The sequence below is a fragment of the Panthera onca genome, chromosome B2 (genome assembly GCF_046562875.1).
Source record: "Panthera onca isolate mPanOnc1 chromosome B2, mPanOnc1 haplotype 2, whole genome shotgun sequence".
NCBI classification, from domain to species: Eukaryota; Metazoa; Chordata; class Mammalia; order Carnivora; family Felidae; genus Panthera; species Panthera onca.
In genome coordinates, this window is record NC_138343.1 from 120,526,386 (window position 1) to 120,650,117 (window position 123,732).

The following is a 123,732-nucleotide window of genomic DNA, read 5'->3' on the forward strand; positions in this document are numbered from 1 at the left end:
GAGAGAGAATCCCAAGCAGGCACCATGCTGTCAGCACGGAGCCCGACACAGGGCTCGATCTCCTGAACCCTGAGATCATGACCTGAGCCGAAATCAAGAGTCCACTGCCCAATTGACTGAGCCACCCAAGCGCCCTTATACCTTATATTTTAAATTGGTTGTTCACATACAATATTTCATCATGTTAAGGGTTAGAAGAATGAAGAACAATTCTTCATCTCTGAATTCGGGGAATTAATTCCTTGAAAAACCTTCCTGATTTTAAATGGGAAGAATTTTCAAAGGCGATTCAAATAAGCATATGCATTAGATATGTTTAAAAACTAATTTCTACTAAGTAGCAAATCTCTCAGTAGGACAACCTATGAAGAAAGTCTTAACAGACTCCTATAGGTCTGAAGTATTAAAATCGAAAGTCATGTAAACTGGTACAGTTCAAGGCAGACTGTTTCCTGAGAAGCACCCGAAACTAATTGATCACTTCCTGGTCAGCAAAGCCCATTCTCGTACGGCGTTTGTCTTGTTAGATCTTTGCTCTGGCTTGTGAGGAAGGCACAACAGTTAGCTGTAGCCCCGTTTTATGGAAAAAGAGACTTACCAGATGACCAAGGCAGAACCCAGATCTTCTGGTTTATATCCAGATATGCCCCCAACAACCCTGGGTTTCTTCCAGAGATTTGACCCCACTGATGTTAGCAATGATGAAAAAGTCAGAACAGAGTGTTTTTGTGTAACTCATTTCTTCTGTCTTTAAAGAAAAAGTTGACACGCATAGTATCAGGCTGTTGAGGGCTATGCCACTCTTTGTTGGTGACTAATGGGACACCGTTCACCCTTATTTTATGGTGCGTGTTTAAGAAACCTAAAAGGAATTTAATTTGAAAAGTTTGAAAATCCTTTGGGACTATTAGAAACACCTTGAACTCCATACAATTGGGACATAGGATTATTTACCTAAATATTATACTGTACCCTTCACAACCTGTCTATTGCAGCTGGAAAGTAGATATGCCTGCGGGGAGGAGGGGGACAGAATCTGAGGACACTTGGTCATTTTCTGTTCTCTTAAAGATGCACAGTTGGAAGTGTTGCCTGGAAACAATAAGTTATGAAGCATGCAGAAAGTCTGAGTGGTCCCAGACCCTCAGCTCCCCCAGTCAAGTGCCAAGAGCGTTGTTCTTTACTTGTTGAATTACACTTTTCTGCAGGCTGAAACATGTTAGCCCAGATCCTCTATAGTACAAAAGAAGTGCTTTTAGTTCCAATTTGGGAAAGAAGGGAGAAGGCTCAGGGAGACTAAGAAGTGGAGATAGGTGTGAAAAATCAGAGGTTTTCCTGATTTACTATGCTGCCTCCCTCAATACACACACACACACACACACACACACACACACACACACACACATTTTACTTCCTGTTCATTGTAACTCAGGATAGTTTGGCCAAGCTGGTTCCTTATCCTTTTATGGCAGACAGAAAATTCTTCAGATCTATTTTCCCTTTTGAGTGAGTGGTCTGCTAAAAAGGGGGCCTCGTAAAAGCTCCTAGATCATATACTAAAGAGCCTGTCTGCTTCCTTTCCAAAACTGGTTATGGAATTCTGATAGAAGTTGGGGCCTCTAGGCGTGTGAATATGATGGGGAGCTGGGGACAATCTTTATCAACCTGGAAGGATGGACTCTGTGACATGTAATGCCAGACTCCTGTCTGGGAGGACATTCTCCCATTTCTCCCTCACTGTTGTATAGTGGAGAGAAGCAGAACTTTCAATCTCCAGGGTTTGGGGTTTTGTTTTTTTGTTGTGTTGCTCATAGATAAGGAATGGCAAGAATGCAAAAGAGAGGGTGGCTCATTGAATTTTACATAATTGCATATGAGATTGGATGAGAAAATTTGCAAATATTTCTGCCCCTAGACTCATTTTTACTTGGCCAACACAATTTTTGTTTTTGATCTTCATTATTTTAATGTCAAGGCTTTTAAGAGAAAATGCGTTGTCAGTGGCTCTGTCTTATTCTAATATGATTTACAAGTCTGGTTCCTAAAGGCAGTGAGTTTATGACCCCTAGACCTAGTAATCTTTCCCACCCTGACATTTTTATGATTCTGTGGAATTGGAAAGCCAGGAGAGTTGATAGGGAGAATGACTTAAAGGAATGTAGGAATGGTTAGAAGGGAGAGTCTTATCCCCCAACTAGGTAACTTATGTGAAAATATTCAAGTATGCCCTAGACATGAAACGGCTCTTTAGTGACTGGAAAATGGAGATGGTTTCCAGCTGTTTTAGAAAGAGTGTATCTACAGCCAAGTTGCTGAGCTGTTAGGTTCCAAAGACTGTGGGCAAGGCAAAAATTGTACATAGTTGCAAAGGGCAACCTTGAAAGCCAAGTCTTGTGTCTCAGTGAGTCTGTTTGTTTGTTTTTTCTGCAACATGAGACCAGATTGCTGTGTCTTCATTCATCAGCAAATGAAAAAGTCCACAGGCAGTGTTAAAGAGTTCTGTTGCACCAACATATTTTGAAAGCACTAGAATCCCGCAAGTGAGACTTTGAACTTAGAAAATATGAACCATTAAGATAACTTAAAAAAAGAAATCAACCAGAAATCAAGACACGCCCTCTGCTCCCTCCTTTAAAATTCTAATTCTGTGCTATTGGAAGGAAGCTTTTAGGCTTGTACATGCATACCATCTTTCTGAAAAGATACACCCGAAGGCTTACTATTTGTTATTTGCAGTGAGGGGAAATTGGGGTGGGAGTGGCTGGGAGAGGCAGTCATGAAATTATCCCTCGTTTCAACCCATTGTGTTTTTAGTTATTTGTTTTACTGTGAGCGTGTTATCTGTTTATAAATAAAGGAAAGCATCATTTCATTCACACGCTTTCCTCTTCCCTGATTATTTCATCTTTATTTTGCTCTGCTTTTCAAAGAGTTGTCACCTATATGTTTGATTCGGCAAATTCTATTTTCTCTAAGTGTATCCCAAGATGTCCATTATTATTAGGTACCATGTAATTGAATTCAAGGATCAGATCATCACTGTATGCTCCTTTTTCATGATCTTTCAGAGGAAAATGTAATCACTGTTTTTTATGTGGACTCCAGATCAGTTCCCTGCAACTTTAATTAATTTAATTAAGTAAAACTTTAATTTAATTGATTATTGCCAAAATAAATAGATCTATATTGCGTTTTGCTAGCAACATAGCAACACATTTCGAATCAAACAGTTTAGGTCTGGTTGGGGAAGACAATGACTTTGGCCTCTGGAATGCTACATTCAGAGTGTATGACTATCCAAAGTGGCAGGAAAATAAGACAGAGCAGAAGTGTGTTAGGATTATCTCGATATCATGAACAAATTGGCTGCCACTCATCTCTTTTATATAGGTGTATGTAAAGTGACACTATGTCTTTATGCTTATGACCCTTGATCTATTGTTCACAAGTAGTGATGGTCTGCATTGTATATTTTCTTGGAAACAATCTGTACCTTGCATATTATTGTTATAGTATCATCATGCTTGCTGTGATATGGTTAGGTGGAGCACAGAACAGACAACACAGAAAAGAGGAAACCAAGAACCCTATCCTTTGTAGTCCGTGGTTTCCAAGGTATCCAAATATACAAACTTATCTGTCTGAACACAACGTTGTAGGCAGACACTATATAAACATCTAGGATTACCCCTCGTCTTGGTGCCACCGTTTGTCACAGAAAAGATGCGGAAGCAGAAAAAACATGAATAAATTAAGCATGTTCTTATATACAAGTACGTGAGGCCAAAGTGGACCGGGAAAGATCATATATAAGCACAAGTAAAGTCTAAGCTATAATCATTAATTGTTGGTTTTGGTGACTGGATAACGATTTTCATGCAGTAAGATGAAAATATTTAATTTCTCATTTGGCTTCATTAATTTAGATGAGTGTATTTTTTCTTAATAGAAGTGTTATACTGATCAACACCAGGTCAAGTTTAACATCATCATGCTCCTAAAACAAAACTTGAGGCATAGGGAATAGAATTCCAAGGGCTGTTTGATGGATAAAGCAAGAAATTTCTTAACAGGATGGGGTAGGAGTGACTGCAGTGTGTAACATCCTGCCTTGCTAATCATGCTGATTGATTATTGATCATTTGGTCCGTCATGTCTTGGGAATGTTGAAGAAACTGGTGGGTGGGTGGCCTTTGTCCTAGATGTTACTATTGCAGCTATGACAACCGCTTCAATAAGTTAGGTCAATTACATTAATGAAACAAACTACATTAACTGTGCCTTGCCTTGGATTCATCCTTCTTTCTTCATTCCCAGTGACTCACTAAACTCCATTGATTTGGGGTCTGGCAAACATCTCTTCTCTATCCTTCCCTCACCATCACCAATGGCTCTCAAGAAGTCTCCAGATGGCTTCCTTTTTTTTCCTCCTCCTCCTTCTTCTTCCCCTCCCCCTCCTCCCCCTTCTTCTTCTGCTTCTTCTTCTTTTAGTTATAAAGCCCTCCCTGAACTCAGCTCTCGGCAAGTCACATGAACCCTCCTTTCAATCACTTCGTTTTCCTCATGGAAAGCCGCCGAATGCTTCTTGTGGCTACCTTCTGAGTTCTAAACTTCTCCGTGAGACTTTCAAGAACAGCAGTGACAAGGTCGATCTCTCTATTCAAAATGACTTCTCACTGCTTTTTAATATCCTTTTCTCCCCTAATCGAGTAAAGAGGAGGGGAAATTGAGAAACGTAATGAGTTGGAAAAGAAGAAATTGATTTGCATTCTTGGCATGTCAATTCCTTCTGACCTTGTCTCACAGATCACTGTGAAGAGGTAGGTTAGAAGAGAGTTACTATGTGTCCACAGCTAGGAAGGTGATCCGTAGGGCTGGGATTCTGATGTAGGTCTGACAACTTTGCTTTTCCGATATTCCATCCGCTAGTTTATGCAAGCTGCCCCCTCGCTCCCGGACCTCTACCAGCCAGCACCTGAGAGGCTTCTCTTCCTGCCTCACTTCCACGATCCTGTTCCCAACACAGCCTATCTGAACACTCTAGATCTCCCTAAGCATCTCTGGCCTCCACTATCTGAAAACTTAGTCCCCGCCCCCCCAAATCAGGTAAGGTGCCCCTCCTCTGTGTTCCCATAATGTCCTGTTTTGATTATACTACGTAATTTTTTCTACATATCTTAATAAACATTTTTTGAAGCATCACAGAGAAAAGGGCACCTATCATAAGCATATAACCTGATGAAATATCAAAAAGCAAAACTACTCCCTGAGACCGCCAGCCAAACTGAGAAATCACCAGCACCCAGGAGACCACCCCTTTCACGTGCCCTCTTAATCATGATCTCCACCCACGTCCTCTCCTTAGAGGTGATCATGTCCTGACCTCTGTATAGATTCATTTTGTTTGTCTGCTTTCAAAGTTTATATGCGTTAAACCATACAGTCTGTTTGCTATGTTTGTTTGTGGGGTTTATTCCCTGTTATTGTATGTAATGAGCATCCGTTTTCAGTGCAGTATAGCATTCCCTTGTGTGAAATCATGCTAATTTATTCTACCCTTGGTGGACAGTTTAAATTGTTCCCATGTGGGGCTAAGATGAACAGTACTCCTGTGAACATTATTGCAAATTTTTTTTTTATCGAATACATGTACATTCTTCGGGGTATAAAGCATGGAGAGGAACCACTAGGCCAAACGTTATATGCGTGATCATCTTTAGCAAATAGTGCCAAGCACTTTTCCAAAATGGTGGTGTTACTTTACACGCCCACGGTAATGTGCTTTGTATTTCCAGCTGCTCTTAATCGGCACCAACAACTGATAGTGTCTAGATTATGCTTGCAAATCCCAACCCCCTTTCTCTCTCTTTCCGCATAGCCTGACGCCTGCAAGATACCTCCGTAAGCGTCTGATGAAATAATAAGTTAACAGTTAACAAACGCACAGGGGTCTGCTTCTAGATCTGTTGTCACCTGTCAGGCAGAATAGCATAATTGTTACAAGCATAGTCTTTCGAGACCCCTCGTGATTTGACTTCTAACGTCACCACTTACTAACCGGCAAGTTGCCTTTCTGTACTAGTCTCTTCGCTTTTGATATCCCAGGGTGGTCCTGAAATAGCCTATATTGTACTTAGACTAACGTCTCGTGTATTATAGTAAGAGCTCACTAGCATTAGCTGTTAGTGTTATTATCTAACCCTGAGGGCCTGCACCCAATTAGACTTCTTACAAATAGAATCGGTCGGTAAGAATCTTTGGTATCCCCTCTGTGAAGCCTGCTCCAGGCAGCTGATCCCACGGAAGCATCTGGACTTCTGAAGTTCTCTTTACCCCTCCTTCGGCACCTGCTGTGCACCATGAGTAGGTGCCCTGTCTCCCCAAGTTGATGGCCAATGCCCCAAGCACAGTGACTGACTCAGTCTTTGTGGTAGCAGTGGTTTCAGAGTCCCCTTTTAACTTGGGGGAACCGTAGCTGAATACATTGCCCCCAAACCCACGGTTGAACAGATGCACGGTGAGAGGGCAATGGAGAAGCGTACTGTCCCTTTTTGCAACCGCCAGGCTCAAGCTGTAGTTTCCAATGCTGGCAGGGAGGTACTTTCCTCTCCCAGATAAAAGATACCTCTGCTTGTATGCTACCTTACATCACAGTACTTGGTAAATATTTGCCCTTTTAAAAAATCGACCCCCTGTTCTTTCTTAGCTTCCTTGTTCTTACCTTGCTCCCTTCCCGCCCACTTGTATTTGATCTCATCTCTCACTGTTTGCGTGACAACCCTTGGGACCCCTCTGCTCTTATCATTTCCCAAGCAACAGGATCAGATCTTATACAGTGATTGACTATAACCCAATAGACCAAGTGTCTACCCTTAAAAAAGTAAAAAGCTCTGTCATCCAGGACCAGCCCCTGTGACTTAACTATGATTAGACTGGAGATTCCCAAGCCTGCACGAACTGTGTTCAGATAAAAAGGTAATTTAAGCGCCTTTGGTTCAAGAAGGAGTTTGTAACTGTTGTTGATAATGAGAATGAGGGGAAGCTCTGAAAAAAGCCCCCCGGTCAGAGCTGGTGTCAATCTCTATTAGGAAAATGCAGGCTTTAGAGTCTCTGTGACAATTCGGACTCAAATTGGGATGATCTCTTAGTATCTTCATATCTTTCCCTCTTCTACAGTAGATATTCCAGCGGTATGAGCCTTAGGAGTGGCCTCTACACCCCAGACCCAGAGCATGGGGATCTACACCCCAGACCCAGAGTCAGCTGGGCCCGTGCACTGCCGGGTACACACAGGCTTAAGAGGCTTCTGGCCTGTGCCAGGGACTGGCTCCTTGGGGGTCCTTCTCTGAGCTGGCACGGTACTCCATTCAGCTCTTGGTGCTCTCAGCTTCGGCCAGCTCAGCTTCTTGGGGACATAGTCGTTCAGGACAGACATTCTCACCCTCTTGAGTGGCATTCTACTTGCAGACTATTATCTTGACTTCCATTTCAACAAACTGCTTTATTGAAAAAGCGTCTTTCCTATTAGGCTCTGTAAGGGCAGAGATTCGTCTGCTTTGCCCACTGCTATATCCCCAGCATTCAGAGCAGCGCCTGGCCCAGATTATTTGTTGAAAGAATTACCTGCCAGGCAAACCAAATGTCAGGACCAACAGCCAACTTCGTAGGGTAGGCAATAAATACAGGGAACATTGCTTCGTGGTTTCCTTGTGAAATGCATTTGTCTATGGAAAAGGATTTATTTGGATGGGTTTATGAACGACTGACATCGTAAGACCACTCTGTAGCCCCCTGGAGTCTGAACCTGACGCTCTTGGAAGCAAACCACCGAGCTGGAAGTTACAGGAACATTTCCCAGGTTTTACAATTTTAAATGGATCCATTATTGCTTACCCTCCCCCGGCAACCAAGATATACAGAAATAACACACGTGACACAATTTATGTAAATATTTTTCAAGGTTTTATTGCAAACCAAAGTTGGTTTATCGCACACAAAAAAAGTTGTGTGGTGGGGAGGGGGGAAGAATTGTACATATTATAACCATGTTAATTACAGTACATTAAAATGGTGGTTTACATTACAAATAAGCCTGTAAGTTTAAATATACTAGTGTTATAACCCAATGTACAGACTGTCTTTATACAATACATACAGTTATCAGGAATGCAAAAAAAAAAAAAAAGGAGGAACATAAATAATGCCCATTTTACAGGTGACATTTTAAACAATGAAAATACCAGGCTTTGACCGACAACTGGGGCATTGGTCCATAAAAACCCTTTCTAAAAATAGAAATATTTGTAGCAGCAATGCTTTCTTTAAGCATCTGGATACAAGTCATTGCAAGACCATTTTCAATAAATTTTAGTTATTAGCTGTATCTTACAGAAGAAAAAAACGGTCTACACATAAATTTATCTTCCAAATATGGAAGAAACAAACAATGTCCCACATTGTAGTATCCTGCAAGTGTCACATTGATGCTTATAACGAAATCCATCTGTGATCAAGCACACCACGTTCATACCACTGTTCACACAGTAAATCCACAAGGGGAGGGGGGAAAAAAAAAAAAAGAACTGAAACACTCTGCAACAGGAAAAGCTTTGGAGCTAACACGATCTCATCAGAAAAGGCACATTTCATCAGATTCGACATCACGGCCCAGACAGACCCTCAGAAAACCCTCCTTAGAGCTGCATCGTCCTAATAAGACCACTGCCTCTGTCTACGGCGGCACGCAAACGCTCACTGCAGAGATAGCACCATGTTGGAAGGAAGAATAAAAATGAAAACCTCATGAGCTCACTGAGAGGAGGATGTGCTCTTCGAAAAGCTTCCGGCGAACAGTGTGCAATGAGATTGCCAAGACGTGCAAGCTTCCAGAGATGTGCAAATTCTCTTTTAAGACGTCCCGTAAGCTGGCGGCCCCGCCAGAAGGCTAACTAGAACACTTAACACACACACACACACACACACACACACACACACACACACACACACGAATCTTTCACGACCAACCCTGGGACCGTTCAGAGGAAAGAGTCCACAGGGGGTGCGTAGGAAAAGCCTAGGAAGGCCTCGGCCGCTTCCTTGACGCTGGCTGTGAGCAGGATGCTGTCAGGGGACCTGCCAATGGAGCTGGGGACCGGCTCTTCGGTAAATTCTGGATCAAAGTGCCTCAGGTCACTAGGTCCACTCTGTGGCAGGAAAACAAAACAAAACAAAACAAAACACTCAGCGTCAAGAATTCACGGTGGGTACAGGGCAGGGAAATCCTCATTTGGGCTTTAAATCCCGGAGCTCGACTCTTCAGGGCACTCTATGGAAACTCCCGTAACAGCCATCCGTTTCAAGCACAGAAGCCAAAGGCCACACAAAGTTTAAATAAGGCGGAGGGTGCTCGCTTTTTAGCTTTTGGTACTTGAATTGGGAGCTGTGGTGAGAAGTGATGTTAGCTTGGCTGGGACAAAAATTCCACTTTTCACCTAGGGAAGGTTGTGGTTTGTGAATAAAGGACCCGCCAAGTTGTTCCTTGAGGGCCCTCCCCTCCACCACCACAGCCTCTGACTTAAAGAAATGCCCTTTGGGCCCTCCTATACTTGGCAGAAAGAGACACTCACCACATTTGGGTTAAAAGGGGGAGTAATCTTCTTGTTAATGAGATCGTCCCAGTTAATTAGGGAGAAGAAGACGTGATTCTTAATCTCCATCTGTCGAGAAGAAACAGGAGGTTAAGTTAGACAGGTGGAATTCGAGAAGGGCAATGAGGTCTAGGGCGCTTCCCAGCCCGCCCAGAACAGGGAGAAGGCACTCACAAAGTCGTCCTGGGCGCCCAGCCTCTTGGTCCTGTCCTTCTGCAGGAGGCCCTCCAGAAGGTGTCTGGCAGAATTGGTAATGTTGGGCTTCAGCTGGAGGGGCTTGTTCAGAATGTTGTCGTACATCTCAGCTGTGTTTCGGCTATAAAAAGGAGGCTGAAAGAACAGGGGAAATCAGCGCTTAATCGGGGGTCTGGTACAGCAGACATTACCAAGAGAGAAATGCAGTGTGGTACGCTAGATTCGACAAAGCCCTTCCCTTAATGGGGTTTTTCTGCCCTGGATTTTTCACTGTCTGTTTCGCAGTCCTCATCAGAGAGGAGACATTAATAAGCCACATTTTTCCTCACGCAGGTTAAGTGTGGTCATATCTGGAAAATGCGAGTTTACCAAAAAAAAAAAAAAAAAAAAAAAAAAAAAAAAAAAATCACTAAGAGCTTGCTCTAAAACACCTATAAAATAACCATTTGGCTTCTCTTATCAGCATCTGATAAGGTTATTCATAAAGGGCAAGACACAATGACCAGATGGGACTTGTGTGCCCAGGTAAGTCTGGGTTTCAAGAGGACTACGTTCTGGGGAGCATTATCAAGCCAGGGCCATAGTCCATGACTCTCAACGTGCTACTCACCAGGCCATACAGCATCTCATATAAGACGGCCCCCAGGCACCACCAGTCCACGGTCCTGTCGTAAGGCTGCTTATGAAGCACCTCAGGTGCAAGATACTGAAACACAAAGCAGGACAACAGTGTTCAGGAGTCCGCGAAACCAGGAATCCCAAGACCAGGCATGCACTTTGAGAGGGCCGAGAGACCCTGGGTCCACCCGCAGGACACATGCCTTTACGTTACTTCCTGGTAAAGAGGCTGACGGGCCAGTTAGCTGTACTGATGTTTAGGAAGCTGTTGGGCACCCAGCAGATTATCCTACTTGGGAACTGAAAACCTTTTAGGCCATGGCTTTTGCAAACAGCTTGTCTTAATGAAAGCAACATGAGGCCTTGGGATTTCCCATGCTGCATCAAACAGCAAATGTGTTTTACTTGCGCTGAACGGGACTGAGAAATCTCTGAGAATGATCTACTCTTCTGGTAGTTTAAGTATTATTGCACTTGCCTCCCCCTGGAAGGAGGGGCACAGACCAGTCCCCCAATCAAGAGCGCTCTTACCTCGGGCGTGCCACAGAAGGTGGATGTTGTGCCATTGTGTTCGATGTTCTCCTTGCAGAGCCCAAAGTCAGTAAGGACAATGTGTCCCTGTGAATCCAGCAAAATATTCTCTGGTTTTAAGTCTCTGCAAGGAAAAAAAAAAAAAGTAGTTGTGTAAGTTAATTTCACTTCATAAGAAATCCTCTGGGAAAATAATAGCTTGGGGTATTAGAAGCATTTTCAATTCACTGAGGGTGTACAGTGAATACAAAAAGGGAGTCCTTGTTCTGCTAATCTATTCTGGATTAGGCACAATCCTAGCTGGCCGGTTCCCTCGTGGCACGGAGTCAAGGCGGCTCACATGCTGGGGTATCCGGTTTTAGGTGACCAAGCTGTACGTAAATACAAATTATTTTAAGGCTCCGTCAAAGGCTAGGGCTATGTCTTCTTTGTACCCAGGAAGGTAACCTTGAGGGCTCTGCAGCTCACCTATAAACGATGTTCAGAGAGTGCAGGTAACCCAAGGCACTGGCTATTTCAGCAGCGTAGAAACGAGCCCGTGGTTCCAGGAAGCAACGTTCCCTCTGAAGATGGTAAAACAACTGCAGGAGACGGGACAAGGTCAGCTGGGTTGCCAAGGCTTGGTAACAATGCATTTCATTAGACTTGACATATATAGCTAAAGAGAACAATTGCAGGAAGCGGCCCTAAATAGTCTCTTAACTATATGAAACTCTCAGGTTAAAGGAAATGCTAATTCTGGTAACTTTTCCCCCCTAAATGTCATTTAAAACCTCTCCTCTCAAACTGGAAACAAGAATGCGATGCACAGACACCCAAAGGTTAGTTCCCGTTCCCGCCGCTCACCTCTCCACCATTAATATAGTCGAGGACAAAGTACAATTTGTCAGCGGTCTGGAAAGAGAAGTGAAGGCCCACCAGGAAAGGGTGTTTTACATTCTTCAGTAGAACATTCCGTTCCGACATAATATGCTTTTCCTAGAAAAAGGACAATTAGGATTTAGTGGCAAATTTCAACGTGGTACCAAAATTCTAAGGTAAAACCACCCAGTGAATGTCTATCTCCCAACTGCAATCCATCACATTTCATACCTCCTTCTTTTTCAGAATCGCTTTCTTCTGTAAAACTTTGACTGCATAGAATGCTTCTTCTGCTTTGTGTCTTGCTAGAAGAACCTGAAATTTCAATTCAAAAAGTCATTTTGCTGCCCGCATCCACTGAGAATGTCAGACGAATGCATGAAAGACTATCAAAAATGAGGTCTTCAGATCTGAAATTACCTTTCCAAAACTGCCTTTGCCAATCACTTTCAAGAAGTGAAAGTCAGATGGTTTAGCATGAGGATTGGATGACGGGCCAAGGTTGATTTGCTGAGAGGGACTTGGCTGGAAAAGAAAATGTTTTCTTTTAATAGCCTTGCCTCAAAGGAAGACAACAATCACCATACATCCTAAACACAATCAAAACTACTTTTCATCCGTACACAGTAATATTTCATATGGGAGTGTGCAAATGGTACACAGTAATGTTGTAACCAGATAAAAATTTTATGCAACATGCCTTTTAAAATACTGCACTGACTCAATACTTAAGTGCTTATGTCACTTGTTATGCCATTAACTGAGGCATTCCTGCCTTGAGACTAATTTCTAGAAAATGCTATTTTAATCCATCACGGTAGGAATACTAACTGACTCATTTACAAGATGCCTCCACAGAAGCATCACAAATAGAGAATACTTACTGGAGGAGAAGGGTTGGCATTCATAAGCTCAGGCTCCTGAGGTTGGGAGATTTTCAAAATGGACTGAACTTCAGGGCTGCAGAGAAAGGAACAACTGAGAACCTCCTAGACTCGTCGCAAGGGGGCACACCGACACCAGTAGTTAAGGTTCGGGCTCGACTTTTCCCGGACAGGTCCGAGTGTTTAAACTTAAAACCACCCAAATAAATGACTCAGTTAAAGAAAATAATAGCCAAAGAAAATAATAAGCCCACTTCAAATACAGCGATGAGGGCTGTTTTTCATGGAAACGGGGTGAATTAGGCAAACAGGAAAATTTTCACCTTGCAGCTCTCTCTTCCAGGCCAAATCAGCAAATTAGTTTTAATATTTAAAATGTTCTAAACTGGAATTGGAGAGAGAAAAGGGATCCCACCCTCGGGGAAGTCTTCGGCTTCCTGATCGACACCCCGACGAGAGTGTGTCTTCACTGCTGATAAACAAGCTAGACTACTTATTTTTTATTTCCCCCAGTCCTCCCCCAAACTTACTGTTTGCATGCGTAGGAGTTATTGGCAATCTTCTGAATAAAGTCGTTCAGGCCCATCCTCCTCTGTTTCATGAAAGCTGTGAATTAAAGGAGAAATAAATAAACGTCTAGATGGCTTCGCAACGGCCGACGCCACACACACTGATTTATTTGATGCGTGACCTTAAAAAAGTTTCCACTTCGCACATCCTAGAAGTCCCGTATAATTCCTACACTCACCGATGAGAATTGCTACCATTCCCCTCATTCTGGAGTAAGTGAGGGTGCCCCTAGCAGCCTCGGTTTTCACCGTCATCTCCGCAGAGAGAGCACGCGAGACGTTACAGAGGAGACACCAGCTCAGCCAACACTGGGCGCGCGCGGCGCCGCCGACTTTATAAGCCCCGAGCCGCCGCGGGGAGGGGCTCACGCCACAATGAGGAAGCGGCGCCGCCCGGCCCCGCCCTAGTCCCGCCCCCGGCCCCGCCCCCGGCGGCCGCGCGGCCCACCCGACCGCCGTGTGGCTGGCGGTGGCGAGCGGTTCGGTCCCGGGCGGGAGGGCAAGCCCTCCCGGCGGGGGCGGGGGGCGCGGGGACTGCCCGGGAGGCCCGGCCGCCGGGCTGTTATCTGCCTCTTTCAGCGACCCCGCGGGACAGAGGGAAACCGCAGGCGGAGGGGGCGGGGGCAGGGAGAGCCCGGGGTAATTTTCCACCCTTCTCATTTATTCCACCCGGCTGGGAAATCAGAGTCGCGGCACTGGGGCGCTTTCCGCCCGGCGCGCGGCGAGCCGGTGGCTCTGTGCCCGCTCTGGTTTGTCACACCCTCACTGGCGATCCCCTCCGGGTCCCGAAGCCGGCCGTTCCCCCCCCCCCCCCCCCCCCCCCGCCGGCAGCCTAGCAGCCCCCGGCCGGCGGCCGCGCACAACCCGCCCGAGGTGTCTCTGTGCCGAGGGAGGCCCCGCGCGCCCTGATCTGCGGGGTCGCCGTGGGGCCGGGGCGCCCGGCGCGTCCCCCGCTCCCGCCGCCCCCTCGGCCGGCCTCGGTCCCTCCACCCTGAGGACGAGCACCCACCCCCGGCCCCTCTCGCCCGAGCCGAGCGACTAGCGGCGGAGCGGGACGGTCCCCGCGTGGCGGCCGCGGCGCTTACCCAGGCCGGTCAGCAGGAAGGACTCGCTGCGTTTCTGCGCCTCGGCCCTCTTTTTGTGGCGGGGCCGAAGCAGGGACTCGAGACGGGCCCTGGCCAGCGCGCCCTGCATCTCCCCCATGGGCAGCGGCGGCCGGCGCGCAGCGGGCGAGGGCGACAGGAGAACACTGACGTTTCCTTGAAGGAGCCGCCGTGACTCAGGCTGGGCAAGATTTCCTGCCCCGAGACCCAAAACAAACAAATGGCCCTTGTGCACGGCCGAGCCGCTTCCGAAAACGCCTTTTTTGTGCTTTTGGCCAAAGCCAAGCAAGGCTGCAAAATCCCAGAACTTGGAAGCGGAGGAAGGAAGGAAAGAAAGAGGGAAGGGGGAGGGAGAGGTCAGGAATGTGTAGGGGAGGGGGCGGAAATAAAATTCGTCTCTGCACTAAAGGGAAAAAAAAAGTACAATCTGCATTTCACTTTTTTTTCCTCCTCTAATCTTTGAGAACATTCTGTCCGTTCCGCATGTAATTTTTCTTGCATCTTTAATCTCCGCCACGCCATGAACACGTGAGGTAGTGGCACGTTAGGGGAGCGGTGGCTCCGCGCAAGGCGCCGACCTGGCGTGACCCCGGGCATCGGCGACTCCCGGATTCCCTGTCCCGCTCTCCCACCTGAAAACTCCGCTAGGTCGCATTACATCGTCTTAAACACCCTTAGTCTGTCCTCGTCTTCCCTACCCCTCCTCCGGTTTATTTCAGCGCTGACCCGGGAGTCTTCTTACAGTTTAACCACCTTGCTCTTTCTCTCGAGTCCCAGGTAAACGGGGACTCGTGGACGCGTGAAAGATTAGCCGGGTGTCCGCTCTCCAGAGAGCAGTGGAGAGAGGGGAAGGCCTTGCAGAGCAGCGGCGCGGTGCCTTCCAGTAACCCCGCCGCTGGGAGATGCCTGGGCGCTGCTGCAGCCCGACCGCCGGCGCGGGGACGCGGGCCAGCGCTGGCGGGGAAGCCGAGAGCACAGCGACTGGGCCGGGAGCGGGAGGCGGCTGCAGGGAACTAAGGTTTGTAGGGCCGGGTACCTGGCACTTGCTGGTGCTGGCCGCGGCTGCCCTGCCGTGACCCCTCACTGCCAAGGGCCCTGCCATTTTTGAGTTACATACTGGGTCTGACACACTCCGAAATACCAGCTGTCAAACCAAGAATAGCCTGTGAAGCGGTTTTTTTTCTTTCGTCCCGGGCAGGGATTTGTTTTGCAGGCACAAGCACCTCATTTGCCCTAATATGACCTGTAGCCTCAGCTGCTGCTTGGTTTGCTCAGTGGCAACAGCCCCAAACTGGGAAGGGAACACACATTCTCTCTGCCAGAGACTGGCTGGGAAACTTTGCCTGGGACCCACTCTTTAAAACACTTCTCAATGCCTGAGATGCCTGAAATTGATGCTCCAATCTAAAGCAAGGTTTAGGAAACTCCAATTCACAGTTTAAGTGGCCCATTACTGCTTCCTTTTCCATGGATCCTTCATAGAATATGACTTTGTTACTGCCAGTGCCCCCCGCGTCGGGTTCCACTCCAACTAGCCTGCTCCCACACCATTCCCTCCCCCTTGAAGACAGCAAATTTGGCACAGATTGTCCGGAAACACCGACCTGTACCAAGATTTCTGCGTGTTTGTTCTTAAAGCACGGAGTTGAGTAAACTTTTATCAGAGACCCTCCCCTGCGACTCCAACCCCACGCCTTCTGTAGGCCAAGTAATCTCAGATCCTCTAAAGCGTCTTCGTTTTCTCCATTCCCTCCAAATTATAGCAATAAAATCACACCAACCTTTCAAAGGGGATTTTATAGCTTCCTCTTTCATTCTTCAGGTTGCCTAGGATGTGAACGTTGGGGATTACTTTCTGGAAGCTGAAGGTAGAGCTCAGTTATGGTTGGAATAGTCTCCCTGCTTTGTGCCTGATAAGGCTGGAAGCTGAGATGATAGGGAGCAGGAGTCAGAGGCAGCTGTCCTGCTCTGTTATGCACCCCACTTTATATAAAGGCAATTTACATACAGGAAGGGAGCAAGCTGCAAAGTTCAACACTGGGCCGTTTATTCTCTCCATTGCAACATCACTCAGAAAATTACAGTCATCAGCGTCCTGAGTTTATTACACCCCCAGCAAGACACACAAGAAATGTAACTGGACTGATGATCATCACAAATCAGTCCAGAAAAAAAAAAAAAAGATTCAAAACACATGCACGGGGATCATTTTTTTTTTTTTTTTTCAAAGAAGCTCTGCCACATGCATTCCAAGAAGAACGTGGAATTCAAGTTAGAGGGCTCTAAGTGGAAGAGAGAAGAGGCACAACCATATGATTTGTGGTTGGAGCAGAAAAAGGACGTCTGATGTTCTCCTTCCTCCCCCTACCCTAATGTTCGGCGCTTGGAGACGGACGGTCTGCTAAACTTATCATTTAACGTAGAGAATCAAGTTGTTGAGACTGGCTTTTCTTCCAACCGGATACCTGAAGGGTGGAGCAGGCGCCCCCTGTTCTGTCCCAGCAACCTACGAAGACTTCCGAACAGGAAGGTGACACACAGCGGCGGGTGGATGGGGTATGCGGTGGGGGGGGGGGGGGGGGGGGGGGAGGTAGACGAGGGAACGGTGCGTGACGCGCGCCTGTTAACTATGCACTGGCTTTAGGGTTGCCCTGTGGTCGCTATTCAAACGCTTCGTCTGTTCTTCCTTCCCGTCGCCAGCCTCTTTCTTTGGTCCCGGTAGTCTTCCTACCGGGAGGAATCCGGCCCTTTTCCTCTTACTCCCTGGTGGCGAAGTGGCCAGAGTTGAGTCACCAAATTCAGCTTGTAAATGCAACCCAGAGGGCGATCGCGTTCTCTGCGAGAACCGCTCTGGAGTGCATGATTTCCCCCCACTTCTCCTGAGGTTTAATCAGTTCCAGAGAGTTTCTCTGTAACACCTTGTGCAGTCACAGAAAATATAGAAGGCTTGATAGGAGATAGGCTAATTACCTTCCCACTCCCCCAAGCCAGTAATCTCATTTACGCCTCATAGTGGGGAAACTGCAATCAAAACACTCAAATGGAAATGATTCACCCAGATGTAAAGTTTGCACTGAAACAAATCATTTTCCAGTGCATGTGTATTTTCATGCTTCAGAAAAATCATTTTAGTTCTACTTTAATTTTCCTTCGTGAGGGGCTGTAAATACTAAAACCTGAAGGCTTTGCTAAGATATGACCCTTTTCATTTAATTTGAGGGTTCAGGAAGGAAATTCCTGATATTTCTCTACATAGTGAAGTAAATATTTTGAAAATATTTTTACAAGGACCTAGTTATAGCCCCTCCTGGGCTGCTTCTTAAATGTCTCCGCTAGATGTACAGTCTTTTCATTCCTTAGATACAATACCTTCCACGATAATAGGGCAATACAATTGTTTTGCATTGTCCAAAGTGCTAAATATTCTAGAACAATCTTGTGCACAGTTTAGGTTCCCATACGTATTGATTTATTCATTGATCCTCATAGAATCCTTTTCCTGGAGCATCACCAATGTAATTACACGGAAACACCCAAAACCATAATTATTACTCCAGAGAGCAACTAAGTCAATCAGTTTCTGCTAAAGATCATCACCGAGCGCATGCTTTTTGTTTTTTCTTTACAGTATTCGTCAAACAGAAAATGATAAAAAATGAGTTTATTCATAATGGCTATTATAGGTAAGTAATTAGTAGTGGTTAAATGTCTATAGATCACAGGTTCTATAGTGATTATTATGTTCTGTATTCATAATTGTCAAAAGTGAAATGCATAAAGAAGATGAGAATGTGATCGAATAGATGACTAAGAGAAGAACACAGTACTTAGAATAATAGTGTTCAGTGTTGTTAAAACCCACAAAACTACATCCTTTATTTATGCAGGGCTTAGTTCTTTTCCAAGACAGCAGTTTTGTTTGTTTGTTTTTTTTAATTTTTTTTAACGTTTATTTATTTTTGAGACAGAGAGAGAACATGAACGGGGGAGGGTCAGAGAGAGAGGGAGACACAGAATGTGAAACAGGCTCCAGGCTCTGAGCCGTCAGCACAGAGCCCGACGCGGGGCTCGAACTCATGCACCGCGAGATCATGACCTGAGCCGAAGTCGGACGCTTAACAGACTGAGCCACCCAGGCGCCCCAAGACAGCGGTTTTGAATAAACAAGACTACACACTCTAAGAACCTTGAAATAGGGTTTCGCTAACTAATATACACGTAGCTGTCTAGTAGGGAGGCTTTAGGTTGTTTTCTCTAACAGCACTTTTAAGTTATTAAGGATTAAGCAATTTTGGTTGCTTTCCTTCGGAGTTGAGCCGGAGATAGGCAAACTTGTGAAGTATCAAAACTTGCGTTTGGAACCAAATGTATCTCCTTCCTGTAACCCTTCTCTCTCTCACTGGAGTGAACTGCTGGGCCTCTCCACTTCCCACACACAGCACTGGCACACGCTGTGGTCCTGAAAACCCTGGAATATTGCCTTCTGCCCTCCTTCCCCCTAATGCCAACTGCCTCAAAGCCCTGCTCTCAGCTAATCGCCCGCAGGAGGTATTGACCTGATTCTCCTTCTCCAGCTCCCTGGCTTTCGCCCTCCTTCCCTCCCTGCCTCCCTTGCTCCCTTCTTCCCCCAACCTTCCATTTGTACATGCAAGCATTTAATAAGGATTTATTAAGTAAGTATAAATGTTAAGATCAAGGGACACACATACGAGTAATCCAGTTATCTGATGCATAGAAGCTGTCATTTTCAGTGGGGAGCATACGTGTGAATGATGAGGCACCAGGAGGAGTGTTACCCCATGATAAGTGTTAAAACAGAGGTTGGGACAGTGTACCACAGGAGAGCGGAGAGAGGACTGTTCTACCGGGGAGCAGCAGCACCCATGTGCATGTCGAGGGAAGTCGCCACAAAGAAATCATGTTTGGGCTGATCCTGGAAGATTCAGCTGGGAACAAGAGAGGAAAGTCATGCTAGGCAGAAGAAATAGCACGAGTGACTAACTCTCAGGTGCTATTTAGCACCTCTGGAACGCTGTGGAAATATGGTCCATATTCAGACCTGACACACAAGCACAGTGTAGACAGCTGCTGTTGCTGCTGCAGTGGAAAAATAGCACTTTCAAGGGAGATAAAGATTCCAGAGGCACAAATCTGTCTCTCCCTTTCTCTGCCTCCCCCTCTCCAACCCTGATATACACGGAATTAATAATGTCTTAAAAATGCATTCATTTAAAGGACTGCCAAGCATTAGCCTGCATAGGTATCTTTGTGTCTAGTATAGCTCTAGATACAGCTGGAGCTCCTTGGTCCTGATCAACAGATTCTTCTAGAACTCTGCTTCAGACACCGCTAGACGCAGGAGGTACAGTGATGAACATGAGCTCACATGGGGAGGGCCGGGTGGGAAGTTCCCCACGAAGGTAGATTGAGCCAGACTGAGAAGGGATTCAAAGCCACAAGGAAAATTATTCCACCAAGACTTTTAGAGAGACATATTCCGATGTGTTTTGGAAAGTTCATTCAAACCAACACATGATTCATAACTCAACTCTTAATCCTTCAAAGGATACTTGCTTTTTTTTAAGTACCCCTAGCTCATTAAAAATGAACAAATTTGCACGCACAAACATGTAAGGGAGCATTGGAGACTGGAATGGGAGATTTATGTAGTTGGAAGATGTATGAACAATTAGACAAGCATAGGTGTAATCTAACACGGGGATTGGCAATCTTTCAGAGACAGTAAATGACTCCAATGTTCTAGACCCATCTGCCTAACAATTAAGTTGGTGGGAGGATGGGGGGCATGGTTTTGTAGTGAATTTTTTACTTCGGTCAGGAGACAAATCAAAGAAAGGAAGCCGGTGGTCGCTCTTGACACGGTAGGAATGACAATCTAGCCAAAGGGTCTATGACAGGCTGAAAACTCACCGTATCCCCATCTTTGGGATGCTGTAAATGTCTGCTATAGTATGATCGAATGAGCAATAAATAAAAATAAAAAATGACTATTGGGGCGCAGGCTGCCTGGGTGGCTCAGTTGGCAAGCTTCTGACGCCAGGATTTGGCTCGGGTCATGATGTCATGGTTTGTGAGTTAGAGTCCCATAGTGGGCTCCATGCTGACAGTGCGGAGCCTGCCTGGGATTCTCTCTTTCCCTCTGTCCCTGCCCTTCCCCCGCCCACTGTCTGTCTCTCTCTCTCAAAAATAAATAAACAAACTTAAAAAAAATTAAAAAAAAAAAAAAAAGAACAACTATCAGAGCACCTGGGTAACTCAGGTTGCCCTGGTCGTCTGGCTCTTGGTCTCAGCTCAGATCACGATCTCACGGTTCGTGAGATCAAGTCCCGCATTGGACTCTGTGCTGACAGCATGGAAACTACTTGGAATTCCCTCTCACCCTCTCTCTCTACCCCTCCCCCACTCGCTCTCATTCTCTCTCTCTCTCTTTCTCAAAATAAATAAACATTAAAAAAATAATTTTCAGCCAGAGAATTAAGAAATGATAAATGTAATGATAAAATGCCAGATATTGAGGCAAGGAAAGCCAGAGAGCTTTGACCTTCAGACCTCCTTCCTTGGCTCTATCCATGGGGAGTCCACACCTGCACTTACTCTCCCTCTCAAATCTCACAGCCCAGCCTGGCATTCAGGCAGCACAGGGCTTGAAATTTCCTTGCAGGCTGAATCCTTCTTGGGGCACACATATTAAGGTTGTGACCTACATGAAGACCGGATAATGGGCAATCTTTCACCCCCCTCCTCTATAAATGCCAAGAACAAATAAGGAGACTGGATTTCTGGCAGACATCTTTTGCCAAACTTCAGTGAAACCTGAAAGCTTCAATTTGCTCAGTATGAATGTCTCCCCAAATCTCTCCCATTTCTGACCCTATAATTAATCTAGGAAGAAACAACAGAAACTCCCCCCATCAAGGATTGTTTCCAGTGAAACTTGCCTACAAATTGCAGTAACAAAATAACATTAATGTAACAGTAACCAACATGGGAAAACCAGGAGCAGGATGGTTGGCGGAAGGTTGATTGGCATAATTTTAATGTAAAGCAGTTTATTGAGCTTCTTTTTCTTTTAACTTTTTTTTTAATGTTTATTTTTGAGAGAGAGAGAGAGAGAGAGAGAGAATCCAAAGCAGGATCCCAGCTCAGAGCCCCACGCAGGGCTCGAACCGTGAGGTCATGATCTCAGCCCAGGTAGGACACTTAACAGACTGAGCCACCCAGGCGCCCCAAGTGAACTTCCTTTTGATTTCAACCCTGAATGTAAGCTGCATAAACATTTATGTCACCTTCCTCAACAGGCTCTGAAGTGTCAGTAACATGCTGAAGGTGGGGCTCCCTGTGGTACACGTTAATCCACTACAGCTGAGGCTCATTACCTGTGACGCCTTAGACAAGGTATTCTCTTAACCTTGAAAATCTGTATAATGGGGATACTAAAACTTGAATAAATTGCAAAAAAAAAATAACTGAAATAGAGAATTTAGTAAGTTGGAATCTCACATGGAAAATAGGACACATCTGTGTTCCTTACCCCTACCCTACTCATGTCACAACTAGAAACAGAACATATCATACGACTCAAATGGCTCCCACAAATCACGACAACTATGGTTATGTACTGTGCTTAAAGCACATGAAGAATACGAGCCACTTAATCTGCTGGGCCAAGGACAGGCCCATGCGATGGCAATTCCACCAAGGGCCTGAAAAGATGATCCATTTAGTTCTTCAGACTTCTCCCTCCTCTCTTGGTCTCCCCATGGACAATGCTCCAGAATGGGTTGGATCAAGGAACTAGATGCCCTGATAACCGAATAAACACTTGTTTATCAAACAAAGGCTAAAGTTTAAATCGAAAGAGCAGAGAGTAAGCCAAAAGCTAACCCAGAGGAGTTTTTAGTTGCTCAGGGTGGATGGAAAACAATAGAATGTATGTTTGGGCCTATTGAGAGGGTGGTGTCATTGAAAGCAGGTCCTACAAGGCTAGTCAACACAGAAGATGCTTTCCCTGGGTCGTTCCACCTGTCCTCAGGGAAAGAAGAGAAAACTCCAAAGGCCTGTGTGTGGCCTATTATGTTTAGTCCTTCAGACCTCTATGGGGCACTGCTTTTGTGCCAGGCAGTGTGCTGAGTCCTAGATCTAACAAAGATATCCAAGGTGGACAGCGTTGCCACACTCAAGGAGGGCATGGTCCACATTTCTTTAGCTGAATTGAATAGCTTCCCAAAAGCAAAGATAAGCTTACAGATATTTCTACTTTTTCTAAGACCCAGCTATGCCATTAAGAGACAGCCTTGGGCAGGTGTAACCATTTAGAATACCCACTTTTTCGAGTGAGGGATGAGCTGGAAGCCCTCTTGTAGCTGTAATATTGTGCGGTGCTGTGATATCTGGGAAAAGATAAATCTGAAAGGAACTTCTGGATGCCCAGAACCACCTCCTATAATAGCGCCCGACTACTCCTTTGGAGCCCTTCCCTTCTGCCCCTCATGGTAGCCTTTAGTCAAGGATTTTGTGGCTTAGTTATTTACATCTCAAGTGTCTCTCTGGACTGTTGAGTGCTTTGAAGATTAGACCACATGAGTGAGATTGATGTTTCTTGCCTACCTAACATTCTTTAATCAGGCCCTTCTCCAGCTCCCTCTTCCCACTCTCTTTCGTTCTCCAGGCTGACGCCATCTTGGCTCTGTTCCTTTTACAAAGCCAGTCTTGTGTCTGCCTTTGGGACTTTGTCTATGCCACGCTCTCCACCTGGGATGATTTCCTCCTGGTGCTCACATGGCTGGATTCTTCTTGCCATTCGGATCTTAGAGTAAACATCATTTACACAATGGACCTAAACCACCCAGCTGGCCATCCTTTGCCACTCACCCTATTTCAATGATCTGCATATTAGTTTTATTATCTGACATTTTTCTTGGGTTCGTTATCTCCTTGCACTAGAAAGTAGCCTCTGTAAGACAGGGATGATATTTGTTTTATTCTTCATAGTATCCCTGATGCCCGGAAGAGTGTGTGGCCTAAAGGAAGTGCTTAATAAATGAAACGACTTAATAATATACCCCTTATATATTGCTGGGTACATAATTGTTTCTCAATAAATTATGGTTTTCCTCCCTTCATCTCATAATCAAGGGTACGTTTTCTTAGCAATCCCTTCACACTTCACTATAAAAAGCAAGACAAAATCAAACCAAACAAAAAAGAAAACCCTTGAATTTAGGTATTTTATTATATATTACATATTATGCTACTCAATTCCTTCAGAAAACCAAGGCACTAAATTTTATAAATGATGTACAAGGAAGATTTTGAAATCAAGGCTGTTCTTTTAGTCCAAGGAGGTCATTAAACAATCATAGTGAATAACCATTTTTCAAGAAAACTGAAGTAGATACTCTTTTTTACAGACCACATTCAATGGACACTTTGTCAAGTGCAGAGACTCTTACCATTGGGAGGGGGGCCATCTAAGGCTTTCATCTGTCCATCTTGGTAAAATGCCAGTGTTGCTTCTTATTCCAAGGACCACAGATAATCTTCCAATGAGTCAGAAAAATGTATCCTCTCTTCTCTCTCCTTTTAAACTTGCTCCCTAAATTCTCCTTTGTCCCCTAATTCTTTGCCATCTATTAAAATAGAATTTTAAAATGAGAATCCATTAGGCCCCATGATTCTTTGCTTCTGCTTTTGGGTGAAGGCCCTCTGGCCTATTCCTTTCATGAACCTCCCAGGTTTTGCAGGTGCAGACTGATCATACTCATGAGACATTGGCCGTTAACTAAGGAGAACTCCCCTTTGTTCAGAGGTTAAAGAAATGGCAAGCTAACTTTCCCAGAGTAGCACAGCTCAGACACAGAGAGAGCCTAGTGCTCTCCAGTCTCTTCCCAGCATTCTGTGATTGTCCTACAGAATCTGTAAAAGTAGATGTATCCTCAGTAGATGTTGGTAGCAAGATGTCAACCTGTATTTGTAGATACGTAGGAATAAAGGGAGGGAACACTCTCTTCATTAATGACACCATATGAATTTGGTTTATAGGAAAGAATGCTGTCATAGCATCTTCGACTTCTATCATTCAACCGACATTCCCCAAGAGCTTCAGAACCTCTCATCCAGCCTGAGGACACACAGGATAACCTGGCCACCTCACGGAGGGCTTTCTATCTTGTAATCACAAAGGTCTTTCATAACCTTCATATTGCCAGAAAGCCTGAATGAACATTTATTACAAAACACTTCTACTTTCTTTTCTTTTATTTTTTTTAATGTGTATTTATTTTGAGAAAGAGAGAGTGTGTGTGTACATGAGCAGGAGAGGGGCAGAGAGAGAGGGAAAGGGAATCCCAAGCAGGCTCCACGCTCAGTGCAGAGCCCGACACAGGGCTCCGTCTCAAGACCACGAGATCATGACCTGAGCTGAAGTCAGGAGGCAGACACTTAACCTACTGAGCCCCCAGGTGCCCCTACTTTATTTTCTTTTAAAATATCCTTCTCAGGGGCTCCTGGGTGGCTCAGTCGGTTGAGCGTCCGACTTCGGCTCAGGTCATGATCTCACAGTCTATGAGTTTGAGCCCTGCATCGGGCTCTGTGCTGATGGCTCGGAGCCTGGAGCCTGCTTCTGATTCTGTGTCTCCCTCTCTCTCTGCCCCTTCCCTGCTCATGCTCTGTCTCTCTCTGTCTCAAAAATAAATAAAAACATTAAGAAAAAAAAAATTTAAATATCCTTCTCTATGCAACGGTAAGGCCTCGATGAAGGTGCCTAGCGTGTAGTTCTGCAGCCACGGCAGAATGACCGTTGGGTTGTCAGAGTGGCGAGGCACATGCACAAGTACCAAGTTGGTAGGTAATTGTATTTTCGTATCTCTGTGTATGCATATTTACATATATGTGTCTACGTGTGTGTGTGTATACAGAGAGAGAAAGAAAGAGAGAGAGGAGAGGGAGAGAGTTTATTTTTAAAAAACTGGCTCATGTGACTGTGGAGGCTGTGAAATTCAAAATCTATAGGGTGGGGGGCAGGCTGCAGACCCAGGAGAGAACTAATGTTGCGGCTAAAGTCTGAAGGCCATCTGCCGGTAGAATTCCTTCTTGCTCAAGGGAGGTCAGTTTTTTTGTTCTGTTAAGACTATTCACTATTCAACTGTTCACCTGTTTGGTTAAAGCTCACCCATACCACGGAGGACAATCTGCCTCACTCAATGTGATTTAAATGTTAATCTCATACAATAAATACTGTCTTGAAACATCTGAGATAATGTTTCACCAAGTATCTAAGCACTGTGGTCCAGCTAAGCTGATACATAAAATTAACTATCACAAGTCCACCTCTTGTGAATTTGGCAGCCACGTGCATCTTATTAATTTGTGTTTAATCTCCATATAAAGACAATAATAAGGTCAATGCTGCGACCTAACACGATGCAACTATCCTGCATAGAGCTGAAAACCTACTAACTTTTCCCCCAGAAGATGTAAAGTCTTTGTGGGATGTTTATTCTTCTTCGTATCCTATAATGTAAATACTATGAATGTAAAGTTCACAATTATTAACTACCGTGAGTATACAGTCACCACATCTTATGTTACAGGACAAGGAGACAAGAGAGGGAAGAAAACGAAGAGATTGATACACACGTACAGAAACACAAGCATATTCATAACAAATAAAGAAGGAATACTCATGGCAGTCATAGTCCTTGTTTCTGTAACTGGTCGCGTAGTCACGGCTGGTATTTATAACTATTTTATGCCACTACCTATTTGTTTTCAGGAAGCACCTCAACTGGTCACGGTGCTTTACCTAATAGGGTGACGCAAACCTTTCTCCCCAACAGGGGAGTAGTGGTGTTGTCTGGGCCATTAGTTGTCCTGTCTGGATTGGGTTGTTGTCGTTTTCCACTGACTTTAATCACAAGGCCCGGTCATACTAAGAGACTCCCTGAGGGATCGCCTATATTCTAGACAGACTCTTCCTTACCTCCACTGTGGAGTAGCAGTCGAATTTCTCCTTGGTCGTCAGGACCAGTCATCCCAGCCAGCATAGTCCCTCCCTTCTTTGCCTGTTGATTTCGGGGCACAAAGAGCCCAAGGAAGCTGAATGGCAGTCTTAACTTCCAGTTCAATGATATCGTTGTTGTGTCTTCCAGTGGAAGCATTCTTCCCTTCGGAACCAAGGTTTTAGGCCAGCAAGGCATCAAGTTGGGAAGACAGGACGCAAAAATGTTGCTTGTAGGTCACTAGGGCAAACAGGGAGTGGCACCACCACCAATTCTACTCCTTGATTTCGGAACCTGTGAACCCCAGCTATGGGAGAAGCAGCACCATATACTGGATGCTGATTCAGAGCATATATAGTCTCCTGGAAAACCTTGCCCCAGCCCTGCAAAGTATTGCCATCTAGCTGGCACTGTAACTGCATCTTCAAAAGGCCATTCTACTATTCTGTCAAGCCAGTTGCCTCAGGTTATTAGGGAATACGGTTAAGACCAGTCAATTCCCTGAACATGGGGCCCAGTGGCATACTTCGTTTGCTATAAAGCTAGTTCCTTGATCAGAAGCAGTGTTGCATGGAATACCCTGATGGTGGATGAGGCATTCTGTGAGTCCACAGATGATTGTGTGGGGAGAAGCATTGCATACAGGAAGGGCAAGTCGGTATCCAGAGTAACAAGAGTCTGCCCGTTCCATGATGGGGGGGTTGGATGTAATCTACCTGCCAGATGGTTGGCTGATCACCCTGGGGAATGGTGTGACATCAGAGTTTCCGGATTGGTCTCTGCTACTAACAGACTATGCACTTAGCCATGGCTGTGGTTAGGTTGGCCTTGGTGAATGGAAGTCCGTGTTGCTGAGCCCATGTATAACCTCCATTTTTGCCACCATGGCTATTCAGTTCACTAGCCCTTTGACGACAGGGTGACTGGGAAAGAGGCTGACTGATATCCACAAAATGAGTCATATTATCCACTTGATTATTAAAATCCTCCTCTCCTGAGATCACCCTTTGGAAATTACTCACATGGCACGCAAATATCTTCACATTTTTTGACTATGCAGGGAAGTTTATCCATATTACTCTTCCCCAGACTTTCTTGTCACCCATTTTTAAATCATGTTCCTTCTGCTTACAATTGCTTGACCATCCTGCCAAATCATTAGCTGCCCTCCCATGAGTGGGCATAGAGTCCCATGTCTGTCCAGTTCTCCTTCCAAGCAAAATGAGCAACCAGGTGAATTGCTCTTAACTTCTGCCCACTGAGAGGATTTCCTTCACCACTATCCTTCAGCAATGTCCCAGAAAGGGACGATAGCATTGCAGCTATCGACTTCCATGACTGTGCTTATACGTGCCAGTATCTCAGTGGTGTCATTCATAACACAAGGGTATCACACAAAAGCGTCATCTCACACAGAAATATGAAAATGCACTAACCCACTGACTTGGTTCTAAGCATTTGGATTGGTATTTCCTGAGGATTCAACATCATTTGCTGCTTTCTTAGTGCTTAGCAGACTTGAGTATATTTCACTATTTTTAAAACATTCCTGGCTAGCTTTGATATTTGGATTTTGTTGCTTTTCTTGTATGCCCACTCTCCTTTTAGCTAATAATTTACAATATTTGTAAATTATCCGTAACCGTGTGAAAATTGGGCACTGCCTCAATTTACCAGGCAAAATTCAAAGAAATATTAGTGATGCCCTAACTATATTACTACTTGACCATCCGTGTAATATATTGGAGTAAATGTATGGAAGGCATTGTTTGGGCACTGGATAATTTTTTGTAGAAAATTCAGAGGGTCACCTACAGCACATTTTATGTTTTATTCAGTAGGACCACAACTTGGCAATTCGAATACTCCATGTGCCAGGGTGGCACCTTAGTTCTTCTGATGCCTAAAAAAGCCCCCAGAAAATGTGACTGCTTGATATCTGTTACTTTTGGGAGGTGTCCATTGTGATTCCATAATCGGCTACTCCTAGAATTTCAGGAGATGTAGCAGGAACTTCATTTTCCATACAGCTTATTCTGAAGTTTTGAAGTTCTTCCCCAGCCCCTGAAGACCCCCAAGAGGCTCATGGTCTCATCCCTGCTAGTAATGACCCCTCAGCTAAGCAGGGATTTTAGGAATCTGTGCACATGTTTACGCTTTTCTAGTATTTTGAGACGCCAAAAAAGCAGGATTATTTGGTACTCTTGTCTTTCCTTACTTCCTAACATATGCATCGCACATTAAACGTTCAGTCAATTTTGGACATATTTAATGAATAAATCTCTCTGCTGGGCCCACCATAAATTTTCCAGCGTATCTCTTCGTCAGCTTTAAAACCCTAAGATAAACATTAAAAGCCACGATCCTTTGCTCAGGTGACACATTATAGTGGGAGATGTTTATTCTAGACTAGTTAGTGGGAGGAAATTTATTTTTGTTTTTTATTGTTATATCCTGGATCAGAACAATGTTTAGCTGTCACAGCCAAATTTTCTAACAGCATATGGTCTTACTGTCAGACACTTTTGATAGTACTATCTGTTTTTGAGTTGTGATTACCGAATCTTTTTAACAAATAAGATTGGTTGTCCCCAAAAAACTATTTGATGGTTTGGCTAAGAGTTTCAGATGCATTAACTACTTCTGGTGTGTGTGTGTGTGTGTGTGTGTGTGTGTGTGTGTGTCTGTCTGTCTGACGACAGCAACCTTGTTTCCTAATCACCCCTTCACAACAGATATAAATAAAATTTAACAACAAAAATGAAAATAGGCTTTGTATAAAACCACAGGAAAATCGCAGACAAGAAATAAAACAGATGTGAGCAAAAGGTAGGAATCATGAATAATGCCTCACTTTCTAAGCTAAGTAAATACGGTCACTTGAAAAAGTTGCTATGTTTTTTGCTTATAAAACTCTTATGTTTAAAATTCTGCTAGAGTTGATCCTCATTTAAATCAAATGCTATTCCAGAGAGACAAGACTATTATTGTCTGTATCTACAATGGTTCTATTTCACAATTTGTAAGATATTGCTTAAAAATCTAGAACACAAGCATAGATCATCATGATAGACCTGTTTAAATTCATTCTCCAAATCATGTTGTTTATGTATCTTTTTATATGTCAACAAGATCTAGTTTGGCACGTGCTGTTTAACAAACCTTGAATTTACCTTTTAAGAGCAAAAGCATTTCCCCCTCTTTACTGCTTTGTAAATACTGTAACTTTACATCTACAGGCTGCTCTCAGAAGCCTCACTGATGGCCCACTGCCTTCTGGTTTTTCCTTTGACAATGGGAACAAATAGCCAAAGGGCAGAAAGGAGCCCAATGTCTGTTTTTGTCTAAGCCCCACTTACCACTCTCCTCTGCCTCCTTCTTATTTCTTCCCACTTCCTGTTTACTTTTCTTAGGATTTTCATTTTCTTTAGGATTATCGGTTTCTTTAAAGTTAACGGGAACCTTGTAAGGTCCTTCAGAACTGCCATTTTTTCCCGTATCTTTCCTTCAAACAGTTTTAGAGGATTAGAATTAATATTACACACAATATATCGTGTATTTATACGTTATATGTGACATACATTGTCTATTACATTAATACTATTAAAATATTAAATTTTTAATAGTTTGAGAATATTTGAAAGCTCATTTCCATAAAGATATCAGAGAACAAAGACAGTAGACCTAGCTAGATTACTTCCGGGAAAACAGTGAAAGTATCTCACGGAAATGAACATGTTCCTCCCTGTAACTTCTACTGTGCATCTATTACAATAGCTAACATCGAATGATTATACTAAGTAGTAGGCACTATGCTTCAGTATTTTTTTAATGCAATTTCTCAGTTAATCCTCATAATAATCATGAAAACCTTACTTATATGTGCTTAAGATCTGAGGCTTAAAGAGGTAAACATTAGTTGTGTGAGGCAACACAGCTAGAAGTAGCAAAACCAGGCTTTTCCGATGCCAAAAATTCTGCTTTTAACCAGTGAAATGATCTGCCTCTCCATCTGTTCCAAATGAGTCCTTCACATATCCGTAGGCAGCTGTACTTAGTCTAACGTGGCTTTACACGATTTTGTTCAGTCTACCTGTGTCTGTCCAGTTTATCTACTTGAACTTTCAAGGGGACACTGTTGCCCCTTTCCCTAGAAGCCAGCAGAGTGCTGGACAGGAAGGGATATAATATAGCTCCTTCGTTGAAAACAAACCCTGCATTTACCTTACTTTCTCCCTTTTGCCAGCTCCCCCTGCCCCGTGGCAAGGCTACATCTCATCCTTGACTTTCTGCTCTCTCCTCAAACATTTGCGTCCACATTCAAGCGACTTTCATTGCAAAGCTCCCCTCTTACCTCCGTGAAGCTATAGCAAGAGAACTGGAGGAATTTCCAGGTCACTTCCGTATTTTAGTATCGATGACTCAATATCTCGTTTTTGGGCAAAGCACTTCACTTCTTCAGGTATCCTCTGGGTTAACACCCATTTTGCCAATCCCACGGGGCAATTGGTAAAAGGTGAAAGATTTATGGGATCTGAAGAGAAACCAGAGCATTCGCACAGGGCAACTGGAAAGATCAGCTGAGGGGAGGTGTGGGAGGACAATTTGAAAACTCAAGTTTTCAAACTCAATACCTACAAGAACAGTGCAGCTGAACTCTTAATATTAAATTGTCCTCTCGGAGCCAAAATTGTAATCAGTGGAAGAGGTGATGGCCACGTATTTCTGAGGAGGCATTGGTGGGCTCCCAGAGCTACACTGCTCATCAAAGTCCATGCCATGGTCCCTAGCCCACAAGGAGCCATTTTTTTCCTTTCTAAATCCATTTCCATTTGCTTTTCGCTGTCCACTTGCATCATTGTCGAATGAGTTTCTGTTAGAGTTGATTCACTTCCATTACCTCTCATTTTACAAACGAGCTTGCCGAAGTCTCCCGTCTTGAGTTCCAATTCTAGTCTCATTTCTGAGCATCCCACGTATAAAACCTTCTCCATATCTTCATGCTCCTCCTACCCCCATGCATCCACCCTTTATGCCCAATACCTCCCTCTCTATCCTGCACTTGTCCCTTTCCGTGGACCATTTCATCCCCGAGGTAGCCTGTTTTCATTTATTAGTCACTGACCTATTCTCTTTATAACGTACAATTTGAAAATTGAAAAATTATTTTTCTTAAAATATTTTTATAAACTATATAAACTATAAACTATATTTATATATATTTATATATAATTTATAAATATATTTATATATATTTATAAATATTTTATAAACTATATAAACTATATTTATATTTGGCTAAACAAAATGCTTCTGTTATTAAGACAACCATCCCCAACCCCCTTTTCATTTATTTTTGCTGTGCCGGACATATAACCTCCCGAAATAATTGTCTCATGTATTACGTATGATGTATTATGGGACACTCTTCTTGGGGGAAAAAAAAAAGCCGTCAGAGGCAGAATATCTCAGCATGTTGAAAATGATAGAATACACAAGGACATTTTAACATCAGCTGCAGCCAAAATCCACTACATTTAAAAAATCTGCTGTTAGGGGCACCCAGGTGGCTCAGTTGGTTAAGTGTCCAACTTCAGCTCAGGTCATGATCTCACGGTTTGTGAGTTCGAGCCCCACATCGGGCTCTGTGCTGATAGCTCAGAGCCTGGAGCCTGCTTCAGATTCTGTGTCTCCCTCTCTCTCTCTGCCTGTCCCCCACTTGTGCTCTGTCTCTCAAAAATAAGTAAATGTAAAAAAAATCTGCTGTTAGATAAGTCTGATGCAAACTAATAAAATATTCATCAAAGTGTAAGAAAAATAACTTTGCCAAAATTATGAAGTTGAATTTAATCTACTTTCCTTTCATTTTTTTCAGTGAGAAAATTTTCTGGTTTAATTTTAGCCATAATAAAATGCCCTTCAATGCTAGGAAAATCAAAGATTTTAGACATGAAATGAATGATCTGGCTAAAATGGGCACAAGGAAACACTGTGTGAAAACATTTACAAAGAGCCCTGGGAATCAGAAAAATCAGCTACTGTGAAATACTGTCAGTTTAGCCTTGGGTAAAACAGCAGAAATAACAAGTAATTTGGGTCATAACAAAGAGGAAGAGAACATTTTGAGTTCAACAAGGGCAGAAACAGATTTTGTTCCAAATGCAAAGCTTCAGAAAGCTAACCTCTTAATTTACACCTTCCGAGGCAAAGAGACGGGGAGCTTCTCCGCGCTGAGCTAACCTGAGCCTTGCAGTCACATATTCACACACTTGGTAACAGGACAATCAGAAGGATCGGATTTGATAAACTTTAGCCGTCAAACCTAAACGCTAGATGAGCATGACTCTATCTTTATTTATTTTTTTAAAACATTTATTTATTTTTGAGAGACAGAGCGAGACAGAGTATGAGCAGGGGCGGGGCAGAGAGAGGGGGAGAACAGAATTCGAAACAGGCTCCAGGCTCTGAGCTGTCAGCACAGAGCCCAATGGGGGCTTGAACTCACAAACCGCGAGATCATGACCGGAGTCGGAGTCAGACGCTTAAGCCACTGAGCCACCCAGGTGCCCCTAGCATGACTCTATCTTTGAACAGAGGAGTTTTGAAATGATATTTTGCTACTCACTGGAATAAATAACCCGTCCTTGAACTAGGAACCCTCTAAACCATTGTAAAAGGTTAAAGTCGGGTATAAACGAAGTGTCTTTTGCTTCACAGATCCTCATGGAAGGTGATATTTTATCTAAATGACTAGGCCGTGTCCAAGGTTCTCCCCAGCTTGAGGATTTTATGTCCAGCCATATGTCTATTTTCAGGAAGCTTATCAGTCTTATGTCTGGGGAGCCAGATAGCAGTCAACAGTGAATAATGAGCTTCGGGGTTCAGGGAGAAAAAAAAAAACAAGCTTCAGGTCCAGTAAAGTAGGAGATAGTAACAGCAGTGACAAAATAAAATGTATTCTTCTTTCGACCCATGGTTTGTAAACCCTAAATAGAGCAAGGGCCTCTGTGTTCAGGTTTCTATAAATGACACATTTCTGTCTACAAGTAAGAAGAGCTAACATAAATTGGCCATGAGCTATATGTCGGACATCGTTTTGACGACTTTGACCTGCATTATTTCCTTTAACCCTCCCCAAACTCTGTGGTCCGCATAAATATTCCATTTTTGCAGGCGAAAGAAAAAGAAGTACAGAAGGGTGAAAGTGTTTGTCCAGGTCACACGGGTAATAAGCTTTGAAGGTGGTGGCCAACTCAGGAGCCCACAGCACTGACCACAGCGGGGGTAAACCGCGCGCGCACGTGTGTGTGTGTGTGTGTGTGTGTGTGTGTGTAGGGGGAGGGGCGTTCCTGCTGCTGCTCTACGCATGCTCACTGGCAAGCATGGCCAAATGGCTTGCTGGTCGGCTCTGATGTGAGTGAGTCCAGTGGGCTGGAAGAGATGTGGTTTAGAAACCGAGGATGATTGTGGCTCCCGGGTCTATGACGGAGGGGAATTAATACCCAGTTTGATGTTGAAACAAGTTTGAGTTAGCGAAACAGGGGCAGTCAAGAGCGCGTCGAGCGCAGAGTCCTTACGACTGTGTCCCTCCCTGGTCCTTCCAAAGCCTTAGTTCCAAAGCCTCCTTCCAAAGCCACTGCTGCTGCCTTTGGTGGCATTACGTGAAGTCTGGGATTCCTCCCTCTGGTAAGATGACCTTTATTACTGGGACAGCTACCGTTTTGTAGTTCCGACCTGAATAAATGAGGTGAGTCCACTTAAAAGATTTTCACGTATCCATAGATTTTTACTAAATGGGTTATCTTTAATCGCAAGAGGCAAAGTCTACACCCAGTTGACTTGTGTCAGATGGCGTGTTTCTGTGTGAGCAGATCACGTCGAACTTGTATCACATTTTTCTTTTTTGTTAGATAATGCCATACTTTGAGGGATGAAACAACTGTTTTCTAGAGAGAAACATGAGAGTATTTCGCTTTTTAAGAAAAAAAATCTAGAAATTAGGTTTCTTCGCTTTTTAAAATCTACATAATGAAGTCCTCCCTCTCTTTATATTAAATCACTGATCTAATTTTGCATATTCTCTGGAAGACTGAAATAGTTCTGCAGTCCATATGTTTTTAAACTATGAATCATTTTGTTTCTACATTTGGTACATAAGCTATTACGGCTGCTCAATAAATACAAATATACCACTTTAGAGTGATTTCTGCATCCCCAGAAATTTGGGCTGAATTTTAAAATGTGATGACTCATTAGAAATTGTAAAGAAACAATGCATGATCCTGAAAAACGTAAGAGAAAATTCATTTTTATTCCTCTGGGAAAAATTTGCACGGTACTGATTCTCGCGCTTCAATTTTTGCTTGAGAGAAGTGTAGACATTTTGAAAATCTCCAAGGTAGAATGCCATTTTCTTGTGAAAACGTGACTTAAAATAAAAGCCCAGGAAGACCATCAAGGGGTTGCATTTTCCTACCTGGCAAATCAAGTGTCCAGTTAAAATCCTGGCCTTTGCAAAGGAAACCTTTTTGTTTAATCACTTTATTATCTGACTTCCTCTAAGCAAAGAGCATTATCCGTGTTATCGGTAACAGTACTGGGAAAAACACATATTTTGAAAGTGTGGAGAAACTCATCCTACCTTGAGATTCTAATTTAAGAGAATGTCACAGGCCTCAGCAGGACCAGCAATTGAAAACCAAAGGTGTGCAAAAACAAACCACTCAGGTTTCAAAGCCTAAAAACAAAGAAAATAGGACAGAGCCTAAACTTGTGAAGCCTGTTTGCTCATTGTCAGAACAAATGCTGAGAATGCTGGAGAGTCCAGTCCAACGAAAACAAGCGTGGGTGGTAGGATTACGGGTGATTAATTTTCTTCCTTTCTCTATTTTCCATTTCTCTCCTACGATGAAATGCTACTTCTATATTATGGTATTTTCAAAAGCTTTTGAGAATTACTTTTGTTTCTCCAACTACCGTATCTGCACATGGTAACTGAGCAAGCCAGTTCTGTCCTCCGACAGTCATGCAAAAAGGCAGGGAGTATGATGGGCGCCTGGGTGGCTTAGTCCGTTGGGCGACTGACTCTTGATTTTGGCTCAGGTCATGGTCTTTTGGTTCATGAGTTCAAGCCCCGCATCCGGCTTTGTGCTGACCGTGCGGAGCCTGCTTGGGATTCTCTGTCTCCTCTCTCTCTCACCCTCCCCTTCTCGCATGCTCTCTCTTTCAAAATAAATAAATATATAAAAAAAGACAGTATGAAAATCTAGACACTCCCATCTGATTTCAAGGTGCATGAGCCCTCAAGAATTCTTTACTTCAAAACAAACTAGTTTTAAAATTTAACATTTATTTCTATCAAACTGTGTGGCCTAGTTACACCTAATATTTAACTCTACTTAAACTGTGTTTCAAGAGTCTATACATTATGTTGAGTAAGTAAAATCCTCTGATGACGGCTGGCTTCGAATGGAAATAGGCAATTTGCTGAAATGTATTTTCCGTAGGAAATGATGGAATAATCTTATCACAATTATTTCAGGACTCGGTAAAAGTCCACATCATAGAATTCATACTGTGACTGGAATATTACCCTTGTGAAGAATCCACCTAAAGGCTCATACCTTTGTGTGTCGCAAAAGGATGGCTATAAAGTTGCTTCAGCTTGTGTTTACCCTTTACAGAATTGAAGGCATTTAGGAAAAGTTTTGGTTAGAGTGGTGATATGCCGAGGAAGGACAACATTGCTGCAGTGCAGAAACCACAGCAGAAATAATTGTATCCTGGGGCGCCTGGGTGGCTCAGTCAAGCGTCCGACTTCAGCTCAGGTCATGATCTCACAGAGCCCGCTTCAGATCCTCTGTTCCCCTCTCTCTCTGCCTCTCCCCCACTGGTTTTTTCTCTCCCAAATAAATAAACATTAAATAAATAAACAACCATTAAGTAAATAAATAAACATTAAAAAAATAATAACTGCCTCCCTCAGGTTCAATTTCGAAGCAAGCTACGAATAGATTAGAAGGATGTTTCACTTCTTCAACCTGAGGGGTCTACATCTTAAAGAACATAGATTCTAGTTAAGACACATCATAGTCAAACTGACAAAAGCCAAAGATTAAAAAAAAAAAAATCAAAGCAGCCAGTGAAGGACAACACATTATATTAATATATTTTGTGCTTATGGATCGGACGAATTAATATTGTCAAAACGTCCATACTGTGCAAAGCAATCTATAGACGCAATGCAGTCCCTAACAAAACACCAATAGTATGCTTCACAGAACTAGAATAAATAATCCTAAAATTTGTATGGCACCACAAAAGACCTGAATAGCGAATGCAATTTTGAGAAAAAATAACAAAGGTAGAGGTATCACCAGACACCCTTATATTTACTACAGCATCATTTACAATAGCCAAACTATGGAAGCAGCCCAAGTGTCCACTGACAGATGAATGGATAAAGAATAGGGGGTATTAGGGGGTGTATATATATAATATATATTTATATATATTAATATATTATATATAATAATATATATTATTATATATAGTATTATATATATAAATATATATTATATATAATAATATATAATATATATTATATACTATATATAATATATAAATATATATAATAATATATAATATATATTATATACTATATATAATATATAAATATATATTATATATTATATAAGAAATATATATTAATATATAATTATATATTATATATTATATAATATATAAGAAATATATATTAATATATAATTATATATTATATATTATATATTATATATAAATAGATATTATATATAAATATATAGAAATTGTATATATTGTATATATATGTATATATATACATATATATTGTATATATGTATATATATACATATATACAAATTATATATGTATAAAATATATTTATATTTATTAAATATATATTTATTAAATATATTATATATTTTATAATTATATATTATAATTATATAATATAATATTATATATGGCATATATTATTAATATTAATATTAATATTAATATTATATAATGGCATACTATTGAGCCATAAAAAGAATGAAATCTTGCTATTTGCAATGACATGGGTGGAACTAGAAAGTATAATGCTAAGCGAAAGAATTCAGTCAGAAGAAGACAAAAGCCATATGATTTCACTCATATACGGAATTTAAGAAATAAAACAGATGAGCAAAGGAAAGAGAGGAAGAGAGAGACATACCAATAAACAGACATTACCTATAGGGGAGCAAACTGATGGTTACTAGAGAGGAGGCGGGTAGAGGTTTGGGTGACATAGGTGATGGCGATTACAAAGTGCACTTGTCGTGATGAGCACTAGATGATGTATGGAAGTGTTGAATCACTATATTGTATACCTGAAACTAATATAATACTGTATGTTAACTATACCAAAATTAAAATGAAAACAATAATAAACAAAGATGGAGATATCACAATCTCACATATCAAGATATACTATAAAGCTGTAACATTCCAAACAGTATAGTGTACTAGCACAAAAACAGACATACAGATCAATAGAGCAGAACCCAGAAATAAACCCACAATCATATGGCCAATGAATCTACAACAAAGGAGGCAAGAACATACAATAGGGGAAAGACAATCTCTTCAATAAATGGTGCTGGGAAAACTGGACAGCTACATACGAAAGAAGGAAACTAGACTGTTATGCACACTATACAAAACATAAAGTGAATTGAAGACCTAAATGTGAGACTTGAAACCATAAAACTCCTTAAAGAGAACATTGGCAGTAATCTCTTGGATGTCAGCCTTAACAACATTTTCTAGCTAGATGAATCCTGAGGCAAGGGAAACAAAAGCAAAAATAAACTATTGGGACTACACCAGGATAAAAAGCTTTTGCACAGCATAGGAAACCATCAACAAAACAAAAAAAAACCAGCCTACTAGTTGGGAGAAGATATCTACAAATGATATACATATATATTGGTTAATGCCCAAATACAGAGAACTTATACAACTCAACACCAAAATAGTAATAATAATAATAATAATCTGATTAAAAAATGGGCAGAGGACCTGAACAGCCATTTTTCCAAAGAAGACATACAGATGGCTGACAGACACTTGAAAAGATGCTCAACATTACGAATCATCATGGGAAAATGAAAATCAAAACCACAATCATCTTACACCTGTCAGAGTGGTTAAAATCAAAAACACAAGAAATAACAAGTGTCGGTGAGGATGTCAAGGGAATTCTCATGCACTGTTGGTGGGAATGTAGATTGGTGCAGCCAATGTGGGAAATAGTATGGGGGTTCCTCAAACAATTAAAAATAAAAATACCATTTGATCTAGTAATTTCACTACTGAGTATTTACCCAAAGAAAATAAAAACACTAATTTGAAACGATATCTGCACCCTTATGTTTATTGCAGCATTATTTACAATAACCAACATATGGAAGCGATCTAAGGGTCCATTCATAGATGAATGGATAGAAAAGATGTGGTCTATACATTCTTTTTTATGGCTTAATAATGTTCTATGATATATCTATATGTAGATATAGATATAAACATTCTGAATAACAACAACCACAACAACAAAGATTGCCAGATTGGATTTAGAAGGAAAACCCAACTAGAAGAGACGCACTTTAACTGTAAGACACAGATAAGTTGAAAGCAAATGGATAGAAAAGATACACCATGTGAAGGGTAGACATGAGAAGGCTGGCTTGGCTATATTAATGTCAGAAAAAAACAGACTTCAGACAAAGCCTTTTACCAGAGATAAAGTGGGACAGGATCAATTCATCAGGAAATCGTAACCATTGTAAGAATCTATGTGCTTAATATTAGAGCTTTGAAATATATGAAACAAAAATCGACTGAAGTGAAAGAAGCCAATGATAATTCTACCACCATAGATAGAGATTTTAATACCCCTATCAGGAATGGACTGAATGATGAGCCCAGCCCCTCTCCTTTGCCCCCAAATCACTAGACATAGACCCTAGTGTAGGAATTGGTTACTGGGGAAGCTCCTCATTAGAGAAGCTGCTGCAGAAGGGATGTGGTGTCTTTGTAACCCCATTGATGACACAAAAATAATAAAGTAAAAGTTTTTTAAATGAACGGATCTGAAGTATTTCTATTACTATTTCTTTGCATGTTCTGCATCAGTTTTTGTCGCAACATAATTTTCCCAGCCCCCCAAAGTGCCCGAACGCTATTTTCTAGACCTGTCCTGGACAGATTCCCTCCCCATTCCAGTCTCTACATAGTTTTAAGAACATTGATTTTTTGATTGTGATGTTTCATTCTACGTAGCTTCCTCACGCCGTATGTGCTGCAGGTCTGAGTAGGGGTATTAGCCAGAGGCTGCCTTGTTTATTTTAAGGTGGGACTATACTGGCACCAAGATGATGGCATAAATAGGCCAATTCATTTTCATGTTTTTCATCTCTGTTCAAAAGGTGGAAAACAAGACAGAACAATTTTTTTTTTTTTTTCACTGACGATATTGATAGGAAGTTTAGACCATGAGCCTGGTCTTTGGAAAAAAGGCATCAGAGAGTTTTATACTCCCGTCCTGCTTCTGCTAATAGGCATAGTTCCTCACTCCCTTTTATAAAGAAAAGATGAAAGCGGGGGTTTAACCCACGTTGTTTCTCACAAGACAGTTTCTTCTTCTGAGGAAGCGTGTTATAGAATCGGGCCAGCAGGCTCTCAGACCTACTCCCAGCCCTGGTATTTTCTGGCGGTGAGCTTTGGATACGTCGGCTAACCTCTTTCAAGATCTGATTTTATCTCTCATCCAGGGACAGTGAGGATAGGCCACCCCTCCTATTTCACAGGGCTGCCGCACACACGATATTAGATTTTTGTGAACGCACTTCCTTCATAAAGCCGTGAGGCCTAATGCAAATATTAGGTATCATCTCTACTACTCTCCTCCTGCTCTCTATTTAATTAGATCCTATTTAATTAGAAAAGGTGAAAGCTCTAGTAACACTCTCCTAAGTATTTTAGCTCCTTTGGCTTAACTTTCTTCTGTTATTTCTAGTGGGTCTTTGCCTCATGCAATTAGGCCTCGTGTCTCCACGGTGAATAAGAATAAGGAAAAAAAAAGTGTCTTCTATTTCCTGTAAGAACGGCCCATACTCTTTGAGGGTAATTTTAAATTACACAACCTGAAGCATATTCTCTGATCTCAGAAAGTGGCATGCCTCTGATTCTGAGTAGATTTAGACCCCTGGATTGATAGGATAAGTCATGCCCGCCCTCCATTAAGTAGTCTCAAGTGTGGCTCCCCATGGGTTTTTTAACCCTCTTCTTCCTCTGGAAGAGAAACTTGGGCCAGTGTACTTGCCCACCTTATCCTTCACCTCTGTCCTCCACTCCAGGAAAGAGACTCATTCCTAAATTGCCCCCAACACTTGAAGGTATTTCACGCTCCATAAAGCAACACCTGAGCATATAGGTGCTTTAGACACTAACCAAGAAGATAAATTAAAGGGACTTGTAACACATACATACATGTAAAATTGATCGTGAAGTATAGTCAAGTGTTAGACTAGGTATAAACAAATAAATAAATAAGCAAACAAACAAGCAAAACACAATTTCCCCCCAAACCTTGCCTTTGGGTAGGGCTTTACTACAGAATGCTTCCTGTACATCGCGGGGCCTGAGTGTATTTTGCCAATAATACCTGAATCATCATTAGTCCAGAAGGCTCTTGGGTCAGGCTTGGTCAGGATGCTGGCATGATTACATGGCTCTTTCGCCTTGAAAACATAAGGAGAGAAGAAGTGATGTGAAAATGGATTCACCGTTTTCGCTGTTTCAGACCTACAATTCTATAGGCAGGATTCCAAGGCTGAAGCTAGCACATATGGAACATCCATTCAGTGCTGGGCACACGGGGCTTGTGGGTGATCCTTGACCTGATGTCGATTCGCTGTCAGGGCTCATGGCCGGGTAAGCACATGGGGGCTGGCGCTAAGCTTCCACTCGCTCCTTTACCCCGTGCTTTTTTTGCTGTGTGTAAACTATACAGCCGTATGCAGAGGCCCTGTATGATTGGCAGTATATCAATGTGAGGACACTTCACACATTAAAAGTGTTTTTTCGGACTTCTCCATAATAGAAATGCTACTTTTAGTGTATACGCTTGGGGAAATACGTAATAAGGAAGAGCTATTTTTAAATTCAGTAGCACTTTAAAATGAACTCTTCTGAAACTAATATTGCACTATCTGTTAACTAACTAGAATTTAAATAAAAACTTGAAACAAAAAAATAAAAAGAATTCTTATTTTTGTAATCATAACAGAATCTATTTTTTTCAATAGGAGCACACACACATATGCTATATATATATGTATATATATATATATATATATATGTATATATATATATGCTATATACATAATGCATTCAACCTCACAGTTCTGCCTAGTGCATATGTAAATAATAGATTCTCCACAATAATTTCCAGGGAACAGCAATGACCCTTTGGTTTTTTACACAACTTTACGCTAATGCGGTGTGTGGCTTGCAAATATATTTTCAGTCAAAGAAATATAAATCTTAGTGTTAAAAAGGACATTCCATTTATAGGTGTTTTGTATCTATAGTTTGATTACCGTGAAAACTCTCTATGACTATTTAATGGATAAATTCCTTCCACTGCAGCAATACTCAAAAGACTCAAGAATGTCAGTAAGTAGTTAGTTTAGTTCTGCCGATGTTTTCTTTCCGTAGCAGGTCTTTACCTATAAAAGAAGCAGCGTGTCAGTTTATAGTCTGGCACGAGCTCCTCCTCTTGTTGTGAACCACTATCAAAGAATGTGTGGAAATCAGGATCTCCCTCATGTTCACTGCAGCGTTATTCCCAACAGCCAGGAGACAGGAACAGCCTCAATGCCTATGGACAGATGAATGGATGAAGAAACCCACCACCTGCAACAGTATGGATAAGCCTTGAGGACCTTATGCTAAGGGAAATAAGCCAAACGTAGAGAGACAAGTCCTTCATGGTATTACGTATAAGCGGTATCTAAAGTAGTCAAATACGTAAAATCTGAGAGGAGAATGGCAGTTGTCAGGAGCTGGGGAAGTAGGAAGTGGAAGAAGTGGGTATAAAGTTTCAGTTACACAAGACGATTAACTTCTAGAGATCTGCTGAACAACGTTGTGCCTATAGTTAATGTTACTGTGATGTACCTTGAAAAGTCTGTTAATAGGGAGGATTTCATGGTAATTGTTCTTACCACACAAACAAAACCCTATGGGGAGGTCATCATCCTCCATCTGTTCATATACCAGAGACATAACCTATTTGATAAATAAAAATGGAAGTAGTCAACGTTTCATTAATGGAACTTTCTGGTAGTCTAATCTGTTTTTAATTGATAGGAAGTATGAGTTTAGAAGCAAAATTGTGGTGAAAAAAGAATCGTTAAAATGTAATCCCAAGCGGGGGGAAGAACAGTGAATGGACCAGCACCATTCCGTGGACGACGTTTTGAGCAGCCATGCAAAAATCCCTCAGACTTCAAAAAGTGGCCTTCTGTATAAATTCCTTCAAAGGAATAACATATTCCACTAAAATACAGCTCTAATTGTTAGAAAGTTAGAAAGTTCTTTACAAGTTGAATTGAAATCTGGATCCTTGAAATTTTGCCCAGTGGTTCTAGTTCACTCTTGAGTTACGTAGAACATATCTGCTCTCCTTCAGAAACAATACCTCAGATATTTGACAGTGGCTATTCTGTCTCACCTTAGGCTTCCGTTTCCAAGTTGGCAAGGCTCCTTCCTTTCTCTGTTCCTCATGAAATGAGGTCTCCTTACTGAGGTAAACGTTTCAAGCACACGCAAAAGTAAACAGTATAATAACCATTTATGTACCTATCAGCCGGCTGTTACCAATTTTCGACTTTTTACCATTTTACTAATCTTAGTTCATCTAGTCCCCTCTTCTTCAGGCGGGAATGTTGTGAAGCAAACACCATACATTGTGACATTTCGTCTATAGTTTCTTTAGAATGTTTTCAACTGACGACATGTTTCTTTTTTGTATAACCACGTGTCATTAGTGGAACTAACAATTTCAACAATTAGGTATATTAAGCTTAATGAAGGCTGGTGAAGCTTACTTATTTAATAAGTGACAGCATAAACATCTTGAAAAACACAAAGAGCACTTGCACGGTTTTACATACAGAGCGATTTGGAATTGATGATTTAAAAAGAGATCCTTAAAATTGTGAGTTCTGCAAAGTCAGGGGAATTTGGTCTCATTGATTTTAAATCCTTATAGACATTTTGAGGAGAGGCTATCTTAAAAAAATAGTTTTCTAATAGGAGTAGTGCTCTCTTTCAACTTATCTCTAATGTGTCCCTGGAGGCAAAGGAGGGAAAATCTTCTTGACCTGATAGAATCGAAAGTATTGGAGTTGAAGGTGAAGGAAAGAGGATTACTTCTGGAAGGTCATTGCTGAATGCTTATTCCCTAGACTTTTGAGATCTAGAAGTACTTTCATAAGTTACTATAACCTGAGAACATTAGACAGATAAGGGCATTTGAACAAGGATAGAAGTAGTTCAATATCAGAAGGTAGGTTATATCAGAATATCCCATTTAGGGAGATGTCAGATGTTCAGAAATTTTGAGCAAGCTCTGGGGAACGAACCTGGGAATAAATCATTAGAGATTCCACTGACATGAATAATGAGCCAAATCTTACTTTTACAAAATGCCTTCAATTAATGATAAGCTGTAATATTTGTAGGATTGCTAGAAAGGGAACAGCTATGGCCACCTTTCTTCAGTCCATCTTATCCTGATTTAAAGAACATTGGTCCACAATAAAGAAATATGCATGCATATATAAACAATTTAAAAATTACCTGTCGTGGTGACACAGGAAAAATAAATCAGAACATATGGATTCGTCCCTGATTTACTTTTGATTTATTTATATTTTGTGTATGAGTTACGCATCCTGCTAAAGTCATTAGTTCTTCCTAAAATACAATAGGAACTGTCACAATGCGTGTTTCTTATTAACCAGCGTCGTTGATTCTCTCCCATCTCAGGTTACATGATGTTCAAAAGTAAGCAAGGACACTTCAGATCGAGGGAAATAAGATTTTACTTCTCAAACTGCGTTAGTGACCTTTAGAAAATGTCCTCTGGAAGTTATCATAGGGTGTAAAGCCATCCTGCAAATATTAAGTTTAAATTCAGTTCTGTGTATCCAGGGGAAGAAAAGTCTTCCTTGATTGTTTTCTCTTGGATGGGTTTATTATATCCAACACATATTGATTAAGCTTTTGTTTAAGTCCAAGATGCTACCCTGGTTGTTATAAGGACCCAACAAAAACTCATTGATTACTAGGACCCTGTATTCTGATTTGGGAGCAGGACACAGACACCCAAAAAGATGTCTATGGAATCTGATATTGAGGACCTCTAAATCCAAGGTGAAGAATGTCATATAGCTATTACATTTTGTCCATAGTTTAAAAAGGAAGCAACGGTGTGGGCAAAGTTGTTGAGCAAGGTTTAAAGGAAGAGGGAGGACTTGAACAGGTTTTGAAAATACTGGCAGCATTTGGATTGGTGGACAGGCCATAGAAAGGCATCCAAGGTGGGAGGGGCAATACAAACAAAGATGTGGGAGCCAAACTGAATAAGGCAGGGTTGGGCCACTGTTGGTGAAACAATTTCACTGGAATACAAGGCTCACAGGAGAAATGGTTGGGAATTAGGAAGAAACCAGGTTTCAAACCAGGCTTTGAATGTCAATGAATCCTTCACTCTGAGAGAATTCAAGAGCCTTGGCTGTTTGTATGAAAGACCAGAGTCACAAAGGACCAAAACTGAGGGGATTAGGAAGCTGCTGTACCACCAGAGAAATGTGGATGAGAGCATGTTGAGCAAGGGCACCTCGGTCATGGAACGGGAGGGATGGTTGTGAAGGGCAGCCGGAATGATTTTCTAAGATTTGGTGAATGTCTGAAAATGAGGGAAGATGAGGGCGTCCAAAATATTTCAGAGCTTTGGAGCTCAGTGACCGGGAAGGATGGTCAAATGTGGTCACGACGGTCCACGGTCTCTGGCAGCTAAAGAAATCACTCTCCACTGTGCTTAAGCTACCATGGCAGGCTCGGGGAGCATACGTGGGCCCTAGCTTGTGTGCTGCACCTGCAGTCCTTCTGGAAGCACCTGCTGCATCTCTGACCTACCCAGACCGTGTCATCTTTGGGTGCTTCTGGGTGAGACTTCACTTACACACGTGTGGGCAGGTGGGTTTCTCTGGCCTCTACCTCTGGATGAACGCTTCATCTTGCACATGGCAGGATGAGAACCCATCTGTACGACTTCACTACAACAAACATCCCACGACCTGTCTGTCTGGAATCACCAACCTCCACCCTCGTGAAGATGACAGTGTCTGCAAGGACAGCAGGAGTCTCGTCCAGAGATTGGTCAAAGAATCTCACCAGGGATCACAAGTCTTCCAGTTCTGGGTGAACCAATGATTTATCCTCATTCAGTTGTTTGACATTAATGACATCCATGTGACATGGAACAAAGGGACTATTCTTGGCCCCTGAAGAGACTGTGATTCCAAGCAAGTAGACAAATGTTCTTCTTTTGGAGGCTTTCTTTCACTTGCCTTCTTTTTGGCTTTTTATATTTTTCAGTTTGGCCTTTGTGACTGTGAATTGCTTAGGACGATTTGCTGTCAACCCCATTTTGCTTATGCATGTCTCCTGCCTGGCCCAGCAAGCGTCTCAGTGGCAACCTCTGGTCCACATACATTCAGGACGTCCAGGCTAAGCCTCTATTAAATCAGATGTTAGTAGAGTTGAAAGAATCAGAGATTTGAGGAGCTGGAAGAGATCTTTTGTCACCTGCCTCCTTGCTTCACAGATGAGGAAACTGAGGACTGGAGTAGCTTAAGTGAGTGACTAATCTAGGGCTAGAGTCCAAAGCTCGACATTTCAAGATGTCTGTTGAGCACTGATATTGGTTTCTTAAAACTTAGATTTGCCCTCAGGTTTAAAGTTAATTCAACTGTACGTTGCATTGAATGAGTATTTGTGGATAACATATTGAATGGTAGGCACAATGCTAAGTGGAATAGATGGGAACCAGATGGATGCATCCCCGCCCCCATAGAACTCGTTTTCTAATGCTGGCAGTTGAGACGAGCACTGTGGAGGCAATATATTGGGTGACATGAGTAGGGGGGTGAGGCAATATGTGGTCATTTTAGAAGCTTATGGGAGCCCGTCTTCTTATGGATTTTTCAGTAATAGCATCAGAGTCAACGATCACACATCTTCAGTTGTAAGTTAAAACACAAAACAAAGTAGACACACAGAGTTGGTTTGACTGGAATTCGGGTCAAACCTTTATGTATTCTATACCAAATTAAATTCTTTTTTTTTAATGTTTATTTATTTTTTGAGAGAGAGGCAGAGAGAGAGGGAGACCGAGAATCCCAAGCAGTCTCCATGCTCAGTGCCAAGCCTGAAAGGGCTTGATCCCATGACTGTGAGATCATGACCTGAGCCGAAATCAAGTTTCAGATGCTTAACTGAAGGAGTCACCTGTGCACCCCTTAAATTCTTAAGTAGAAATTATTTGGGGGTATGGTGTTTGTAGATTGTGCCTGGTTCAGAAAAGGCAATCACTGCGTGTTCATTGACAACACCATTGATTGGGTAGGACTCAAAAGATGGTAAAGGGGCCAAAGTTAGTTAATGTATCACAGAATAATAGTATTTTGTGGGTAGAATGGATTTCACAGATGACTTAGTTCAGCCCCCTTATTTAACGGATGGGAAAACAAATTCTGAAAGAGGTAAAGTGACTTACAGAAGGTCACACAGATAGTCAGAAGTTATTTATGTTGTTTACGATACCTCCCCTGTGGTTAAGAGAAGATTCCTTGCATTTATGTTAGATCAAAGTTGGTAGAAATAATTAGAGAAAGCTGTTTAGGGCATGGGCTTTGGACTTAGATAGACCTGTAAAACATACAGCAACCCCAGTCTTGGCTATATGTATGACCCTGGGAATGTTACATAATCTCTCTTAGCCTTAGTCTCCTTGTTGGAAAAACTGGCCAAGTTATTGTTAGCTTAGGCTTAGCTTCCTGTAGGGCTCAATAATTGATAGGAGTCATTACCCATAGTCATACAACCAAAATGTTAATAGAATCATAACATATTGGAGGTTAGAAGAAATGGAATGTTTTGATAGAAAAAGTTTGCTCTGTTAATGAAATTATGCCAATAGTCCCAGAAAAAAAGGGGAAAAAAGACTTCTTTCTAGGCATCGTGCTTGCTGAGCTCTCAGACTAGAACTTTTCTTTGCTTAGGTATCCGCATAACTCTTCTCTCCGCCAGGTATCTGCTCAAACGTCATCCCTCTCAGTGAAGCCCTTTCTGTTTAAAATGGAAAAGCCTTTCTTCCTTCTTTTTATTTCACCATGGCACTTAATACCTCCTTATATATGATTGTCTTATTCATTTTGTATGGTATTTTATAAATTTCTTGAGTCCACAGGGGGACTTGGTGCACAGTAGACATTCAGTAAACATGTGCTTTAAATGATTGAATTATTAATCTCTAAACCGTTAAATATGAAGTCTGTAAGTCCCCCTCAGTTGAAGCTATTAGAAATGAAAGGAGATGGTAATTATGGCAAAATATTGTGGTTTAACACATGTCTTCATTTCTTCTAGGGTTTTAACCCTCCTGAGGTTTTGGTGTTGGAGTACTGAAGTGATTTACAGTGGGGTTAACTCAGTAGTTAATGCTTCCAGAAATGTGTAGCATTGAAAGAAACTATTCCCCACCTAACAGTAAGGCTGGCACCTGGTCTGATGTTTATCTCCTGACATTCCATTCAAACCATTTATTTTTCTTTGCATAAAGGTGTAGAAAATTGTTTAAGCTTTACTGCGCTACCACCAAATATATTCACTGGAAAAAAGTTATTAATGATTGGCCACTTCCATTGTTCAGACCATTATGTCTGACTATAACACAATAGGTGGCTGAGAAAATCTAATCTTCAACACTGTACATAGATTCGGTCTCAGTTCAATAGACCATTTGGATTTGTCCACAACTAGTCCATGTCTAGTCCACAACTAGATTTTTCTTTCTCCCATTTAAGACGTGTTGTTTTCCAGTGGTTCTCAGTCAAGGCTACACATTACAATGAGAAACTTAAAAAATAAATACCAGTGCCAGGACCCCATGCAAGGGGAAAGGGGACTTGGGTATGCCCAGGAATCTCTGTCATGCTTAAACCAACCTCTGCCAAACAGAAGTAACGTGAATTCAGTTGTATTTATCCACTGGGTGCAGGGAAGAAACTAAGTATGGTGATTTCAGGGTCATAGTACATAAGGATAACATAAGGAATGATGTCCAGCCTAAGTTAAATGATGAAAAAACACTTATTCCTGGCATCATAAAAATGAAAGAGAGAGAGAGAGAGAGAGAGAGAGAGAGACAGAGACAGAAATGTTTTGAATAATCTCTCAGTGCAAACGACAATATATTTCTTAGTATTTTTCTCTTTGAGCTTACCTCCAAAAGGGAATTTGGCGAAGGGGGGAAAATCCAAATCTGGATCTGGGTTTTATATGAGGTTCTAGGAAAAATATTCCTACTGCTTTCCTATACAGAAGCTACGTCAGATTCAAGGCCAATGTGATTATAATTTGCTCTTTGCTATAATTCTTAATGTTTTATTTTCTTTTAATAAAAAAGTCTGATATTCAATCTTCCAATAACATTTTAGCCAGGGTCTAAATTGTCAAATGCAATTGCCAACAAAGGCGTGGTTTCTTTTTCCCTCTGTGAATGGAACTAGATACCTCCATTTAACTACCTGCTGTTTTTCTCGTGCAGTGGGCTAACTACACAGTATTTAATAGTCTACAGGTCTGAAAATATTTCTTATATGCCTTGGCTTTCACAGAGTGCTTCTGCAAAACCAGTTAATAATCTGGCCATCCCAAGAGTCCAGAATGTTGAGTTAATTTTTTACAGAGGTTCCCAGATGTGCTGGGAGACTCACTTATAGGAGAGCCAGGGAACATTTTTTTTTTTTTTTAAGATTTCATTTGACCTTTCTTGTATCTGATATGAAACACATGTTAAAAACAATACCTGACAATTATGAAATGCATGTTTTGCGTAAGCAAAAACACTGTGAATACGTCTCTTACAAAGTTTTGAAAGGCAGAGATGGAAGGTTTTTGCTGCAAAACTGTATTAGCATTTAGCCAAGTTAATCATACATCTCGACGATGATTCTTTATCCCACATGTCCTTGGTATTCAGTGGGTAGGTCATTAAGCCCATGGAGAAATAAGTGGGAAAATGTCCAAGGGATGAAAAACGTCTATATAGCATGTGGAGAAGTGGATAGTTTTACCAGGTACTGAATTTCAGCTTTAAGAGGTGCAGGTTCTGATCCCAGCCAGAACACTTGAGAGGACTAACTTCTGGGAAGGAAGCAGAATAACAACGTGAGCCTGTGAACGTTCCAACGAGATCCTGCGTTAGCTGTTTCTTCTTGCAGGTATTTTCCACATGCAGCTGACTTTTGTTTTTTCTTTCGGTCTCCGTTTTCTTTTCAGTGGGCTCTAGAAAATCCTTTTGAATTGAGTCTCTCTTTTATCATTCTGTATAGAGAGCATATAATACTTAACGGAACATAATTGTGGATCCGGAGTTCGGTCAAGGATCAAACAGACATTGCAGATGTTTAAAGGCATACAGGACTGTTACTGAGGAACGGATGAAGCTACCTTTAGCCGTCTTAAAAAATGGAAGCAAATGCCACCGCAATCTGGCATTGCAGTTCCTCCTCGACCTAGAGTAGCGAACATTTAAAGTCGCGCTGTGTTCAGCAACTAATTACTAATCATATTTCTATGGAGTCTTTACGGGCCAGGCATATTTATTATCTCATTATTCAGTTAATCCTCTGAACACCCTCTAGGCACTCTTACTGTCCCTTTTTGGAAGGAGAGGAAATATAGACAAGTTAACCTTTCAGACCTTATTCAGGCAGGTGACCCTGGCAAAATGGCGGAGGAGGTAACTCCAAGCTCCCCTCCTGGACAGAAACCTCAAAAAGCAAGCAGGAACTGTCAGAATCAAATGCGTGAAAACTCTGGAAAACAGTCAGAGGTTTATAGCAACCAAATGAAGGTTGAATTTTCAAAAAGGGGGGCAACTTAAAAATGGTAGGAAAGCTCTGCGATGTGATTGCTTGCCTCACCCCAACGTCCTCCAGCCCACTGGCAGTCCTCAAGAGTCAACCCCCTCCCCCGCCCTCCCCACCTGCTCCCTCGTTCCCGTCCTGACCTTGGGCTGCATGTCTCTTTAAACCTGTCCAGGAGCTACCCCAGGCTTGCTGCAAGGGACTCATCCCTCAGCCAGGCCAGAAACGTGTGTGCTGGAAAACTTCAGAAGGTGAAAAACAAGTATGGCCTTCTAGGGCAGGAGAAGAAATGAAAAGCATACTGTTATAGTGCTTCACCTTAACTCACTTTGTGCTCCCAACATCCGTCTGAGGAAGGGATTATTATCGTTGTGCCCATTTTACAGATGCCGAGATAAGGTAACTTGGAAAAGGTAAATGCAGCTAGCAAGCCCAGGCTTTTAATCACAACATCATAATGCCTCTCAGGACTTAAAAGTCAAATGACTTAGATTGCAAACACTACATGAGTTATTAATAAGATCTTATTTGGAAATGTTAATTGGAATTTAGTCTTTTTAATTTTAGGGCTTATTCCTGCTTCCTTGGTCTGTTTGAAAAAGAAGAAAGAACGGAATTCATTCTATTTTTAAAAAAGTATTTATTTATTTTTGGGAGACTGCAAGCAGGGGAGGGGCAGAGAGAGGGGGACAGAGGATCTGAAGCGGGCTCTGTGCTGACAGCTTCACAGACTGAGCCACCCAAGTGCTCCTGGAATTCATTATTATTATTTTTTTAATGTTTGTTTATTTTTGAGAGAGAGAGAGAGACAGAGACAGAGACAGAGACAGAGCACAAGCAGGGGAGGGGCAGAGAGAGAGGGAGACATAGAATCTGAAGCAGGCTCCAGGCTCTGAGCCATCATCACAGATCCCAACGTGGGGGGCTTGAACCCATAAACCATGAGATCATGACCTGACCCAAAGTCGGACACTCAACCGACTGAGCCACTCAGGCGTGTCTGGAATTCGTTCTTGTTACCATCACTGTTCACTTTCTTTCCAGACGGTATAAAATATATTACTGTTTTAAGTATTTGTTGTGGGAAAATAAAGATAAAAGGATACTTTTTCACAAAACAATGATTAGAAATTACTTAGGGGAAAAAAAATCTCCATTTCAAGGTAATAGACATAAAAAAGAGGGGAGGGAATAGAAAAGGTACAGAAACATATGCTTCCTGAATAAAGCAAAGCCTTTCTACTGCTTATGATTTATAATTTAGACATTCCTAGGCTGTAAGCACTGTAGAAAAAGGGGCTGTGTTCACTAAATTTCAGTGCCTTAGCATAACAGCATACTAGCACCCACAATAGGAGTTACATAGCCAAGTAACTTGTTACATGAATGAATGATAAACTGTGGTTTTACATGTGTGTGTATATATCTTACTGCTCAATTCTGCTCAAAACCAGAAGTGTGTCCTACATAAGCATAGATAGGTCACTGCTTATGTCACCTTATTTTCAATGTATCCCAAGGTCCCCCAGGGGGGTTCCAAGTGATGTTTACAAAGCGAATGAAAGTTCACGTCTTGTACCTGCTGTGGCTGGTTGCTACAAATCACTGGGGCTGCAGAAGAGAGATACCGAGGGTGGGGCGGCAATGGTTAGATTTATGGCAAGGCTTTGTCTCATGCACACTATGCTTATTAATGCCTCGACTTGGTCCCTACACCTCCCTTACTCTTCACCGAGTATTTTAAGCTAACAAGAGTAAGCCTGAAGCACCCAAGTGCATAAAGGAAAATGAATCTGAGCAGCCTATTACTTAAACATCTGCTAAATCATTCCGTGCTGTTTACCCTGTAACCATACAAAAGTGCCAGTTCCATTTATACTGGTCACATATGCTTAGTTTCTTAAAGGAAATGGAAGAAATATCTTTTCAGAGCTTTCATGGGAGTAATTGTCTTTAAACTAAATTGATTTTTGAAGGGAAAGAAAGATCTGTCCCCAGTGCCCCAGGAGCCACCACCAACAGTTTCTTGTGGGTTCTTCCAGGAAATTTCCATGCATTCATACCCAAATGTGTGTCTGCAATGATTTCTTTGTGTGTGTGTGTGTGTGTGTGTGTGTGTGTGTGTACCTGCACCTACATCTCTGGGCTTTGTGTCCGTGGTGAATAGTGAGAATGAGGCTTCAGGGTCAGGACTGGGGATGTCAATTAAAAAGGAAAGGAGGGGCGCCTGGGTGGCTCAGTCGGTTGAGCTTCTGACTTCCGCTCAGGTCATGATCTCACGGTTCGTGAGTTCAAGCCCCGCGTTGGGCTCTGTGCTGACAGCTCAGAGCCTGGAGCCTGCTTTGGATTCTGTCCCTTGCTCTCTCTCTGCCCCTTCCCTGTACATTCTCTCTCTCTCTCTCTCTCAAAAATAAATAAACATTAACAAAATTTTTTTTGAAGGAAAGGAAAAGGCTTGCTTAGAATCTTTGTAATTTCTTTCCTGCACTCAGCACTCCTATTATCAACACCTTGTTCCCCAATTCAAACCACTAAAAAGTCTATGTACAGAAGGGCATTTAGTTCAGGGCTTTAAGAGTTTGATACGATAATTAACAGGACTTGACCTTGCAGTAAGGCTGCTGAGTAAGGCTGGAGGACGACAGACCAGAACACAACAGTTTATATAACTCTCCTCGAAATGAGTTAGACTTTAGCCCTTGATGCTATGGAAGATTTGCCCCCAAGGTTACTGAAGCAGGTTATAACCGAAGACAGTATACTGATTTATCGCCCCACTCCTTAAAGTAATCCAAGCTGCTCATTAAAAACCTAAGTGGAAAATGACTTACCAATGTATTTTAAATAATACGTGTTTCCCTTTTCCCCACATAAAAGGATAGGATTATCGATGGTATTTGATGAGAATGTTTATGTTTTAAAAGAAAATAACATTTCTAATAATGAATAGAACTAATTTTTTAAACAACAATATTCAGTGCTGTCAGTGTTTCATAAGATTAGTATTATTCTCAGAGATTTCTCCTTGTATTTTATTTAAAAAATATTTTAGTGTCTATTTTTTATTTATTTTATTTTATTTTATTTTTTTTTAAATTTTTTCAACGTTTTTTATTTATTTTTGGGACAGAGAGACAGAGCATGAACGGGGGAGGGGCAGAGAGAGAGGGAGACACAGAATCGGAAACAGGCTCCAGGCTCCGAGCCATCAGCCCAGAGCCTGACGCGGGGCTCAAACTCACGGACCGCGAGATCGTGACCTGGCTGAAGTCGGACGCTTAACCGACTGCGCCACCCAGGCGCCCCTATTTTTTAGAGAGAGAGAGAAAGAGCATGAGCAGGGGAGGGGCAGAGAGAGAGGGAGGTACAAAATCTGAAGCAGGCTCCAGGCTCTGAGCTGTCAGCACAGAGGTCGATGCGGGGCTCAAACTCACAGACCGGTGAGATCATGATCTGAGCTGAAATCAGACACTTAACCAACTGAGCCACCCAGGTGCCCCTCCTAGTATTTTAATTTTTAAATGTCTTCTGAAAGCTATTATATCTTAATAGTTGTAATGTGTTCAGTACTTTTATTTTCTCATGTTAGGTCATTTATCCTAAATAACTAATTCATAAATTTGTGTGCACAAAACCTTCTTAACGTTATTCATAATCACAACGCACTGGAAGCAACCTAAAATTTAATAAAAAAAATGATTAAAGAACAGCACAGTCAATGTGCACACGGTGCCTTTTAAGTGTTTCCAATAGTCTGGAGAAATGTTACTCATGTTATGTTAAATAAAAGAAATCACAATATAAAATTGTGTTTCAGTTGTGTATAGAAGGATAGACAAGTCAATGCATGGAGTAATGTTTATTGTTTTCCTGTAGTGGCCTTATGGATGCTGCTCGTTTGTTTCTGCCTCCTGAAATTTTAATAATATTTTAATATTATCTTCGTAATGTGAAAACTATCTAGCATTGATTGATATCTATAAATCTACCTACCTACGTGTCTATCTATCTATCTATCTAACATATCTTGGAAATGGAAAGAAACGATTGGAAAGGCCCTAATATAAAGTATTACTATATAAATATATATATGACATGCATTTTGCATATATATGCAATATATATGATGTGCATTTTGAGGCTATAGTCTCATGCATCTTTCAGCATAGAATGATTGATAATCTTGAATGCGTGTGTACTCTACCTGGAGTCTTCAATTCTAGTTTAGTGTACTTGAGTTTCTTCAGACTTGTGCAGAGGTAATACTCTCTAATATTAATCTATGACAGGTTCATTTTGTGTCATTGAGAAACAGGGAACGGGGAGTGTCAAGGTTCCCGCATGAAGATTTCCTTTAAGTCCTCTGGGCCTCAGTCATTATTTCCATTGCCTACTTTCCCCATGGACCTGGTTTTTCTCCCAAGGTAAATGAAATACACATGCCCGGGCAGTACTTTGTTAAACTCCCCAAAGACCGATACTGAATATGCCAGACAAGGTTACCGTTTCTGGAGGCCTAAATCTTTAGACATAATGATCAAATTGTGTATCAATCAATATTGTAATCATTTTCAGGCTGCTTTCCACCCCGCTAACCCCCTCCAAGAAAAAAAGAAAAAGAAAACAATAAACTTGGGATTCAAATATAATTCATGCAGAAATAGCCCAAAATATTCCTAAAGGCTCTAAATTTGTTCATAATCACATGGATGCCAAACTAAATTGGCATAGTTATTGTACTGGTATTATGCAGCTAATTTTGATTCTTTTTTTTTTTTTTTTTTTGGCTAGAACTTACTGGAAAAACAGAATTAGAAAATTCATCCAAGATTAAGTAGAGGAAAATATTTGAAAAAAATATTAACTAGAAATACAATAAAACTTTTTTTTTTAAGTTATGGTTATAATTTCTATAAATGTATCTTGGAGAAATCTTACTTCTGTATCAGTGTTGCATTAAAATGTCTACTCTATATAGACTTTCTATATAATGTGTACTCTACAAAATGTCTACCAAGTCAGTTGCATTAAAAACAAATCCAAATCTAGGCCAAAAAAATGTTTTTAATAATAACATGCTGAAAAGGACCAATATAAAAATGAATAAATGTAGACTGAGTATTACGTGAAGGAGTTTTTCGGTAATCCCAACTTAGTTTGTTCTGAACTCCTGGAGTGCATGTTTAATGACTGGAGAACTTGGAAATTATTTAGAAGACAACTACAGTGATAGCAAAATGATGCAAGTGTTGCAAATTAAGACCAATGAGGAGAGGTAAATGAGTTGTTACTCATTTTCTTAAAGAAAAACCAGATGCCAACAGAATATATTCCTTGAGTGTAGTGGAGGGCTTTTTATTCGGAAATGGTTGGCCATCTGCATTGAGTACGAAACAAGGAAAACAGGCTAGATTTGAAGCATGAAGGCTTTGGTTAGACAGAGTAAAAATATTCAGTTGTCAAAATGACACACAGGTGGATGTTGTGCAATCTTTTTTAGAGCTATGAAAAATATTCTTTGGGCGCCTTTGCCTAAAGGTGAAGGATACACTCGTGTCCCTTCTAGGCCTATGGTTCAGGTCCCTGGAAAGAATCTTCTTAAAGTCCCGAAGTTAATGTAAACTCTGAAACAAAATGAGCTGACCATTGTAAACAAAAGAAGGAGAAGCAAGTAAGATCAAGATGAAAACATAACTCCAAACTCTTTGCAGAAAAAAAAGACAATAAAGGCATTACTTCAAAATGATAAAGTTCCTTATAACAAATGTAGAGAAGTCTTAGAAGTGGAAAAAAAAAGTAGATATTTTAAATAAAGAACAAGATCAAGTGTCTCACCTAAACTGTGATCTAGGTATTTCTGACAAATTCATTTTTCCAAACACCACATTAGGAAACATAACTTCGAAACGTGGAGAGTTTAGGTCAGCGTCAACCTGACGGCCATATGCTCAGTGGTTAGCACAGAGCTGCATGGGCGTGAGGGTCCTCAGTCAGTATTACCCAATTATTCCATGAGTGTCTGACTTTTCTGGACGGATTTTAATCTTTGGCAAAAGGGTTGTAGCACCGCCAGGTTTGTTTCCAAAATAGATTGTGAGTCAGTTAGAAAAGAGGGATTCCAGGAACTAGAATTTTAGAGTAAAAAAGTTTAAAAATTTTACATATGACTCAGTTCTAACACATTTCGCATACTATTAGGTACTTTCTCTTCCCATAATTGCTTCTACGCTTCATGCCCAGAGTTTGTTGTTTTCATCAGTAGCCTTAGAGAAGTGATTTTAAAAAATCCTTAAGAGATCATTATTTGGGGGGAGCTTGCTGGTGACTCAAATGTGATCAGAAATAGCTTTATTCTCCGTGCATTATGTTCAAGGTTTTTGAGATGATTATACTAATTTCAGGATAGGATGGTTTACTGCCTGTTTAGTTACAACTCTCCCCTTCTCAAAAGTCAGGAGGCTATTAACTCCACAGGTAGAAGGTATTCGTGCTATTTCTGGTTTCTCTACACATCCCAACATCATTTTCATTGGTCTTATATTAATAAAATAAATTCAACTTCACTTACATATATACATATACATATACATATATATATATATATATATATATACATATATATATATATATATACATATATATATATATATACACACACACATATACATTTTAGGAAGGTGTTTTCCTACTGTTTTGTTTTCTACTAGCTCTTTGTTTTTTTCTATCCTATTACATAGTCTGACTCCACTGAAATAGCTTGCCACCAAAATATTCTCTTCTCTCGAGTAAAGATCTACTGAAGGGAGTTAGTAAGCCATGGGCTTGCAGTCTCAGAGGATTTCAATTAGAATAAACTTGCCATTGAGAAAAAATAGACTGTAAATAATTCACATAACACAAAATTCTGCACCATTAAAAATGTGAATAGAAATCTTACTTCCCGGTATGACGGTGCCCTCGGTTTATGTGACGTAATAATTCTTTTTTTAGAGTATAATTGTTCTGGAGTCTAGAATTTTTTCAAAAAGATTATATGTATCTCTGGGAAAGGATTGCCTTCCAGCTGGAAAGATAATCGTTCTTCCATTCTCCCACCTTCTGCATAGAAAAGTAAATAACTTACTTCCTGCCGAAGCACACCTGGATTATTTCTCATGAGAGCAAGAAAATGGGGTGATTTATGAATTAAGAAAGTGGCCATAAGGTCTTAGAGAATCACTGACTTTAGATGCAGGGAGGACCCTGGGAATCTGGATTATTAATTCCTTCCTAAATGACACGAATTAGATATGGAAACTGCTTTGGGGAAGCCTGTTAACATCAGGGGTGAGGTAAGTTCCCTTTCAGCATTAATTACACTAACTGCAAAATAAAGAAAGGCATTCTGGTGACTCCTTCCCACATGGCAGAAATCCAGAACGGATCTGAAACTAAAGAAGTAGGAACCCAAGTCAAATGAATTGCCATGCAAGTTTGTTTGTTTGTTTTTTAATTGAGACTAAAGAATATTCATTTTATCCCATGATTCCCCAAATCAGTCAATTTTTCTTTCTCAATTCCCTCAAACTTTCATGCATCAAAGGATGGTCCTGAGATTCTGACATGGAAATAATTAGTGCTTTTAATTAGCACAGCTGGGAAATAAGGCAGACCGGCCTTAATAAGGGTCTCCAATCTGGAGCACATTAAAGTAAAACCGCTCCCCCCCCCCCCCCCCATATCAAAGTACGTTCTACTGATGAATAGACGAAATGAATTATTTTGCAAAACGGAAAGAGAATAATTGGATTCAGAACAAATTCAATGCATTAAGAAAGTAGACGCCTTGGAACTCTGGGGGAGACGCCTTGGAACTGTGGGACCTAGGAATTAGATTGTCTCAGATGTTCACCAACGTGGTTCTAGGACACACTATGCGCACGGCATGGTATTTAATTGCTAAAAGCCTAAGTATCTGTACTGCATAATGCCTATTTGGAGGGTCAAAATCCAAAATGAAAGTTATCAAATATATCAGAAGCATGCCAGCCAGCATTTCTGAATTCAGTGTTAACAGCTGAATACATACTTGGCAGGAAGAAAAGGGCAGTCGCATCACCCCAGATCGACAGTAGCCAGCAACATCTGGAATCCTAATGATCCCAGAAGATTTGGGGCCTTTGGGGGACAGCCATCTGGTGCAAAGTAAATCTGAACGAAGCGTCCCACCCAACAGAAAGAGCTTCATTGTGCTGCTGTGAAAAGCAGTCGGCCCTACTTCCCTTTGACAACACGTAAGTTTCTCAGTTAGTGAACGATCCAGAGGAATATATGTGCACAGGGTATTTACGAACAGTTTTGGATCTAAAACCATGACAACCCGGCAGATAAGACCATAGTCAAGGATATAGTCAATGAAAGAAATCTCTGTTTGAAAAGGAACAGGCAAATTCTGTTATCTTTATCTGATCTTTTAGCAATTTCTGATGACAATGCCAGTTTATGGGTTCCCCCAGGCCCTCAGCTCTTTATCTGTAAAATGAAGGGGTTGGCCTGTATGAATTTTGTGGCCCCTTCCAATCCTCACATCACATCGGCTTGTGATTTTATAGAATACGTGCTGGGCACGCAGAGAAAGGACTACTGAAGAACATGAAATGACAGCAAACATTTGACGCTGGCTCTAGGAGAGAGAGAGAGAGCATGTTGCTTGATGACAGCCGAAGTTGGGAAGAAGCTGCACCCAAAGATGACCTCCTAAACGATTCCAAATGCGCTTAATAATCCTGCCAGCAAATTAAGCCAGTGTCACCCTTGCTGTAAGCTACCTACACACTATGCACAGCTCGTTGGGTCCACCCTGCATTAAGCACACTAAGCATACAATGTATGGCTTCAGCAGAGACTGATGATGCCCGCGTGACAAGAAGCTGCCTTGCAAGGCAATGCCTGGAGGGCATCACGTAGGAAAAGGGCATGGCAGAGTCTGCGAGAGAGGAGATGGTTGTGGAGGTGAAATAATGCATGTGGAGTGGTAAGGTGCTCAGTGTTCGGTAGATATTCACAAATGACATGCTGGTTATCACTGGTGCCATCATTGTTGTTAGCGCGAGCTGAATCGTGAGTGTGAATGTTGGATTTGCCCAGAGGGAATGTTCGTGAAGGAGTAGAGAGGAAAATTCTTACATCAGGCACCAAAGTGGTTATAGACGAGCCAGAAGCGTCTTGGAGGTCAGTAGATGATGGCAACGAAGGGCCTGGCTGAGGAGAGCCGGTGAAGTTCTTGAAGGGTAAGTTAGAGCGGGCCCGCCAAGCTCTTGGCCTCCAGACAGAGGAGGCTGGAGGAGCCATTAATGCTTGAGGGCATCAGAGAAGATGTGTCACCGTTAGTACAAAGCCAAAGTTCAAGTAAGGCAGCATTTTCCGGAAGATGTTTCTTTAAAAAAGGTGTTGGATCCAATGTATGTGGGGAAGGTCAGGCTCTTCCCTCGGGGGGCGGGGGGGTGGTTCACAGAGCACATTGCCCAAATGAAGTCTCTGAGACGTCTAACCTGGCCTTTTCGAAATGCACTTGGCCAACAAACTCTGCTTAATATGTGGTACGTATTCCGATCTGACAGAATAAGACAAGAAGGCAGAGAGAGATTTTGAGGAAAACTTTAGTGATTTAATGGAGTTTGCCGACGGATGTCCGAGAGGAGGCTGTGGAAAGGAGAAGCCAGGGGGGTCATGGTGTTGCTGCGTGAGAAAAAGGACAGAGCAGAGGAGGTCCTGAGTGAGAGGAAGTGATGGCACAGCGCTGGTAGTCAGGAACCCCAGAGTTTGAGCAGGAGGACCCTTTGGGGAACGTGGCGGCATGGACTGTTGGTGCCGAAATGAGATTTTGAAATAAGGAACGTGCGTGAGGAAAACAGGTGGTCTGGGCCGACAGTGGAGCTGTTTGGACCATCTGAAATTTATCCAACCCCGCTTTATAAGACTTCAAACATTTGCAGGTTTTTATATATTCACAACAGTAATCTGTCCTCAACTGTGAACTGGAATGCAGTGGCAGTCTGAATAGATATTTCAACTCGTGATGAAAAACCTCAGCAAGAGCCTCATGTCTTCCAAATAAAAAACACTTAAAAGCATTGTCACCAATACATTTCCCGATTTAGCTTCTGCCTTCTGATGCAGGAAACATAGAATCAATTCTAATGAATTCCTATGAGAATAGTAAAGAATATACGCCCTCTGTAATATACTAAGGATTAAGTTTCACTTCGAAATTGCCTGAATGGAGGCATATTAACAGTAAATTATAAAAACTATAACTGGGGCAATTCATTACCTACCAAGTTATAGCCTTGCTATTTTCATGGTAATTTACAGTTTTAAAGTACAGTCCTTGAAGAAATTCAATCGCTAGTAATTTTCTAATCTATACTATTCATTAACCTTGCATGAAGGAATTGTACTGTCTGGGATATTCTCAGAAAGCTCAAGATGATGTCCATCAATATATAGATAACTTTCATTTCTGTTTTTCATACTCTATTCCATTTTTGTCTTTACAGGTGAGACACAGAATCCCAAAAGTTTTGCCCTAGAGAAGGGCACACTTGAAGATCTTTCTTCCATTTTCCGCACGAGGTTAGCTCAAGAGATTCAGAGACCGACGTTAACAACGGAGACCGGAAATAAGTGGACAAAATACCTTGACTAATGAAAAGCTCATTTGTCTATACGAGTTACACTGACACAAGTTCATTCAGTAATGTACTTGCTTTGTGATCTCTTCTTCCTCTTTTAACCGCCTTTTTGCTGAACAAAAATACATAGGACATAGGCTATGATTAGTGAGTATGGTATCCAATGGATACAGATTATAAGGTAAAGGGAAGGAGTAGATGGGCACATTACATGTGTTTCAGAACCATATAATTTCATGGTGTAGACCTGTTTGGGGGAGGAGGGAAGCAGCAAATGTCCATACATTCTCTCATTTAAACCTCACAGCAACCCTGTTGAGTATTTGTATCAGTATCCATTTACAGACGGGAACTCAAAGACACTGATGGTGTTGGAACAGGGCTTTGAACTGAGAACTCCAAAATGATGTTTGATGCATTTGTGAGCCAGTGATTTTTTTTTTTTTTTTTTTTTTTTTTTTTTTTAGTGTTGGGTAATATCAAGTAGCAAGCCCAGAGATGTGATGGGCTGACCAGCACATTTCAAAGCTTTGTTCTTACTGTTCCTTTTAAACCCCGGAGCTCGAACTAACCGCACCCCCCCCCCCCCCGCCCCATTCTCTATCTCCACCATCCCATCCCCCAGCACGGTCACCCATGACAGGACAAATTGTTAGCCACTTTGAGAATGTTTGTGCACTGCAGAGTTGAGGAAGGGGAAGGAAGCAGTGCATCCCAGAGCAGAGGGGAAAATCCCTCTTTTGATGAAACATCCTGTGTGGCCACTCCGAAGCTTGGATTTCCCCAAAGTGAGGTTACGCAGCATGCTGTTGCTTGTCACATGGCCTCAGCTCAAAGTCACATCTGCTGTGGCCTTTTGTAAAATTTACCTATATAGGGCCCACACAAAGCCACAAACACAGAACCCAAAATAGCGTTGACCTCTGAGATATTCAGCAGAAAGAAACAGCACCATTTTTATGAATTCAGTGCAGGAGATACACCACAAGGAGGAAATGAACCTTATTAGCTTAAACATGCACCTCCTTTCCCTACTGAAAGATTAATTTGGATGACTGCGGTTTAATATTGTTATTTGTGTTCAGTTACGAATGTAACTTGACAGATTGGGAAGGCAGGTGCTTGATTGATGCACACCGTGCCTGAGACCCATGAGTCAATGTCACTGATTTACAAGCTGTCCTTACCATGAAAACGAAAGCCAGAGCCAACTCTGTGTCATACAATTTATGCCATTCACTGAAATTATGGATAATTTCAGTCTGTGCATTTGTGAAATAGTCTATGCCATTTTTGCTTTAAATGTCTTTTGAACTTGGTATTTCTAACTTGTCTAAATAAATATTATCATCCATAATAACCATTACCAATCCATTAGGAGGCTTCATGAAAGTACATACAGCTTTTAGACTTAATCCATGCAATAAAGCCTTATGACTTCTGCCTCCATCTTTGATAAACAGTCGAGTTCTTACAGCTGTTATTATTTCACTTACAAAGAAAATTGGAACTTTTGCATCCTTCAGGGACTAAAGCTCACTTAAAAAAAAAACATTTCTTCAAATTCTGTTATTTTTTTCCCTCATGTGTATGGAAAGCTATGGGTCTGATGAGTGTCGCTGATTGCAGCATTGTGCTAAAGGCCAAGGCCCCTCGTTCCAGCCCACGGGAGCTCAGCTAGGTTAACCCTCCAAGTCTATTGAAAATTTGTTCTATTAGTCTAGGCCAGATTAGGTGAGAGAATATAAATAGATCAGCACAAATCCAGTCTTTGATGCCAGGAGATTGTAGCTCAGACCACACTCAACATTGATACAGGGGCGGCCAATAATGTCATCTCCCCGGAGACTGATGACACCGAAGCAGGAGCACCTTAGAGACACCTGTTCTCCTCCACCTTTTACAGCTGTTTGCTTACTCCTGTACAAGCCACCCTAACAGAGAGAACTCCCGGAAGCTGATCGTAGTAGGCTCTGCCTCTCCAAGACGATTTTGGATTTCTCACATCCAACACCAAATGGAGTAGATAGCCTGGGATTGTTCGTATCACACCCAGGTTATTTCTTCTCTCTCTGTATTCCCCGCTCCACCACAACTACCATCCTTGTGGAAGTTTCTCGTTCGACACACTAATTCTACCTTTTCTCTTTTGTCACTAAATAATGACCAACTAGCGAACCACAAAGGTTGCTCTTGAGTTCACACCCCCTTTTTAAGTCATTTTGCCCCCATATCAGTAACGAGAGCTCTTTGGTTAATATCACCCTTTCCCAAATCTGAAATCCTTGTTTCTCTTTGTAAAACAAGAACCCAGCTGATTGTATTAAATCTCAAGCACATTTGTCCTTAACAGGGTTAGAGCCATAAACCTTAATCCTAGGCCCTGAATCTCCAAAAGAATTTCTGGAATTTGACTCTCTCCTGTCCATTCTTTATGCCTATGATAACACTTTGTTGTGATTGAAACATTTAAATGGATCTTTGTTTCCCAAGGATAGTACAGAAATTATTTTAAACGCCTTTCGAAAAGCCTTAATGACCTGGACTCTTGTTTTCCAGTTCAGTTTTATTTTCCTTGTTTCAATTTTACTGTGTTACTTAAGTCCTCCAGGTTTTTGGTTATTGGTCCCATCTGCCTGGCTTCCTATCCCCATCCTTCCCTACCTCACTAATTTACTCATTCTTCACCTCTTAGTTGAGAGTAGTGTTCTGCTGGGAAGCCTTCATCGATCCCCACGTAGTCAGCTACGGGACCCTCTTATGAGCAATCTATACATTCCCCTCTGGTGTCATGTATCCCAATGAGTATAACTGCCTGGTTACTTGTCAGTATTTCCCCCCTCTCCTGAAAACACTGCACAGGATACTAACTGCCTGGTCTATAACAGAAACTCTCGACAAACGCTAGTTGAGAGAACAAGGCTATGTTGTAGGAGGGGATTTGGCATTCTGGTGTCCCCATCACCATTTTGCATAGGTGGTTGCTACCCGAAAGGTCTGCCATCATGCTGGTGTCAGACTGATGGTTTTCAGAAAATAACTCAGTGCTGCTGATACATGCAATTGTAAGCCAAAAAGAGAACTCAAGGGTCATTAACTTTCCTTTTCTTTGGTCCCACCAAATTAACGCATTTAGCATTTTCTGATCTACAAAGACTTATGACCCCTGCTCCCTATGACTTAACTAGGAAGCCACCCATCTGCTACTCATCCAGCCCAGCCAGGGTTGCATTTTCTCTCAAAGAGAACTGTAGGTGAATCTCCTGAAATGGTCATTTTATAATCACGTCAAAGGGAAAACAACCTACCAGCCTAAGAGGGGAGTGATTTGAGAACAAAATTACGTATTTATGGTTATCAAGGCTGATGGACACTGGAAAAGTAAATTAAAATTATAGATAGCAAGCTGTGGAGTTTGGCTTGACTTCAAAGGGAGTTTTAATATGTTCTTAGGCCAATGTCTGCTACTCAAGGTCGATAAGAAAAGTTTAATCTTCTTGTGGAATAGAGCTGAGTCACTTACATCATATCTGTGTACTTGGCTGGTTGTCATGATTCTCTCAAGAGATGATGTCACCCAAATTGAGCTTTGCTAGAGTCTTGTCTAGAAATAGATTGACTTATTTACTAGCTCACAAAGACAAGGGGTTCTAAAATCAGTGACAAGTGAAAATAAAATGACTTATTTATCCCAAACACCGTGGACAAATGCGTGTCTTGGCACATTTAAGTATTCATCCGAGGCTCTCTGTAAGCAGAACGGACGAGGAGAAATTTACCTTTTGTGAATAGGAAATATCAAGGTGATACTGATCATTTTTACTTCCTTTTTCTTTGTTTATAAGATGAGTCTTCAGGCTCCCAAAGGTAAATTTTAGAATTGTTACACTGCTTTAAGAAATTATCATAAACTCTTTCCCCAAATTCTTCATTTCTTGTTTAATTTGTTCTTGATGGCATTGTTTACACTATAGGGATGCTACCTAATAGATTAAATTCTATCATTTCAGTAAGTCATCCAAGGAAAATGTAGCACAGACTTTGAGGAAAAAGAGAAGGAATGGCAAAAAATCAAATGGCATACAATTAAACTTTGCTTTATTTCCCTAAATTTTGCTCTTGCCTGTAAGTTTTTAGGAGTTTATAAAAAGTCTTCTTTTAACATTTTCAAAGTCTCCAAACTACTACTACGAAAGGATATTATTTTAGTGGAAAATAGCCATATGGTTTCTGGGAAGGACTATACTAAAAGGAATAAGTTTAATTAGAAGCAGGAAAGATTTGGTTACATACAAGAGCCAACAAAATATGCTCCAACCCAAGGGTAAGTGTAAGCACTGTCTAGAGAGAGGAACTTTCCTGGAGTATTTTATGTCCTATGCAGCCTGGTTGGATTCCCTAATCCGTTTCCAGACTTCTCACTGGGGAAAGAGGCATACTAGTAGGATGTCACTCATGGGAGAGTTCGGGTAATACAAACAAAGACTGCCATGGGTTCAGGCATCAACTTATTTTACCCCAAAGTTTCATCTCTCAAATTTAATTTCTGTGACTTGAATCATATCTTTAAACACAGCAGAGGCGTGGGCCAAGTTGTGGATAAACAGTCCTTCGATCAGTGCCTAGAGGGGAGAGTGGGAGACCTGGAGTCCATGCTGCCTCCTTCTGTGCCCTGGATCCTGGCAGAATTCCCCTCTAGAGCCTCGGTCCTTGCCTCTGGGAGAGAAAAGGAGCCCTCAATTGGATGGAGGTGGCCTCCTGGTTCCAAGAACCCTGGAAACATGGGCTGCAAACACGTAAGTACTGTTGGAAAAGGAGGAGCCAGCTCCCTGGTTATCAAGCTGTCTGGCCAGCTACAAAATGTGCACATAGAACAGACAGAAAGCCATCCTTGGCTAGGACCTGGCATTGTCTCACATGCAACCCTTCTGGCAGCAACAGGGCCTTGCTCAGTACCTCTTCTGAAGGAAGAGTGTGAATATTTTAGCTTCAAGCTAATGTAGACATCAAGCTCGCATAGTACAAAAGTAGAACTTTTGGAGAAGATAATACTCGAGGCTCAGACGGGGAAAAAATCTGCCACAGGTAGGATTAAAAGAGACTTTGTATCTACGTAGAAATAATTCATTTAAGTTGATGAAAATTAACACAAAATTGCAACAGATAAAGAGGCAAGGGTTGAATGAAATAATTCCCGTGTTGAATTACTAGCCATAAATTTTAAAATGGAGAAATTCCTTAATTTTTTGGTAATCAAAGAAAAGCATGTCACATCGCTGAAGTCTCATTTAATTAAATTAACAAAAATTAAAACATGCCACTACCTTCAAGGGATGATGTAGTAGTGGGATAGGTTTGTTCATATAATGCTGGATTGACGCTACTCTTTCTAAATCGGTCTCAGAAGTATTTTGACAAGAACCATAATTATCTTCAAACTCTATCACTGGGGATTTATCCTAGGTTCAATTTATCCCAAGGTTATTCAAATTGAGGGGAAAAAAATCACTTGCAGCCTTATCAAAAAGAGAAAGAAAGTTAATAAAATGAGAGTACTAACAGTAGGTATATGGTTATATAGAATGATATCAGTTTGATGGGATGTTAATCATAATGATAGTTATTAAATTTATGTTTCAACATATACATGTTCTCAATGAATGTTAAGTGAGAAAAAGGCAGCTTCAACTATCGTATATACAGTATAACAATCATGTGCAAGATACATACAGATGGGGACAAATGGAAAGAGAACACATCAAAAAAATTGTTGGGGGGCGCCTGGGTGGCTCAGTCAGTTGAGCGTCCGACTTGGGCTCAGGTCACAATCTCACAGTCTGTGAGTTCGAGCCCCGTGTCGGGCTCTGGGCTAATGGCTCAGAGCCTGGAGCCTGCTTCCGATTCTGTGTCTCCCTCTCTCTCTGACCCTCCCCCGTTCATGCTCTGTCTCTGTCTCAAAAATAAATAAACGTTAAAAAAAAAATTGTTGGTATGTAAAGAAAAATGGAATGATTTTTAAACATCTCAATAATGCTGCTATTATAATTCTTATATAAATTGTGACAATCATGGAGGAAAGTTAGAAAAGAGGTGGACTGATATTAAAAGACATGAAATCTAAAAATGGAAATTTTGGCCAAATGATAGCTCTTAGTAGAAGCTAGAGGATAACAAGGCAATCTTTCCTCTGGCTCTTAGCCAAAGAGAATTGCTTGAATTCGAAGTTACTTAGGACATTTCAGACTACTGTAGAACAAAAGGCAAAAAATATTGAAAACTTCAAAGAAAAGCCAGTAGTTTCCTCTATTTTATATACCTCCAACTGAAATAAACACTTTTTAAAGTGCTGCCTGGAAGAATAAATATTGTTAAAATGTCAATACTACCCAAAGCTATCTACACATTCAATGCAATCCCAATCAAAATTGCACCAGCATTCTTCTCGAAGCTAGAACAAGCAATCCTAAAATTCATATGGAACCACAAAAGGCCCCAAATAGCCAAACTAATTTTGAAGCAGAAGACCAAAGCAGGAGGCATCACAATCCCAGACTTTAGCCTCTACTACAAAGCTGTAATCATCAAGACAGCATGGTATTGGCACAAAAACAGACACATAGACCAATGGAATAGAATAGAAACTGCAGAACTAGACCCACAAAAGTATGGCCAACTAATCTTTGACAAAGCAGAAAAGAATATCCAATGGAAAAAGGACAGTCTCTTTACAAATGGTACTGGGAGAATTGGACAGCCAAATGCAGAAGAATGAAACTAGACCACTTTCTTACACCATTCACAAAAATAAACTCAAAATGGATAAAGGACCTGAATGTGAGACAGGAAACCATCAAAACCCTAGAGGAGAAAGCAGGAAAAGACCTCTCTGACCTCAGCTGCAGCAATTTCTTACTTGACACATCTCCAAAGGCAAGGGAATTAAAAGCAAAAATGAACTATTGGGACCTCATCAAGATAAAAAGCTTCTGCACAGCAAAGGAAACAATCAACAAAACTAAAGGAAACCAACAGAATGGGAAAAGATATTTGCAAATGACATATCGGACAAAGGGCTAGTATCCAAAATATAAAGAAGTCATCAAGCTCCACACCCAAAAAACAAATAATCCAGTGAAGAAATGGGCAGAAAACATGAATAGACACTCCTCTAAAGAAAACATCCAGATGACCAACAGGCACATGAAAAGATGCTCAACGTCACTCCTCATCAGGGAAATACAAATCAAAACCACACTCAGATATCACCTCATGCCAGTCAGAGTGGCCAAAATGAACAAATCAGGAGACTATAGATGCTGGAGAGGATGTGGAGAAATGGGAACCCTCTTGCACTGTTGGTGGGAATGCAAACTGGTGCAGCCACTCTGGTAAACAGTGTGGAGGTTCCTCAAAAAATTAAAAATAGACCTACCCTATGACCCAGCAATAGCACTGCTAGGAATTTACCCAAGGGATACAGGAGTACTGATGCACAGGGGCACTTGTACCCCAATGTTTATAGCAGCACTCTCAACAATAGCCAAATTATGGAAAGAGCCTAAATGTCCATCAACTGATGAATGGCTAAAGAAATTGTGGTTTATATACACAATGGAGTACTACGTGGGAATGAGAAAGAATGAAATATGCCCTTTGTAGCAACGTGGATGGAACTGGAGAGTGTGATGCTAAGTGAAATAAGCCATAGAGAGAAAGACAGATACCATATGGTTTCACTCTTATGTGGATCCTGAGAAACTTAACAGAAACCCATGGGGGAGGGGAAGGGGAAAAAAAAAAAAAAAAGAGGTTAGAGTGGGAGAGAGCCAAAGCATAAGAGACTCTTAAAAACTGAGAACAAACTGAGGGTTGATGGGGGGTGGGAGGGAGGAGAGGGTGGGGGATGGGTATTGAGGAGGGCACCTTTTGGGATGAGCACTGGGTGTTGTATGGAAACCAATTTGACAATAAATTTCATATATTAAAAAATAAATACAAATAAATAAAATAAAGTGCTGCCTTTCTAGTGAAAAGAATTCCAAGGTTTTTTGTTTTTTTTTTTTTGAGGGGGGGTGAAACTATCTTTTTTATAATTCTGCCTCAGTGTTAGAATAATTTCAGATATATAATGGTAAGAGTAGTTATAGGGATTTTCACTATCCTAGGAGGGCAACTTACTGAATCATTTAAAAAAAAAATAATGTTTATTTCTGAGGAGGCAGGGAGGGGCAGAGAGGGAGACACAGAATCTGAAGACAGCTCCAAACTCTGTGCTGTCAGCACAGAGACCAATGTGGGGCTCAAACCCACAAACTGTGAAATCATGACCTGAGCTGAAGTCCGTGCTTAACCGACTGAGGCACCCAGGCTGCCCTTTATCGAGTCATTTTTAATGTTTCCCAAGACATATTATTTTCCACGTAGTATTCTTTTATTATTGTTATTATTACTAATTTTAAGGAGAGGAGGAAAGCTTGGAAATGTGATGAATCTTTTGCTTAGGACTGATTTACTTGTTTTAAGGTCTTTTTGGCTTTTATTACACTTGGGAATGTTTGCCGACTAATAAAATTTCAAATGCTGTTTACGTTTTGCTGTGTGTGTGTTTTTTTTTTTTTTTTTAGAGAGAGAATGCAAGTGGGGGAGAGAAGCAGAAGGAGAGAGAGAGAGAGTGTGCACGAGATAGAGAGACGGGGAGAGGGAAGGAGAGAGAATCATACGCAGGCTCCATGCTCATCAAGGAGCTGGACGCAGGGCTTGATCCCCCGACGCTGGGACCACGAACTGAGCTGAAATCAAGAGTAGGAGGGGCGCCTGGGTGGCGCAGTCGGTTAAGCGTCCGACTTCAGCCAGGTCAGGATCTCGCGGTCGGTGAGTTCGAGCCCCGTGTCAGGCTCTGGGCTGATGGCTCGGAGCCTGGAGCCTGTTTCCGATTCTGTGTCTCCCTCTCTCTCTGCCCCTCCCCCGTTCATGCTCTGTCTCTCTCTGTCCCAAAAATAAATAAAAAACGTTGAAAAAAAAAAAAAAGTAGGAAACACCACCAACTGAGCCACCCAGGCGCGCCTGTGGTTCAAGAGTTCTACACCTGTTTTCTCATTTGCTCCCCATCTTCTCATTCAGCCCTGTGAAGTGAGCAGCACTGATTTCTTCTCCAGGGTTGGCAGGTGAGTGTGATCAAGTAACATGCAAACACGCCCAAGGTCATGTGACCTGCCAGAGGCAGAGCTGGGTGTAGAACCCAGGATTTCTGGGTAGAATGTCATCTACTCCACTACATTCTAAGGATACAGAGCAAAATAAAAGGGGGAGGGGAGAAGGCTTTTTCTTGTCCCTCCCGTACCCATCTCATCTTTTGTTTTATGTGATAAGTGCCTTCTCAAGGATTACATGGCTTAAAATTTGGTGCAGAACAAGGACCATTATGGGTGATAAGCTTAGAAAGCACCATATGTCCTTCAGAGACCGTAATACATCATGCCAAGAGCAGAAAACTGGGGGAAGAGGGCAATCTGAACCACGATTATTTTATTCCCTATAAGCCTTCATAAAAAAAACAGGTTTACTATGTAAATTGAAAGAAACCAGAAATCTTTAAAGCCATCTGGATGATTTAAGTATATATATATATTTTTATAGCCTCCTCTTAAGAAGGATCAGAAAAACTCAAGACGATAGGAAAGTAAGCCGGCATGGAAACTATTGCCCAGCTGACCGCTTTATCCCGAGCTTCCTGGGCTTCAAAGAAGCGGCTCAACAATTTTGAGAAGAAATATAATGGTAACGGCAGCGGCTGCGGGAGCCTAACAGACGGAGGTAAGGCATCCGAAATACTGAACAAGCCTCTTGGGGCAGACTCCCACCCGGAGCTGTGTAAAGTCTGCTTAATTAAATGTGCCTTCTATTATGGTCTTTGCTGATTCACTGAGGAGGAAGAAGAGGCAGTGACCTTGTATCGAATCACGGCAAAGGCAAAGACTGCATGTCAATTCTCGTGTTGGTAGGAAGGTGTTAATAACGTCTCCAAGTTGGACGGCTCCTGCCGGAGGACTGACTTCTCTAGGCCTTAAAAACAGCGCCCGGCGCCCCGGCTTTAGCTGTTGGGTGCTGACTAAGCACCTTTCGAGCTGCCTTCAGTTGAAAGACAGAGGAGGCGGAGGAAATCCTCACTCGGCCAAATCTATCCCATATGAGAGGGCAGGCTTAATGAGAATCGGCCCTGAGCCCTGGCTCGGCAGTGCTTCTGGAATGCACGTGATTTACAGCCAGCAGGGGCTGCAGAGTTTTCTGCCTTAGTCTCTCTTTCTCATGTTTGAAAAACTTTCACGGCCAAAATTTTAATTTCAGCTAATGAAGGCAAAGAGGAAAAAAGAAGAACACGGTAGCTTTACAGCACGCACACAAGGCCTGGAGGAGATAGGAAGACGAACGCACGTTAGAGCTAACGACTGCGGGGAGCTTCCAGAATAAGTGGACACGTATACAAACAGGGCAACATAGCTGACAAACAGAAGCGTGAGCCAGGTTCTGTGGAAGCCTAAATATCATGCGTTTTCCATTTTCCTTCGGGAGCCTTTCTTCATCGTGACGGAATGGTCTTATGTTACGAAACCATCTTTGACATGGTACATGACTTCCAACCAACAGGACTGAGTTGTAACGATTTACTTTCTATAGGTGAGGCTCCTTGGTGGGCATGGTGTTTTCCCCAAACCCAAAGGTAATATATTAATAAGGTCTTGAAAAATGCAACCAGTATAGACAGGGCTGAAGTCGTACTTGACTCCTTTATTTTTTGTCCACCTCATCATCTCTCAATTTTAATCCCTGGAAGGTAGTAATCACCATTTCGGTTTGGTGAACATACTTCCAGATCTTTTTTGCTTGCATTTATACACATAGACACATAAACACGCGTGCACACAAACCTTCAGAGATACAAACACACACATGCACACATTGAGAGAAAACTATGAAGTTTAAAAAATAAATGTGACAATTCTATATACAGAATTCACTTTCAACTTGCTTTCTAACTTGGGATATGTCAGCACCTAGGGACATCATTTTTAACGGCTTTGTACTGTTCCACAATGTTGATGTGCCTTAATCAATAACTCCCTATGAGTTTATAATTTTGTTACCCACAGATGATCCCGCCCCTTTTTTTTTACCATCTCCAATATCACAAAGGATGTCATTTTACCTGTCCCTAGTATTACAAAAGCAAGTATATATCTAGGGTAGATGTGGACACATAGATTAGCTAAATTAAAAAGTCTGAGATTTTAAAATTTTTAAATAGAGGAACATGGCCATAAAACTATTCTACCAGCAACATTTTGGCCCATATTTGTCCCAATATGACATTGTTAATCTTTTCAACCCTTTGATAATCTGACGGATTAAAAGCAAACAGAATTTCATTGTTTCATTTTGCATTTTCCTGGTGGTGGAAATAAGCACTTAAAATAGTTTTCAATTTCTTGGGGTGCCTGGGTGGCTCAGTTGGCTAAGCATCCAACTCCTGATTTCGGCTCAGGTCATGATCTCATGGTTCCTGAGATGGAGTCCTGCATTGGGCCCCGTGCTGTCTTTTCTCTCTCTCTGCCCTTCCCCCACTCATGCTCTCTCTCTCTCTCTCTCTCTCTCTCTCTCTCAAAATAACTAAATAAAGTTAAAGCAATAGTTTTCCATTTCTCTTTTTCTTTTCTAAGTAAGCCCAGAGTTAATAGTAGGGTGTTTATGGACTCTACATGAAAGGATTGGCCAGAGATGGAAATTGGCTCTCATATTATTGTTAGTTTCTAATTTTACCAAATTGTAATCAGCTCGTGTGGCCTGTGTGATTTTTGCTTTTTGGAATTTGATGAGATATGCTTCATGATCTAATTCTTGGTCAGTTTATGTTCCGTGTATGCTTAAAATAACGTGTATTCTTTGTTTATTAGTTACAAATCTCTACATAAATCATATTTGGTTAATTGTTTTATTAAATATCTATCCTTACATATTTTTAGTCTTCTTGAAATGGTAATTTCTAGATGTATGGTAAAAATTTCTTTCTATGACATGAATTCATGAATTTTTCTTTGTATTTGCATTAGTGGTTGTTTTAAAGACCTCCATGTTATGTTGTTAAGTGCCAAAAGGTTTGTGAATGTTTTATGTTCTTTTTTTATTTTTTTTAACTTTTTTTAACGTTTATTTATTTTTGAGACAGAGAGAGACAGAGCATGAACAGGGGAGAGGCAGAGAGGGAGGGAGACACAGAATCTGAAACAGGCTCCAGGCTCTGAGCTGTCAGCACAGAGCCCGACGAGGGGCTCGAACTCACAGACCATGAGATCATGACCTGAGCCGAAGTCGGATGCTTAACCGACCAAGCCACCCAGGCGCCCCTATGTTCTTTTTTTAAATATTTATTTGTGAGAGAGAGAGAGAGAGAGAGAGAGAGAGAGCAAGTGGGGGAGGGGCAGAGAGAGAGAGGGAGACAGAGGATCTACAGCAGGCTCCAAGCTATCATTGCGGAGCCCGATGTAGGGCTCAGACCCACGAACTGTGAGATCCTGACCTGAGCTGAAGTTGGACGCTCAACCAACTGAGCCACCCAGGTGCCCCATGAGTGTTTTATCTTCTTGACAGATTTCTTTCATCAATGTGAAATATTCCTCTGGCTTTTTTTTGAAAAATTTTGCCCTTGATTGTATTTTGTCTGAAATTTATATTGCTAACACTGTATTCCTTTTATTAGGCTTTGCCTGGCACATCTTTATTTTCCAATCTACTGGGTCCTTTTGAATACCTACGCTTGCAGTGGTCCCTTCTGTTGCAGTGGTTCTTTGATGTGATCCTTTTGGACTGTGTTTTCCTCATGGACATCATAATCCTACCTGCCTTCTGTTTTTCAGAGATTCTTCCCTTGTTTTCATGACTATAAATGAAAATGCATGTGTGTGCGTGTGTGCATGTGCATATGTCCATATGTACGTGTGTGTGTGCGTGTGTGTGTGCATGTGTACATGCGTGTGTGTGTGTGTGTGTGTGCATATGTCCATATGTACGTGTGTGTGTGCGTGTGTGTGTGTGTGCATGTGTGCGTGTGTGTGTGTGTGTGTGTGTGTGTGTGCATGTTTTCCTGTCATTTAAGGCAGGCAGGAAGGAGGACATCATGTGCTCGGGCTGCCATCTTGATCCAATCCCATGCTTTCCTTAATTCCAGATTTCCTGCCCTCTTCCTACCCTAAAACAGTGCTCACCTTTCCTTCCAGCTCAGTGGGTCTGGATGTTGAAGGTGCTGTGACAGAGACGGCACAGAATAAAGTCTGTGAATACATTTGGTCGGCATGCACCCGTTGAAAAACTACTTTGGTTTCCATTTCTTTATGGCCCCAAAGTTGGTTTCAGCCTGAAATGCTACAACTTAAGTTTCACTAGCATGCATTATTCAGTAACAGTTTACATAGCTCAGTGTTATCATCTTCCCATCTCATTTCCAGAAAGGTCTGTTTAATTTGTAAACAGTCCATTTTAGACAACACTAAGTAACATCACAATATGGCTCTTCTTCTGGGTGATATATTGGCAATATGTATATCCTCGTTTCTTCCATGGAAGAAGTATGTCTAAAGGCCGCTAACTGGACCATTGGCAAGGCCTGGCACGAACTAACTGCAATGTAACTCTTACCAAGTTTTGGCCATTAAAGGTCACATTTAGAATGTACTATTTTTAAAGTCAGCGGGAAGAAAAAGTTCACATTATTTATAAAGGACTGGTACTCTATTCATTCTCTTATTTTATTTAAAACATTCTCACCTCATTTTCTATGTTTTATGTTTTCCTTTTAGGTACAGAGTTTATTTTCATTTACAGGGCATCAAACCCCCAACCGTAGGATTTCAGACTAAAAAGAGCTTAATGAGGTTAGGCTCATCCTATGTTTGAGAGTTTTTGTGACTGGCTCAAGTTCATATATTGACTTTGTGGCAGAGCCGGCATCAGAATGTGGGTTGCCTGAGCCCAGCACACTGTTTATACGTAAATTTACATTTACGAAAGATTTTTAAAGATCCCATCTCATCCTCAAATTACTAAAAAAAATTCCAGGAAAGACCAGATGGCAAGCATGAATAATCTCAATTTTCATAGGAGGGGATACTGAAAAGGAAGGATGAATTAATGACTTGCTTAAAATTATCCACATTAGGAGTTGTCAGAAAAACCACGTGGAGTCTTTACTACCAGGCCTGTGCATCTAAGAGCCTCTCCATCTTCTTATCCCACAAGGCCACTTCCTAAAAGGACCGAGGTGCCTCCTCAAGGAACTGTCTCACGGTTTAATCCCTATAGGAACCCAAAATACAGATTTGCTGTTAAATTGTTAACATATTAAGTGTCTTCTTGATTTGTGGTGACCTTAGAAAAAACTCAGCCAAGTCAGAGCCAGGTTGTCCTTTGTAAACTGGAGAATGATTCACCTATTATTCCAGATAAAGTAAAAGGATGAATCACAGTGTGGCTTTAAATTCCTTCCAGCTCTTTGTTTATTGTTTCCTCTTATATGGAATTCTATTTATTCATTAATCTAGCCCCAGCTCCTAACAAATGGGGCATCTACCAGGCCCTCGAGTAAACATTTAGTACTAGGCCTTTGTGCTCTGTGTGGGATTTCTGGAGCCCTCTTTCTACCTCTAAGTTATGAATAGGTCTTTAGACTCTAAGGAGTTGGCAAATTCTTTTAGACTCTAAGAGCCTAAGAGTCTGCAAACTATGGCTGGCGGACCAGCCACATGTTTTTGTAAATAAAAACTTTTATTTGAACACAGTCAGGCCCATTCATTTGTATATTATCTATGGCTGCTTTCCCTACAGGGCAGAGCTGAACAGAAATGACAGCTACTGAAAGGTCTTAAAAGCCTAAGACTTTTACTATCTGGCTCTTTGCAGAAAAAAAAAAAAAAATTGCCAATACTTGCATTTAGAATCTATTTGCTACCTTTTATGGTCAACCTGGAGTTGAGCCAGCGTCTAGCAAAACAACAAATGCACCATGACAAATGTTCATAGATCAGCAAAGCACTAACCTAGTCACGGAAGTCTAATTTAGTGTTATAGATTCACAGGCTTAGCTAATATGTAAATCAGCAAGCATAAGTAATGATGATTTCTGCTTGCATGGCACTTTCCAGATTAGGAAATATTTTATATGTGTTATCTCATTCGATCCATCCAGTAACCTTAGAAAGTGGGCAAGAAACAGATTCTGAGACATTGCATATCCTAGAGTTGAACTTGGAATCAAGCGTTTTATTTTAGCAGCTAAAATGATTCCTTTATCTTTGGAAAACTTTTCCTCCAGAGAAATAAAAAAAGAAGGGAGGAATTATTAACATTTATCATCTAATAATGCACTGTTCTGAAGTAATGTATTGGTAGATCATTTGCAACGAATTGTATTTTGTCACAACACGTTCTGTCTTCCTAATTTGTGCATTTATGTCAATAAGATGATAATAAAAATGACATAAGCATTTGATTTAATGGTCTAAAAAGTCAAAATAAATATAAGCCTCACGGAGTTATAAATGAAAAATGAAATCTTAAATTTTTGAAATCTGAGAACCTTCAAGCTAAGTCAGTTATCTGGCTTTCTTGGATTAACCAAATTAAAAGACAAAAAAGAAAAGTCTTGGAGTAAGCAAGGAAAAATAAGTCTTAGTAAAAATAGGAGTATCTATAAAAACAATATAAGTACCGCATCTAGGAAAATGGGAAATATGAGTTATGTAGTGCTCTGTTGTGAGTCAAATCATATTGAGATAAGTATTTTGATAAAGGCAACAAGCCTGTAGATGACTGTTACATATTTTTTTGCATTACATAACAGTTGATCTTTGTGTGAGCAAACAGCTTATAAAGGATTTCTAGTTGACCAAAACATGGCTGTATCCATCTTGGAACAATATTAAAATCAGTACAACCTACTATAGGATTCCAACTATATGCCATTCAGGAAACGGCAAAACTATGGAGACAGTGAAAAGATCAGTGGTTGCCAGGGCATGGCAGGAGGGAGGGATGAACCCGAGGAGCACAGAGGATACTCTAATAATGGATACAGGTTGTTATAAAGTTGCCCAAACTTAACACCAACAGCAAACCTTAATGTGAACTATGGCCTTTGGGTGAGGATGTGTTAACGTAGGTTCATCATTTGTGACAAATGTACCACTCTGGTGAAAGGTGTTGATAGTGGGGAAGGCTGTGCAGGTGTGGGGGGCAGGGGGTACATGAGAAATCTCTCTGCCTTCCACTCAGTTTTGTTGTGAAGCTAAAACTTCCCTGATAAATAAAGGCTATTAAAACAATTTAGTACAATGGGCTAGCAAAGGTCACATTCTATATCTGCCTCAGAAGCTTTATAGAAATGTGTATTAAACATGTTTTGGGGTTTTTTTTTTTTTTGAATTCGTTTTTTTTTTTTTTTTGCATACTGTGGCATGAATATAAGAAAAATAAAGGTCTAGAATCCTTTCAGGGTAATGGATCCGGAGCAAAACTGAACTTACTTCACACCCGGATTGAGTTTCCCATGAACACGACTCCTTCTCCTGAGGGAGAACACCTCTTTGGAAAGCGTGGTCCCCCAGGCACGTCGGACACAAGGAAGACTCAAAATCTGGCTCCCCCGGTGGGATGTGCATGACCGAGGGGCCCGTGTACTTCAGGCTGGGACTCTGATGCTTGTCCACACTGACCATTGGGCTCTTGATCCACCTGCGTACCTGCAACATGCAAAAGAAAAGAATTGCATTTTACCCCCTGTGATGTTTAATGGGACCCCAGTGGGAAATTCCGGTGGATGGATACTCATGAAAGGAGAATTCAGTCTCCCGATTTCTCTTTCAAGTGTTAATATAATCCAAATGGGTCAGTTCTAACCGATCACTCTTTAGGTGTGTGTGTTTTTTGGCTGCTCATTTCATCTCACTGAGTCTGTCTCCCCATCTGGGGATGATTGGGGTAATGGCACTTCCTCCCAGGTCGTTATGAAGATTTTACAATGTAGTGTTCAGTAGATGGTGACATTTTACTTTTACTCTTACCAATATGATTATGCCGACAGACTGATTCACAAATACGTAAGGTGAATTGCTAGTTATTCTTTTTTGTTTCCATTTTTGTTTTGTTTTATTGTTTTCATTTTTGTTTTGCTAGTTATTCTTACTAGAGGAAATACTCAACTAAGATTGTGAGCTTACGACTCAATTGCTGCTAAAGGAATTAACATATATGTCACTGTTGCAAAACCTTGATTATAAAAGAAGTTACTTCTGGTTACAAAATTACCTCATAGTGTTTTCAAAATTCTAAAACTCACCACTTGTTGCTTGCATGTAGAATTCCTATAAAGCACAGAGAATATATAAAGCTATTCTAATATTTTTTAAATTAAAAACATTTTTTAATGTTTATTTATTCTTGAGAGAGAGAGGGAAAGAGCATGAGCAGGGGAGGGGCAGAGAGAGAGGAAAACACAGAATCCGAAGCAGGTTCCAGGCTCTGAGCTGTCAGCACAGAGCCCGACGCGGAGATCGAACTCACCAACCATGGGATCATGACCCGAGCTGAAGTCGGAAACTTAACCGACTGAGCCACCCAGGTGCCCCAAAGTGATTCTAATATTAAAACGCATACTATTTATATAGCACTTTAAATATAAAAGGCATTGTTGTAAATGTTTGACATTTTGTCCTCAGATATTTCATCCTCAGAACAATTTTACATAATAGGTACTATTACTAATCCCATTTTACAGATGAGAAAACAAAGGCACAGATAGCTGAAGCAAATTTTCCCAAGACACAATGCTGATATTGAGCAAAGGCGGGACCCAGGTACCTCAAATCCACAATCTATTCCTTTACAAAAATGGAATTTAAACAAGCATTACAGGGTTATACGACTTGTGGTCACTAACTGCTTGAAATTTATCTTGATTTAATATGTCTTTTCCATGCTCTTTGAAACCCCTGAGGATTTAAACAATTAATAAAATCAACCCTATACCAAAAGAACAAAGATATGAAATGGCAATACTGAATTATAGTAATGTTACAATTAAATATTTTAAGGATACACTGAGAAGAAACTAAAATTGTAATAACAAAGGGATATTTAAGCAATTTGATGGAATATTATGCTATCACTAAAAATAAATATTATGAAGACTGTCTGGCAATATGGAAAATGTTTAGAACGTAATTATATGAAAAAAAAAAAATCCCAATACAGGATTGCTCAAGCAGTAGAATTACAAATGTAAAAATACATGTACTATCCACAGGTAAAGCAAGAAAGTACTAGGCAAGATAAAAACTGCTATACTCATTGTTAGGATTATGGGTGTTTTAGTTTTCCTTTTTACAATGTAAGTTTTTAAAGCATAATTTCTTTTAAGTTTATAAGCATCTCAAGCACTTAAAATCATATTTCTTTGGTTACATATGTGCCTTTTAATTGCTTTATTTGCTTTATTTATGTGCACTCTTTTCAATAACCATTTAAAATATCTTTTTGAGTTTACCATCCGAATGTTACTATTTGGGAGGTTTCCTTCAGTATTTCTTGCACACCAGGGTATTTAGTAGGCACATTCAAAGTGTTTATTTGATTCATTAATGAAAGTTTAAATGAAACTCAAAAAGTTTGAGACTACAATAGAATCTCTCTTCCTGATGGTACTACCAAATGTGTTTTTGATCAATCTAAAAAGCACTAAATTTCATTAGAGATGGAAAATGTTTTTTTATTATTCTTATTCAGAGGATTTTGAGCTTGAAGTTTGGTGACCATTCTTGATTAGTTGCCAACCTTGTATTTTAAATTCAATCTTTTATTCTGGCTTACTTTCAATGTCTCTTTTGCCAAGTAGATTGAACTTTGGGGTTGCTAGGAATTGAATTTTTTTGAATATTTTTTTAATGTTTATTTATTCTTGAGAGAGAGAGAGAGAGAGAGAGAGAGAGAACATGAGTGGAGGAGGGCCAGAGACAGAGGGAGACACAGAATCTGAAGCAGGCTTCAGGCTCTGAGCTGTCAGCACAGAGCTCTATGTGGGGTTTGAACTCATGAACTGTGAGATCGTGACCTGAGCTAAAGTCAGACCCTTAACCGACTGAGCCACCCCGTCGCCCCGCTAGGAACTGAATTTCAAAGAGATTTATCTTCAAATGAATTTGTATGGCCTGAGTGATTAAGAATCTTCGTATATTGAAACATAAATCTTATAATTATGGACCACTTTATTTAGAGTAAATCTATGCAATACTGTCTTACAATTATTCAATTTATAATGGAAGAATGTCCATGTGACTGAATCTAAGCTTTCATTATGTTATAGAAAAAAACAAACTAGTTTTTATCCGAGGACAAGAATTTAGAGACATTATATCTCAGGTCAAACTATGCATTGATCTATAAACATAAATGATCTGTGGCATGTTAGGAATCTTTGGGATTAAGAATCACATGAGGAATTGTCATTTTGTTTGATATCCAGCTAAGAATTCCCCCAAATAGTCGAGGTGACCTCGAGCATATGCTGTCACACAACTAAGAGATGTCTTTATAGAATTTCAAGGTTGGAAGAGACCCAAAGGTATTAGTAATTTACCCAAAGTCACACTGTAAAGTATTATGCATCAAAACTATACCTAATCGTTTCAGCAAATCACTGAACCAATTTCTACAAGGATATAAGCTGGCAAGCTGGATGCCTTCAGAGGCTGGCAGGAACAAGAAAAGCATAAACTGTGTAAATGACCAGGGTATGAAAATAGGGAGTGGCAGGGACCATAAGGGCATGCTTGCTAAGGACATTTAAATTTAAAATTTTAAAAACAAAACAAAAAAAATAAAAATAAAAACAAAACAAACAGACAAAAACCCAAGCAAGCAAATAAACAATTGTGGTCCAAGAAAACCCTAGTCAAATCTACCTCACATCTTTAAGGGTCACCATGTGACCCTGAAGTTATCCTATCACGTAGAATTTCGTATGAAGGCAAATTCCATGAGGTAGAAATAAAATGATTTGGTATCTTCTAACTTTTTCAAGAAGCAGTCTAAGGCTCTTGACATTTTAACTTGCATTCATTCATTAATTCATTTATGCATCGTTCGTGATTGAAGACCAACTGTGTGTCACGCATAGTCTAGCCGTTGAGAGAACATGGCAGTTAACAAGACAGAGCTTCGAAAACCTTCCCTTATGGAGTGTGAGTTATGGCCAAAGGAATCAATTTATTTATTAAGGGAATACATTATTTAATAAAATAAAAATAATATGGGAGGGGGTAAATAAAGCAGAGAGGCTCGATTAGGATCCTTGCGGGTGGGAGGGTTCTACTGGAATTGTATGAGAAAGGAAGGCCTCTCAGTAAAGTCTCTAGAGGGGATAAGGCTCCAGGACATCCAAGTGGGCTATCAAATAGGCACCCGGACCATCAAGTCTGCGTTTCAGAGGAAAGATTCCAGCTGCAAACATGAATTTCAGGAGACTTGAAACAAACAGCCATATTCTACTGAAGTCTTTCGGGAAAAAAAATACCCCGTGACTTGCCTGGATCTACTTGTGGAGTAATGTGTCCGGGTGTTAAGTTCGTATTTCTGTAAGGTAAGCGACTTTGATGATTAGAATCTATTCCATTTCACTGAAACTTACTGAACGACATGATTTACTAGAGTCTGCTGAGAGCGGGTGTGTATTTTGTCCCTTAACACATTCCACAGGGGCAAGAAGTGGGTGGGGGTGATATTTCAATAGAAAGCCCCAGGATTCCAATCGACCTTCGACAAATTAACCCATTCTGAGCCTCGTGGACATGTGGGGATGTGATATTCCCTCTTTCCACAGAGAGTGTGGCCAGGGAAAGTTAGAAATACTCCATTTTTCCAGAAGCATCGGGGAGAAAGGTGTTATAAAAATAGCTGCAGGGATCCATTTCGTAGGACTGTGGCTGGCATTAATTACATGCTCTACGTCTTGAAATGCATTATCTCCTTTGGCTGAACCCTCATTCTGACTTCAATACGTCCCTTCCTCGCTCCTCCTTTACACATTTCCTTGGCTTCCTAACCTCCCCAGTGGTTTTTACAGGCCTGATTAAGGACTTGGTTTATGGTGTTTACTTGATCTTGAGAGAGTGGCTGGCTTGTGAATGAATGCACGGGGCTCTCCCTCAGGCCCTTGAGTCGGGCAAGGTGCCCTCTAAAACTGCTGAGTGTAGGAACACTACCTCTGCCCCTGAGGGAGTTGGAGCTACAACTGGCCTATTGTGTCCCCTCGGGCTCTGCCGCAGGGACTAGCTGCCTGTGAGTGGCTTTGGGTCCTCAGAGACCAGTCACAATGGCTCAGAGAAAGCTGCCGCAGCTGTGTGTGAGAGAAAGATGAATGCCCGGATACAAGCCTCAGCCCCCGCTCCTAGGCCACCTGGGCCCTGGGTTTATTCACAGCTAAGCGACCGTTTATGGAGGGAGTTGTAAACAGACATAGACAAGGGAGGGCTGGGGGGTGAGAGGGCCTCCTCACCCTGAACAGATCACCAATTCCCTCACTTGGGCTTGATAGGAACCTGTTCTCCAAACTGCATCAGACTGTTTTCTTAGAAGCCATTGCTTCTCTAGTCTTGAGGGTGAAAGGGGTAGGCCCTTCGCGTCTCCCCACAGCTACTCTTACAGCACAGGGTTTACCCAAGATACGAATCCGGTTTCTTTGTTAAATCCAGTCTGCCCTGCTTTTGTTAATTTCTTTATTTGGAAAAAAGGTAAAAAAAAAAAAATGATATCCCAAAGCGATAATCCCTCAGACTAGAAAATCGTCAGATGTGATTAAAAAGATTGGCCAGCTTCTAGGGATTTTCCACTTGTGGTTTTTTTTTTTTTTCCTATGATGTAATAGTAAACAGATATTGCTCTTAATTTAAAATGGTTTAGCTGATCATGATATCAACCGGCGCAGAAAGATTATAGAGCGCCCAGGTACTTCTTGGCGAACTCATAAAGCAATACCTGCTAGTCTCACCATTTCTTTCGTTGTCTGGGAACGAACAACGATCTTTTCCTTAAAATCCAAGTGAACCTGAAGTTGGACACAACTCCTGCGATTTCCAGAGGGGCGTGGTTTTTTGTTTTGTTTTTTTCTTTGATGTTTTATTTATGCTTGACATAATAGAGCACAGAGACAGACACAGACACAGAGACAGACATAGAGACAGAGCACGGGAGCAGAGGAGGGGCAGAGAGAGAGAGGAAAACAGAATCCGAAGCGGGTTCCAGGCTCTGAACCGTCAGCCCAGCTCACACCCAGGGACTGTAAAATCATGGCCTGAGAGGAAGTCGGATGCTAAACCAACTGAGCCACCCAGGCGCCCCCATGATTACTTTCAACTCGGATAGAGTCAGTCAAGTTTTTCTAGTGGGAATTACGTGGACAATTCAATTGGTTATAAAAAGGGACCCCCACACCGCCTTCTTTTCCAGAAGGTGCCCGTCGGTAGACTGGTTATGACGTTAATGTAAGTCAGGAGAAGGCTCCTGGAAGCACATTCCTCTCACATTGGTGCCCGAGGCCCGCTTCACAGCATGGCTGTGTACAAATGGAACAGTGACACAACAATCCGACAGCAGTGGTAGTAATCGGGTTTATTCACCCTAGCTCTATGGGTCATCACATCGCTTTCTTTCCTCTGAATATCTGTTGCGTTTTTTATTCACTTCCATGAAACCTTGGGACTTCTTTGCTCACTGGGTGTTATTATGCCTATGTCATCTTTCCAACTGGACCATAAGGGTGAGAACAGCTTCTTAGGCTTTTTTTTTTTTAAATTCCTCAGAGGCTAACATATGGTCTTACAAATAGCAGGCAATAAAAATAGGAATTGCTGGATTATTTTTGACAACTACATTCATGTATAGATCTTAACGTACTTTGCTACCATCCTCTGTCAAGGTGATAAATACGCTGTATGTCACTGTTTCCCATACACAGCAATACCTCCCAGACCAGGCACCCTGAGACGACTGCGTGGCTTTTGGAATTCCCCATCGTCCCGTGCCATTTGCCCTTGGGGTTTCCCTGTCCTTTCCTCTCGGTGTTGACCAAAGTACTTACATCCTGTTCTAGATCCTCAGCGTCTAACCTGGTGTTTCCCCAGGCCTCCTCTGGGGGGATGGGGCGGCCAGGGGACTAGGAGAAGAGGAAGGAAAGAGAGGACCCAGTGGGCAGCATCCGGACTCCATCTTGTGCAGCTGCCAGACGGCTGCCCCTGCGCTCTCTAGCAAGTTCTCTTGAGAATCCGACACCAAACACAGCCCTTGCCCTGTACTTCCAGCTGCACAAGTGTAAAATCCCCTTCTGCCTCCTGCTCCCCATTGAGGCACTCACCAGACCCCACCCCATCAAGTTTTAAATAGAAAAAGCTCAGGAATCTAGTGACATAAGGCTTCCTTTGGAAATAGAAATAACATTTTTTCTCGGTCCTTTAAGATATGGGGCTGATCCTTTTGGCTTGAATTAGTCTTCCTCGGATTTGAAAAATTAAAGAAGAAGAAGGAGAGGAAGAGGAAGAAGAAGCAGGAGGAGGAAGAGGAAGATGAGGAGGGGGCGGGGGAGGGGGAGGGAGGAAAGAAGAGGAAAGAAGGAGCAGAAAAAAGTTATTTCAGGTAATATATCTAAGGGACAGGAGGTGTTATTTCCTTTGCGAATGAAAATTGAGGCTTGGAAAATGGCAATGCCAGGCTGACCGCTAGGAAAGAGCCCGCCGCCTGTCCACAGCTCATTCACCAGAGCTTTGGAAACTTCCTCTCCTGGTTCCTCTAAGAAATCCCCTTTTCTAATTTTTTTTTTTTTTTTTTTTACCTCTCCCTCACTTGGCTGGTGGCTCTTAGCACATTCAACACGTTGTTCTTGCAACATCTCCTAAAAGCTAGCAAACTAAAAACAGAACACCCCCCTTTTACCCACGAACTTCCTCGTTCCAGCAGCCCTCTCACCCCACCTGACTGCTTTCGTTCTTAGCCATGCTTTGTGAAGTCACCTCACATTACTCCTCAACCCATTGCCATCTATTCACTAAACAATACCTAATATTTGCAGGGACATGACAAAGAGTCTCACCCCATTGGAACAAGTTTTCACCAAGATGCCAATAAATCTCATTGCCAAATCCAGCCAACACGTTTCAGTTACCTACCTGGCTCTCATGCTGTGCAGCATTTAAAGGTTTCACCACAAGCTCAGCTATCTGCTAGGCATTCTGCTGGGTGGTGGGGACACAGGTAAATGCAACTGCTTGCATGGTCTTTGAGTGAGGGTGCCGGCATTTCAGAGACTTACCCAAGAGAGCCTGTGGTTTATCATGGTGTAATGAGTGTATAATGTACCAAAGAGTAGAAATCGTTTATTCTAGAACAACAGTGCTTGGCTGAAAACGAGAACTATTGCTCTACCTTCCCAAAGCAATAATACCTACCTCGTCAGGGTTTTATGAAGACTAAATGAAACGATTCACATAAGCCCAGCGCCTGGCACTGGGTGAACACTTGGTTAATATTTGCTTTATAGCGATGTCTCGATGTAACGAGAGAGCTTTATACAAAAGGCCATGGGAGGAAAAGACGTGGGATGTTTGGGGAAGCTGGGAGAAATCAGGGAAGGCTGTCTGGAGGAAGTAAGGTTAAACTGAGTCATGAAGGTTGAGTTCAAGGAAGTCAGGTGGACTAAAATGGAAAAGGTATTTCCAGCAGAGAGGAAGGCAGAAGCGAAAGGAGGCGAGAAATCTGCACGGAACGTGTAGAAAATGAGCCCACAGAGGAGAGGCAAGAACTGAAGCTGGACAGAAAAACTGGGCCACTGAAGTGTTGTAAACAGGGGTGTAGGGTTGTCAGATGTGTCTTTCAATTCAGTGTGAAGGATGGATATAAGATGGTCAAGAACATCGGTAGCTAGATGAGTCAGGGATTGCTTACAAAAGAAATGATGAGGGCCCAGCAAGAATAGTAGCAGTGAGAATGGAAAGGAGAGATGTGTCATCAAATCTATCATTCCGTTCTCCAGTCCACATCCTTTTTTCTGGATTCCTAAAGCCATCTCCTAAATGGCTTTGCCCCTTAAATCTGTTTTTACTGAAACCGTAGCATCTTTCTAAATGCAAAAGTTGATCTTGTCCCTGCTTTAAATTCTTCAACGATTCCCCTATCGCCGGCAGCAGTGACTTTCAGCAGTGACCAAACCTGTTTGGTCAAACTCAATGTACTGTAAGAAATCCCTATGCTGCTATATCCGTTTATAATAAATAGAGAGAGATATGCAACTGAAAGGATTGGTAACACCCCCAAATTTACCCTTTTTACAGGAAATGCACTCACATTTTTCCATTCCAATCCATTCCTTTCAAATGTTGATTTCAACCCATTGAGTTGATTTCATGGCCCACTAGTAAGTGCCACACAAACTGAAGAACACCTAAATGGTAAAATCTAAATTCCTTGGCCTTGGATACCAAGTGTCCTAGGACCTGAATTTACATCTCCCATTGTGCCCCCTGTGCATCCAGACCTTTCGCCATATCATCTGATTTGCGGTTGTCTTAAAGACTGCTCTCCTAAGTCTTTGTGTACAGGCTCTTCCCTCCAACCCACCTGGTCCATCTGGGTAGTCCTGCTAAGAGTCACATACTTGGGACACTCTTCCATTGTCTGGCTTCTCTGCTTCTCTACCCATTTTGGCATTGATTTGTTTGCATGGGAACACACGCACATTTACTCTGCTTTACTGATCTATTGCTCCTCTTAGAATGTGCGTTTCACAAGGACTAAGACACTATTTTCTATCTTCATCTATAGGACATCCACAAGGGTTATTTTGTGTGTCCCCTCTTCCAAGTCTATCCCCTCCCCAATTCCCATCTACCCTCACTTTACATTGAAGCTCTCCAGGAAGAAGGCTCACTAGTTTATCCGCAGAGCTTAGCACAGCTCCCAGCACATAGTAGGTGATGAAGAAATATTTGTTGATTGGTATAAAGCCAGGTACTATTCAAGGAACAGGGAATAAAAAATGAAGAGGCAGTTGTTCTTAAGTATCAACCAGGAAATCAACAGGTGAAAAGCAGCGTTAAAGCTAGCGTGAGTGCATCGCTGGGTCAAGCAGGGTAGGGCTGTGATGGGATAGAGAGAGCAGCTTGTTTAAAGGGAAGCTCACGAAGAGGGCTTGACTGGAGCCAATCTTGTGGGTAATTGTGTGCAGCGAGATAGAAAGCCAAGAGGTAAAGTGTGGGGACAGACATCAAAGGGACGTGAATGCTTGAATGCTGAAATGTTATCTTCAGTTTACAATATGGGAAAAACGTAAGAATTTTAAACTTTAGAGCAATCTGATCAGATTGCCGTACTCTGGGTGAATTAGAGTAGGTCCAGGGGAGAGGCGCACTGGCCTAGAGGAATGAGCACTGTGTACAGAGGGGTCTCAGGAAGGCACCTCTCCACGCGTTTCCAACCCCAGGGAGCTTTTACCAAAGGAGGTTTACAAGTGGCTGTTAAAATTTTTTAATTTTATTTTCAAGCCCTATGTGACCTGGAGAAGGGTAAGTGAAGGCTGAATGGGGCATGAAAAGAGTGGGCCTTTGAAGGTCTGGGTTCAGGTAGGATGTATAGAGGGTCACCGTGCAGACCCAGGAGGGTGCACTGGGAGTGGTTATCCCCATGCATAACAGAGTGGAAGCACCATTCTGCATCCCTGTTGGAGCTCTTTGGTGTTTTCCTTCAAAGACCATCTCTTTCCTTTCTTCCATTCGCCCTCCCTCGCCTTCAACCTAATCTAGTGATAAAGGTTTATTATTTCATATAGCAGTTAGAGTCCTTAATAATCTAGTTATATTATGAATTCAGTGTATTTTTATGGCTAAGGGCAAGGTCAAGAATGGCATATGAGAGGTTACTAAACGGCAAGTATAATATTGTTTTCACGTTATTCAGAGGTTAAGCAGTCAGTTTGCAAGTGATTTGGATTTCCTCACAATTTGCTGAACAAAAGGATATTTAAGGTGTAAAAATGAATAGGCGCCTGGGAGGCTCAGTCGGTTAGGCATCCGACTCCTGATTTCGGCTCATGTCATGATCTTACCATTCATGAGTTGCAGCCCCCCCCCTGGGCTCCTGTGCTGACCATGTGGAGCCTGCTTGGGATTCTCTGTCTCCCTCGCTCTCTGCCCCTCCCCCACTCATGCGCGCGCGCTCTCTCTCTCAAAAATAAATAAACATTACAAAATAAAATAAAATAATTTTATGGCTTAAGGGCAGTTGCCAGAGAGTCCATTTAAATGGCAGTAAGACAGACTGAATAAAGTCTTTGAACTGTGTACATTACTTAATTAAATTCGAAATACCAAATGAAAGGGGAGATGGTTAACAGCATCCCAAATGGGGGCTCATTACTACTCCCTGTTCTTTCCATTCCTTTGTTGAGTCCTCTTATACAAGAAGCGCCTGGCACATTCGGTTTTATTTTTATGCAAAAACAATTTTCCTCTAAATGATGCTTGTGCTGTATTGGTAATGACTTCTATTTTGGTATTCTATTTTTTCTCACTTCATGTTTTATAAAGAAAGTGGTAAGATTTCATTGTTCCCAGAAACCAAGAAGAGAATAAGCTAATAAGTGGATATTTACTAAGTACCTACTATGTCCAAAAATTATGTCTCCAAAAATGTGGAGAATGAATTGCAGATGTTTGACGATCCTATGGAAATTGCTAAAATTGGAAAACTCACTGCGACCTCAGGACCACTGAGAGAGAGGAAAATTACTGTGAAAATGAGTCTGTGTAAGCGGAGAAGGACAGATGCGTTTTTGTGACATGTAAATAATGGTAATAATAATAGAAATACCAATAATAGAGCAAAAGGGTCAGAATCAAAGAAAAATCTGAGCAACCTTGTCCCTGGTGATCCCACCCCCTCCAGAAATGGTGTAATCTGTCAATGGATAGCAATACTGAACAGCATGAGCTGACTCTTTAAAGAAAAAAAAAAAAAAAAGAAATGGAATGAATAATCCAGAAATATGCATTTAGTGCATTGCATTAATATGGTCCTCATTAAATCCCGATAGGAAAGAGCAAATGCTTGGCTTTTGGGGGGAGCACTTCACATACAAATTTTACATGAAAAGGTGGTTTATAGAAACTTGTAATCATCATGCTGTGCCAGGCTTTTACTGCAAAATCAACACTCAGACAAGTCAGGTATTGAGTTTATATACTAATTTGGAATCAACAGATGTTCCATAAGCCATATACTACAATATTACAAGCAAAACTGCAAACATTCAGCTTTGCTTAGAAAGTCTAGCATTGGGTGCGTTCGTTGTTTTTGTCATCCTGGCATCCTTTGCCCCATTTTATGGTGAAGGCAGCCCCACCCCCATCTCCACTTCCACTTTCTCATTTGGGAACAACTCTTCTCAAATGTGATGATTTTGGAGAATTGCCAAGGACAGTTTATGACACCTGGACAGGATGGAGTTGTGATTCAAGAAGACAGTGATAAAAATCCTATGCCTCTGGCCATGGTGATTGGTCCAAGGGTTAGCATGTGACACAACAGAGCCAATCAGAATCTTTCTCTGCAAGCTTTTTTTTTTTTTTTTTTTTTTTTTCCATACCGAACCTGGGCGGTGGGGTCTTTCTTCTCTTTCCTTTTGGAGTGCGAGTCTAGGGATGCTCCCTGAAGAAATACCAGCAGCACATCTCTTGTCATGTGCAAAAGCCTGAGATAATAGTCTACCTCGTGAGAGGCAGAGACACATTGCACTCGGATTCCAGGAAGTGTGCATTTGTTTTAATGTAGACCATAGTGTAGTTAGGTGCAAGGAAAAAAAAAATTGCTTTTAGGTAGATATAATAATTCAAAATATTTCACCAACTCAATAGCAAGGCACAGAGCACAGATGTTGGTTGTATGACCCAGGCAGCTCCCGTAAGGCCCCTCCTGTCCCAAGCTTTACCTCTTTGCTTGCTGGATGGTGGAGAGTTCTTTAAGAGTCCTGAGACAGGCTGGAACAGCTGGGTTGGTTGGAGGGAGGGGACACTCACAGGTTTCTGGACAGTGGCTATTTACTAACCCATAAGATTGATGGGGAGGGGATGCAGGGGAGAGGGGGAAATGAGTGATGGGCATTGAGAAGGGCACTTGTTGGAATGAGCCCTGGGTGTTGTATGTAAGCGAGGAATCACAGGAATCTATCCCCCAAACCAAGAGCACACTGTATGTTGGCCAACTTGACCATAAGTTATATTTAAAAAAATTTCAGTATTTCAAAATCAGTATGGCTTATTATGCATACTAACTGAACATCAGCCCTGGTTTGGGGAAAGAGGAGATGGTATTGGGGCTATTTTTTGTGGCAATGACAGAGGAGACTGTGTGATATAAATTACCCATGGCTACAAAAACTGTCAAATTGCTTGAACTCCAACTGTTCTTACAGTTTTGGATCCTGTAGTCTCTGTTTACATCCTAAATTGATGATGACCAAGATCTCATTTCTTTCCACAATCCAGCTGTCCCTAAACATTCTACCAAATGCCAGCAGGTGTAAGAAAAAATCATTTGTTCACGTCCAGGGTGAAATAAAAGAAGCAACTACATTTCATTAAAAAAAAAAAAATAGAGTAAATGTTCTGAGCATAAGGGACACTAATAAGAAAACAATAGGGAAGAATTTTCCAAAGATACAATATTTTTTCCAAAGATAAAATACAATTTCTTGCATGGATCTTAGGAGGTACAAAACAAAAACAGAATATTAATGAAAATGGGGGATATGGACTCTAGGTTTGTCTCTCCCTAGTGAAACAAATATTTAAAAAATGCTGATGATTGAAAGAAAAAGTATGGTCAGCAAACAACTAGCTCACTGGTACATTTTCTCTTCTCACCCCACAGGGAACACTGTTTAGAACCCAAAGGTCGCAGACCAGGTGGTCGTTAAACACTATCACAACAGCCTACCGTTTTGCCTTCTTTCCTTTGCCCCTTTCCAGTCCACCCTACCTTTCGCTGTTCCATCCATTTTCCCCAAACTAGGTTTTGATGATGTTACTTCCTTGCTTAGTACTCTCAATGGCTCTTTATTGTCTACTGAATACAGGCCAAGCCACTTTAGGGAGCATTTTCCCCGGGACTGTCTACATGCTCTGGCCCTAGCACAATTTACAATCCTATTCCCCATGACTCACCTACCTTTGTTCCATAAGGCAGCCAAAACAGATTATTTGGTCCTTTCCTAACAAAACCTGTATCTTTTGTCTTTTGAGCCTCTGACGGCTCATGCGTTCTTGCCAACAGAGGTGCCTTTCATTCCTCACCTCATCTCAGTGTTGCTAGGCCCGATCTTACCCAAACTTGAAAACTTGGCTCTAAAAACGTCTTCACAAATACTCATTACAACTCCATGAAGTGTCTTCCTCCTTGAACCCCCATTCTACTTCAAGCTTCTCATGTGAACCTATCATGTTATATAGCACCATGATTCATGCACTCTTTAATGATTCCAGCTAGTATTTATTTTCATGGATAATTACCATGAGGTACATTCCCCTCCTGGGGTCATGGGAAATATATAGATTTTTTTTTTTTTTTTTTTGCCATAATGTCATGCTAGAAAGGTTAGGAGAAAATAACTCATAACGCATACATAAAATAGGAAGTCTTCATTTATACCCTGAGAATTCCCCTGAGTAATTCAGTCGTAAAACTCATTTCTTTGCCACCACTGCTGTATTCGTTTTTCTGAGGGAGGGTACGAGACCTCAAAGGCTCCAGTAAAATTCCTAACATGTCCTTGGACCAATGCTTTCCATAGCACTTATTTACTTTTGACATTTATTTGGCTTGGGTGGTGGCCAATGACTCATTTATAATTTCATCTTCAGGTGCTTCTTGCCTTTCCATCCACTGGTATTAGTTTTGCCTCTTTGATTATATCAGGCTTTAGTATTCTCAGTTATCACCTTCTTGAAAAGTAACTGGTCTCATTATAGCTGTTGCCCACTAAGTCACTTTTCCCTGAAAACACACAAAGGCCACTATGAGAATGATTGGGGGTAGGAGTTCTTAGACCATTTTACACCAAACCATCCACTTTACTCTTCACCATTTTCCTCTTTGAGGTGAAAAGTTTCTTTCAGTCCCATTCAATCGTGCAAGGGTCATTTCCCTATAGAAAGAAGTCTCGGGGCGCCTGGGTGGCTCAGTCGGTTGAGCATCCGACTTCAGCTCAGGTCACGATCTCACCGTCCGTGAGTTCGAGCCCCGCGTCGGGCTCTGTGCTGACAGCTCAGAGCCTGGAGCCTGCTTCCGATCCTGTGTCTCCCTCTCTCTCTGCCCCTCCCCCGTTCATGCTCTGTCTCTCTCTGTCTCAAAAATAAATAAACGTTAAAAAAAAAAAATTAGAAAGAAGTCTCTATCCGGTAAAGTATACTTCCTATTAGCATTTCATTACCTATATCTTATTCATGACTGTCTTGAGGGGACATAGAAATCGTAAGTATTTGTTGAAGGAATAGACAGGTAAAGGGATGGATAAATATCTTATAGTGGTGATTCAGCTTCTTAATTTTTGTCCCTTACTAGATTGTAAATTCTTTATAGATAAAGGTTTCGCTTTGGACACCTTTGTGTCACTTGTCACCCCAAGCAGTGTCTTGCATGGATCAAGTGCAGCAAATAATTTGTTGGATTAGTTGCTAAGTGTGCACCTGGCACCTTGTGAGGTCCGAATGAATGAGCAGACCCAATCTTTGGAGAGTTCACCGTCCCATTTTCAGTTCCACTTTGCAATGCAAAATGGAAATGTTTTGCTAATGCAAAAATGTAGTATGAATCTAGATCATACTACATTTTTAAGGCCTTGATCCAACATTTTCATCTCCCTATAATTTTAGCTTTTGTGTCTCAGGACTGTTAGAAGGTGTGGTTTCAAGAGTTGTTTCTACCACGTATTAGATGAGTGATTTGAACAACTAACTTAACCCCTGAGTCTTTTCTCATCCATTGAGAGGTAATGATCATACAGGAAGGCATGTGAGCTCCTTCTAAGTATGTAAAATGTAATATACATTACATTGTAATATATACATTACATTGTAATATACATATACAGGTATGTGTAATATACATTACATTGTATATTACATATGCCTATATGTAATATATGTATATATGTAATATATATATATGTAATATATGTAATATACAGGTATATGTAATATACATATACAGGTAAATGTAATATCCATTTATACATATATGTAATATACATTTATACATATACATATATGTAATATACAGGTATATGTAATATACATATACAGGGAAATGTAATATACATTACATTGTAATATACATATACAGGTACACCTCAGAGATATTGTGGGTTCAGTTCCAGACCTTGGCAATAAAGGGAATGTCGCGATAAAGCGAGTCAAATGAATTTCTTTGGTTGTCAAATGCATACAAAAGCTATGTTTACCCTATAGTGTAGCCTAAGTGGGAAGTAGCATTATGTCTAAGAAATTGAACATACCTTTTTAAAAGTATGCTTTTAGTGCTAAAACATGCTAACCAGTATCTGAGCTTTCGGCTAGTTGTAATCCCAGATCCCAGATCACCATGACAAGTATAGCAATACGAAAAAGTCTGAAGTGTTAAGAGAATTACCAAGATGTGACACAGAGACACGACGTGAACAGATGCTGTTGGACCAGTGGCACCGACAGACTTGCTCAGGACAGGGCTGCCACACCACAAACCTTCAATTTATTAACAAAACCAAACAAAACAAAAACACGGTACCTGCCAAGCGCAATTCGACAAAGTGTAATAAAATGAGGAACGCCTGTTATCAAGGTCATTAATTTTGCAGTATTTCAGTTTGCTTTTCAAAAGTGAAATTGGCTATCAGAAGAGGCAAGAAACTTTCAGTCACTAGGGTTGCTTCAGAGAAAGTTGTAGGCACTTGGCAAATAGGGGCAGAGAGAAGTCAAGATCTTTATGATACTGTTCAGTTCTGACATACCTTAATCCCACATATAACTTGTACACATGCTAATAAAGTTAAACTATGTGCTTGGGCTATTTTACACTTCAGCTCTGACAGGTCAACTCACTAATTATTTTCCTCCTACTTGTGGAATAAGAGATACTGGCTTGGAAGCAATTCAAGTAGGAAAAGTCCCAGGGATTTTAGTTTACTGTAAGCCTTATAGGAGTACTCTCATTCAGTTTTTTCTGGACTAGTTAAATGAAGCTGTGTCATAAACATCGAGGCCAGAGCAAGAAAGGCGATACACTGCTCTTTGTCCTGTTAAACTGAACATGGAATATTGGTTCTAGGCTTGTTCTTTTGACTTTAACAGCGGTAGCAGCAAACGAGGAAACACCCAAACCACAGCAGATAGAATGGGGAAAGAGATGATGATTGTCAGTCCTAGGTATCAATTTGGCTACACCATTTTACCTGCTTATTAAATTAAACAAACACTGATCTATGTGTTGCTGTGAAGGAATTTCATAGACGTGTTCAAGATCTACAATCGGTTTACCATAACTGAAAGAGTTTATGTTTGACAATCTGGGTTGACCTCATCCAGTTGGCTGAAAGGCTTTAAGAACAACCTTGAGGTCTCCTCGCGAAAGCAGAAATTCTGCCGCAAGATTGCGGGATCAGCCTTTTGGGCTACCCTGTACATTTCGGACTTGCCTTTCCTACAGTCACACGAGCCAAAGCATTCCAATAACTTTTTTTTTTAAATTTTTTTAAATGTTCATTTATTTTTGAGACAGAGACAGAGCATGAACAGGGGAGGGGCAGAGAGAGAGGGAGACACAGAATCCGAAACAGGCCCCAGGCTCCGAGCTGTCAGCACAGAGCCCGACGCGGGGCTCGAACTCACGGACCGTGAGATCATGACCTGAGCCGAAGTCGGATGCTTAACCGACCGAGCCACCCAGGCGCCCCAACCAATAACTTTCTTTATATCCCCTGCTGGTTCTGTTCCTCTGGAGAAATGTGGCTGATGTAGGGGTCAAGTAAGAAAGATGGAAGTGAAAACTCAGGAAGGCCATCACAAACAGTTTTCCAGTATTTAAATAGCTATTGCATGAGCGGTGAATTAATGGATGAAGTGATAGCAAGGCATCTCTGGGCTTCCCGTATACCAAAAGTTAAATGGGGCCTTCTTTTAGCGAAGGCAGCTGCCCTTCAATAGGCGCATCAAAGAGAAAATCTGACCAACCTTTCACTCCCTAAAATGAAGTGCCAAAATAATGCATTTTTTAGTACTAGACATTAAATGAGTCACTTCCTTAGAGCTCTTTAAAATGTTATTTGCTCTTATACAGAGCCTCACTGCAGCTCATATAAGTGATATTTCCACTTTGTGGACCGTTAGACTAAGCCGGAAGCCCCCAGATACATATTCATTCACCGAGCAAAGCTACTCACATGGTTCTCATTTCGTAGAAGACAAAGCTGATGCTTTTTTGAAGTCACCCGGCCAGATCAGGACTTGGATAAGACTAGAGAGTTTATAAACTTTCAACCTGTGTTTCCCCTTCCACGCAAGGCATCCTCTCTCAGCCACATGGCTTTAGCCTTGTACAAGTTTTGCAAATTTTTCGGTGTGATTTTAGCGGACAAAACACATTCTATGCTTTTTAAGCATAAACTCAAGAACTGAATTCTTAAAAAGGCAAACTTTGACATGCACAAGTGACATTATCATTTTGTGATGCCTAATGCTACTGTCGACATCTCCCAAAGCTATTGAGCGAATCTTACGAAAATAACTTCAAAGCTAGGAGGTGCCTTCAAAATCAGCCAGCTATGCCTTTGAAATGCATACTTAGAGTGTGTCCTATGCACCCAACTCTGGATGCTGTCATGCAGGCACGGGCTTGTGGAGGGCTCCTCCCTTGAATTTTCCCTTTCCTGGTATACACTTCATGTAATTGCTTGCTATAATTATTTTTTCTAGACTTCAGCAACTTTAGCTGAAATATGGAGCCAATATAAAATATCATCACAACATAATAATTATCCCTTACGACTGGTGATGAGTATAACGGATTTCTTCATTTAAAACGAGGCACCTTTTAACTCTAATCATTAGTTCTTAGATAGAAATTATGCCTGTTTTAGGTCCCTCTGTCTAGTTATCTTGAAGGATATTGTATGTGTTCAGGTACCAGTTAACGTAATTTTGTTTCTGCTTTCTTTTATTTCATTAAATTATATACAATTATATTAATTGAGAAGGATGTAGGCTTTGAAATATTTTAAAAATGTATTTCTAAAAGAGGAAAGGTATTATTTCATATTAATCTGAAGAGAACCAATAAATCTTAGAACTGAATAGATTTTCCGGTCCTAAAATTGCCGTGGTGCTCTTCGTCATTTGCTCTTTCTCGTTTTCCTGGAAATGGAGAAATTTTTAATAAACATATTTAAGTGGGGTGCCTGGGTGGCTTAGTGAGTTAAAGCACCTTGCTCTTGATTTCAGCTCACAGTTCATGAGATCAAGCCCCGAATTAGGCTCTGCACTGATAGCATGGGGCCTGCTTGGGACTCTCTCTCTCCCTCTCTCTCTGCCCCTCTTCTATACACACACTCTCTCTCTTTCTCTCTCTCTCTCAAAATAAATACATAAAAGTTTTAAAAAAATTTTTAAAATATTCAAGAATTTCCAGAGCTGGCATGTTGTGAAAAAAATATATATATATTTTTAGTTCTTGATTAGAAGAAAATTGAATCACTTGGAATTTAAAGTTACTCTCAAATTCAAGCTCGATTGATATTAATTGTCTGGTTAACCTAGGCTTTCAGACCGTATTTCAGCGTTCTATCTATAACAGCCTGGCAAAAACGGTCTATCTCAGAATGGTTGTTTAAATGATTGATTGGGGTTACAGTATATAAAAAGGCAAACGGAAAAAATATGATCCATTCTTTCAAAAGTACACCAAAGGCAATTTTCATAGAATTTCTTGATTTCCTCTCAAAGACTAGAAGATTTCTGAGGGGGAAAAAAGTGCGTCTTATCTCTTCTCGCAGATCGGTCATTGGAACTGGGGTCACTTGGGTCACCCCTAGACAAGACTGTGAGTAGGGATTTGTCTTGGAGACATGTGTAGATTTCTATGATAGCACCTCAGGCTTCCTGAGCCCCCAGCCAAGTCATCAGACTCCCCCCCACGCTGCCAGGGGCTCAAGCTCCCAACTCCAACCGTGTCTCCCAGTAGTGCCCTGGGGTCCCCCCTAGGAGGACCGTCACTGGAAGAGGGCTTGGGGCCATTGCTACAGGAGACCCCAGGTGGGAGCTGGGAGCATGGTCTAAAGGGGACATGGTCTGTAGGTGGACAGTACTCTGATGGGTTGGGACCAGGCTCCACACACTTTTCTCCCAGAGAGGCCAGAACACCAATGGCAGAGGCATTGCATAAATGGGGCCCAGAGGGGCTCCTATTGCCCCTGCCCTGGGGTCAGCACCATCGCCTGGGCTCCCTCCCACCTCATAGATGGCCTTCCACAAGGCAGTGGTTCTCAAGCTTGTATCAGGATCACACGAGGCCATGTTAAAACTCAGATCTCTGGACCCCATTTCCTGAGTTTCTGATTCAGTAGTTTCAGGGTGGTAACCAGTGTTTGCTATTCTATCAAGTTCCTGGGTGAAGCTGATGTTGCTGTTCCAGGGACCCCACTTTGAGAATCACTGCCCCAGGCCTTGCACAGTTCATGCTTTTCCCCCTCAGCGTCCTTCCCCTCCCCCTTCAAATCACAGAGGGGTTTCTGAAGCCCAGATATCCTCTCTTTCCTCCAGTTAATGGTAATAGCCAAATCACATCTCATGCATGAGCTTGCGAGTGGGGTAGGGGCAGAAAGGGAGAGAGAGAATCCCAAGCAGTGCAGATCCCGACACAGGGCTCAAAATCAGGAACCATGAGATCATGACCGGAGTCAAAATCAAGAGGCATGTGGCCCTGATGCTTGAACCAACTGAGCCACTCAGATGCCCCATGCTTGAACATTTTCGATGGCTATTATTTGTTAGGTGCTTGTGGAAGCACACACGCAAAATAGAAAAGTAAAATGGGAGACAATTAACTTTACTAAAGGCCAGTAATCTTTTTGAAAGTGATATAGAGACAAAATCTGCTGAAAAATAAATATCAGAAGCAGGGCATTCGGATTGACTGAGAGAAAGGAGCTACTAAAGCATTTGCCTTCCAAAGCAGACTGCCCGTTTCACCTGTAATGCTCTTAGAATGAGGGTGCCACCCACTTTTCCTGATTCCGGATTGACTCTAACGGATAAAATAGTACGCAAGGTGAACCAAGGCAAAAGGTTTCGCGGAGTGTCTTCAGATCATACAGGCCGAAAACTGGCCCGCAAGAGACAACATTTGACCCAGACTAGAAGGTCAGAGGTTAACAGGGCCCAAGGGATCATTTAGAGCCTTCTGACAGCTGGGGAAAATGAACATTGATTAAGCTAAACAGCTTGCCCGAGTTCCAACAGGCGCATGTTGGTCATATGACACGGTGGTTTGGCATCTGACAGGCTGGAATTTGGATTCCAGCTGGAATACTCGTTGTGACCTTCCTCATGTTACTAACTCCCCGGGCCTTGACATCCTCCTTTACCAAATGGGAATATTCTAGTAATTGACTGGGAGGCTGCAAGGACCAAACAACATATGTGACCGTTAATATGCACCTAATTAATCTTAGATTTTACTCCCGTCCTTTCATTCAGATTGAGAATCAGAACCAAGAAGTCTGGCCTTCTCGGCTTGTGCTTTCTTACATGTGCAACCTCTCCTCCACCAGGGTGATCTTACTCTCGTCTTTTCCCTAATCATCATCACATTCATCATCACTCTCAGATGTCTACCTGTAGGACAGAATAGTCATTGTGAGGATTAATAAAGATAATATTTGTGAAAACACCAGGTTTACGCGAATGTACATTATTATTAAAGGCTGCACTGATTTGCCACAAGGCCATTCTATTGGCTACCAAATATCCTAAAATCCAAATGATGTACTGAGAAGTTGTTTTGCTTTGCTTTAATTGGATTTTGGCTGCCACATATTATCATTGACTATGTAAAATGCGATCATTTATGAATGATGTAATATCCGAGGTTACAGAGTCTGAGTCTCATGGTTCCCCATTCTAGATTCACAAATATTTCACAAATGAGTCCTCAAATAAGGACTCATTTTAGTAAAAACAACGTCAAATTTCTACCACCGATTCCAACAGCAATGGCCCAATACCCTAGAAGAAGCTTTCTGTTGTTGAAGGCCTATTGTATCCCCGACACTGTGCAATTATTGCCCCTTATAGATGAAAAATACTGAGGCTTGGAAAAGTTGCTTGACTTGCCTAAAGTCACACGGCAAGTAAGATCCAGAATCCAGGTCTGACTCCTCTCAGAGTTCTACCTACTACCTCCCATTGTCGCTCCACGGAATGTGCCGGGCTCAACAACAAATATACAAACACGTATCCCGGCATCCCATAACCGCACTTGAGTAATTATTTCTAACCAAATTTCTTTGAGCTTGGGAATAAACAGAAACACCATTCACAGATACAAGCACAATACAAGGTATTTGGGAGAGGAGGTTATTTGTTCTAGGCATCTGCCACACTCTGCTCCTTCTGAGGAAAACACACACACACACACACACACACACACACACACTAAAATGACTTTGTCATATTGGCCACAACCCACTGAAATACAAGTAGGCATTTGGCATGCGGGCAGGCTGCTATGGGCTGCTGTTGCCCTATGGGAGGGGCTAGTATGAGAATTCTTTCCCTACTTAATCTTCAGTAGCAATCTGACAACCGTTTCATTGTAAGCCCTTCAGAGAGAACCCTTGGTCAGGAGCAAGGTGAAGGCTGAGATGAACGTGAAGAATTGGCAAGCATTTCAAGGGACAGTGTAGAGATGAGTTTGGTTGAAGCCAAAAACCCCTATGGGAGAGAAACAGAAAGCACAGCTTCAGAGAAGTTTGAAACTAAGCATCATTTCTAGGTGTAAAACATCGTTTCCATGAAATCAAGTTTTCTAATTGGCAAAGAGGTGTTCCCATACCATTTTGTGATGACAAATGTGTTTGTTCATCCTCAAAGGCCCGTTAACAAAAAGATGAATGGATATACAGGGTTGCCATGGGGGACCCTCTATGAAGACTTGCTCTCAACCAGAAGCCAGCCCAAACAAAATAATCCATAAAATTACAAATGTGGTATTGGGAGTCCTAACTACCAGAACAGCTTGGTATCCTAATAATGTTTCTCTGTGTTATGTTTTCTCTACTTTTAATCATCTTCCGTGGTCTATGTCTCATCATCAAGGAAGATCGAGTTAACACTAGAAAATGTTCATAAGCAGGAAACCACACTTTATTCCATCACTCAGAAACCATCACTCAGAGTAGTCAGTGTCAGTTATAGCAACAGATGTTAAAACGCACATAGTCACTACAAAGGCTCTTTTTAATGCCAGTTTAGTTTAAACCTTAACCTCCGATTTTTTCCACAGATACAATCAGAAACCACAAGGACCCTCTTGTCCCAATGCTCCTGCCACACACTGCAATAAAAGTTCTTGTTTTGGAAACAGAGAAACCTTCTGAATCAGCAGTCATGGGCCACTCCGTTTGCCACGGTCATACCACATGTTCAGTGCGTCAGCCTTCTTAGGGTCCAGGCAAGAACCTGTCCCCATCCACGCTACCCGTTATTTTCACTGTGGAATCTTGGCTGCACATTTCAGATGGCAAGTAGGTAGTATACTAAAAATTGCAAACCGCTTTTTTAAAAAATCCCTTTAGAGAACGGCAAAGAATTTAAACACTATAGTGAGGTTGAGCTAGTGTTTGTTCTCTTCCGTTGGGACGATCAGCAGATGTATAACTGAACAAACATTCACTATGCAGGAAGGGTATAGTCGAAAAGAGCGCGGGTCAATAGAAATAAAATGTGAACCACACATGTAATTTTAAATGCTCCACTAACCTCAGATGGAATTACTTACAAATACAATTTATCGAACCCAACACATCCAAAATACTATTCCTTCAAAATGCAATCAACATAAAATTATCAACGAGGTATTTCTTTTTTTTTTTTTTTTTGTACTAAATCTTTAAAGTCCTGCATGCACTTCACACTTCCAGCACATTTCCATTCAGAATAGTCACATTTCAGGGGCTCAACTGCCACATGTAGGTAGGGGCTACTGTGTTGGACCCTGTAGTCCAGTATTTGGAAGGCACAAAAGCATAAATGACTGCAGTAAAAGCCCTATTTGGTTTAGGGAGAGAAGGAAATTTTCCATGGAGAAGACGGCATTTGAAACTGGTTTTCTGGGGGCGCCTGGGTGGCTCAGTCGGTTAAGCGTCCGACTTCGGCTCAGGTCATGATCTCGCGGTCCGTGAGTTCGAGCCCCGAGTCGGGCTCTGTGCTGACAGCTCGGAGCCTGGAGCCTGTTTCGGATTCTGTGTCTCCCTCTCTCTGACCCTCCCCCGTTCGTGCTCTGTCTCTCTCTGTCTCAAAAATAAATAAACGTTAAAAAAAAAAAAAAAAGAAACTGGTTTTCTGAATAATAGTTATAAGTCAGAGAGATAAAGAGTGTAGTTCACGCTGAGGAATCTGTAGAAGCAACAACTTGGGGGGAGAGAAATGGCGGGGAACTGCCACTCTGTTAAACAGAGTTTCTCGTCATGCTTAGGGTAAGAGCACGATTCCTTAAGGAGGAACATGAGTTCCTACTGAGGTGTTTGTTTGTTTCCTTTCACTTTACTCTCAAACTTACCCCCAAATTCAGTCTCTCTGCTCCAGCCTTGCCGTCTAGATGCTGTCTCATAAACTCCCCACCTCTCCCCATTCAGCTCTTTGCATAAGCAGAACTTTGCCTGGGACTTCTCTGGTTTGCCTCATCGTTGCTTCTAGCACACAGTATAGTGCTCAGCAGACAGTCCTCAGTAAATACATCTGAACGAACAAATAGATGATTGCAGAGGACATGCAGGGAAGAAGACGGGAAGGCAGGAAAGGTCCGACTGGGGTTCTGCTGCTGAGAACCTTAGGCGCTAGCTTATGGGTTTGAAATGAATTCTGTGAGCAAGCCAGTCCCACACCTGTCACTTGCATATTCAATGCTGATCTGCAGCTCAGCCATATGTGGGATGGCTTGGAGTGAGGCGAGACAGGTAGTGGAAAGCCCTGTTAGGAACCTTTTGAGGGAGTCCAGATGAGCTACAGAAAAGTGGGAGGCGGTGGGGGGGGGGGGGGGGGAAGGAGATGACAAGAATATAAAATGCATTGAAATTATGAAAGAAGTGGCTTTAAAAAGTTTTTAGCACTAGGTATAGCTGACCTTATACGTGAAACTGGCCACGTATTCGGTCAAGGGTTCTGATTTGGCAGTCACTTACATATTTCCATGTTCTAAGAATCTTAGAAGTATTACCAATACATCTTCACGATGATCAAAATGCCAAATGTTTCCCATCTGAAAGAATACAAGAAGACCTAGACAGGGAAATTAAATGATAGCACCATGGCCACAAAGCTCATTCTCTGAGTCATATGTTGTCTCCCAAATTAGATAACTTGTGTTTTTCTAGGCGGTGTTTTCAGCTAAGCTTCGTGTTTTCTGTCTGAATGTCTCAGAAGAAGGTGAGAATAAGGAGGCAATATTTTTAATTTTTGAAGAATTAGCTCTAGCAATTTATACTATATATAGACAATATAAGATGGCTCATAACTTGCCAGTTTCTGATAAGCTGTAAAAGTCTTTCCATTTCATTGGGGAAGATTTGTAAATGTTTAAGATCGTAAATAGTTACAACTAACTAAGATAACACTGTAAAGGAGTCTTAGACTCAAAATTTCACGAGGTTTTGCTGCTCATACTGTCCCTAAACGGTGGAAACTTTAGATTAAAGGTACACAAACGTTTTCGAAGATGTATGTTTATTTACTGGCCAAGCTACCGTTAAAGAAAAGAAAAACCAGCTAGGCTGTAAGGTTGACATTACAAAGTCAAAACAGCCTTGATAAGATAGAAGCTTCACTTTAAAACCATTTGTTTTTGTAATGGATATATTGAACTTTGATATCAAACCTGTAAACCTCAAGATTTGATAATGTTTACTTTATTTTTTTTTAATTTTTTTTTTAACATTTATTTATTTTTGAGACAGAGAGAGACAGAGCATGAATGGGGGAGGGTCAGAGAGAGAGGGAGACACAGAATCTGAAACGGGCTCCAGGCTCTGAGCTGTCAGTGCAGAGCCCGACGCGGGGCTCGAACTCATGGACCGTGAGATCATGACCTGAGCCGAAGTCGGACGCTTAACAGACTGAGCCACCCAGGCGCCCCGATAATGTTTACTTTAATAAAAACTTGCATCTTAATATCAAAAGATCAGAAGTCAGATCGCTTTCTAAAAGGTTACAATTGGGCTTGGAATCCACACGGATTATTTTTTGTGAGTTATGAAAAGTAAACAGTATAAAACCATACCCAAGGAAGCATCGATATTAAGGTGATTTATCGAGACGTCGGAGACATAACTCAGATGTAATTATCTGATTTTCAAAAACTAGTCATCTTTACTTCCTCAAATGGTCTCATAATTCTTTGATGACGCACAGCAGAGAAGCGTTTATGTCAAACTGAAATGTGGACAAGGAAAGACAAATGGTAGGTCTGAATAACAATTTGAGATGCCAGTATTCCTCTTGAGGATTTCTTATTGACTGCACTGGAGGAATAAAGGCATCCAGTTCTTGGGAATTTAGCAGTACACATTTCAAAAGCTCTACTTTTGAACCCACCGGTAATCAGAAGGAAGGTTTAGGTCTTTCTGAATCTTCATGGAACTCAGGTCCTGAACAAAAACAAGCAAGAAATCCGATAGCGGTGAATCCTATCCTGGTCTCCTATCTCACAACCCCCTCCCCCACCCCCTTCTTATCTATATTTTTCTTTAGCCATTTCCCATCTAATAAAGTGTGTTTTACTTTTTTTTATTGTGAGAAACCATGCATGATATCATACCATTTTAATCATGATTAAATATGCAACATTTGTACATTCACGTTCGGGTACAACCATCACCAGCATCCATCTCCAGAACCTTTGCATCTTTACAAACAGAAACTCCCACCAATTAAACAGTAACTCCTCATTCCCCTCTCCCTCAGCCCCAGCTCCTGGAAACCAGCACTCTTCTGTCTGTCTCTACGAATTTGACTTCTCAAGGTACCTTGTGTAAGTGGAATTAAGACCTTATTTTGAGAGCTACGATGAACCACTGAAATGTGTTAAGCACGGGGATATCATGCTCCAACTTGTGTTTCAGAAAGCTCTTCTAGACGGCAGTTTGGAGGGCTCTGTGGCATAAGATTGGCAGCAGAAGGCCAGCTAGGAGGTGGTGGCCGTTTTCCAGGGAAGACTAAAGGTGACCTGAACTAGAGAAATGGCAGTGCAGACTGTCAGTGAATGAATGGAAATGGGAACCAGAAGCTATTTAGAAGGTGGACTTGACATAAGAAGATGCCCTTCTACTCCTAGACTGAAGAATCTGAGAATGCTAGCACGAAAACAAAACTCCATCCCAAGTCTCTGACGTTTCCTATGATAATAGACAGTGAGTTTGGAATGGCCCAGTGAAAAACCATAGCAGTTGCCAGAGAAGTGATGTGATGTAATGGAAAGAGAAGCTCAAATGTTGTCAGCTGTCGTGGGCCTTCTTATCTGCGTGACCACGGAAAGTTACTTAACCTGTCTGACGCTCAGCATCCTTGTTGGTAAACCAAAGCTACGGATACCTGAATTCCTGAGTTGGGAGACACGAGGGAGAGAAACCATCATTGGACAATTTTCCAAATGAAAGGCTCTGAAAATGCTACTTGTGCGAGTATATTATGACCACGCAAAGGGAGAGTACTATGAGTCAGTATTTACTGAAAGTTGAAGAGGCGTTTGAAGAAAGAAGTCTATGCAAATTATAGTACCTGGATAAGCTCTATGGGTCACGTGGAACTGACAGCTAGGTACAGAAACATGTAGAATTTAGCCAAGTGTGGGGTAAGGATGAGGAGTGAACAAAGGAGGAACTATCAGGTGGAAGAACAGTAAGAGTGATGAGATGGGGCCCAGTTCATTCTTGAGCGACTAGAGGTGGAGAGTTATGCCAAGGAGCGTAAGGGATAAGGTCAAATATGCTGGATGTATCCAGAATAGGGAGGACTTTCAAAATCCAAAGTGGTCGGTTGGCAAACAGTAAAGTTCATAAAAAGTATGGCCCCTAACATTATTATTATACTTTGGTTTAGTAAATCACTTAAAAAAGATCCCCAATCTGGAAAAAAAAAAAAAAAAAAAAAAAGATTCCCAGTCTGGAAATACTCAATGTTTGAATACGTCTGTTTATTTTTGTTTCAAAGAAAGAATTAGGCCATTTCCTTCTGACAAGGTTTGGGGTGACTTTTCCAATCTCTGTGACGTTTTTGCCCTAAGGTAGATGGGGATGAATAATATAATTTAAACTGAAGCATATTAGCATCCGCTATTTTCTTTTTTTTTTTTTTTAATGTTTTATTTATTTTTGACAGAGAGAGAGACAGAGCATGAGTGGGGAGGGGCAGAGAGAGAGGGAGACACAGAATCCGAAGCAGACTTCAGGCTCTGAGCTGTCAGCACAGAGCCCGATGTGGGGCTCGAACTCACAGACTGAGATCATGACCTGAGCCGAAGTCGGACGCTCAACCAACTGAGCCACCCAGGCGCTCCAGCATCCGCTATTTTCAAGAGAGCCCCAAATACCACAATTCTTCACAAAATAAAATGCTTCAATTCCAAAAAAAATAAGAAGAAAAATAAAGAAAGAAAAGAAAGAGAGGAGAAAAACAAAAGAGTAGAAATCTGAAAGTAAAAAAGCGTATTGCCATAAAGAAGGAACTTGGCTTCTAAGGTCAAGTTTGCCACTTCTCTATATGGCTCTGGAGGGGTTCCTTCTTTTACTGCCTTGTTTCCTCAAGAAAACTTACTACTATGGGAAAGTTGTTAATCTGTCGAAAAGCGCTGTGATTTCTTTATGGGAAAGTTAAGGAGGAGAAAGGCAGGGAAGAGTAGATGTAGAGACAAGAGTAAAGAAGCCTTATTAAAGGTCCTGAAGATAAAAAGAAATCTATTTTAGAAGTAAATTCAATCGGATGTGTTAATGGATTGCATTGATGTTGGAAGAAAAGAAGGAGGAATAATAATTTCTGGCTCTAACAGAGCAGTAGATGGCAGTTTCATTTATTGAAATGGGGAAAATAGGGAAGGAACCGAATTAGGTAGGAAGGAAAATTAAGAGTTCAGTTTGGGACAGGATTAATTTAAGGTGTCCATGAGATATTTCAACAGGAATGTCAGGTAGACAAATGGGAACAGAGATCTGATATTCAGTGAATGGATCATTTAGGAAAGATAAACAGATTGCATTTAAAGCCTGGGAATGAATGAACTTAGTGTGTTGCTGGGGAGGGGAAGGGAAAGGGAAGAATGTGTGGGGAGGTGAGAAAGCTGGAGAACCAGAGCGAGAGGGAAAAAGAGAGAAAAAGGTGGTAAGAGGGAGAGCGGCCAGTGAACCAAGGTTGGAGGCTGAGCCACTCCCACATTAGAAGAAGGATAGAACAGGAAGAGGCTGAAAGGAAAGAGGAAAACCTAAATACTGCTGAGTCACAGAAGCCAGGACTGAGTTCTCCTGGAGGGGGTGGGCCTCAGGGAGGCAGGCCCAGAAAGGGAAGAAAGCAAGATAATGATAGATAAGTGTCCACATGACAAAGGAAATGCCTATGAAAGAGCTTGATCTTAGAGTTAAAGAAAACCTAGGGACAGAATGCCTTGCCACGCAAGTTTCTGAGTCTTTAGTAAGAAATATTTTCATGAAAGTGGAACAATAAAAAGATTATTTAAAGACTATTTCAGAGTGTTCATGAGTGACAGGGGTTGTGCTTCTGAATATTCAGATGGATTTCAGGTCTTGACTGGGTGGTGCACGAATTAGAAAACAAGGCTTGGCATTACGTTCAGATAGAATCTCATCAGTAACTGATCATATGCTGGACATAAGGGTTTGGGTTTCTGCTTCTCCCTCAGGGCTTTATGTACATGGAACCAAAACAACGACAACAACAACAACAACAACAACAACTGCTACTACAAAGTAATTTGGCATCGTTCGATTTATTAAGATCCTGTACAATCCTTCATTTCGGCAATGAAGCCGGACCATTGCCGTTGCTCAGGGACAAGTATCAACAGAAGAAGAATTATGTTCTCTAGTTCCTAAGTCTCCGGAAACCGCTAAATAACTCAATAAAAGTGTAAGCCTGCTGACCATGAAGAGGTCTTTTGAGAAATCACCTTTAAACGATAAAATCCAAAAGCAAAGAGTTTAATAGCAGCACATCTACAACTAGACTCATGAGTAAAATCACGACCAAGACCATAGCAAAAAGTGTACAATCGCAGACGAAAAAGCTAAGCCATAATTTTGAGGCTGCCTTGATAACACCTTACATGTTTTGGGTGCTAAATATGTTCCGGATACTAGGGCTAAATGCTTTACACACATTCTGTCATTTAATCCTCTCAACAGTTCTATGAGTTATGCGTTGTTATTAAACCCATTTTGCAGATAAGCCAATATACTCAGACCATTAAATAGCTTGCGCAATGTTACAAAGCTTGTCCGTAATGTAGGTAAGAGTCCAACTGGGTTTGTCTGATCCCACACTAGAAGTTCTTAACATCTTTCTCCTATGAGGGTTTGGGTGTTTCTACTTTTTGAATGTAACTGAAAATGTTTGGATTATAAAAGGTTAGAGATAAATTCACTACAGCTGGGTACATTTTGGAAAATTATGCTATGTTTTAGTGGAACCAATAGAAACATTCTATAATTTCATTTTCCCACTCTTCTCATTGAGAGGCAAAGTTTATTTCTTCTCTTGAATGTGAACTGGCCCCGTGATTTTCTTGAGGAATCAAATGCAGTGAAAACGACACTGTATAATTTCCAACACAGAGCCTTATAAGATGTGCGCCTTCCACCCCTCTCCTGAAGCACATCGTCTTGAAAGCCAGTAGCCTTCTATATCCGACTGTCTTAAGACCATGATGCTGTGAAGGAGCCCAAGCTACGTGGAGAAAGAAAGAGGCCAAAAGGGGAGAAATGAGGCTCCAGATATCAGAGTGAAGCTTTCTGGGACTCATGGGCCTGGCCTAGCCACCTGCTGAGCGCAGCTGAGAAATAAGCCAGCCAACGACATGGAACGGGACCATCCTGATGAGTCAACCTGAATTCCTAATTTATAGAAGCATGAGAAAAACAAACTGATTGGTCTTTTAAAAATTTTTTTACATTTTTTTTATTTTTGAGGGACAGAATGATACAGTGCATGAGTCAGGGAGGGGCAGAAAAAGAAGGAGACACAGAATCCCAAGCAGGGTCCAGGCTCTGAGCTGTCAGCACAGGGCCTGACGTGGGGCTCAAACCCATGAACCATGAGATCATGACCTGAGCTGAAATCAGACGCTCCACGGACTGAGCCACCTAGGCGCCCTGACAAACTGTTTTGATCTCTAAGTTTTGGTTATCTTGTAATGCAACAATAGATACTACAATTCTGGTACACTTAGACAAAATTTGGAATATTGTATTTTAATGGGACAAACAGAAAACATTCCTAGAGTTTACTTTGAGTCCAAGTTGCCTATGTTTTATACCTGAGATAATAAACCTACGGTTTAAAAGTTAGCTCTGTCTGATTCAGTTGTCAATTGCATCTGGTCTGAGGCAAGTATTTTCAAGACGAAAAGCTAGTAAAGAAGAGCTTCATATTTTAGAACTAGATTTCTTCTGTGTTTGCTGTTTCATCACCATAGCAATACATTCGTATAATACGCTGTCTGACTTTTGAAAACATCTGAGGCAGTTTACAATGAGATACACATAACAAGAGAGTTAAAATAAAAATACAAGATTAAAACCAAATTTAGCAACTGAGAAGTTATTTCTAAAGCTCTGTCTAATTTGTTCATGGAAATATACCTTTAAATTTAGCTTTGCGTTTCCTGGCAACTGAGGCAAACCTGTGGGATTCTACCATGCCGAATGTGATTTCTTTTAGAAAAGAAAAATCTTTAACCTACTGCGAAATTTTAAGAGCAATTTCTCATGTGGACCTCCTCACAGGGAGTAGTAAATGATAAAAGAGGCAATGACTTCAAAAGCAATGCCATTTGGAATATAAATGTGTCTCAGATTTGAAGTCTTAGCATCTGCCTCTTTTTAAAACAAAACAAAACACAACGGAATAGAATTTAAAGGACTTGTGGGTTTTTAGTGTTAACACCTCTCTTCTCTCCCCCCCTTACATCAGAATTTCATAATTGCCTTTTGCTTTCAATAGGGATACATTGATACCCTCCAGGTGCAAAGCTCAGAGGAGGATCTATTTATGAGCAAGGGAGGGCACACACCCCTTCCCTCAAAGAGATCATGGTGTAGGAGGATATTAATTAATGTTAAGGACATTAAAAAAATTAATGTTCATTTATTTATTGTGTGAGAGAGAGAGAGAAAGAAAGAGAGAGAGAGAGAGAGAGAGGGAAAACGCAAGTAGGGTAAGGACAGAGAGAGAAAGAGGGAGACAGAGAATCCCAAATAGGTTCCACGCCATCAGCAGAGAGCCAGATGTGGGGCTCAGACTCACAAGCTGTGAGATCATGACCTGAGCCGAAGCGACTCAGCCACCCAGGCACCTCTATGTTCCAGACATTTGTTCAATGTGTGATTACAGATTGACAGGTGTCATTAAAAAAAAAAAAAAAAAAAAAAAAAGGACTGGGAATTCCAACTGGGAATTCACGTTGGCTGTTGGTGACGAGAAATCACCTCCCCTCCCCCCCGCAAAAAGGGTGAGTTTCAACATTTAGTCTGAACCCGCTGTTTCGGGGATAATAATTTTAGGAAGGGAAGCATTGTTAGAAATAGTCACGGCTCTGAGTTTTGGAATCGAATTAAATGTATAATGCAAGTGCTACTTGTCAAGATAAGAGACGAAAAAAAATGACACACTCTGAAATTCCATCTGATTGAGATTAAGTCTGAACAGTTACTCTCAAAGGCCTGATTTGAAGCATTGATTTCATGTTAGAAGACTAATTATTAGAAATGGCTACCCCAGCTTATTAACGGTGGTGTGAGTGTGGGCCTTTCACAGAAAAGTTGACTAAGAGACAAAACCATTAGAAATAACTGTTTTGCCAAAGCTGATAACTAAGGCCCTGTATACAGGAAGTGCCAGGTCCTAGGTCTTATGTAACATTTCATCTTGGAGCTCAAGTGGATGAAAGAGAAAGCAGTTATATCGATATTCTTTGGAGAAATTCATTTACACATGGTTATTATGAGTTGTAAGCTCTTAAATGCTATATTAGACATTCTATCAGCCATCTAGCGCCTCAAGCTTTATTACGTAAAAACTCAGCAGCAATTTTTCCCCAGTTCTACCCACATTGCCAGCTTTAGGACCATTTTTTAAGATATTCTTGCCTGCCGAACGTCTGTCTCACCTGAAATTCTCCAGTGTTACGGATTTTCTGCAGTCTTGTTTCCCTGGACTTACTAATAATTTTGACAAAGTGAAACTTTCTGCTTTAGGAGCCCATTTTACTGGGGATTTTCCATTGAAGATGTAAATGAAGCTGCCAGGGTAAGGAAAAACCTCTCTTACAGGTTGAATTATGGCCCCTGACCCCCCAACATACGTTAAAGTCTTAACCCCAGAAGCTCAGTATGTGTCTGGAGGTAGGATCTTTAGAGAGGTAATCAAGTTAAGAGGAGGTGGGCGCCAATGAGGTGTGACTGGTGTCCTTATAAAGGTCCTTATAAGTTGTCCTTATAAGAAGGGGAAATTTGGACTCACACCCACCGAGGGAGGAAGATGTAAAGACACAGGAAGGAGATGGCCACCTACAGGCCAAGGAGAGAGGCCTGGAAGGAAATCCCGCTCTCACAGCCTCAGAAGGAAGCAGCCTCACCGACGTCTTGATCTCAGGCTTTCAGCCTCCAGAATCGTGACACAATACATTTTTGTGGTTCAAGCCCTCCCGTTTGTCATTTTGTTATGGGAGCCCTAACAAGCTAGCACAACCTTAATGGCCTTGTGAAAATCAAAGATGGCTTCGAGATGCTTTCTCGCTTCTTACCTAAAGATGGATGAGAGTCTGTAATTTCCCTCCATGAGTGAAATGCTATACATGTCTTTGATATCTCCTAACTCTTTAAGCTTTATCATGCCATTAAACATACTCTTCAGTAGACTATTCAGATTTTCACTCCCCTTTTCTTGTTAATCATAGTACACTTGACGTAAACGACATGAGTCTTCCTAAGTCAAGCCCTCCAACTTATCACAATTTTTTTTAATTACTTACATCTCGTGGTTAAAAAACGCCAAGTTAATCATCAAGATAGTTTAGAGGTTGTTGCTCAAATCTAGCTTCTGCCTAGCCTAACTAAAGAAAAACGTCACTTTATTATCTGCTTTAGAGTATAGTAACGCATGAAGGCATAAGGCTCTAATTCTGTCTCACTTTTATTTGGTGGAATGTCAAATACCCCTAGTTAGAAGCCGTGGAAATCATGCTCGGCTTTATTTTAATTCTTACTTCCCCTCTTTGTCAATACCCTATTTAACCAGGTAATTCTATTACAGTTACACATGATGCCTTCCCCCCCTCCCCCAGCCCCTTGATTACATTCTCTTTATGGATTCATTAAACATATCTTCTTGATCTCTGCCCTCAGGTCCTCTGCCCTCTGCCTTCCTGCCCTCAGGAAGTCTCTATTCCAGGTTTCAGATAAACTATGTGAGACTAGAGAGAGAGATCATTTTTAATGTGTCTATTTTTAGACTGCCCCTCCACTGTTGGACTATTTAGCCTTACCTTGTTCTTCTTAACCACCCTTAAAGCTATACACTCATAGCTTTTTTTTCTCATAAATTTTTGGTGCGATACCATCAAAATTAGTACTGGTCCAGAAAGGTTCAGGATTCAAAGGAAATGCAGTCGATTTTCAGAAAGATCATTCTACGGATCTATGGAAAATCTATGGAAAAGATTATATTTGTGACTAATAAATACTGAAAACACATATTCTTGTGTATTTTTAATTCCCGAACTATTAACTTTAAGTTTTTTTCCTTGGTATATTTTATTATTCTTTTTTATTTCTGTACATATTTTTGAGTTTATTTATTTTTAGAGCTGAGAGCACACGCGAGCTGGGGAGGGGCAGAAAGAGAAGGGAGAGAATCCCAAGCAGGCTCTGCACTGTCAGCGCAGAGCCCGACTTGAGGCTCAACGTCACAAACTGTGAGAACATGACCTGAGCTGAGACTGAGTCGAATGCTTAACCAACTGAGCCACCCAGGCGCCCCCTTGGTATATTTTACGGTTGGTCCTACATGGACTTAAGTCCTAAAACGTTTTAACTATTGGGGGAACCATTTCACCTGGCTATTTCTAGAAACCAAAATCTTGATCTGTCGAGGTCTTCCATACTGGCTGAGCTCAACTCTAACAGACTCAGAAATGGAAAGATATTCCTGGAGCCAGTGGGTTAGGAGAACAAGAGTTCTGTTTTCTATAGGATGTGAATCTAGGAATATTTCACTTCAGGCTTTTGTCTCTATTACCTTGAAGTGAACTTGTCCTGTAGAGATGAGAGGTGGAAGAAGAAGGAGGAGGAGGAAGAGGGGGAGGATGGAGAGGGAGAGGAGGAGGAGGAGGGGGAGGAGGAGGAGAAGGAGGAGGAGGGAGGAAGAGGAGGGGGGGAGGAGGACGAGGAGAAGGAGAGAAGGGGAAGAACCACATGGTCAGTCATTTCCCCAAGCAAATGGCATTTTGGGTGAATGCCCTGACCTAGGAAGGGAAAATAGATCAAGGTGACCCCAATACTATAAAAATAGCTAAGTGGACTCTTCCCAGAAAAAAAAAAATCACAGCAGGAGCTGTAAAGCAATTAGAGTAAGATTTTGGCATCTTGCGCTACCAAGGGGGAAGATTCTCCTACCGCCCTAGTTACAGCCTTGATTTTCATTTCCCTTTGTTGTAAATACTTATGAAATCATTTTACAATGCTGGGGAGCAATAGGTGTGAGAGGAAACAAACTATAATGGTAATTCTTTCTCCCAGTGCGGAGCAGCTACAGAAGGAAGCCAGAGCAGCACCTAACTTGCCTTGTCCGCTTTTCCTATTGTCTTCTCCCTCACCTCACCCTCTTCTTCGTCCCACACGTAGTCTTTTAAAATTTGTTAGCCTAACTCTACAGTCTGCCAGAGACATCTGGCCACCCGCCCGCTAGGATGGCCCTTAGACCAAGGGCAGGGGTGCATCGCTATACCTACCTTCTTGTTGCTGGGCCAGGAGGGTGACCTGAGAATAAGGGCCGGACCGGTCCTCCCCGCAGGAAGGTCATGAATCTCCAGAGAGGTTGTGCAAAGAGTTAAAGCTCTTTGGGGAAACTGTTCGCCCTGTGAACTTAACCTTCTTAAACCCCATGGAAAGGAGAAAGGTCCCCATCCTGGTGTTGGTGAGAGGCCAATGAGTCCACACTCAGACAAGCTGGCGAGCTGAGATCTAAAGCTCTAGTTAGCAGGCAGGGAGCAGCATCCTACTGGTAAGTCAGTCTTCTCCTTATCTGCCAATGTTAAGAATGTTGATCTTTACTACTTAATTTTGTGGGACTTATTCCTGAAACTTAAAACTAGTGAGCATTAAAAAAAAAAAAAGACACTTGAAAAAGTCTGCCTTCACAGTATTTCTTCCAGTGACTATCTTTAGCTTGACCTAAATTACTAATTAAGTTTTTCTATCGATGCAATCCTCATACTTCTTCCCTTTGTGTTTTTCTAATCAGACCTCTTCAAATGGGGACATGCGTTTCAATGATTCCCTACCCCCATTTTGGTTTTGCTTTATCTCGTTAAGTAGATCATCAAATGTGGGTGAGCTCAGAAATATTTCTTACTCCAGTGTTATATATGGCACTTCAGCACTAATTCTTCAAAAAAGGCAACTTTCAAGGAACTCTGCTATACTTTCCATTCAAAACATTTCCCAAGGTCTGGAGCCGAGTGAGAGCGTAACTAGCATAGGGCTTTCTCGAGAACTGCTCGGATGACAAAGTGTGCCTTCGCACCCGCATTCTGTGGGACCGGAGACTAATTCCCCAGCACAACCAAACCTTGCCAGCCAAACTTGCCCCTGCTCCAGGCCAAACCCCCAAGGTCTCGGAGACCAAAGCGGAAAAAGCATCTTGAGTTCTGATTTTTCTTCACCCTCTGTGGCTCCTAAAACCACATTGAAAAATGAGGAAAAATAATAATTGGAACGGGGTTTTGAAAATCGTAGGTGGGAGAATATAGAACGCAAATATTATACAATGCTGAAGTCAGGTCTATATTAGCATAAAATAAAAATGATTAGTCAATCTTACTATATCTGTGTTGTTTGGCCCAACAGGAAAAACATTATAGAATAGGAATTGTGGTGTAGGCACTGCATCAGCAAACAAGATGGGTTCAAGTTTCCTAGGCACCTGCCGGCTATTGAGCATAGCGACAACTTGTCCTTGAACCCGATTTAAGTTATTTTTCAAAGTCTTCATTTATTTATAGTCCATATCCAAACAGAGAGGAAACTAAAATGCATGAGATTCTAAGTTATCAATTCGGTTACAAGAACGGGGGAGAAAGAGGGCAAGTAAACGACTTAGGGACAAGTTAACAAAAGGATTCATTCATTCATTTGGTATATACTTTCATTTAACAAATTTGGTTTGACAAGTAAAGGATATGGTGAACAAGGTAATGGGTTCTCTGACCTTGAGGACCTTCCTGCTCTATGGGCACTACAGGTGAGTAAACAGTCCTGATATTACAGTGCGGGGGGCGGGAAGCAGGACCATGTGCTCTGCTGTTGGAGCGCACGCAAGAGGGACTCAAATAACTCAGATTTTAGCTACTTCTCAAGAAAGCACAGTAGAAGCCAGTAGAGTCTCCCCCGTGGTTCCAAGAAGTATGACCAAATATTATCTTGGAGACTTCAGATTTGTTGGAAATCATTCCTATTACCCTTGGGAGTCACTTGGAAAATGTTAACTTTCCAAACCTATGGCCAAAAACTCCACACAAAATCCTGCCTGGATCATCCTCACGGTAGTTTCCACTGGGGAGAGCCAACCCTGATGCAGTGAGTGTTCTCATCATGGCGGTGCACTCCAGAGGTGCAAATGGAAGACTGGTGGGGCTAGAGCTGACCTCTTGAGTTTGCATTCTGCTGCCCCTCCTCATAGCCCTATGACCTTGGACCAGTTGCTTAACCTTCCTGAAGCTCAGTGTCCTTAGCTGTAAGATGGGCATAATTGTGAGGATTACAGCAGCAAAGTGCTTTGAATAGTGCCTGACCCTTAGTAAAAGCCCAGTAAATGTTAGCCCTCTGGGAAGACATGAAATGGTTCACATATGAAGGGGACCTTTAGTATCATTCTAATTCAATGCTTTAAGCAGACATAATAGAACAGTAAAGGGAAATGCTCGTAAGGGAACGCTGTTCACGGAACCAGTTCAGAGGAGCTAAACTTCACCCCTCAGCTCTGCCAGAGTAAACATCATAACCAGGCTGAAAACCTTTGCTTCGTTCCCTGACGTTTTTAGAGAAAGGAGGACCCCAGGGCAGTCATAGTCCTACCTTTTCACTTCTCCGACCACGCTGGGTTGGTTAACGCCAACAGGCAGCATGTACTAGTGGTTAAGGCTGTATGGACACTGGAGCCAGGCTCTTGGATCCAAACCCTGATTCTGCCACTAACTAGCAGGATGCACCATTTTCTCCACCTCCGTACCCCTCAGTTTCTTTATCTGTGAAATCGGAATAACAACAGCATCTACCTTAGGATTTTTGTGAGAATTTCCGTATAGGTAGCATACTTAAAACCTCTTAGAACAGTGCCCAGCAATGCTAGTTCTGCATAAGCGATACCTATTATAACATTTGTTAGTAGTAAAGAGCAACACAAGGAATTGCTTAAATGAATACAATGTGAGGAATTGTCTACATGTACAAAATCGCGCGATACCGAGCCCAGACAGAAGTATCGCGTCAAAGCTGGTGGTCACGAGGCGGTTAACTCTACGAAGACAAGAGCTGGATTTTGTTCCTGCTCTATTTGTTTAAAAAACAAACGGACAAGGCGTTGGACAAGGCACTGAACTAGTTAGAGGACACAGTGAAGAGGAAAGCATGGTAGATCTGGAAGGGAAAACCCAACGTGTGAGGAATGTTTAGCTTCATCCTAAACTGAGTACGTGTCTCACCTCCGTGATCCTCAGTTTCCTCATCATTGGAACAGAGAAGTCAATGAGGTCATTCTAAGGTTCACTCCAAATCCAAAATTCTATATGGCTAGCTAGCGTTTGAAATTTTACAGAAGACAGTATAATTATGGCTGTAGAAGTCTTTTTTACATACCCGGTGTATTTCCAAAAAGGATTATCAAGTTGGAGACAATACCATTTGTCTGTGTTTTCTGACTCATAATGTGAGAATCTGAACTATGAACAGATCTTTAAATCCATGAAAATGGATTCTCTTTAGTGAGATTGATAACTTTTAAAGCTCTTGGATTGTGGGAGTAGAACTGATAAGGACATTTTCCCATTCATCTTAAGTGAATTTTTAGAGGCTCTGAGAATAAAACATAATCCATAGGCATTTAATGCTAACTTATCATTAACACGGAGAGAATTAAAGTAGGACTCGTATGGAGTTTAGCTTAGCAATTCTCAACTAAATGAAATTAAGCTGATTTGGTTGAGCTTTTAAGACATGAGAGTGGAAAGCATAAGTCCAAAGGATTTGGGAGAATAGCACCAAGCCTGTCTTCCGACTGTGGGCTGGAAAGGAGCTTCGAGAGACTTGTCTGCTAAGGATCGGCTGCCTTTGTAGGTTTGATACATTAGGTAGAGACACAAAGATTTCACTTGGAAGAAAAAAGATTCTGTGGTGGAAAATAAAAAAGGTGGGAGGACGATCTGAAATCAAAAGTCTGGATTAGGAATACAGACTTTGGGTTAAATAAGGTTTAAATTTTAGCTCTGCTACTTTTTATCGACGTCAGCTTGGGCTGGTTGTTTAATGTCCCTGAACCACACTTTGCACATTTAATAATATCTCTTCCTTCATAGGGTTTCTGTGAGGATTAAATGAGATAATACACGTAAAGTACTTGACCCTTAACGTCTAGAACATAGGAAGCACTCAATGAATGGTGGCTATACTTACTCTCCTAAATGAATGATGGGGCAGTTCGTCAATATTCCTTTTCCTTGAGCTTCTTTATGCTCCCTTTGGAATGTCTCAGGGGCATCAGAAGCACTATTTAAGCCTTCTGCAATGACAATATGGATCCAGACCTCAGTCTTTCTCGCAAGCCCTAAAATACCTATGTTTTTTTTTTCCCTCCTAAGATCTATTCATGGTCTTATGTGGGCATTGGACAAAGGTTCACTTTGTAAGACTGTCCATCTAGGTTAAAAATAAATATGCAGAAATGTGTGGAACTTCAACAATAGAATATAGGAAAAATGGATTATTCTTAGCTGAAAACAAAGACATTCTAGTATATGAATGTGTATGTAAATGGATAGAAAAAGGCTGGAAACTATGAACATCAACATGGTAGCAACAGTTACTTCTGGGGAAGATTGGGGAAGAGGTGGGATTCACCTCGGCATAGTATTAATGTTTTACACATTTATTTACCTGTTGGCTGTATGATTAAAAACCAAACAAAAACAAAACAAAAAAGCAAAGCCCAAAGCAAAAGTCATGGTACAAAATGAAATGCACTTTTAGAACAGAGAACCTGTATACCAGTAGACAAGAATCAAGGAATTTATCTTTGGGGCTGTTCATGACTTCCAACAAAGTCACGTTCTGCTGAGTTTGCTGTCCTTGAGGGGTAAGGAGACCAGTAGGGTGGGGGCGGGGGTGGGATTTCTGATTCTATCTCCAGCGACTGATAAACCCAGGTTAGAAGGCAGATGAAGCTACCGGCCAGAAAATCTTGGTATAGACCTCTTTCTCTCTGCCAAGTACTCAGAAAAACACACCTGGCTGGTTCTTTGCAAAATTCAAGGTCAATAGAGGTGCCAGCTGAAGACTATTGGTAAATGTTGCTTTTAAGCAAAAAGAAACCAGATGATAATTTATGTACCTATTCATACATTTTGATAGCAAAGAAGATAAGTGACAGCTTAAAAAAAAAATTCTACTTGACAGCTACTTGGTGGATAAAAAATATCTAACTGAGGACTTCTAAAATATCACCCTGGTCCCCCCCCCCCCCCCCCCCGCCAATACCACTAAGTTAATTAATTAATTAAAAGAGAGTGAAGAGTTTAAGCACTGAATTATGGGCTATGACTTCATTTCTTTTTTTCTTTTCTTTTCTTCTTTTTTTTTAATTAGCAAAACATTTTTTTTTTTTTTTTTTTTGGTGTTGGAAATTCATTTTCACAGAGGGCCCATTCCTTGGAAAGAAATATTTTGACTACAGGGAACACCAAGGAACACCGCAGAGCCCTGAGAAGTTGTACCGACTTGTCAGGGTTCAGCCTGTGGTCTCCAGTGCTGAGGGATCTCCAGGAGCGATGGTAAGGACAGGGTCGTTTTGCTTTGGTTTTAATGCATACGTCTCGACCCATGGGACTTACGGGAAGGTTGGGTTTTACTGATGAGAATTCAGCCCAAGGGAGCCTGTGCTGGCCCTCTGGCCAGGCCTGACTTATTGCTCTCAGCACTACCTTCCCAGGTGGCCCATTTGGTGCAGGGAGGTGGTCTGGCCCGGTATGCGATTCATTGCATTCTGCTGGAGGTGTGTTAAGTGAAAGGCTGTGTGTCAGGCACAGGACAGAAAGGACCTGAATGAAGGGAGAGAAGAATGAATGGAGAGAGCCATTTTGATGGAATTGCCCTAGGGCATTAAGTAGGACTGGGCACCTGGGGGGCTGGAGGAAGGTTCTGTGGCTTAAGAAACTCTCCGTAAGAATCAGTCACCGGTCCCTTAACAATCATACATTTCTTACCTCCCACTTGTGCATAAATCTGCCGGTTTACGCACACCAGCAGAGTGACTATCACAATGAACTCGGCTTACTGTGCAACACACGGAAAAAGACCTCTCCCTTCTCTGCTTATTTATAAGCCAAGTAATGTTAACACTGTCAATGGAAGAACAAGGTACCTGAGGAATAAATGTATACGGCAGCATCACCCCATATTGTCACTTGAATTCAGACTTCCCACTGTTCTCGCTGAAAGACAGGCGTTCATACCCAACAACATTGAGGCCACTTGAAAGAGAGGATTTAAAATGCTGGATTCCATCATTTCTGCAAAAGGTCATTCTAGTCCTTGGCTATTTTTACCATAGATAGAGACTCAGCAAGTTATTGGCTGAATGGATTTGGGAAGCCAGACTGCTTCTGACTGATGAAGATGGTAATGCAGCATTGGAGACCCAGTCCATGAAAGGTGTGGAAAAAGTTGAACCTTCAAAGACGGGAGAGAGGGGAGCTACTGACTTAGTAGTCCCCGACTAAATTGTTAGCCATAACTGTATCCCTGGCCCATTCCCTTCGAAAATGCCTGGAATCTGGTGGCTCGAACCCTCTTTAAGGCATCCGGGCCCACCCCGCCCCCTCCTCCCCAAACAACTGTTTCTGGGCGCCCCCACCCACAAATCTGCATCAAGGCAGGTGTATTTCCCAGCTGGACCACTGCTGCCAGAAGCTCGCCTTTCCTTCGGGGTTCCGCAACCAAACCTTAGGCTCGCCCCGGGGCAAGCAGTCAAAAGCATTTCAGAGAAGGGGAGAAAACAAAAGAAACACACAAACCCTGTCCTTACCCGCTTCTTAAAAAATTGGAAGGCTGAGCATTTCTTGACTGGGAATCCATTCATGTCTTTGTTTACCATTTTCCACCGTAGGGAGTTCACAGTTATAGATCCAGGGTGGCACCGCCTGGTTAGCGCATCTGGTGCCCGGCTGCCCTCCCGGAGACAGTTGATGAAGACGGAGCGGGATGGAGAACCTTAGCGGGGCTCAGGTCTTCACTCGCACATTCTGCGGCACGGCTACTGCAGCAACCTCTCCCCACTTTCAGCGGCCGCCGGCAGTGGCCTCGCTCTGCCCATCGTCGCTCCGAAACGCGGGCATCGGGGGCTGCCGGCCCCCGGGGCTGCGGCGGATTCCGGGGAGATGCTCCGCGGCTGGCGAGCCGGGGAAGGGCGCCCCCCGGCCCCCTGCGCGCCCCCCCGGGTACCTGGCGGCTCTGCGGCGGGCGCGCCGGGGCCAGCCGCTCGGCTCCAGGTGATGCGCTTCTGGAGGCTGCTGGGGAGGAGAGCTGTTTTTGATCGTGCAAGTTCCAGTGGGAGCTGTAGTTAAGCAGCCGAGGGAAGGAGTAAGAAAGAGCAGAAGCCGGAGGGAGGGAGGGAGGGAGAGCCGCCCCGGAGAGGCAGAGGGAGAGAGAAAGAGCTGCTGGAGACGCAGAGATTCATGAATATCTGAGCGGCGGATGGAGAGAAGGCACCAGCCCAGGACGCACTGCAAAGCTGTTGACACCCCTCGGGAGGGCTACTTTAATCTCCCCGTTTCTTTTCTTTCTCCGGTTAGGACCGTTGAGATCAGAGTTTCCTACGAAATGCAGTGCGTTTTTGTTTTATGCTCATGGGCATGCTTCTGATCCGTATTCCTGAACAGAAGGCTCTCAGTGGAAATGTAATCAAATTCATTCGTGATCTGTCCAAATGTGGAGAAACATGCAATCAGGTGCAAGCCTAGGTCTAACAATGGACGATCTCCCACCATAGGGAACCTCTTCTGGCGTCCTCTCCCTACACACTGTAGCGGGCCACAGTGGAAGTCATTGTGGCTTGTTCACTGAGGAAGGCTGTTGAAGAAGAACACAATGAACACGTACAAAGTGGTTTATGGTAAAAACACAAAAGAGCGTCACCAGAAAGTATTATTGAATCCATTTGATGGAAAGGAAGCACGGGTGAATGAGAGGAAAGCCTTTTCCTATCAAGTGAAAATCTACCCCCTCCCCCCAAGTCCTTACTCCTGTCATTCTTTGTACATGAAATTCACTTAAAAAAAAAAGGCCGCTTATTTTGTGCATGCCCTATTTTCCCGTCTCTACCCTTGAATGTTGGTTGATATTTCATGGAGACTTTTCAAAATGAGAGTTGATGGGTAAATGGAGACAGCAGAGAAAATCAACTTGGCATCTGATCTGGCCCGGCCAGCACATCAGCATGTGGCTCTCTGCCAGTCACCTGACCTCACGGTGCCTCTCAGATGGTGCAGTCCATGAGAGGGAGGCCACCGCTCCTTCCTTCCTTCCTTCATTTACTCATTCATGAATCTGTCATTCACTTGTCTGCTGTGTCATTCCACTTATCCATCCACTCAGTTCCAAATGTACCAAGTGTCCCCAGGATGCAGAAGCTTTTCACAATCACCACCAGGGAGTATAACCTATAAATGAGGGAAAGGCCCCTGCCTACTTGATCGAGCTAGTGGCCAGCTCATTAAATGCAATATTCCCAGAAGAGAAACAGACCGGTCAGTTGGGAAGAGATGTGTTGATTTCATTGAATTGAAGTCCAAATCTCTGTAGTCGGACCAGGTTTCTTTGGGGAATGACAGTACAGTCTTGTTGGCTCAATGCTTTGAGATTTCCAAAAGGAAAACGCAACACAACCAAACGATGGCATTGTGACTGAGGGAAAGTAAACTATTCATTCTGGAGAGGGGCGTTAAGTTGTCCAAGATGCAAGCACACGTGATTCAATCTACAGCATTGATTGGTTTTGCGGTTCTTCTAGAGTTCATGTAAAACTCTGGTAGTCCAAAGAGACTTTTTGAGGATTGCCAAACGTCCTCTACCATGATCATGATGGTGGTTTGATGACTATGCGTTTGCCAAAAGCCAACAAACTTTTATATGAAAGAGAAGGAACACTTTGCCGTGTGTAAATTACAGTTCAACAGACCGGATTTTTCAAAATCATGGCCGTTCGAATCATTTCCTGCTCTTCCTCTTTCCTCTCTCCCGAAAGCATTTGAGCAGGTATTTATTGAGCTTGAGGGATATGTAGGAGGAACGCTCTAAGCATCCTGCGGGAAAGGGATACTAGAAGGCTTGCCTCAATTCTACACTGGCCTCGAATGCATACTGGTTGCAAGTACGCTGTGTGTTTATTTGGGGTGAGGAGGGGATGGTTAATAGAGACTATGGAGGAAGAGGTGGAAAGTTAAAAGCTTTTCCTCCTCCCCACCATATGCCACCCCTTGGAGATGGTGTTGCTATCTCTGAGTCCATGCTAATCCTGTGGGCGGATCTGTGAATACAAGTATCGGTAGTTTCTGTCTCTAAGGAAGCTACAGCCAGTAGAGAAATACATGTTGTGGTAAGAACGATACCGTGTCTATATCTGCATTATCCCCACCTCGGTCTGGAGGGGTGGCAAGGTGCCTCGGGGTGGGGAGGGGGAAGCCCAGGAAGTTTCTTTCAAAGGGACAATGTTAGTGCAAAGTGTTAAAGAATAAGAAGTTGGCCAGATGAAGGAGGAGAAGCCTAGGGCAGGGGTTCTGACTAGATCAGGTGGTCTCTTGTTTTGGACCATAGTTTGGTCAACTGCCATAGTAAGGAAATGTGTTAAGTCTGTTCAGCCAACACTGTTGGCTACTCGGGGAAAACAAGGCATTGCTCATCTCACTCTTACCGCTACCTTTATAAAATCACCTGCAGGCGGGCCCAGAGGGACTACCATTTACTAACCGGCTCCTTTGCCAGGCTTATTAGTATTTACAAAGGAGCATTGACTACTGCGCGTGGCATAAAGGAAAACAACCCCTGGAATCCTAAAACATCCTGTTTACGCACTAAAATTGTTTGGTTGGGGCGCCTGGGTGGCTCAGTCGGTTGAGCGACCGACTTCAGCTCAGGTCATGATCTCACGGTTTGTGAGTTCGAGCCCCGCGTCGGGCTCTG

At 41.8% G+C, this 123,732-nt stretch overlaps 1 protein-coding gene and 1 long non-coding RNA gene across 7 annotated transcripts; one reads left to right on the forward strand and one right to left on the reverse strand.

The window, feature by feature from the left end:
- Positions 1–7,939: 7,939 nt before the first annotated feature.
- Positions 7,940–120,944, reverse strand: SGK1 (serum/glucocorticoid regulated kinase 1). 4 transcript variants are annotated; one of them, XM_060616718.3, is made up of 14 exons: positions 120,581–120,944; positions 77,960–78,175; positions 41,157–41,232; positions 13,267–13,342; positions 12,737–12,812; positions 12,273–12,377; positions 12,084–12,167; positions 11,838–11,969; positions 11,460–11,572; positions 10,992–11,115; positions 10,453–10,548; positions 9,822–9,977; positions 9,627–9,716; positions 7,940–9,203 (listed from the first exon to the last, which is right to left on the reverse strand). In XM_060616718.3, exons 1-14 carry the CDS (start codon positions 120,647–120,649, stop codon positions 9,036–9,038), a joined length of 1,581 nt encoding a protein of 526 aa, XP_060472701.3. In that variant the 5' UTR covers positions 120,650–120,944; the 3' UTR covers positions 7,940–9,035. The 4 variants fall into 4 exon arrangements, with proteins under 4 accessions (XP_060472701.3, XP_060472702.3, XP_078303466.2 ...); XM_060616719.3 differs by lacking the exons at positions 41,157–41,232; positions 77,960–78,175; positions 120,581–120,944 and adding an exon at positions 16,190–16,352; XM_078447340.2 differs by lacking the exons at positions 41,157–41,232; positions 77,960–78,175; positions 120,581–120,944 and adding an exon at positions 14,391–16,160.
- Positions 16,472–30,198, forward strand: LOC132667658 (uncharacterized). Of its 3 annotated transcripts, none has more exons than XR_009605287.3 (3): positions 16,472–18,091; positions 21,728–21,824; positions 24,471–30,198. It is a non-coding gene; the product is annotated as an uncharacterized LOC132667658 (long non-coding RNA). The 3 variants fall into 3 exon arrangements; XR_013555773.2 differs by having other exon boundaries at positions 16,472–16,938; positions 18,037–18,091; positions 21,728–30,198; XR_013555772.2 differs by having other exon boundaries at positions 21,728–30,198.
- Positions 120,945–123,732: the final 2,788 nt, after the last annotated feature.

What these genes read in the sequence shown, in the direction of transcription:
- SGK1 (XM_060616718.3), bottom strand. Translation starts at nt 120,649, where the DNA reads ATGGTAAACAAAGACATGAATGGATTCCCAGTCAAGAAATGCTCAGCC. An exon ending in ATGAGATGCTGTATGGCCTG is followed by an intron (nt 9,978 to 10,452) that starts GTGAGTAGCACG and finishes CTGTTCTTTCAG; the next exon opens with CCTCCTTTTTATAGCCGAAA. An exon ending in CCCCTTTTAACCCAAATGTG is followed by an intron (nt 9,204 to 9,626) that starts GTGAGTGTCTCT and finishes TTCCTGCCACAG; the next exon opens with AGTGGACCTAGTGACCTGAG.